At 38.8% G+C, this 144,179-nt stretch overlaps 6 protein-coding genes and 1 non-coding gene across 18 annotated transcripts; 1 reads left to right on the top strand and 6 right to left on the bottom strand.

Moving 5' to 3' along the window:
- Positions 1-212: 212 nt before the first annotated feature.
- LOC104604025 (uncharacterized) lies at positions 213-37,050 on the bottom strand. Of its 3 annotated transcripts, XM_010268240.3 has the most exons (3): positions 36,171-37,049; positions 1,694-1,783; positions 213-776 (listed from the first exon to the last, which is right to left on the bottom strand). In XM_010268240.3, the coding sequence occupies exons 1-3, from the start codon at positions 36,906-36,908 to the stop codon at positions 732-734; spliced, it is 873 nt and encodes a 290-aa protein (XP_010266542.1). In that variant the 5' UTR covers positions 36,909-37,049; the 3' UTR covers positions 213-731. The 3 variants fall into 3 exon arrangements, with proteins under 3 accessions (XP_010266542.1, XP_010266543.1, XP_010266541.1); XM_010268241.3 differs by lacking the exon at positions 1,694-1,783 and having other exon boundaries at positions 36,171-37,050; XM_010268239.3 differs by lacking the exon at positions 213-776 and having other exon boundaries at positions 1,169-1,783; positions 36,171-37,050.
- Positions 37,051-46,946: 9,896 nt separating this feature from the next.
- Positions 46,947-49,316, top strand: EMB1796 (Pentatricopeptide repeat (PPR) superfamily protein). Its single transcript, XM_010268242.3, has one exon. The coding sequence runs from the start codon at positions 46,996-46,998 to the stop codon at positions 48,949-48,951; it is 1,956 nt and encodes a 651-aa protein (XP_010266544.1). The 5' UTR covers positions 46,947-46,995; the 3' UTR covers positions 48,952-49,316.
- Positions 49,317-50,946: 1,630 nt separating this feature from the next.
- On the bottom strand, positions 50,947-60,898 carry LOC104604027 (E3 ubiquitin-protein ligase SINAT5). Its single transcript, XM_010268243.3, has 3 exons — positions 60,314-60,898; positions 51,777-52,163; positions 50,947-51,639 (listed from the first exon to the last, which is right to left on the bottom strand). Exons 1-3 carry the CDS (start codon positions 60,500-60,502, stop codon positions 51,277-51,279), a joined length of 939 nt encoding a protein of 312 aa, XP_010266545.1. The 5' UTR covers positions 60,503-60,898; the 3' UTR covers positions 50,947-51,276.
- A 7,360-nt stretch (positions 60,899-68,258) lies between these two features.
- Positions 68,259-73,522, bottom strand: LOC104604028 (uncharacterized). 4 transcript variants are annotated; one of them, XR_016083776.1, is made up of 8 exons: positions 72,871-73,522; positions 71,036-72,040; positions 70,798-70,915; positions 70,447-70,702; positions 69,081-69,196; positions 68,851-68,957; positions 68,642-68,765; positions 68,259-68,546 (listed from the first exon to the last, which is right to left on the bottom strand). XR_016083776.1 is itself a non-coding variant. In XM_019198853.2 (8 exons), the coding sequence occupies exons 2-5, from the start codon at positions 72,003-72,005 to the stop codon at positions 69,113-69,115; spliced, it is 492 nt and encodes a 163-aa protein (XP_019054398.1). In that variant the 5' UTR covers positions 72,006-72,040; positions 72,871-73,511; the 3' UTR covers positions 68,259-68,546; positions 68,642-68,765; positions 68,851-68,957; positions 69,081-69,112. The 4 variants fall into 4 exon arrangements, 2 of the variants coding, with proteins under 2 accessions (XP_019054398.1, XP_088756294.1); XM_019198853.2 differs by having other exon boundaries at positions 71,972-72,040; positions 72,871-73,511; XM_088900168.1 differs by having other exon boundaries at positions 68,703-68,765; positions 71,972-72,040; positions 72,871-73,511.
- Positions 73,523-82,156: 8,634 nt separating this feature from the next.
- LOC104604029 (CLP protease regulatory subunit CLPX1, mitochondrial-like) lies at positions 82,157-128,184 on the bottom strand. 6 transcript variants are annotated; one of them, XM_088900172.1, is made up of 11 exons: positions 127,863-128,184; positions 127,001-127,083; positions 126,488-126,567; positions 114,338-114,412; positions 113,590-113,667; positions 111,532-111,588; positions 87,822-87,884; positions 87,390-87,512; positions 87,137-87,199; positions 83,172-83,320; positions 82,157-82,498 (listed from the first exon to the last, which is right to left on the bottom strand). In XM_088900172.1, exons 2-10 carry the CDS (start codon positions 127,017-127,019, stop codon positions 83,294-83,296), a joined length of 585 nt encoding a protein of 194 aa, XP_088756298.1. In that variant the 5' UTR covers positions 127,020-127,083; positions 127,863-128,184; the 3' UTR covers positions 82,157-82,498; positions 83,172-83,293. The 6 variants fall into 6 exon arrangements, with proteins under 6 accessions (XP_088756298.1, XP_088756299.1, XP_088756296.1 ...); XM_088900173.1 differs by lacking the exon at positions 127,863-128,184 and adding an exon at positions 127,204-127,259; XM_088900170.1 differs by lacking the exon at positions 127,863-128,184 and having other exon boundaries at positions 82,158-82,498; positions 127,001-127,297.
- LOC148801143 (small nucleolar RNA R71) lies at positions 104,470-104,576 on the bottom strand. Its single transcript, XR_016084899.1, has one exon. It is a non-coding gene; the product is annotated as a small nucleolar RNA R71 (small nucleolar RNA).
- A 7,893-nt stretch (positions 128,185-136,077) lies between the features above and the next one.
- Positions 136,078-143,851, bottom strand: LOC104604030 (UV-stimulated scaffold protein A homolog). 2 transcript variants are annotated; one of them, XM_010268247.2, is made up of 2 exons: positions 143,599-143,851; positions 136,078-138,163 (listed from the first exon to the last, which is right to left on the bottom strand). In XM_010268247.2, the coding sequence occupies exon 2, from the start codon at positions 138,127-138,129 to the stop codon at positions 136,417-136,419; it is 1,713 nt and encodes a 570-aa protein (XP_010266549.1). In that variant the 5' UTR covers positions 138,130-138,163; positions 143,599-143,851; the 3' UTR covers positions 136,078-136,416. The 2 variants fall into 2 exon arrangements, with proteins under 2 accessions (XP_010266549.1, XP_010266548.1); XM_010268246.3 differs by having other exon boundaries at positions 136,078-138,168; positions 143,599-143,849.
- Between the last annotated feature and the right edge of the window lie 328 nt (positions 143,852-144,179).

Genomic DNA, 144,179 nt, shown 5'->3' with positions numbered 1-144,179 from the left:
TATTGAGAGAACATGTCTCCTCTTTATTGCTTAGTTACAATATTAGATCTTAGGATTAGGAAATATGGTTTATATATTTTACTTGAAACATATTGTGAAAATATGAATATTGAAATTAGAAAAAAAAAAAGAAAAAATTAATAATTTATTATTTGAAATGTATAGCTTATATGAATTTAAAGTAACAAGGAATAATAAAAATTCTATAACTTGTACACATGCATCTTCCACTTTTGAACTTGAGTCCAGTAGTGGAAGAGAGACTTTTTTATTTAACAAGGGGCAGAAATCCACTGCCTCGAAAATAAGTTCATTTACAAGCAATTTTTTCTACTTTAGGTAATTCTTCCTTCACCTCGCAAAGAACAAATAATTTTGATATTTTAGCTTGATGGAATAAACATGAAAAAAATTATCCAATTCTCACCGCCATGGCATGTGATATACTACCCTTGGTGATAAGACATTGTATATGGTGGTTCAACCAACTTGTTCCATCATCCATGTCTCTCTCTCTCTCTCTCTCTCTCAAACAAACACAACAACTAATAACTCAAGGGTGTAATTTGATATTAGCCTTTCTTCATTTGCCAATGTGATTTGGCAATTAAAATCTTTATCCTTCAGTCCCTTGTATATTATTGGCTTATTTGCATTTGTACTTTTAATACAGATGTTATTATTAGGGATATGTTTGGGTATTGCCGGTGGAAGAGTCCATTTTGATTATACTAGACGAACTGCTGCATCTTCCAAAACAAAACTTTCGACTTGCACTGCAAGAAAAGAAACAATGTGGAAATATTGTTATCCAAGAAAAAACAAGTCGTTGCTTTGTCAATCCAAATGGTCAAAATATACTATATAATCAAAAGTCTGGATTCCATATTAAGGTTATCTTAGTCATGTGCAATTTGACAGTAGGGGGTAAATGCAAATGTTGAAAATATCGATGATCATAAAAAGTTCAGGCACAAGCATAAAAAAAGGTAGTTTCTTTTTTTACTAAAATGAACTCCACATATGATTACTTTTCTTCTTTAATGCCCTAGGTTGAACTTGTTTGGTATTCTGAAACAAGACACTGCAAGCTCTAACTGGTTTAATGTCCACCCCATCCACCCCCACACTTAATACATTAAAGGAGAATTCATAAAGTAGGATCATGGCAACATAATAAAGAGATTGTATAAAAAAGCTAAAGAAAAGTAAGAATGCAGCACACACCCTACAAAGAAGATCTCAGACACCAGTACAAGCTTTTACATATCAACCAATACGTATTCCAGACAATCCAAACAATCTGATGGACCTGCTGTTTAAGGGAATCAAACTGGTGGGTCATCAGCCAAGAAGATCCTGAAGGAATTACCAAATGGTAATGTATAACCCCAGCAAAGTACCATGTATATGCAGAAAAAAGAACGAATACTAGGACCAACATCAGAGAAAGATCATTTGTTCTGTGCAAAAAGAACTTGAAAGGCACAAACCAAAAGAATTTTGATTCCCAGAATTATAGAGTGAAGAAGCCCATCAGAATTGCCAAATGAGACAGGATGGTTAATTCAAGTGTCATAACAATGACACATAAATCAGTTGCAACTGCCTTCAAAAATACCTAGGTTGCAACAAAACAACTTTGACAACACATGCAGGCAATCAAGATACCAAGGAGAGCTCCAGCAATGACCTGTGATGGGGTGTGACCAAGAAATTCCTTAAGCTTTCTTTGACTGATAGGATGCCCTTGAAACAAGTCCTGAATGATCATATTAAGGACCTGCAAAGATCAGCATTTTTTGAGTAATAGAACAGAAGAGGAATTGTGAATTTTGATTACTAAAATAGTAAGGTCAGGCCAATACCAGTACACCACACAAACATATTTCACCAAACATGGACTTGGGCCATAATCTCCTAAAGCAAAAATGGTCTAATCGCTACTGGGATAACTGTAAGCATAATACTTATCACAACCTTTGGGCATTCAGAAAATTTTCCCAAAATTAAGTTCAATTTAATAAAGGGATGACACAATTTTTTGTCTGGACGTCCTTGGATGAAGCCATCAGATAGCAGCCTTCAACAGGTAAAAGGTACAACCTTGTTATTAGTAGTACCCATCCAGTGGGAATTGTGGATCAACATTGCGCAATGGTGAGCTGTCCAAATAATAGGTTAATGGGGAAATTGTTTGCAAGATATAGGAATTATGGTCATAAAAGGTTAACTGACACAAACACAGTATTTTTTGGGGATGTATTTGAAGGTAGAGTTGCCTTTAACATGCAGATATCTTTTAAGGTGAGTAGGGATATAGAGGGCATTGTTGAGAAATCAAATTGTGTGTTAGAACCCCTTTCATTGCATTTTCTTTTACTATACAGAGTGGCCCTGGAGAGAGGAACATTGGTGACTTCTATTATGTAGGGACAGTAGTGGCTTGTATAGTGCTCTTGCACGAGAAACAACATGCATGTTTGGGATGTGGACCAGATGCTTACTTTCTTTGAAAGGATAAATGAGACATCATCTCCATGTGAGAAAGAAGCTATGCATCTAGAGGAAAAAGGAAGAGGCTGAAAAGGGGCCAAATCTAGCACTTGATATAATTATTTTGAAGATAAATAAAAAGGAAAATTCATTGATGAAAAAAAAAACAAGGTACAAAGTCTTTGGTGACAAGGTGTCACCAACCAACATACAAAACTGGATCCAAAAGAGACAAAAACCACTAATCCAACAGTGATCAAACATTCAAAGTACACCAGAATTCCGAACCAAAGTCTTCTTTTCTGAAGCCTCCAAATTCTGGAAGGATTAAAACCCCAACCAATTATCTTTGAACTGATGATTGCCCCTAACTCTTCATTGCTCTTCATCTTCCCTTAGAATATTCTTTTGTTTTTCTCCTTCCATACCTCTCAACAAACAGCAAATGGAACGCAGCTCCAAAGGATTTTGGCTTTAGTGTTCCCGGGTACTCTTGGCCAGCTTCCATAGATCTCAGCATACCCATTAGGTGGCCATCCAACCATTCTGAATAGCTTGAAGAAGTAGGGCCAAATTCCTCTCACATAAGTCACTGAACCAGCAAATTAAGAATATTGTCTTCCTCAGAAAGACATAACACATCTGTTTGGAAAGTTGAATCCTCTCTTTTTTCAACTTGTCTTGAGTGAGAATGCTGCCCATTGATACCAACCAAGCAAAACTTTCCACTCTTGGAGGAAATGGTTAACCAAAATACAATGATTAAACATTCAAAGTACACCAGAATTCCAAACCAAAGTCTTCTTTTCTAAAGCCTTCAAATTCCAGAAGGATTACAACCCAGCCAATTATCTTTGAACTGACGATCCCCCCTAACCCTAACTCTTCATTGCACTTCATCTTCCCTTCGAATATTCTTTTGTTTCTCACTTCCTCCTTCCAGACCTCTCAACAAACAGCAAATGAAATGCAACTCCAAAGGATTTTGGCTTTAGTGTTCCCATGTACTCTTGGCCAGATTCCAAAGATCTCAACATACCCATTAGGCAACCATCCGACTATTCTGAATAGTTTGAAGTAGGCCCAAATTCCTCTCACATAAGTGCACTGAACCAACAAATTAAGAATATTCTCTTCCACAGAAAGACATAAAAACACATCTGTTTGGAAAGTGGAATCCTCTCTTTTCTCAACTTGTCTTGTGTGAGAATGCTGTCCATTGATACCAACCAAGCAAAACCTTCCATTATTGGAGGAACTGGTTTCCCCCAAACACCTTTGACTGAATCATCTTCCACCTGATTCCTAACCAAAGCATTATACAGATATTTGACTGTGAACCTCCCCCATTCTTGCATTCCTTCCACCACTTTGCATCTGTCAGTGAAAGATCAACCACAGCCTTTTACAGCTTCAAAAGCATCCCCACACATCCCTCCATTTCCCAATCCAATAATGGTCTTCTGAAGGTAGGACACCACACCACTGCACCATTTCTAACCCCATAACATTGAGAAATTGTCACCCCCTTCTTGCTCAAACTATATAGCGTTGGACACAGTTCACAAAGCTTTCAACTTCTAACCATTCGTCTTCCCAAAACCTCACACTAGAACCAGTCCCCACTCTCCAAGACATAATGGCTGAAGAAAAAGAGTTAATCTCATGATCCCCTTCCACACACACCCCATAAGAAGATCGCACCTCCCTCACATCCCACCCAAAATTAACCATCCTATATTTACAAGCCACAACCCTTCTCCAAAGAGCTTCCCTCTTCCTCCCAAATCTCAAAATCCATTTCCCCAACAATGCTTTATTGAAATGCTACCCTCTATCGACATTTTCCATTTTTCTCCAAACCCAAACTCTCTCATGACCCAATCGACCAAGTCATAAGCCTTCTCTAGGTCCAGTTTACATAATAAACTGTCTGCCCCCAATCTCAACATTTTTTTGGACACTCTCATTAGCAAACAAAATTTGACCTAGAATTTGTCTATTCTTGACAAAGGCTGCTTGCTAAGGAGAAACAATGGAATTCAGGACCACTTTTAACCTTCTAGTTAGGCCTTTTGAGATGATCTTATAGAAATTGTCTCTTAGATCATTGGGCTGAAACCTTTAGGATGGGTAGCTTCCATTTTTTTGGGGATTAATGTGGTGAAGGTAGCATTAGCCCCAATATTGATAACACCCTTAAAATGGAACTCATTAAAAGTCACATTTAGATCCTCTTTTAGCATATCTCGACACTCTAAACAAAATCCCAATGTGAATCCATCAGGTCTGAGTCCAAAAATGACCCTTGTCATTTGTTCCTTGAACAGTTTTCTAATTGTGATACCAAATGTTGGGAAGTTCTAGGCCACCTTAACTCTTCAACCTGCAACCTAGATCTGGAGGCAAAATTCCTAAGATGGATTTAAAATTGTTTACCAAGGTCCTTTCAATTTCAAGTAAGGATGTTACCACTATACTATTCACCTCTAATTGGGTTATTTTGTTTTTCCTCTTTTTTTCTTGTTTGCTAATGAGTAAAAGAACTTGGTATTAGCCTTTAATTGGTTTTCCCCCCTTCATTGATCCATCAGCACCTTGACTTTTTCCTCCAATAAATCTCTTCCCTTTCCAAGATCACATTAATTAGCCTTCAATTACCATCTTCTTTCCCTTTCCTCATTAATCAAAGATCTATTCTCTTCACGGTTGTCTTACTGTTGAGACACAAATAAAGGGAATATAAGTGTACAAGAAAAGGCCACATCAACCTTTAAAGAATATAACTAACAGCCAACCACTAGAACAAACTAAATAACAAACTAGACAAGTGGACTGGACAAGTGGAGAGGCTGGTACAACAGAATTAACAGCCAACCACTAGAACAAACTAAATAACAAACTAGACAAGTGGACTGGACAAGTGGAGAGGCTGGTATAACAGAATTGTAACAGCAGTGTTATAACAGAAGGGATTATTGAATTGGGAATACAACCTCTCTTCCTCTCTCTCTCTCTCTCTCTCTCTCTCTCTCTCTCTCATTCTGGAGGTAGGCTCCCTTGAAAGAGTCCCTGAGGGTATCACAGCCAATTCAGAGCCAAGATGCCAAGCACAAGATCATCAGCAATGGAGAACAAAGTCGATTACATGGAAGGAGAAATGCAAAGAATATCAGCCGATGTCAAAGAAATCAAAGAAAGCTTTGCATCCTTGCTGGAAAGACTGGCACAGGCACCACCTGCGCAAATTCAGGAAGAACGCAGTGACACCAATCATCGAAGTGGATCAAGAACTGCAAGAATCGAGTTTCCCATCTTCACAGGAGGAGATCCCACTTCCTGGCTTCTGCTAACAGAAAGATACTTCGATTACCTCGACACACAAGGCCCTGATCGTGTTCCACTAGCCTCTGCACACCTGGAAGGAGAGGCGATCGTCTGGTACCAATGGTACCGGCGACGACACCCAAGGGCCACATGGGCCGACTTCACCGACGCCTTAACCATGCGATTTGGGGTCTCAGCCTTTGAGAATTATGATGAAAGCCTCGCTAAGCTACGACAGACTGGCTCCGTCCAAGATTATCAGATGGCGTTTGAAAGATTGGCAGTGCACGTGCAAGGCTGGCCAGAAAACGCGCTTGTCGGAAGTTTTGTTGGAGGACTTAAGAAGGAATTGCGGCTGGAGGTAAAAGCCATGCAGCCCACCACCGATCTTGAAGCAGCAGCAATAGCCCGATTACATGAAGACAAAATAAACCGGGCAAGAAGGATCAGCCGACCCCTGGGAGCTGCGATCAGACCTGGTGTAACCAACCAAGAACCTGGAATCTTGGGTAAACCAGAGCCCAGATCAGGAGTAGGAATCATAGGCAAGGATGCCAGCTCTGGTTCAGGCCCCGGCTCAGCCAAGAGGTTAACCCGGGCTGAGATGCAAGCCCGACGAGAAAAGGGCCTTTGCTACACATGTGGAGACAAGTTCGGGCCGGGCCATCGCTGTAAGGTCCCGCAAGTTTTCTTCCTGCAACCTGAAACTGAATATGTCAAGCAATCAGCCGACATTGAGGAGCCAAGGGATGACCAAGAATGGGTACCAGGGACAAAGGAATACCCGGAAGTATCCCTGCAAGCCTTGACCGGTCTTGCTTCTTCTCAAAAGATGCGAGTAACCAGACTGATACAGGGGCGCCATGTATCGGTTCTGATAGACAGTGGCAGCACCCTCAATTTCATCACCCAAACCTTGGTCAGGCAACTAGGGGTTCCAGTCCAACCATGTGCAGCCTTTCGGGTGCACGTAGCTAATGGGAGCAACCTGGTATGTGACAGTACGTGCACAGAATTAAAGATAAGGATACAAGGACATGAGTTCGAGGTGGATCTTCACCCCCTGGAAATCAGTGGAGCAGATGTAGTTCTCGGAGTCCAATGGTTAAGGCAACTAGGGCCAGTGATATGTGATTGGACCCGCCTCACCATGGATTTCCAAATGGGCATCTCACAGGTGCATATTCAAGGGCAGCTATCCAGGGGTCCAGGACCTATTAGCCTCGCCTCCCTAAGGAAACAAGCAGCAGACCCAGCCCACATCGTTTTAATGCAGATAGACTCCCACAAGAACGGCCCCATTCTAGCCCAAGAAAGCAGATCCGAAGAGGGCCGCACACAACTACAGCAGCTACTTCAGAAGTTCTCAGGGATCTTCCAAGAACCTAAGGAACAGATTTTAGGTGGATACGCAAAGGGAATCACATCGAACCAGAGGCATCGGTGGTATGGTCAGGTCTCCCAATTGAGGATGCAACTTGGGAACCTTACTTGGATTTACAGAATAGATTTCCACATCTAGACCTTGAGGGCAAGGTCGCTTTCAAGGGAGGAGGGACTGTTGAGACACAAATAAAGGGAATATAAGTGTACAAGAAAAGGCCACATCAGCCTTTAAAGAATATAACTAACAGCCAACCACTAGAATAAACTAAATACCAAACTAGACAAGTGGACTGGACAAGTGGAGAGGCTGGTATAACAGAATTGTAACAGCAGTGTTATAACAGAAGGGATTATTGAATTGGGAATACAACCTCTCTTCCTTTCTCTCTCTCTCTCTCTCTCTCTCTCTCTCTCATTCTGGAGGTAGGCTCCCTCGAAAGAGTCCCTGAGTTAGGCAGTTCCTAACACTTACTCCCTAATTTGTGCCAAGAGTGCTTTTTGTTGGTGGGTATTTCCAAAGACTAACATATTCCAGTACTTGGTAATCTTCCTTTAGGGGTTTTATTCAGACAATGGCTGGAAGAAGGGCTTGTTTGTTTGTGTTGATTACTGGTGCTGGTGTGGATTTAAGTTGCTTTCTTTTTTTTTTTTTTTTTTTGAAAGATAAGATAAATTTTATTAGAAACAACAAGTAAATAGTACAACAGCTCCCTTGCCACACTGAGATTAGGCAGGAAAGCAGATCATATTTCAGACTCCAAAGGGAATGGTATCTTAACAACTCAGGCACATCCAAGTTTTTGAACTCAGAATTTACAGAGACCCAAGATATCAGTTTACTGACAGCAGAATGTATTAGGTCCTCTGAACTCTTCACTTTGTTACATAAGATTCTATTGTTTGTTTCAGTCCAAATGGACCAAAGAACAGCTGCAGGAACAGACTTCCAGACAAGCTTTCCTTTTTTTCTTCAGTTCTTGGACTTTCCAGCAGCACAGTAAGTCTTTGACTGAGCTCGGCATTACCCAACTGATCCCAACAGCATTAAGAAAGTGATCCCACACCTTGGAAGTGACAGAACAGTGTATACTCAGGTGATCTGTAGTTTCAGGCACTAGACCACAGAGGCCACAAGACAAATCCAAGTGTTGCAGGCCCCTTCTCTCCAGAATTGTTCTAGTGAGACATTTATCTAAAGCCATAGCCCAAACCAGAAAATTCACTTTTAAGGGAGGGGTAGGATTCCAAATTTTCAATTTATTTGTGTTTATTTTGTCAATGGCGGGTAGAGACGAAAGATTTTTCTTGGTTGTTTTGCAAGAAGGGTTTGTTTATTTGTGTTGATTACTGGTGTTGGTGTGGATTCTCTTAGTATGTGGACTGGGCTTTAAAGGGTTGGTCTTAGCATCATGAACTGTGTACAATGGTGCTTTTTGTTTGGGGAAATCGTTTTTGAAGAGGGTGTAATTGTTTTAACATTTTGTATATTCGAGCTGTATAGGTCTTTTAGGGGATCATAGGGGTGAGCGTTGTTCAGTTAAAACCGACAAACCGAACCGAAATTTTCAGTTTCGGTTTGTTTGGTTCGGTTAATTCGGTTTTAAAAAATTTCGGTTTCGGTTTTCAGGATTAGAAATTTGATTAACCGAAAAAACCAAATTAACCAAAACTTATTAATATATAATATAATATATTATTAATATGTAAAACATAATATATTAAAATATGTATATAATATATATTATATATAATATACATTAACATATACATATATTATAATATACATAAATATATTAATATATATAATATATAATATGTATTAGTATAATATTAATAAAATTCAGTTTTAACTGGAATAACTGAAAAATTCAGTTTTGGTAGTTGAAAATTACACCTACAGTAGTTCAGATCATGCAAGAAAAGAAGAAAAGATAGAAAGAGAAAGAAGAAAGAAGTTTCAGCAATAGGTTGTGGAAGAAGAAAAGAAGAATTCGAACCTCTCTCTCTAGCCCCCTTTCATCACTTTTATTAATAATTCTAAGTCTGAGTACAATTACTTGGATGCCCTTAATGGGGCGGCCAACACTAAAGATTAAAAGAAGGCACATAACTAAGAAACATAACTTTTAAATACTACTTAAAAGAAATAAAGAATACTAAGGCCCGTTTGGCCCATTCTCACTACACTCCCCCTCAAGCTGAGCATAGATGTCAATCATGCCCAGCTTGCTTACATAATGTTGAAGCTTTGCCTTTGGGACTCCCTTAGTTAGAAAATCTGTTAGTTGCTCTTATGATGCAATGAAAGGTAGGCACACCTCTCCTGAAGCCACTCTCTCCTGTATAAAGTGTTTGTCTATCTCAATGTGCTTAGTTTTATCATGTTGAATTAGGTTGTGAGCAATGTTAATAGCAGCTTGGTTATCACAATACAACATCAATGGCTCGTCACATGAAACACCCATCTCATTAAGGAGAGATCTAAGACATAACAACTCAGAAACACCATGAGCCATAGCTTTATACTCTGCCTCAGTTGAAGATCTAGCAACCACTGATTGCTTTTTGCTTCTCCAGGAAACAATATTTCCAGCTACCATAGTACAATATCCTGATGTGGATCTCCTATCATTCACATTCCCTACCCAATCAGCATTTGTATATGCTTCTACCTTCATGTGTCCATGTTTAGCAAATAATATACCCTTCCCAAGGGTTCCCTTAAGGTAGCATAACACCCTTTCTACAGCAGTCATATGTGTGTCTCTAGGAGCATGCATGAATTGGTTGATGACACTCATAGCATATGAAATGTCTGGACGAGTCATACATAGATAAAAAAGTTTCCCCAGTAATCTCTGAAACACTCCCCTATCAACTAAAAGTTCTCCATCATTAGCTAAGTTTATGATTCACATCAATAGGGGTAGAGGCAGGTTTAGCACCAAGTTTTCCAGTCTCAGTAAGAAGGTCTAGCACATACTTCCGTTGAGAAATAAAGATACCTTCCTTGGACCTAGCAGCCTCAATGCACAGAAAATACCGCAACTCCCCTAAATCTTTAATTTCAAATTCAGGATTGAGAAACTTCTTAAGAGCACTAACTTATTCTGTATCACTACCAGTAACCACAATATCATCTACATAAACTATAAGAAATCTCACTAGAGTGCCTTTTCTCTTAACAAAGAGGGTATGATCTAATTGAGTCTGAGTATAGCCGAACTGAACAAGAGCATCCCTAAACCTATCAAACCAAGCACGAAGAGAATGTTTCAAGCCATAAAGTGATTTATTCAATCTATACACCTTACCCTACATTTCCTTGCCAATATATACTAGGAGGAAGGGACATAGATACCTCTTCAGTGAGATCACCATTCAGGAATGCATTCTTAACATCAAATTGATACAGAGGCCAATCATAGCTCACTGCTAAGGATAAAAGAACTCTCACCGAAGTCATTTTAGCAACTAGAGAAAAGGTCTCAATGTAATCTATCCCATATACCTAGGTATATCCCTTGGCAACAAGCCAAGCCTTATACCTCTCAATTGACCCATTTGCACGATACTTGATAATGAAAACCCACTTGCACCCAATAGGTTCCTTCCCAATTGGAAAGTCAACAATATCCCAGGTATTGTTTTTATGAAGGGCTTCTATTTCAGTACTCATAGCATCCCCCCAATCTGGTGTGGCTAAGGCTTCTAAAACAGACTTTGGGATGGATTGAGAGGAAATGGAGGCTAGAAAGGCATAGTAGGATGGGGACAACAAGTTGTAGGAAAGGTGTTTGGAAATACAATGAGTTGTACATTTCCTCTTACCTTTCTCAAAGCAATGGGTAGGTCAAGGTCTGGAAACGAGGGTGCTGGTGGAGGAGGTGATGGACATGTCCTCTCCTCAGTAATTGGGAGTGCCTGAGACTCAACTAGAGGTGTGGTATCAACCTGTGTTTGCCTTAGCCTTAGCCTTTGCCGCTGGTACCACCTCTAGAGAATAGGATGAGTGGAAACAACTGGAGGACTAGCAAGAGGAGGGGGAGGAGGAGTGGAAGACCTCAAAGGAGAGGATCCCTCCACGGGAATGGGGGTAAATGTGGAGGGCTCGACACAAGACTCAATTGGAGTTGGCAAAGGAAGGGATGAAGAAAACAGCTCAAGAGATCTCTCCCCCTCAGAAGGATGGCTATGAAAAGGAACCGACTCTGCAAAGGTGACATCCATGGAAACAAACCGAGTGCCACTAATGTGATCAAAACAACAGTACCCTTTTTGTGTAGTGGCATAACCAAGGAAGATACACTTCTAAGCCTTGGGGTCAAACTTGTGTCTTTTGGAACTGGGAATGTGGACATAACAAATGCAACCAAAGACCCTTAGAGGAATAGAGAAAATCTCAACATCAAGAAAGAGGACTCCAAAAGGAGATTTTAACCCCAAGACTCGAGAAGCCATGCGGTTAATAAGGTAGGTAGTTGTTAAAACTGCATCACCCCAAAACTTCACAGGAACATGGGTAGCAAAAAGAATGTTCCTTGCAACTTCCACAATGTATTTGTTTTTCCTCTCCACTACTCCATTTTGTTGTGGAGTGCAGGCACAAGAACTCTGATGAATAACCCCAAACTTCTCAAGATAGGAGGTAAGGTCCTCAAAATATTCCTTAGCATTGTCTGACCGGAATATTTTGATGCGGGTATTAAACTGAGTGAGTACGTGTTCATGGAACTGTTGCACAAGTTTAGGCACTTCAGCCCGAGAGCGCATAAGGTAAATCTAAGTATATCGTGAAAAATCATCAATAAACAGGATGAAATATTTATACCCACCCATACATGGTAAATGGTAAGGCGAGGCACACATCAAAGTGAACAATATTAAAATGAATAGTTGATCTTTTATTACTTGAATGATAAATGCTCTTACAATGCTTTGAGAACTCACAAGACTCACAAAGAAGACTCAATAGACTAATTCCTTTAAATAACTCTGGAAACAACTGACTCAATTAAGGAAAGGACAAATGACCCAAACAACTATGACATAACATAATACGACTAGTGGATTCTGAAACAAATGCAACTCTCTTGGGTTGTAATTGGCTCTACTCAGGCATGTCTAACAGATAGATCCCATTTGCCTCATGGCCACTCCCAATCACCGTCTGAGATTCCATGTCTTGAAAAACACAATATGAAAGAAAAAAGGTCACACTACAATTCAAGGATTTAGTCAAATACTAACTGAAAGCAAATTGGTATTAAGCTTAGGTACATGAAGAACAGATGATAAGGTCAGGGCATTAGAGGTCTTAATGTCTCCCTTTCCCATGATAGGGGCTAAGGAGCTATCAGCAAGGGATATCTTGTCCCAACCAAAAAGAAGTTGGTAAGAGGTGAATAATTGTGAAACACTGACCATATGGTCAGAAGCACCAGAATCAATTATCCAAGGGGTTTTATGAGTACATGAGACAAAAGCATGATGTGCAGTGGCATGAATACCTGAGTGAGCATATGCAGAGGAAGGAACAGTCTCTGAAGGAGCTGTAGCAGTGGACTCCAAGTGACTGATGATTCGGCCATACTTCTCATATTCAGCCCTGGCGGCTACAAGTTGTTCTCTCACTGACTTCTCTCCGCCTTGTCCTTGTTCACCTTGTGAAGAGGTGGCTACATTTGCATTTCCACCTTTTCTAGTTTCAACCCTTTTTCCACCATTTTCTTTCTTGAACCTAGTAGGAACAAATTCTGGATGCAGCTTCCAACATATGTCTTTAGTGTGTTTAGGCTTCTTGCAGTATTCACAGATAACATCTTTCTTCCCAGTGCTAACCTTCGGCTTCATCCCAGTGTTAGCATAGTGATCAATCTGTGGCTCAACAAGCTGAACCTGTCTTCTACTCTCCTCATTGCTCACCATAGCATATGCCTGAGACAAAGTTACCTCATCCTTTGCTAAAACATTCTGCCTCGCAATATCATACTCCGAGTTGAGTCTGGTGAGGAACTCAAAGACCTGATTTCTCTCCACCAACCTCCTATATGTTTCTGCATTCTTTGTGCAACCCCAAACAATAGTCTCCATCAAATCAATCTCTTGCCAAAGAGATTTCAACATAGAGAAGTAGACTGCTAAGGGCTACTCCCCCTATCTAAGATTATTCACACCAAGCTTCAATTTTTAGGCTCGAGCAACATTAAGCTTTTGGGAATAGGTCTCTGTGACACTATCCCACACTTCTTTTGCAGTTTTCGTCCATGGGTAATGCTGACTAATGTGTGGTTGCATAGAATTCACTAACCAACCCACTACTGTGTAGTTTTCCTGCATCCACCTTTAATAGGTAAGATCATCCTCCTCTAGTTTCTTCTTTCTCCCGGTAATATAACCCCATTTTCCTCTACTACACACATGTATCTTAATAGATTGAGACCAAGCTAAATAATTAGTCCCATCTAGCTTCACAATAGTCACATTCCCAAAAAGATTCTCTACTGACCCCCCATGTCCAAACCTGGAATCTATAGAATATTTGGTCTCTCCTCTAGTTTGCTCCATTGAGTAAACGGATGCAAACGAAAATCAAATTAGGGCTTTACTAGGCTAGATTTACTGTTCTAAGCAAAGAACAACCTTTCAACCCCCCAAAATTAGGGTTTCACAGGGTCGTACGGGATGGGGAGAAAGAGAGAAACTTCAACCACCCCTTCCAGAATTCAATCCTGTTGGAATGTTAGCTTTATTTATTATGTTTGTATTCTGCTGAGTTAGGGTCTGTTTGGACAAATCAAGGCAGTTTTTCTTTTGTTTTTTATGATGTAACTTAAGTAGGGGCATAAGGGTCATTTCCCTTCTAATTATGGTCGCCCTATATATATTAATATAAGCTGGCACCGCCAACACTGTAGCAGACTCCAAATCTCTCTCTTCTCTTCTCTTCTCTCTTCTCTTCTCTCTACCTCTTCTCTTCTCCTACCTCTCTTCTCCTCTATTCAGCTGTTAATATGGTATTAGAGCGGTTCTGCTAGGCCTGTGAGCAGATTGAACAAGCTTCAACCTGCTGTCTTCTTCAACTGAGATCAAAAAAGTGCAGACCTACGACTAGTACAGATTTTTTTGTGTTTTTTTCCTTTTCCTTGGTCGTGTACCAAGAAGAAACTATATGACTCCAAACTGCTGAATGTCTTTTGAGAAGCTGTGAGGTTCGAACCTCTTTTTTTTATGGATCGTGTGATCTCATGTCTGAGAATTCAGATCTGTAGGTCGTGAATGACCTGATCTTTTAACCCTTGTGTAACCATACTGGTTTATGACCCCTCCTAGCAGTCGATGTGTTTGGGGTGTCTGGAAATTGGTGGAGTGTGACTGATAGGTCATATCAGCTCTGAGATCACCCTAAAATCTTGCCTTTTCTGGACAATCTAGGCTGGTTTGTGGTCAGATTGTGTCCAGATTGCAGTGTGTGCATGTGGGCTTCATCCTTGGTGTTTCTAGGACTGTCTGTTTGGTGATAGGAGGGATCATAAGGTGTGTGTGTAAGGTCTGAAAGGTGTTTGAATCATGTCCTCTGAGAATTCTGCAACTTCGAGAATTTCAAGAAGTCAAAATGGAATGAGTGGGGGGATGGATAAGAGTTTCCCCATGGCTGTAATCCCCTTTGATGGACTGAACTATCTTGAATGAATGGTCTAGGGGAATTAAACTTTATATCACTGCTAGAGGAAAAATTGGGTATATTAATGGTAAAATCAAGGAACCAAAGATTGGTAGTGCTGAACATGACAGATGGGACCAAAAAAATAGCATGGTGATGTCATGGCTCTTGGTTTCCATGCTGCCACAAGTAAGGAAGACCTTTATGTGGGCTGAAACAACTTGTGAAATATGGGAACGAGCAAAATCTACCTATTCAGAACAGAGACTATGCAAAGATATATCAATTACAAGTAGAATCCTCCACTTGCAAGCAAGGAGAGCGGAGTCTCTCGATGTACTATTCAGACTTGACATCAATTTGGAAGGTGTTAGAATACTCGAATCAGGGGTATTTTGGTCATTTTGGTTTATCTGTTTGAGAGTGAAAGGTCTATTTTATTAAGTTTAAGTTATGTGTCCCATCTTTCATGAGGGACAATATGGTCTTTCTTGAAACTCTATTACTTGAAATAAATACAAGTGGGTCGGCTAGGTAGGACTGATTTTTCTTCTTCCTAATCTGGCCGAATCCTTCTTCTCTTCTTCTTCTTCTTCTTCTTCTTCTTCTCTACTTTAACCTAGAATCGAATAGGGTTTTCTTACATGGTATCAGAGCGGTAAAACCTTGTTCTCCTTTCGTTCTTCCTTGCTGCTGTCTTCTTCCTGGGTTCGCCGCCAACCATTTCAGCTTTCCTCAATTTTCTGCTAGCCTGAGTGGAAGCTCGACAAGGGGCCAAAAAGGAGTCGTCGTTTTGTGGTTCTGGAGGTGAGAATGCCTCCAATTACTGTGGTGGTGGTCGTTGAAGTTGTGTACTAGATTTGTGGACAGGTATGAACAGTGCTGTTTTTTGCCCAAATAGTGGATTGTGAATGCTGTGTTTTGGTTCAAATTTTTTTGTTGTGGAGGTTTGGAGTGACTAGTATGCATATCAATCTTGTTCTTCTCTGTTTTACCTCAGATGTGTGCTGAAAGTAGGGTTTTTCGACTGCTGAAGTTCACGACAGCAATGGTGTGGTGGTAGTTGTATTGTGTTGAATGGTGTATTGATGATTCTGAATACTTAAAAGTGAACCCTTGGATCTGGTGTGTGAACAGTTCTGCAGTGTGCAGTACAAGTGTTTGATTTAATGACTGAGTGACTTCAGCCCTTGTATTTTGGTGGGTGAATGGTTCTGCAGTGTGCAGTACAGGTGTTTGATGTAATGACTGAGTGATTTTAGCTTTAGTACTTGATGTGCAATGTGTATTTGAAGAAGTTGGTGGTGTCGTAAGTGAGATAAGTTTTGTAGAAGTGTGTGAGGTTGTGTTGCATATTTGAAGGTGAATTAGTTAAGATGGCATCGATTGGAGATGGGAATGACAATAAAACAGGCGTCATGCTTTCTCCAGACTACCTAAGTGTTCAAATGACATCTATTAAGCTGAATGGTGAGAATTATGTGTCGTGGGCAAAATCTGTGGAAGTGTTCTTAAAGGCCAAGAGAAAGGTAAAACATGTGAGAGAGGAGAAACCTTCCTCTAATTCTCCGAGGTTCAATGACTGGGAATAGGAAGATGCACAAATAATGACATGGCTATGGAACAACATGAAACCAAAAATTAGTGTGAACTTTATATTCCTAGATACAGCTAAAGAAATCTGGGATAATGCTAAGAAGCTATACTCCGGACAAGACAATACAACTAGGGTGTATCAGTTGTACCAAGAGTACTTTAATCTGAAGCAAGGCAGTCAAAGCTTGGAGGAATACTATGCAAGTCTGAGGAATATCCGAAATGAGCTCAATGTGTATCATCCTCTGACATCGGATGTTCAGATTCAACAACAACAGCGTGAACAACTTGATGTGACAAGGTTTCTGGTGGGTTTGAAGGCTGAGTATGAGCCTAATTGAGCACAAATGTTGGGGGGGGGGTGTCTGCTCTTCCCTCACTTGAAGAAGTTTTTGCCCGTCTTAAGAGGACATCTATTGAGTCTGTAGAGCATTCCTCTCTCTCAGACAGATCTGGTTTCGTGGTGACTAAAGGGGGTGGCCGTGGAAATAGAGGTGGTGGTGGTAGTAGTGGACTTCCAGGCAACCGTGGTGGTCCCATGTTTAACTGTGCTGGTGGCCAGAGTGGAGGTCGAGACTCAGGGGGAGGCCGTGGTAAAGGAAGAAGTAATGCCCCTAGGAAGTGTACACACTATGGCTTAGAGGGGCACACAGTTAATTTCTGCTATGATTTACGTGGTCCACCCAACACTTGGGCTAACCATGCTATGACTAAGGATAGTGGTACAATTACTGAAAGCCAGCAAACTGACCCGATTCCCTCCACATCTACTGGTGCTTCTGGGAAGGATATGGTGAGTGTACCCCGTGCAGTATATGAGCAGTTCCTTCAGACATCTCAGCAGAACACCGCTATCCTTGCCCATTCAGGTATGGCTTGCTTTCTTCCAAGCCCTCACACTGGATCATTGACTCCGAAGCCCTGGACCATATGTCTGGGACTCCTAATGTATTTTCTTCCCTTTCTCGGCCCTCCACATCTCAAACAGTTACACTTGCTAATGGTTCTACATCTCCCATTTGTGGTGTTGGTGATGTTGATCTCTCCTCCTTGTCTTTATCATCTGTTTTATATGTTCCCAAGTTCCCCTTTAACCTTATGTCTGTTAGTAGATTAACCAAGTCTCTTAATTGTTCTATAACCTTTTATCCCTCTTCTTATGTGTTTCAGGATCTCAAGACGGGGATGAAGATTGGTGGAGGGCATGAGGCAGGTGGATTGTATTACCTTGATGGTGGTGGCCCTCCAGTAGCTTTTCAGTCGTCTCTTACTCCTCTTCAATGGCACTGCAGACTTGGTCATCCTTCTCTCAAGGCTCTGAAGTTGTTGGTCCCTTGAGTCATCTTTCATCTTTGGATTGTGAGTCATGTCAACTGGGGAAACATCATAGAGTCTCTTTTAGTCCAAGAGTTGATAGTCGTGTCTCGAGTCCTTTTTCTTTAGTTCATTCTGATGTCTGGGGTCCAATCAAAGTGATGTCATACAATGGCTATAAGTATTTTGTAATTTTTGTTGATGACTTTTCAAGGATGACATGGATTTATCTTACGAAAGATCGCAGTGAATTGTTTTCTATTTTTCAAAAATTTTATACTGAAATATGCACCCAATTTGGTGTTCATATTAAAATTCTTCGCTCCGATAATGCCAAGGAGTACAGCTCATCACTATTTCAGTAATACTTAGAGCACCATGGGATAATTCATCAAACTTCTTGTACCTACACCCCACAACAGAACAATGTAGCTGAACAGAAAAATCGACATCTCCTTGAAACTGCTCGGTCCTTGATGCTTAATATGAATGTCCCAAAGCATTTTTGGAGTGATGCCGTCCTCACATCCTGTTTTCTGATCAATCGGATGCCCATGTCCATCCTTGGAAGTCAATCCCCCTTCTCCGTGTTGTTTCCCACCTTGTCTCCATTTCCTCTCACCCCAAGAGTTTTTGGATGTGTTTGTTTTGTTCAACACTTGGGGCCTGGTTTAGACAAGTTAGATGCACGAGCTACTAAGTGTATCTTCCTTGGCTGCTCGAGGACTCAGAAAGGGTATAAGTGCTATAACCCTAAATTCCATAAGTCATTTGTGTGCTCTGATGTCACCTTCTTTGAATCAGTTCCTTTTTTCTCAGATGTTGCGGTTTCTTCTCCTTCCTCCGTAGTTCCTCTTCCCATCCCTATTGTGGATCCCCTTCCGGTGGCTCCCATTCCTGCTGCAGATTCACATCCCACACCAGTTACTACTGAGAGGCCGCCAATCACACAAGTGTATACCCACAGAAGAGCACCGGCCCCTCCTCCAATTCAGCCATCGTCGACAGATCCTGCTATTGCTTCTTCTCCCTCAGATCTTGATCTTCCTATTGCTCTGCGGAAAGGTAAACGTACTTGTACTTCTCATCCTATTTCACACTATGTTTCAGCTGCTCACCTTTCTACTTCTCATCGCAACTTTATATCATTGCTCTCATCTGTTTCCATTCCCAAGACTGTCTAGGAAGCCCTTACCTCCCCAGGGTGGCGGCAAGCCATGGAAGAGGAATTCTCTACTCTACAACACAATCACACGTGAGAACTCACTACTCTTCCTCCTAGTAAGCATGTTGTTGGGTGTAAGTGGGTCTACACAGTGAAGTATCTTCCAGATGGCAGTGTGGAGCGATTGAAGGCCAGGTTAGTGGCCAAGGGCTATTCTCAGTTGTATGGTGTGGACTATATAGAGACATTTTCTCCTGTGGCTAAGATTGGTTCAGTTCGGGTGTTGATTTCTTTAGCTGTTATGTATGATTGGCCTCTTGTACAACTTGACATCAAAAATGCTTTCCTACATGGAATTAACTTATGTCAGAGAAAATATGTTCTTGACCTACTTGAAGAAACAGGGTTATTAGGTGCTAAACCAGCAAAGACTCCTATGGAACTCAATGCCAAGTTGAGTGTTGATGTAAGTGAAGAGTTTGATGATCCTGGAAGATACAGGAGGTTGGTGGGAAAGTTGAACTACCTGACCATTACCCGACCAGATATATCATTTGTTGTGAGTATGGTGAGTCAGTTTATGCAACATCCTCGGATTCCTCATTGGGAAGCAGTTCTAAGGATTGTTAGGTACCTGAAGGGTGCTCCAGGTCGTGGTTTGCTATACCGAAGTGGAGGGACCCTTGAGATAGTAGGGTACACAGATGCTGATTGGGCTGGTTCTATACCAAACAGGAGATCAACTACAGGGTATTGTACATTCCTTGGTGGCAATCTTGTAACTTGGAAGGGCAAGAAACAAACAGTGGTGGCAAGGAGTAGTGCAGAAGTTGAGTACAGGGCTATGGCTCATACCACATGTGAAATAGTATGGTTGAAGAACTTGCTACAAGAGATGGGGTTCTCAGTTGATAAACCCATGAAACTATACTGTGATAACCAAGCTGTTGTTCACATCTCTTCCAACCCAGTCTTCCATGAGAGAACTAAGCATATTGAGGTTGATTGTCACTTCGTAAGAGAGAAAGTGATAAGTGGAGTGATAACCACATCTCATGTGAGCTCAGTAAATCAATGGGCAGATCTCTTTACAAAGGGATTGTCTCGGGGCAGAGTAGATTATATTTGTGACAAGTTGGGACTATATGACATATACTCTCCAGCTTGAGGGGGAGTGTTAGAATACACAAATCAAGGGTATTTTGGTTATTTTGGTTTATCTGTTTGAGAGTGAAAGGTCTATTTTATTTAAGTTTAAGTTATGTGTCCCATCTTTCATGAGGGACAATATGGTCTTTCCTGTAACTCTATTACTTGAAATAAATACAAGTGGGTCGGCTAGGTAGAACTGATTTTTCTTCTTCCTAATCTGGCCGAACCCTTCTTCTCTTCTTCTTCTTCTTCTTTCTTCTCTTCTTCTCTACTTTAACCTAGAATCGAATAGGGTTTTCTTACAGAAGGAACTGGATCATTATCAAAAGGTGAATTGGAAGTGCGATGAGGATGCAAAGGCCTACAAATCACTCGTTTCCCAGCAACGGGTATTTGCCTTTCTTTTGGGGCTGAATCCTACATATGAATCCATGAGGATACAAATCTTAGGAAGTAAGAACCTACCTTCAGTCCAAGAAGTTTATGCCCTAGTTCAGTCTGAAGAGAGCAGAAGAAGTGTGATGAATTGTACAGAAGGGGGACCGATTGCACTAGCTGTCCGAGGGGGTACAAGTTCAAATGTTGGAGGTTCTTTTAAAAAGGGAGATTCACAAAAGAGAGCGGATGACAAAGACCAACTTTGGTGCACTCACTGTCAAAAGTCCAGGCACACTAGAGACACATGTTGGGATCCTCATGGCAAGTCGAAATGGGCTCAGGAATTGTGTAAGAAGTCTGATCTGAGTAAGAAGCCAACCCAGCAGAGTCAGAAGTAATATAACTCAGCAAATGTGGCATCTCAAGAGACTAGTCCCATGGTACCCCAAGAGCGACACTCTAGTTCTGACCCCAAGGAAGAGATCATCAACTCCTTTTGTGACCACTTGGAATTATATGGTAGGACACTTCGCCAGATGGATTCTAGCCCTACTCCTACCTCCTTTGCATCTACATCAGGTAACACTGCCACTGCCTTCCATGTGTCATCTCATACATCTGATTCCCCTTGGATAATTGACTCTGGAACCTCAAACCACATGACTGGTAAGTCAAATTTATTTCAGGCATATAATCTCCTCTCTGGGAGAGATAAGGTGAGACTGGCTGATGGGTCTTATTCCACCATAGCCGGTCAAGGAACCATCTCCCTTCCTCTTGGTCTTACCCTCTCTAATGTGTTGCATGTTCCTAATTTACCTATCAATTTACTTTCCATTAGCAGTATTACTCATTCCTTGAATTGTTCAGTGACCTTCCTTCCTTCTTCGTATGTGTTTCAGGATTTGACTTCGGGGGAGGTAGAGGAAGCATGGTGGATGGCCTCTACATGTTGGAGAATAAAGCTGGTCTTGTGGCTATAGAGTCTTTAAGTTCTTCTAGTGAGAGTCATGCCTACTTGTGGCATAATCATCTTGGTCACCTTTCGTTTAAGTCTTTAAAACTTATGTTTCCTGAGTTGTGTAAGTCTTTGTTAATTAGTAAATTGCAGTGTCATACGTGTCAATTGAGCAAACATTATAGAAATTCCTTTCCTTTAAGAAATAAAATATCTGAATTTCCTTTTCATATTGTCCGTTCTGATGTTTGGGGCCCTATTTCTCTACCTACTGAGACTAGATATAAATATTTCATTACTTTGATCGATGACTACTGTAGATATACTTGGGTGTATCCTATGCGATCGAGAGATGAAGTGCCAAAGATTGTGAAAGACTTTCAACGAATGGTTTTCACTCAATTTCAAACTAAAATTCACATTTTCTAGTCAGACAATGCAAAAGAGTAGTTCCATAGTGATCTCATGGAGTTCTTTGCTTCGTGTGGATCTCTTCATCGAAGCTCTTGTGCCAGGACACCTCAACAAAACGGTGTTGCTGAAAGGAAAAATTGTCATCTACTTGAGGTAGCTCGTGGTTTATTACTTCATATGAATGTTCCGAAATGTTTTTGGATGGATGTTGTTATGTGTGCTGCATATATCGTCAACCGTATGCCATCTCGGTTACTAGAGTATAAGGCCCCACATCAACTCTTGTTTCCTACAGCTCCGTTGTTCCCCATTCCAATGCGTGTCTTTGGGTGTTGTTGCTTTGTTCATGACTTGTCTCCTACTCGCGGTAAACTCGATCCCCATGCCACTCCTTGTGTTTTTCTTGGTTATCTGTTATCTCAAAAGGGTTACTGCTGCTATGATCCTACTTCACGCAAGTACTATGTCTCCATGGATGTATCATTCTTTGAGAGTCAACATTTCTTCTCGATTTCTCCTCAGGAGGAGAGTAGGATTGAGGAGAAACACACTCAAGTTCCACTACCTCCTCTTCTCGACCCTTCTCCATTTCGGGTCTTTCTTCGCCGCCATAAGAGCTAGCAGAGTTCAAGAGCCATGGAACCTGAAACTATGCAACCAATATCATCAGACTCTCCAGAGGTAGGTCCTCCTCACCAGCCAGGTACACTTGTTCCCATTGACATGCCTGAATCTCTTAACATTGATCCTCCTGTTGTTAATGATCTTGATGTTCCTATTGCTAAGAGAAAGGGTGTTAGGTCTTATACTACTAATCATCCTATCTCTCACTTTGTGTCCTATGATCATACTTCACCTTCATACCGTGCATTCCTTTCCTCTATTGGCAGTGTATCTGTTCCTAAGAATGTGGCAGAAGCTTTATCCAAACCTAAATGGACAGATGCAATGAACGAAGAAATTAATGCCTTACACAAAAATGACACCTAGGAGTTAGTAGATCTTCCTGAAGGGAAGGAACCATTGGGTTGCAAGTGGGTATTCACAGTAAAGCATAGAGCTGATGATTCAGTAGAAAGATACAAAGCTAGATTGGTGGCCAAAGGGTTTACACAAGTGTATGGAGTAGACTATGCAGAGACCTTTGCTCTAGTAGCCAAGATGAATTCAATCATGATCCTCCTCTCACTGGCAGCTAACCTTGATTGGGAAGTTCATCAATTGGAAATCAAGAATGCATTCTTAAATGGTGACCTAGAGGAAGAGGCTTACATGACTCAACCTCCAGGTTTTTGTGCCAAAGGTAGTGAGCAGAAGGTGTGCAAAAGTTAAAAAAATCTTTATATAAGTTGAAGCAATCACCTCGGGCCTGGTTTAGTAGGTTTCATTCAGCAGTGCAACAGATGGGATTCAAACAATGTCAGTCAGATCATACTTTATTTGTGAAAAAAGGTGAAGGGAAAATTGTAGTTTTAATTGTCTATGTTGATGACATAGTAATCATAGAAGATTGGAAGACTGAAATACAAAAGCTGAAGAAATTCCTAGCCACTCAATTTGAGGTGAAAAATCTAGGCCCCTTACGTTATTTTCTTGGAATTGAAGTTGCTCGCTCAAAAAGGGGCATCTTTATTTCCCAAAGAAAATATGTACTAGATCTATTAGAGGATACAAGCAAGTTGGGAGTGAAACCAATTGATTCACCCATTGAACCCAACCATCAGCTAGGAGATAGTCAGGGGGAGTGTTTGAAAGATGTAAAGAAGTTCCAGAGACTTGTAGGGAAACTCTTATATTTGTCTATGACCAGACCTGATATTGCCTATGCAATGGGTGTTCCTAGTTAGTCCATGCATAATCCTAAGACAACTCACTTTGAAGCTACAGAAAGAATCCTTAGATACCTCAAAAAGTTCCCAAGAGCTGATTTGCTTTTCCAGAAACATGGGCATTTGAAAGTAGAGGTGTATACAGATGTTGATTGGGCAGGGGCAATCAATGACAGAAAATCTACTAGTGGGTATTGTACCTTTGTGGGAGGAAACCTAATCACCTGGAGAAGTAAGAAGCAAAGTATGGTGGCTATATCCAGTGCTGAGGCAGAATACAGAGCCATGTCTCATGGAGTTGCTGAAATGATGTAGATAAAAAATTTGTTAGGAGAGTTGGGTTTTAAAGTTAACAAACCTATGTCACTCTACCGTGACAACAAGGCTGCTATCAACATTGTTGCTAACCCAATCCTCCATGATAGAACAAAACATATTGAAGTGGACAAGCATTTTATTAGAGAAAAACTTGTGAGCGGAGAAGTGTACACTCCTTATGTTAGTTTAAAGGAACAACTTGCAGACATCTTCACCAAGGGCCTTCAACATGTGCGGCATAATAATCTATGTGACAAGTTGGCCATGATTGACATCCATGTCCCAACTTGAGGGGGAGTGTTGGAATGTTAGCTTTATTTATCATGTTTGTATTCTGCTGAGTTAGGGTCCGTTTGGACAAATTAAGGCAGTTTTTTCTTTGGTTTTTTATGTTGTAACTTAAGTAGGGGCATAAGAGTCCTTTCCCTTCTAATTATGGTTGCCCTATATATATTAATATAAGCTGGCGCCGCCAGTACTGTAGCAGACTCCAAATCTCTCTCTTCTCTTCTCTCCTCTCTTCTCTCCTCTCTTCCTCTTCTCTTCTCCTACCTCTCTTCTCCTCTGTTCAGCTGTTAATAAATCCAACAAAAACCACCCCTAATAGAAATTAAAAGGCTTACCTCTGATCCCCAAGCGTCCGGTTCAAACTGTCTCTACGACCTATAACAAGGTTTCTCCAATTATCTAGGGTTTTCGGGAAAAATCTCCAAGAACCTGCCCTGGGCTTCAACTAAGGATGACAAACCTCCACAAAACTCTCCAAAAACCTTCCTAACTGGGCTGCATAAGTAGCTGATTGATCAACCGATCAGTTCTCCATACACACTATGTATAGGAAAGAAAGGAGAAAAAAGTTGAACGTGAGAACCCGCTCTGATACCAAGTTGAAAATTACACCTACAGTAATTCAGATAATGCAAGAAAAGAAGAGAAGAGAGAAAGAAAGAAGAAGAAAGAAGTTTCAGCAATAGGATGTGGAAGAAGAAAAGAAGGGAAGAGAGAAAAGAAGAATTCAAACCTCTCTCTCTAGCCCCCTTTCATCACTTCTATTAATAATTCTAAGTCTGAGTACAATTACTTGGATGCCCTTAATGGGGCGGCTAGTACTAAAGAAATAATTAAAGAAAATAAAAGAAGGCCCATAACTAAGAAACATAACTTTTAAATACTACTTAAAAGAAATAAAGAACACTAAGGCCCATTCTCGCTACAATTTTTTCAATTTTTTAATAATTTGGTTTCGGTTCGGATTTATATTTTATAAGTTCGGTTTTTAAAAATTCAGTTTATTTGGTTCGGTTTTTAACCGAATAAACCGAATGCTCACCCCTAGGGGATTGGAATTAAGGGTTTTGTTATACTTTTTACTTCTATCCTTTTCTTTTGTTTATCCATTACTTTGATTCAAAAATTCATAACAAGAGATTAAGGAGGACTTTACCTAGAGAATAATAGTGAGATGGGAAAAACGAAGAGATGCATCCAAAAATTTACCTAGAGAATAATGTATCAAAGAATACCACTTAGGCTAGAAGGAAATTTTTATATGACAACTATAAAACCAGCAATATTATATGAAGTAGAGTGTTAAACAGTCAAGGAAATAACTTGTCCAAACAATAATTGTGGTAATGATGCGAATATTGAGATGGATGAGTGAAAAAACTGGAAAATATAGGATTAGAAATGACCATACTACTATGAATCTAGGAATAGCCCCAAAAGGTGACAAAATGAGGAAAAGTAAACCAAGATGGTCTAGTCATTTGCATAGAAGGCCATCTATGGCAGCAGTAAAAGGAAGTAATCTATTATAAGCTTAAGGATCTAGAAGTGGTAAAGGCAAACAAAAAAGGAAATAGATTGAAGTAGTGAACAATCCTAAAACAAAGGAAAAGTAAAAGAGAAGCTGAAGGTAACAATGTAAGAAGAGAGAGAAAGAGAAAAGAGAGGAGAAAGAGAAGAAGAGAATGAATAGAATAAGAGAACTAGGGCTGTGGCTTAGAGAGAAGAGAATCAACCTCTTTAACTGCCACCCCTTATTTTATTAATAAACAAGTGGACAAAATTATTCTTATGCCCCTACTTAAGTTACAACTTACAATACACTTAACCAATAAAAAGAAAGAAAGAAAAGACTCTTATGCCCTTGCCACCTAAACTGTTAACACATAAAATAAGGTCTAGTTTCTAACAGTAGTAGTTAGAAATGACTCGAGGGCCCATAATTTGACATAAGGACTGGCAACAAATAGAGTAAAATATTGGAACAAGATTCACATAATCAGCCACACATAGTTGGGAAAAGGCTTTATTAAGTTGAGTATAAATAGCCAAGTCATTTATTAGAAAAATAAGAGAGACAGAGAGGGAATAGGAGGAGAAAATTGAAAAAGAAAAGGTGTGCTACTTAATCCTGTACAACTCCATTAAAGCCTTCAAAGAATCTTGAACATATCAAGAACTAAATCTTCCAGGCCCAGATAGGGTTGCAGCCAAATTGGACCTCTAACTTATTGCAAGCTTTGTTTATTAGATCATAGCTTAGTCCTTTAGAACATTAGCTTGCTATAGTTGCTTGTGCCATCTTTCCTGGGTATTACTTTGCTTTGATATCAAATGAGTTTGTGTCACTAACAAAGTACTTCTAGGTTCTAAAAAGGCATTATTGGAATAGCCACTGCCTAGCTACTCATTGTTCTTCCAAAACCACGAAATGACGAAATACATGGTAGAGAAACTAAGGCAGATTTTTCAACTTCACAACCTAATTACAACTTGAATTGTGTTCAGGAAGTGTTTAAAAAACACTTTGAATCAATCTTATCTGTGATTATCCTCCTCTTCTTATGCTTCCTTCTTTCATAATTTTTCCACCCACTATTTTCTGACCTTGACTGTCTGAAACAACTGTGGAATTGCAGTTTAAAAATAGTATTATGCAGTATTTTGTGATGGTGCATGTCAGAAAATGCAGCAGAAAACTATTTTAAGACCACAGAGTTTTCACTATATCTTTTGATTCCCTTGAACATGGCTTGCTTTATCATGAAAACAAGTAATATGGTGCTTAACATCTTCTCCCTCTCACAAATCCTTTATCCAAAGTTGTTTATACCATTGCCTTTGCTTTGAGTCATCGAATTGGAACCTATTGTGTCAATGAAATGAAGCAATGACTAGTTGTTTTGACCTTCATAGGCTATGCCATAAAATGCATTTTCTAAATTTAAGTTTTTAATAACTAATAAATTATAAAACTTCTATTAAAATCAATGAAAGGAATAAACAAGAGAGATTACATATATATGCCCCAAGACCATTAAGAATACAAGGAACAAAACAGGTTTTTGCTTGACCCATTAGGACATGTTTTCCCCAACCTACCACTGTAGGGTAGGGCCTGTAGGAAACTGTGGAACCCACATTAGTGTACTCGTGTGACAGCCTGAGTTGTACTTATATTTAATTAAGTCATTGATTAGGATCAGCTTTCCTAGTAGGATTAGTTTTAATCTTATTCTATCTTATCTAGGATTAGTTTGTAATTATCTTATCTTGCCATGTAAGCATTAAGTTCTTTTACAATTAGGAAACTATGTATATAAATTCAAAGGGTGGGGCGGCTGTTTTATCACACCAACCACTCTCTTCTCTCAAAAGTCCTTCCATGAGTTCTCCCTCTCTATCTCTCTTCTCTTCTCCTCTTCTCTTCCTTTCTTTTATTTTCTGTTCAAAATCTAAAGAAAATATGTAGTCTTGTACGACTACTTGGTATCAGAGCCAAGATTAGGGCTTCTCATGCGAGTTTGATCCATCCAACCACATGAGAATTGCCTAGGGCTGGTAGAATAGAGAAAAATCTCTCTTCGGCTGATTCTTGGAGGTTATCTACAGCAGCAGTCAAAAAATTGGATTGAATCTTTGATAACTAGGAAGAGTCAGAGGAAGAGAAAAGGATCAAGATCAGTCCTTGATCAGTACTAGAGGTGGCGATCAGAATTTCAGAGGATTTCTGTTCAAGATCAGTTTTTTCTTTCAAGACTAGAGGATCAAGATCAGTCCTTGATCAAGACAAGAGGCAGCAATCTAAATTTCAGAAGATTTCTGGTTCAAGATCAGTTTTTCTCTTCAAGACTGAAGTTGATTATCAAGATCAGAGTTTCTCAGAATTTTCTGGTAAGTTTTCAAGCTTTTCTTGAAATCGGCAGCAATGATACCTTGATATAAGAGGTATGATTAAGAAAAAATCCCTCATTTTTGTATTCCTTTTAGGGTTTAAGAGAAAACCCTCAAGTTTCAGGGCTGGTATTGCTTCATGGAGGTAATCAGATTTGTCTCCCTCAATTTCTTTGCTCTTTGGAAGATCCAGTAGAGCTAGGACTGTTACAGTTAATTACTGCTATCAGTCTCAATAGGCCAACTAGGGTTTCTGAATCAGAACCCTCCATCTAGACCCACTATTACCTGTTACAGACCCAGTAGGCCGATTGGTACAACAATTAGCTAGTATTCTGATTAATAATGGAGTTTAAAATCCAAGGGGAGGGTGTTTTTGGGGCTGGTTCAGGTAGCATGGCTGAAAACACCTTCCAGATTACAACTGTAAAGTTTGATGGTTCAAACTACTTAGAGTGGGCCCAATCAGCCATGATGACCATTGGGAGAAGAGGAAAGCTGAACTATTTGTTGGGAGATGTGAAGGAACCAACCAAGGAGGATCCCACTTATGCTAAGTGGATTCAAGAAAATTATTTGGTGATGACATGGCTGTGCAACTCTATGCAGCCACACATCAGCCGAAATTATTTATGGACAAAAATAGCTAAAGAAATATGGAAAGTTGTGAAAAAAACCTACTCTCAGCCCCTTAATGTTGTTAGGGATTATGAGCTGAAATGTGAGGTTAAAAATCTCAGACAAGGAGAGAAACAGGTCTCTGTTTATTTTTCAACCCTAAAATCTCTGTGGCATGAGATTGACCACCTTGAGACAATTGAATGGGAGAGTCAGAAAGATGCACAAGCTTACAGAAGGCAAGTTGAAACTAACAGAGTATTTGAGTTCCTGGCTGGTCTAAATTCTAAGTATGATATTGTAAGACAACAGCTATTGACAAGAGAAAGTGTGACTCTGTCTCAAGCATATTCCCTAGTGCATAGTGAAGAGACTAGGAGAAAAGTTATGTTACAGCAGCAGCCTTTCGAATCTGCCCTGGCAGCAATTAAACCCAAGTCTGGTGATAAGGAAAGGGATATGAAGAAAGAGGCTAAAAAGGACCTAGTTTGTGAACATTGCAAGAAATCTAAACACACTAAAGACACTTGTTGGAAGTTGCATCCACATCTAGCTCCAGCAAAACTTAGAAACAAAAAGGGGAATGCCAATATGGCTGTCAACACTGATAGTGCAGCCTCAACAGCCTCAAGAGGCACTCCTCTACACACCCTAGCTGTTGTCCGAGCTGCCATGACATAATTGGAAAGTGAAGTTAGTAACTCAGTCTCAACTCCTCAGTCACCATCAGCTCCTTCAACCTCATCCTTTGCCCAATTAGGTAATCAGGCCCCAGCTTATCATGCTTCAGCTCCAAGTAATACAAAACATTCTTGAATAATAGACTCAAGAGCATCTGACCATATGGTTGGCTTGCCATCACTTTTCTCTACCTATCATTTATCTTCTAGTAAAGACAAAGTGTTCATTGCTGATGGATCCCTTGTTCCTATTTCTGGCAAAGGAGACATCAAGTTGTCTAATGTCATTTCCCTATCCTCCGTCCTGCATGTTCCTAAGCTTAATACTAACTTGCTCTCAATTAGTAGCATTACAAAAAAACAGAATTGTTCAGTAACCTTTTTTCCGATTTCTGGCAAAGGAGACATCAAGTTGTCTGATGCCATTTCCCTATCCTCCGTCCTGCATGTTCCTAACCTTAACACTAACTTGCTCTCAGTTAGTAGCATTACAAAAAAACAGAATTGTTTAGTAACCTTTTTTCCGGATCGATGTGTTTTTTAGGATCTGGAGACAAGGAAGGTGATTGGGACTGGCCATGAGACAAATGGAATCTACCTACTTGGAGGAAGTGCTCATCAAGAAGATAGTGAATCTAAGAAATCCTTTGTTTCTTAGTCTGTTGATCAGGTGATGCTTTGGCATAATAGGATGGGTCATTTATCCTCTCAGGCTTTGAAGAGTTTGTTTCCTAGTTTATTTGAATCTGTTCAGATGTCTAGTTTGAAGTGTAAAAGTTGTGAGCTTGCAAAACATTGCAGGACAACCTATTCATTAAGTAATAACAAAAGCAATATTCCTTTTGAAATTGTACATACTGATGTTTGGGGACCCTATATTTGTTGATGATTATACTCGGTTTTCTTGGGTTTACCTTATGTGCTCTCGAGATGAGGTTCCTGCATTAACCCGGATCTTTCATCAAATGATTTTAACCCAATTTGGGGTTAAAATTAAAATTTTTAGATCCGATAATGCAAAAGAATATTTTGCAAACCCATTAGCCTCCTACATGCTTAATCATGGGATTATCCATCAGATTACCTACCTACATACACCACAACAGAATGGGGTTGTTGAAAGAAAAAATAGACACATATTGGAGGTAGCCAAAGGCATTATGTATACCTCAAATGTGCCTATACGTTTCTGGGGGGATGCTGTTCTTATAGCAATTTATCTCATCAATCGGATTCCCTCACAAATTCTTGACATGAAACCTCCATTTATCCTTTTATACCCTAATAAAGAATTGTTTACCATTCCACTCAAAACCTTTGGGTGCACTTGCTTCGTTCAAATCCTTAGCCCTCATCGTTCCAAAATTGATCCTAAGGCCTCCAAATGTATTTTCCTTGGTTATGCCCAAACTCAAAAGGGATATTGTTGTTATGAACCCACTTCTGGAAAAAGATTTGTCTCAATGGATGTCACCTTCTTTGAGGATAAACCCTATTATCCAAGGGTTTCTCCTTAGGAGGAGAATAGTGAGGCTAGGAGTAGCTCATCAGAAGTTCCTTTACCAATCCAATTAAGTGAAGAAGGGTGTAATGGGGAAGGTTGTCAAAGGTGTAGGGATGTGAGAGTCTATCACAGACAATGGAGACAAGTTGATTTCGGACATCAGTAGTGCAGGCCAGTCCTAGTCCCCTCTACAAATCCAGATCCTGGTACCACAATAGCCCCAGTTCCTTCTGCAGATCCAGATCCAGGTACAACAGATATTACAAATGAGAGACATCCCACCATGGAGCATTCACCTTCATTAGATGATCTTGACCTTCCCATAGCAGTTTGTAAGGGCAAGCGTCATTGCACCACATCCACAACTCACAGCATTTCTTAGTTCTTGTCCTATGATCATTTGTCTCCCTCCTATAAGTCTTTTCTCGCATCCATTACTAATATTCCCATTCCCAGAACAATACAGGAAGCATTGGAAGTACCAGAATGGAAAGATGCAATAAAAGTAGAAATGGATGCCCTCATCAAAAACAATACATGGGAGATAGTTGATCAGCCTAAGAAATCGGTTGGATGTAGATGGGTATTCACTGTGAAACATAATGTTGATGGTTCTGTTGAAAGGTATAAGGCCCGATTAGTTGCAAAAGGATTTACTTAGACATATGCTATTGACTACTTAGAAACTTTTGCACCAGTAGCAAAGATGACCACTATCAGAGTCCTATTATCTCTTGCAGCTAATTACTCTTGGTCGTTGTATCAGATGGATGTTAAAAACGCCTTTCTCAATGTAGACTTGTAGGAAGAAGTTTACATGCAGTTGCCTCCTGGATTTTATGGTACGAAGACAAGAAAAAAGGTTTGCCGGTTGAACAAAGCTTTATATGGACTAAAACAGTCTCCTAGAGCTTGGTTTGACAGATTCAGACGAGCCCTTGATAGGTTCGGATATGTGCAAGCCTAGTAAGACCACACCTTGTTTATTAAGAGAGTGGATTCTTCCATAACTTTGCTTGTTGTGTATGTGGACGATATTGTAGTAACAAGGAGTGATACTAATGAAATTGAGTCTCTTAAGCAACTTCTTCATCAAGAGTTTGAGGTGAAAGATCTGGGGGAACTACAATACTTCTTGGGCATTAAGATAGCTAGATCCAAGCATGGGATTTTTGTCTCTCAACGAAAGTATGTCCTTTATCTGCTAGAAAAAGCAAGAAAATTGGGAGTTAAGCCTGCAGACACACCTATTGAACAGAACCACAGGATTAGTGCAGAGGGTGGAGAGCCTCTTGAAGATAAAGCTATGTTCCAACGGTTAGTTGGAAAACTTCTCTATCTTTGCCTTACACGACCTGACATCAGTTATGTAGTCAGTATATGCACTCTCCTAGAACTACTCACCTCCTTGCGGTTGAGAGGATATTAGCATATTTGAAGAGGTCCCCAGGCAAGGCATTTTGTTCAAGAAAAATGACCACATAAAGATATAAGTTTACACAGATGTTGATTGGGCTGGGTGTGTTGATGATCGAAGATCTACCTCTGGATATTGTGCCTTTGTAGGAGATAATCCGGTCTCCTGGAAGAGTAAGAAACAAAGTGTTGTCTCTCGTTCCAGTGTTGAAGCTGAATATAGGTCCATGGAAAATGGTGTGGCTGAGATTCTATGGTTAAGATCATTACTTGAGGAATTGGGTATTGTTTATGAAAAACCCCTAATGTTGTATTGCGATAATCAGGTTGCCATTAATATAGACCATAATCCAGTACAGCATGACAGAACTAAGCATATTGAAGTGAACCGGCATTTTATTAGAGAAAATGTTACATCTCAAAAAGTATGCCTCCCCTACATCACCTCCGACATGCAGCTTGCAAACCTTCTCACCAAGGCTGTTTCGAGAAAGAAGTTAGAAGAAGACCTATGCAAGTTGGGAATGACAAACATCTACTCCCAACTTGACGGGGAGTGTAGGAAACTGTGAACCCCACATTAGTGTACTCGTGTGACAGCTTGAGTTGTACTTAGATTTAATTAAGTCAATGATTAGGATCAGCTTTCCTAGTAGGATTAGTTTTAATCTTATTCTATCTTATCTAGGATTAGTTTTTAATTATCTTATCTTGCCATGTAAGCATTAATTTCTTTTACAATTAGGAAACTATGTATATAAATTCAAAGGGTGGGGAGCTGTTTTATCACACCAACCACTCTCTTCTCTCAAAAGTCCTTCCACGAGTTCTCCCTCTCTATCTCTCTTCTTCTCTTCTCCTCTTCTCTTCCTTTCTTTTATTTTCTGTTCAAAATCTAAAGAATATACGTAGTCCTGTACGACTACCCAAACAAATCACTTCCAAGTTTCCTCCTAAAGCTACCTCATCTACTAGAAAATTTATGTACGTTCTTTACATTGCAAGCATAAAAGTTATGGCAGGATGTGCTGAGACAGGGAGTAATCTTTGTTTCTCAGAGAAAGAAGTGATACCTTGATTATATGACGACTTTGTTTATGGCAACTCCAGGCCCTCCATGCTAGCATATCACTAATTGGAATAACATCCAAAAGAGCTCCTCTGCCACTATTTCTCTTTTATTTTAGGTTTTATTTCTATTTTATATACCCTCCTCACTAGCCATATTCCATGGTGGATAAAGTAATTAATGTGCAATAACAATATAAAGACACATGCAATACTAACTTTCAGAGTTGGAGATACAAATAAAATACTTATCAAAAAAAGATACAAATAAACAAAATTAAAATCAGGGTCAACTAGGTGGACTAGTTGTTAGTCAACCTGGTTGTTTGAGAGTGGCCACTTTGTAAAAATAAAAATTTAAAAAAAAAACAAAGGTTATCTCCATATCCAGTCCACCCATCCCAAGACCTTTTTTTTTACACCTTTTAGTCAACCTAGTTGATGGTTAGTCATGTCAGCCAACTAGATATGATAGGTATCAATCTACTAGTCAATGATGAAGCTGTTACGGCCTTCAACTCAAATAGTTGTTGACTGCCTGACACTTCAATAGCACTTATTTGACTGAGCTTTCAAACTAGGCTTGGAGAACCAATGTTCTTGTTTTACAATTAATGGGTAATTAGTTGTTGTTCCTACACTTCTACAAAGCTAGCAAAGTTGTGGTACTACAACAAACATGACTTTAACAGAACCTTTAGTCTTGTTGTAAAACCTACAAAGCGATAACTATTTGTCCTTGCTTTACAAACAACTAGTGCAGGTTCCAGCTATCTGAGGTGTTGGAAGGGGGGATTGGATGCAACCTAATATTTGGCAAATTAGCACAAAGTGATAACTCTCAGACTTGAAATTTCATATTCATGATTATCACTATAGAATTTTAGTACTGCACCATTGTAACTGCCCCTCTTGTAGTAAACAACTGAACATATAAAATGCATAAAGAAATCTTCAGGAGGAAATTCATATGTGCTAGCCTCCAAGATTCATCAATCCACTGTGTTCATGTCACACATGTAATCTTCACAATGCTATTATGGGCCTTATGGCCTTAAAGGAACTCCTTGTGTATTTTCATAGTTTTAGCTCCTTTTCACTTGAGCTTTGGTTTATCTACAATCAAACTGATTTTTCAATGATTGTTTTTCATGGAGCTTATGGAATCATGGATTTCAGCTCCTTACCACTTGAGATTTGGTTTATCTACAATCTAGTTGATTCTTAAATAATTGTTTTTCATGCAACCTGTGGGGTCATGTATCTTCTCCTGTAATGCAAAAGCATTACCCTCAATAGAAATATTGTTGACAATATTCAGCAGCTTATTGTCTCATTCCTTGTTTACACTCTGCTTTCATATGAATGACTTCTTCATCAATATGGAGATTTCTGCCTGTTGTAATTCCTTAATTCCTAATGCAAATGAAATATCCTTTGAATCCCCTTAGCAATCTAATATGCTTAATGTCAAGTTCCTCTCAAAATCCTCTGATTGTTGGTTCTAAAAGCTATTTGTGATGGCAAACCACTCTTTGATGTTACCACTTGCCAATAGCATCTTAAAGCTCTTCAATACCTTCAGCCAATATTCCTTGCTTTGTGAATCCAGTCTGCTAGTTTCTTCATGCCACAACATCTGTTTATTTAGCAGCAGTTAGAGGTAACTTAGGATTTGACTTTGTCTTTCATGCATCTTTATTTCTTTAATTATTGGCATGTTACAATGCACAATGAGCTGGGTTTTCAGATTATAGACACTCCACGTCAAATGGTGCCATTAGGGCTCTAACTTAATGTCACAATAGTGTGACAAGAAGGAACCAACAGTCTCATGTCCTAACCTTGAGGCTGAGTATCAATTTCTTGCAGTTATCACTGCTGAATTAGTGTAAGTGCAATATTTAACTTATCATTTATATTTGCTTGTTATTTCACTCTCCAATACTTACCTGTAACAGCATCAATTTTATATACTTGGCACTTTGGCAGTCAATCCTAAAAATATTAATGACTCTATAAATAGGACCACTAGCTATTTGTGTAATCTTAAATCTCTAATAGGCACTTTGGCAGTCAATCCTGAATTAGTGTAAGTGCAATATTTAACTTTTCATTTATATTTACTTGTTATTTCACTCTCCAATACTTATCTGTAACAGCATCAATTTTATATACTTGGCACTTTGGCAGTCAATCCTAAAAATATTAATGACTCTATAAATAGGACCACTAGTTATTTGTGTAATCTTAAATCTCTAAAGGCCTTTAGGTCGTCAATCATCTGTTCTGACCACAAAAGAAAATTTTCACATTCTATTTCCTAGTTCTCAAAGGTACCTGGCAGATGACTGGCACTTGGGCACCTAGGAGGCCCAATTTCAACCAAAGCTTATATGATATGTAATACCTCAGTAAACACTACGAACAACTTCATATAATAAAGAAGTGGCAGCGGACCAATGGTATTGGTAATGGTAGCAGCAATAGTATGATGATAACTGAAGGTTGCAAAGAATAAACCACTAGATAACCTTGCTAACACGACTGACCCAGTAATCAGATCATCTAGTTTAGTCTTGACAGACAAACAGCAGATGCAAAATACATAAATAATGAAACCCAAAACCTCTAACAAATAAATGCAGAACTTAAAAAATAACAAAATTTTGAGCCAAAACAAGCAGAAAAGCCAGCACGCTTTACCTCTGCTTGCATCCCAGCATGGCGCCGAACTCCAATTGCATCATACATGACAATGAGACTAAAACCCAAACACACAGGAAACAGAGAGTCCGCCACTCCATGACACAGTGCCACGGAAGTCGTTAGAGCCGTGCACAGGGCCGAGTGCGACGAGGGCATCCCTCCAGAAGCGAACAGGATCCTGAAGTCCCATTTCCTCTCCATGAAGAAATTCAGGAATATCTTAATCAACTGAGCTATCACCCAAGCTATCAATCCAGACACGAAAGTCGGATTTGCAGCGAGTGTTGCCACCACCGGACTGATTCGAACCTTCGCCGTGGACGTCACGCTCAGAAGAGACACCCCAATTCCTCCACTCAAGTCATCTGATACTCCTTCCCACAGGTCGCATCCTCTCAAAGAAGAAACCCATTTCTCCGCCAAATCTTTCAACAGAACATTACCCGTTCTGATTCCTGAAGCCACGACCACGAAGTCTTTAATGCTCTGTATAAGTGGCATTAGAGCATAAAATAAATCGGTGGGTATACGGTGATTGCATCTGTTCCTCGGGAAGTTCAAGTACGAAGGAGGTCGATATGAAACAGGAATTGCAGCAAAGTTTCTGCGTTTCGTAAAACAGTTAAATTTGAAAAATGAGAAGCAATTGTTCTTGCTGTTAAGAAATCCAAACTCAGGGTTCGGTTTCTTATAAATGGAAGCCCTAAATAAGGGACTTATTGCCATGGAGTCCATTAGAGAATCTTCTCTTCTCTGCTATCAGCATATCAGATTCATAGGGAGACAGTCAGACAGAGCGACGAGAAATAAAGGTAACTTCAACTTGTCCCGTCACGTGGAATAGAGGCAGTTGGACGTTTTTCCATCGGGACATTATTACCTGAAAACCCATGCTATACCCTATAATCAATTGCGTACCTTTAATTTGGCTTTGTGTCATAATGTTGCTTATCAACTTGTTCCGGATATGATTTAAGGCTGTGTTTGTTTTGAAAGAAAAGATATGATGCTTAAAAATACAACGTTTCCCTACCCTTTCTTTCAAACAAAATATAGCCTTAGGTGGCGTTTTATAAATCTGAAATCTGAAAAGTTAAAAAGATATTAAAAATGTTTCAACTTTTTAGAGACTGTGAAGAGAATATTGTTTGTGTTGGATCGAACCTTTAGCATCTGAAATTCCTTAATTTTACTATTTTACCCCTAGAACAAACTATATGGTAATTTTGAATTCAATCTTGTATTATTTCATAAAATATAATTTATTAAATTTAAAATAATATGAATAAATTATTATAAATTATAAACAAATTAAAAAATTAAAATAAGAATAAAATTGAAAATACATATAATTTTATAAATTAAAAATGAATTATTAAAAGTTAAAATAATAATGAAAATAGTAATAAAGTCCATAAAGCAATGAAAAAAAAATATTTAATAATTATCAAATTATTATTAAATTAAAACTATTAAAATATTTAATAATTAATAAAAATACAAATAGTTAATAATTAATAAAAATAAAAATTATAAAATTGAACGCCACTGTTGAGATAGGGCCACCACTAAGAGAGAGAGAGAGAGAGAGAGAAGGGCAGAGGGAGAAGCTTGTGCCATTGGTTCGTTGTCAGTGGAGAAGAAGAAGAAGAAGAAGAGAGAGAGGGGGGGAGAGAGAAGGGCAGAGGGAGAACCTTATGCCATTGGTTTGTTGTTAGTGGAGAAGAAGAAGAAGAAGAAAAAGAAAAAGATGATGATGATGATGATGATGAGGGGCATAACGAGAATGGGCATTTTTGTCTTTTAATACGGTTTAAAAGACGTCTGAGAGCATTAAGTCACTGACCCACCTCTTACAAATTTAGATATGAAAATGCATTTCAAATCCTTTTTTTAGACTCAACCCAAACATAGGTAGTGTCTGAAAAGCAACATTTTCAAACTTTAGAGGTCTGAAAAGTGTTATCAAATGCCACCTTAATCATTCAATGATGAACCTCACCTGTGTATAAGTCAGGATCTTAAGAAACACACTATTAGCTACATTCACCAGCCCCACGTTGGGAATTTTGGTGATATAAACTACAAGAGATGTTCATAATGTGTAGTTGGGCAAATGTGGTCATCAATGTGTTGTGGTCAATAGATCCAAACTCCCAATGTATTTGATACCGTGGTGAGTTGAAGTGTCAATTTATGTCCTTGAAATTGGAAAAGTAGTGTTTTTAAGTGTTGGTGTTTATGTTTGGATTTTTGCATTAGATTTGGATAAGTTAAGATGTTGGCATACTAGTAAGTGTGCATGTGTTTTGCATGTGGCAATTTTTTTATGATGATGATGATAGTAATATATTTTTTAAAGTTTGTTATAATTTTATTGTATTTTTATGTTTATAAAAATTATTCTTATTTGTCATACTTATTTTTGTTTAACATAATGAATATATGATATTAGAGATGTGCCCAATTATTTTCCATATTTTTTGTATGTTTTGTACTTTTGTGTGTTTTTCTTTTTTTAATAATTATTATAATTATTTATTATTATTATTTAATTATGATGTATGGTTGATACATTTGATCTAAATGGTTAAATTGTTTGAGTTGCCACCAAATAGGAAAATAACTCCTTTTTTGGGTTGGTTTTGAAATTGTATTTTATTTCTATTCTATAAAAACATTTATTCGTTGTCACAAATACCATTGACACCAAGGTTGGGGATTTAAGGGGATAGTGGATGAAAAGGAAGAAAACAATCATTCATTGTCTCACTTATTTTTCTTTTATATGGTTGATTAATATAAATTTCAATAAAGATCGGAAGTTAATAATAGGATTCCATGACTATTAACGGGAATTGATACCTTAAGTATAATATTTAACGAGAGGGATTTAATGAGAAGAAAAGTAGTTATTCAATTTATATTTATGTTCTTACAATTAGAGAATGATCAAATTCAAAAAATTGGTACATTTTAATCAAACAAAAGTTCGACATTATACTTACATTTTTAATAATGGTATAAATATAGATAATATCTCTAATTTATCCTATAAGTTATCTTATTAAATACATGTGGACTGTTAGATCTCATTCCAAAGTGAAAATATTCCTCCATTGGGAGAAAAACTTTTTAAAGGTTTTTCCAATACCTCTATGCAATGAATCTGCATCTTACACCTTACCGTACTACCTATGAGTATGACCCATGAATAGGGATGGATTCAAGCCAAGCCGAGCCGAATAATACCAGGCTCGAGCTCGGCTTGAGACTATTCTATAAGGCTCAAGCTCGAGCTCGACTCGAGTCAAGAGTTCATAAGCTCGAGCTTGGTTTGTTTTATATTTTATAAAAATATTTAGAAAAAATATTAAATAAAAATTATATATAATTTTTTTATTTTATATTTAAAAAGTTAAGAATTATAATAATTAATGATTATACTATATATATATATATATATATATATATATTCGAGCTGGCTTGCGAGTCGAGCTCGAGCAACTCGGCTCGTTGCCGCTCCTACCCATGAACATCACAAGGGTCAACAACTTGCTTGTGCAACCAACTTAATTGATTTGCAAAAGACCACTTTTTCTTTGTTTTTCACGTTTTAAATTTCTAAAGGTCGAGAGAAATCACATGGGTTTGATTTCTCCTTTTTTTCTTCTAGTACCCAATCATTCGATATTGATCTTTCAAATGAAGAAGGTAAAAGGCATGGTTTTTGAGTTGCGGTTGACCCAGATTGTTGAACCGTCCAAGCAACTAGTTCCGTTTTAACTCAAACCTGGTGTTTGGCCAAAATTCGTTGAATCAGTCAACAATCTATTGACCCAGGTGATCGAATCATCAACCCATCAACCCATTCAACGATTTTGACCATTTTTATTTTTAATTTTTTTTAATTTTTTTTTGTTAGAGCAAACCATCCGTTCGAACCATACGGTCGAACCATCAACCCGGAAACCAGTGACTAGAACAGTTCAATTTCCGGGTCGTTTTTTAAAACCATGGTAAAAGACACATCTTTAATCGCATTTGGTTTGGGAAGTTGGAAGGAGGATTATATCTTCTCAATGGATGAGTTGGAATTAAATTTGAAAGAAAAGGTAGGGAACGTCTCTACCTTCTTTTTGTGTTTATTCCAAAATTGAATTCCTTAAAACATGGTTTTTAAAACTGAACCGGTCAGGGGTCTGGTTACCGATCAAACGGTCCAACTGTTCGAACCGAACGCTCAGCCCGTTCTGATAGAAAAATAAAAAATTTTCAAAAAAATAAAAAACGATCAAAACTGTTCGAATGGTTAACTGCCCAGTTCAGCGATTTACTGACTAAAATCAACGGTTTTGGGGGAAAATCCGGTTTTTTGGGGAAATAGAACCAATCGGTAACTGGTTCCCGATTTTTCCAGTCCATTCCAATTTTGAAAACCATGCCTTAAAACACTACATGTAGAAACCTTCAAATTCAAAGATTTGGTCTTGGAGGGCTAGAGGAAAAGAAACCATACAATTGGAGGTCCTAAACTCTAAGTTGGAGAAAACAAGAGAAAGAAGATTGGATTGGAGGATGAATTACATAGCTTTAGGGCTGGAGCAGAGCAAAGCAAAAGTGGTGGTTTTTTGTTTGAAAATTTCGTTCTCCCTTTTCTTTTACTTTTTTTAATTAAAATTAAAAAATGAGAAAAAAAGAGGTCTCTTACACATCCATTTTGTTCGCACATGTAACTTGTTGAAAACGTGTAATGCTGGTATGCCATGTTCTGATAGGTAGTAAGATGTGCAAGAGGGCAAAGTGCAATAGTTCCTACCTGAACCCGAAACTCAATAAAGGGGCCCAAACACCCCCTTAATGCATAATTGTATATAATGGATTCAAGAACATTATTGTTATTTTATTTTATTTTTTGATAAGAACATTATTATGTTAGGTGTCACAACATGGTTTTCAAAATCGGACTAGACCGGACGGTCGAACCGAGAACCCCAAAAATCGGATTTCCCCCTAAAACCATTGATTTTGGTTAGCAAACCACTAAATCGGGCGGTTAATTGTTCGAACAATTTTGACCGTTTTTTATTTTTTTTTATTATTTTTATTTTTTTGTCAGAATGGGCCGAGCGTTCAGTTCGAACGGTCGGACCGTTCGACCCGATAATCAGACCCCTGACCGGTTCGGTTTTAAAAACAATGTGTCACAGCACCCAAAACAGATACATTCCAACACCCTACCAAAATCATCTCATACCGCACATTTCATACATGGCAGTCCCACACACTCCCACTTTTATAGTGGGCCTCAATTTCATAGTGAGATATGTGGTAACAGATCAAGTTGGTAAGGTCATGGACATGGTTTTTAAAATCGACTCGGAGACCGAACCAGTTAGGGGTCCGGTTACTGGGTCGAATGGTTCGATTGTTCGAATCAAATGCTTGGACCGTTCTGACAAAAAAAAAATAAAAACTGGTCAAAACCATTCAAACAGTTAACCACCCGGTTTAGCAGTTCACTGACCAAAATCAATAGTTTTGAGGGAAAATCCGATTTTTGGGGAAAACGGAACCATGACCAATTCCCGATTTTTCCGGTTCGGCCGTCTGGTTCGATCCAATTTTGAAAACCATGGTCTTAGAACTTGTGTTGTTGGTAGGAGACCCCAATTCCCTAAAACAGCTCAACAACTCTATGCACATAACCCAATATAGACGAACAACTACTGCTTTAGCTAATCTAATCCTATCTCATCGAACATACCCTGCATAGGCTTGCAACCACCCGACAAAAAGTTGACCCAACCCGAAAAAACAGGGTTAGGGTCTCATACTTAGCTACCTGAATTTGAGAATGGCCCAACCCAACTTGGAAAAAATTGGGTTGGGTCATGGGTCAATCCATTAACCCGATTGGTAGGTCTAATTGGGATTATTTTTGTATTGTTACAAGTTTCCACTCTTTTAATCTTTAGTATTTAGTCTTTCCTCTTTATCGTTCACTCTTTGAATTGTTTAATATTTAACTTTTTTATTTTACTTTTGGAATTTTAATATTAATTCCTTTAATTTTGGCATTTTTCATGTATTTTTCTTTATTTTTTAAAATTCTAGTTATTTTTAGGGATGACCCAAATTGGCACATGGGTCAACCCTAACTTGGACATTTAGGGTTAGGGTATAGCATTTGCCGACCCAACCTGAAATCCAACTCAACCCAAAATCACCCAAAAAGTGTCTTGACTCAACCCTAATTGCCATGTCTTACTAGCTAGTTTTCATTTCCAACACTATCCCAACAGGAAATTACAACACAAAGTACATAGATGTTTCTGATGTGTGGTTGAGATGTGTTATGAGGAGAGCTCTGTGAGGAGTTAGATCCAGACTCCTCCCCATACAAGGGAGAAATGTGCGGTTGTAGTGGCCTATTGGGACTTGGGAGTGATGTATTGGTAACATAAAGGCCCCGTTCGCTTTTCAGTAAGTTACTTATCCAGGTAAATGCAATTACTTGGGTAAGTGTTTCTTGGGTAAGTTTTTCCTGAGAAACACTTACCCAAGTAGTGCATTTACCCATGACCAATTTAGCCATAGAAATTCATTATTAAAAGGGGCATTTTTGTCCCATTCAAGTGTTGGCAACTTTCCACCTATGTGGGAAAGTTGTTTACCCACCTAGGATATGGGTATCACTTTCATGGGTAGGTGATACCCTTGAAAATAAACTTTCCCTAGTCTCCACATAAATCTGAAAAAAGAGCATGGGATTCTTGGTTCCCCCCTCCCCAAATCCAAAAAAAGAACAACCCCAAAGTGGTTTACCAAATGATCTTTACATAGTTACATATTAGGGGGCGTTCGTTTTTCGGATTTTGAGAGGGGGGGAGGGGGGAAGTTGGTCAATGGGATTTTGGTTCCCATTGACCAAGAATCCCATGTTCTTTTTTTCAGATTTATGTGGGGACTAGGGAAAGTTTATTTTCTTGGGTATACCCATCTCCTAGGTGGGTAATACCCACCTAAGGGGAAAGTTGTTAACACTCGAATGGGACAATAATGCCCTTTTTAATAATGGATTTTATGGATAAAATGGTCATTGCCTTATTTACATGAGAAATAAAAGAACATGGATAAATACACTTACCCGGATAAGTGTTTCCTAGGAAAAACTTACTTAAATAACTACATTTACCCAAGTAAATAACTTACCGAAAAGTAAATGGGGCCTTAATATATTATTTACTGTAATACCACATTTGGATTTGGAGCAGCAAATGGAACCTCATGTTCATCATACAATCAAAGCACTCCAATGTTCTACTAGTTATGGCTTACAGCCTCGTTCGTGTCTAGTAAATGATTTATTTGGATAAATACACTTATTTGGGAAAGTTTAATACATACCCAAATAAAAGCATTTACTAATGTTCTTTTAGTCCCTAAGTATAGATACAATGACCGATATATAAAAAAAATGACATTAACTCAAATCTTAAGAGAGAAACTTCCCCATATAAATGAGTAGCATGAGAATCATTTTTTTTCCTTAAGATCCAGTAATATTGAACGAACATGGAAGCTACCAAATTACCCGCCCCTTCTTCAATGATAAGCTGGCCCTAGATCTGTATAAAATCTCGTAACATTTTATCACCGTAAATAATAAATCATGGTTGATAAATATGCAATCCAATAAAATTAGGATATTATATTCATGCTATTATATCATTATTAATATATCGCCATCCTCCTCTCCTCTAATAATTGTCCCAATGCAAATTTTGTATGTAAAAATTAATACAAAATTTGCACCATTTAGGGGTATTTTGTAGTGTGGATGAGAAATTCGTGGGTGTGTACTGGTCCATACTACACCCCGTGGCAGGGATCAATCCACACCACACAACAGTCCATAATTGTTATGAACTATGGACAAACTATGTGGATTGGACCAGTCCACACCCACAGTGTCCACACCACACTTTTTGATTTCGTATATCTCATATACATTTATGAATGATCTACACCAACGTTTAAAAAATGACCCAGAAACAGAACCGTTTTGGCCATTGGTTTTTGGGTCGATGGTTCGATCGTTCAGTTTCGAACGAACGACTTGTTATGACAAACAAATTAAAAAAATAATTAAAAATAAAAAAGGTAAAAAACTGTTGAATGGGTCGACGGTTCGACTACCCAGGTCAACGGGTTGTTGACTTTTTCAATGGTTTTTGGCCAAAAATCGGGTTTGGGGTAAAACGGAACCGCTTGCCTGGATGGTTCCTTGGTCGAACGGTCCGACCGTCCGGATCAATGGCGGTTCGAAAACCTTGATCTACATAGTTAATCATAAATATCTAATTTTTGCATTTTATATGATAAATATATTGAAAAATGCATCGATGAATTAATATTAACCAATAAATATTAATTTTTTATAAAAACAATAGTAAGATAATTAAAATAAAAAAATATATTTTAAATATTTGAAAATATTATTTTATTGATAAAAACATTAAAAAATTAAAAATTCAATAAAATAATTAATATTTTTTTGACAAAAATATTAAAATGTGAAATAGATAATAGGGTTTTAGCCTTTCGGGGAGAGTGTGAAGCAGAGGATAAAAAATAGTGTGGATGGGCCCTAACCACGAGTTGTTACCATGAATGAGAAATTGAGGTGTGGACTAAATTGGTCCACGATATAGCATAGACCGATCCTGTCCACAACAAATCGAACGGGTGTTTATCCCGTGAACATGACTGTCCACGAGATGAACACGATGCCGAACACGTCCTTAATTTTCTCTTGTATAAAATGGGATCACATCAATTTGATTTCTACCTTATTTCCCAAATAAGTAACATTACTTCCGGCAAGGTTAAAAGTTCCAATACATCTTTTTCTAGTTTTTTTTTTTTTCAAATTTGAATTATATATTATATATATTATTCATATTAAAAAGGATTAAAAATCGTAAGGATACTTTTGAACATTAACTTCCGCTTCATTTATCTTTTATATATATATAGATGGAGGCCACGTCATTTTACTTTTTATATAAACAAAATAAAGGGTAAATAACAAAGACCCCCATACTATAGGGTTGTGACAAAGACCCCCTGTATTTTGTTTTGCGATAAAGACCTCCTTTTTACTATGACCGTGAGACAAAAACCCTTTCTGTTAATTTTTCGTTAAAATTTGCGATTTTAATTCCCATACTACTATTATAATAAATATTCAAACAATTGGAAGAAAAACAATGTTCATCTTCCCCTACCTCACTATACAAACAGCGACAAAAAAGGGGCATTGTCGGTTTTGGTGGTTATGGTGAATTTGATCTTGCTGAATGGTGGTTGACTCTTGCAACGTCAGCCGGCTGTTAGTCGTTAAAAGCAGCTGAAAACAGATCCTAAGAAGCAGAAAAAGGCGGCTTCTGCTAACGGCCACAGATCAAGCAGGGTAAGCTCTTTAAGCTCAGGTGAACACCAGCTAGAGAAGCTCTTTCCTTTTGAAGAGAAGATCACTATCCGTAACTTTTGGTTGCTCTGAATTCCTAGAGTTACATAGGAATTGGGAAATCAAGATGGATTTTCCGAAGATTGATTTGATTAAACCAACCTGACATCCGATTGGAGCAAGGCGGACTCACCACTTAACCCAATCCACTGCATCCCTACTTGGATCAAATTTCAGAATCGAGAAGCATCCACCATCCAGTGGATTTGGGTCTGAAGACGTTGCTTGATCTCCAGGAGCTACTTTCGTGCTTCCATGGTGGAGAGAACACGGGTAGCTTTTCCATGGTCTCCTTCCCCTACTAGTACTACTCGTTGGAATTATGATGTCTTCTTGACTCTTGAGTTTCAGAGGCGAAGACACTCGTAAAAACTTCACTGATCATCTCTACAGCGCTTTGGTTCAAAGAGGGATTAATACCCTTAAAAATGACGATGAACTCAGGAGAGGAGAAAGCATCGCCTCAGAACTGTTTAAGTCAATCGAAGGCCGTAAATTTTACCGTTTTCACTCACTACTCGTAACTGTTGTTTATTGAAACTTAGAAATTGCTTGTCAACTGAGCATCTGGACAATGAGTTGAGGCGGCTGTGACTAAGAGGAACAAAAAACAGAGGAAAGCGGAGAAAAGAAAGGGGAAGGGAAAGAAGAGAGATAAATATGAAGGAATTTGAGATAAAAGAGATCACCGCTAGTGCTGTTCGTGTATGGTGGAGTTGGAGAAGATGAACAGTGCTTTTCTTCCAATTGTTTAAATATTATGGGAATTAAAATGATGAATTTTAACAGAAAATTAACAAAAAGAGTCTGTCTCACGGTCATAATAAGGAGGGACTTTATCGCAAAACAAAATACAGAGGGGTCTTTATAAACATTTAAAGGAATCGATACCTACATTCACCCACGCCAGCCTATAAATTACATCAATTCCGAACCAACACCTACCCCGACCGTACATTAAACCTACTAATTCTTACACTACGGGTATCGATCATTCTCCCAAAAATAAATCAGGATCACCACTCAATCAATTCGATTTATATTTACACGAGTAGAAATGAAATTAGAAGTGCAACTACCAAATCGAGCCTTGGCCTCACGTCAAGACTTCCATCCCTAAATTTTATTAGTCATTTACCCTCTCTCTCTCTCCTTGCACGTGCCTGTGTACAGAAAAATAATACTCCTCGAACGACAAACCTAAAACCAAAACCCTATAAAAACCCCTTTATTAAATCTTAAATCGAGCTCTGTTCATCTTTGGCTTACCACATCTCTCCCGAACCCATGGCTCTCTCGAAACCCGTTTTCTTCCCCCACCTCAAAACCCTGAGCAAACCTCACCACCATCCCTCACCACTCTACCTGTCTCTCCGTCTCCTTTCCTTCGCTACCCCTGAAGAGGCCGCTGCCGAGAGGCGTCGCCGCAAGCGTCGTCTCCGCATCGAACCCCCTCTCAACTCCCTCCGCCACACCCAGCCCCAACAACGCCCCATAAACCCCACCCCCAACCCTAACGCCCCCAAACTCCCCGAACACGTCTCCGTCCTCACCGGTAACCGCCTGAACCTCCACAATCGAATCCTCAAGCTAATCCGCGAAAATGACCTCGATGAAGCAGCTCTTCTCACTCGCCATTCCATCTACTCCAACTGCAGACCCACCGTCTTCACCTGTAACTCTGTCATGGCCGCCCTCCTTCGCCAATCCCGATACGCCGATCTTCTCTCGCTCCACCGTTTCATCACTCAGGCTGGCGTTGTCCCCAACGTCGTCACTCACAACCTCCTCATCAACGCCTACTGCGATTGCAGGAAAACCGATACTGCGCTTGAACATTACAAGCAGCTTATTAATGATGCCCCTTTCAATCCTTCCCCGACTACTTACCGGATTCTCGTAAAGGGCCTTGTGGATAACAACAAAATCGATCGAGCGTTACAACTCAAGGACGAGATGCTCACGAAGGGTTTTGCTCCAGACCCAATTGTTTATAATTATCTCATGTTGGGTCTTGTGAAGAAGCCGGACGCTGATGGAGTTCTTGCACTGTATGATGAATTGAAGGAGAAGCTAGGACCTGTTTCGGATGGGGTTGTGTATGGAAGCTTGATGAAGGGGTACTTCTTGAAAGGAATGGAGAAAGAGGCCATGGAATGCTATGCTGAGGCCGTTAGAGAGGATTCTAGGGTTAGAATGTCGGCAGTTGCATATAATTCGGTTTTGGACGCTCTGAGCAAGAATGGGAAGTTCGACGAGGCAATGCGGCTGTTTGATCAAATGATGGAAGAGCACAGTCCGCCGAGGCGGCTCACCGTGAATCTTGGTAGTTTTAATGTTATGGCAGACGGATTTTGTGCACAAGGGAGGTTTAAGGATGCGATTGAGGTTTTCAGGAAGATGGGTGAGAAGAGATGCAGTCCAGACACTTTATCTTTCAATAATTTGATCCAACAGTTATGTAGCAATGGGATGGTGGCAGAGGCGGAGGATCTTTACAGGGAAATGAGCGAGAAGGGGGTTAACCCGGATGAGTTTACATACGTTTTGATGATGGATGCTTGCTTTGCGGACAACCGGGCTGACGAAGCTGCTGGGTACTTTGGGAAGATGGTGGAATCAGGACTCAGACCGAATGCCGTTGCATATAATAAGGTGATTGATGGTTTGGTTAAAGTTGGGAAGATTGATCAGGCAATAGTTTTCTTCGACCAGATGGTGGAGAAGTTAAAGGTAGAGGTCACAAGCTATGAGGAGATGTTGAAGGTGTTGTCTGAAGCAGGTAAGTTGGATGAGGTGCTTAAGTTGGTTGCAGACATGTTGAAAGATGATAGTCTGAGTTTGAGTTCAGAAATGCAGGAGTTTGTGACTGCTGCATTGAAGAAAGAGGGAAGAGAGGAGGAATTGGTTAAGTTGTTGGAGGAGAAGGAAAGAGAGAAGGCTGAAGCTCTTTTTAAGGAAGCAGAAGCAGCAAATGCCAGTGAAACGTCTGCTGCGCTGACTGCCGGATCTTCTGCAATCCTAAGTAACGAAGCCAAGGTGGAGACGACTAATTTCGGTGAAGCTACTATCAACCCCGCACTTGTGAATGCAGCGGATTTGACTGTTGGCGACCAACAGAATAACCAAGAAGCTACTGCTGTTGAGAGTGATTCTGCAGAAGCTGGTGTTGTACAAGTGAGTACAACTGAAGATTTGAAGATTAAAAACGATGATGTTTCAGCAGAACAGGTAACAGTTTAACAAAACTGTTAATGGTGCATTTGATGATTCTTTGGAGATAGATACTTTTCTTTCCCATGAATGTAGCTAGGAGTTCTTTAAAGATCAATTATGCTATTTTAAGGGTTATTGGGTATATGACAGACTTGTTAAACTAGGCGACTACCTCGTGCTCTACCCATTTGTAGTTGAGTATGTATTGAACTCCAAAGTCCAACAATGTTAGAAAGCACTGAAGGGTGTTTATACTTATATCTGTTTTGATGACTGAATTCCACCATTTTTGTTACTGTTTTGCCTGTTTTACTTCCCTCAATATGAGAGATTTAGCATTGTATTATTAGAATATTGAACCCTCTTAATTCTATTAGTAAATCAGTTTGCCATATGTTCTTTTCATCTCTGGTTAAAATTCAATCTTGGAATTGACACAAGTATGCTGGTTAAACCAGTAATTGATGATCCAATCAAGGTTTTGTTCCCTGCTGATATTAAAAAACCCTGCTTAAGCTTAAAAAGATGAAAAGCCGTTTGTATGCCCTTAAAACAGTGGTATGTGGCATTTGGCAAAAAGTATCAGGACCTTGCTTGTTTTTGCCGGCCTAAAAGATCCAATACCATTTTGTCAAAGGCTGAAAGCAGATCTAAACTTCCCTTTTGTCAGATATTCATGTGAAATATAAATTTTGATCTTTTAGGCTCAGTTTGGGAAGAGTGTAAATGCAAATATGTACAGTGCAAAGCCTTATACACGGTATTTCTAAATCTTGCATTTGCACTGCACATTTGTATTTGCACTCTTCCAAAACTGAGCCAGGCTCCATTTTATGTACAGTGCAAAGCCTTATACACGGTATCTCTAGATCTTGCATTTGCACTGCACATTTGTATTTGCACTCTTCCCAAACTGAGCCAGGCTCCATTTTATTTAGATCTAAAAGGGACGAAGAAACAAGAAAGTTTTCACAATGGAACATTTCAGCTGTTATGTATGCTCCTTTTGTGGCAAAGCTTTGTTTCCCAAGCAATTTATAGCAAAACAAATTAAAATGGGGGCAAACAAAGTTTTTGCGGCAGAAGGGACTGAAATAATAGCTGAAATAGTTCTGTCTGAAAAACTTGAAGGGCAGTAACTGAATCGGCAGAAAGATATTGATGGCCCAATATTGAACTTGAAGCATATACAATCCGCAGGATATAAGATTTGCCTGCCCCATGTAAGTTAATTGTTTGTTAGAAAATGAAGCAGAAAAAGGTGAATTGAAAACAAGAAAAAAGCAATTCTACTCTGAAGATATGGATACAAAGATATTCATATTTGAAGACCCAAACCCGGCTAGATTTGTAAAGATTGCCAAAAGAAAATTAACGGAAGTTCAGGAGGTAAACATCTAAAAAAATAAGAACCATCATAAAATGAATGCCATGCATGAATCCCCACATCTTGAAATGATCAGAGTAAAATTTGATGCTTCAATTAAAAACAATGGAGCAGCAATTTGGTTGCACCCATGGTTCATAGTATGAAACGCCCGTGTATTAAAAGAAGTGTATGGGTACTTAAAAGTTAAAAACCATCCATTTTTATATTTTTTTTAGTTTTTTTTTTTCAAAAATTAGTTTTTGGGTATATATATTATTAAAAAAAGGAGGGGTCCCATGTCCCAATTTGGGTACGGGGTGTGTCAGATTGAAATTTTGATCCTTGGTTGCACCACAATATATGGATCTATCAAAACAAAAAGGTTAATAATTGGATGAAAATGGTAGGCTAGCCTCCTAGGAGAGTCTAAGCATATTCATCGATTTTTTTGGCAAACCTCGGCGAGACCCGTTCCAATCATTGAACGTCTTTTTCATGGGTTTGAATTTTGAACATGGGTCTCCCGTCTGCAGTGAGGGAGAGGTTCCTCGTATACATCTCAATTCTTGAGCAATGGAGGCACCTCGGCTCTGCAATTATTATTCTTCTTTCATAATTAATCAGAAAACACCACCAGAGAGAGAGAATTCTTCTTTTTCTGTTGACCTCCGAGCCCTTAAATAATAATAATACAAAGTTCCACATAAACAAAGTCCCACAACATATCTCATTACCGTCTACAGTAAGAAAAAAAAAATGGTTGCTTATTAGCAGTGTGCAGAAGATCAATCTTCCAGCGTGTCCATACATCTTTCAGACTCTCCAACATCTTCATTTGTAGCAATTTTACCACAAGACAAGTTGGCAGTTGGCACACGTACGGTACGTACAATACACACAGAGACAAGAAGAGTGATTCGTCAAACACGGACAACCAAGTTGCGTGTATGACGGACGGACGGACCCATACAATGCATCTCTTCTCAGCTGCATAGATTGGGTATGCACACCCCAGCATCCGGATTCTGTTGCTCCTTCCATATCCGCCCTGTAACTCGCAGTTTCAATTCCTTCCTATCCCCACCAGAGAAGAAAAGTGCCATGTTACGCTGTATGATTAGTCCATCATGGCTATCCCTGACTTTTCGGTGGCTGTCACGGATACTCCGTGGGGTGCCCTCCCATATGAGTTTACGCCCATTTGCCCCAACCTCTAGGCTGTAGCTGTAGTTGCGAGCCTCGGTCTCATCACCCATGAAGCGGAGGAATGCCATGTAAACAGGAGCCATGCCAAGCTGGAAGGCTTCAAAATGCAGACAGAAGTACTGACCAAAACAATTGAAGACCTGCCAGAAAAAAAAAAAAGAAAAAATCAACATGGCCACAAAAATTCAGCTTTCAGCAATGTCTGAGGTAAACTCTCTCATTATGAGTAATTAACAAAACTTTCACGATACATGAAAACATATTAAACTTGACATACTGTAAGCATCCAAGTGGCATTTTCAACTTCACGGGGATTAGACTTGACATAACGATGGTTGAATGTGCATCCTGTGTGCATGTCCACTTTGTGATCATCCCTCAGATGGGCCACCAGAAAAGGAATATCTCCAACAACTGAGCATTCTGATCCAGCATATGGGCAGTTGTATGGTCGGAAGTTACATTGTGCCTCGTGTTTGAGCTTGCTATAATAGGGGAAGATCTCTGGGCAGCCCAATGAGCAGTACTTGCAGGGCAGTTCAAGTGACTCGGCCACTTTCTCCAAGGCTAGACACCTGATATCTCCTAGCTCCTGTCTACAAGTAGGGCATCGATTGTGCACCCTTGTTTTACAGGTAGAACATAGCGTGTGCCCATTATGGCACTGCAAGAATGCTTGTTTGTTAGAATTAGCAATTGTTTTAGTTCTCCTTTACAACTAGTAACTGAAAAATAAATTTTTGAAAACAAACAATTGCCATGCCCCAAGGACAAGACCTCAAAAGAGGCCAACAAGCAAAAGCACAATCAGCTGTAAATTTTGACCTTTCTTATAAGAATAACAATGTCAGGAATTTAGCAATCAAAAACAATGCTCCACAACTGCTGAAATTACTTGGAAGATAAAACAAGGGATTCACAGAAGAAACCCCACCAACAAAAAATGATCAAGTTTAAAAATTTTATGCACCAACTTACCCCTGCAATAAAAAAGAACCACCCTTCATTTTCCTCACTCTCTTTCTCTTCCTACTCTCTTTCTTCATTCATCCTCCAATTTCCTCTGGTTTCATTTGCATTTAAGAGCTGCTCTAGGGATTAAAGCAAGGAAGAAAGTATCAGGAAAAATCAGAGGAATGGAGCCCTTCTAGGGATCAAAGCAAGAGGGGAGGGAGTTGGAACTTAGGAAGAAGCAGAACAGGGGAGAACATGTATGGAGCTCTTGTATCAGTCCCATCCCACTTATTTGTTTTTCTCGAAACCAAAGAAGCAGAATGGGGAGAGCAGGTACAGTTGATCAATGGAGCTCTTCCATCAGTCACACCTATTTGTTTTTCTTTTTCTTGAAACTAGAGAAGCAGAATGGGGGACAGCCAGTACAGTAAATCAGTGGAGCTCTTCCATCAGTCCGACTTATTTGTTTTCCTTCAAAACAAACGTCTTTAAAAGTCAGAAGAATCGTTGTTTACTCCTTTAGGGGTTATGTGTTTGAGGATCAACTCCGAGTGGCTCAAGATTGTGTGTGGAAGCCATTTTAGCAGTGAAACCCAATAAAATGATCTAGAGACAACGGCAACCAACCCAGTGCCAATTTCCTGACAATAATCCTCTGAATCACATCCTCCTTAACTTCAACTTTGCTTTTTGGAAGCTAGATCCAGTGATCCACCTTGATCACATGCACCTGAGTTTTCTCCGACCTATTTGATCTGATCTGTTCTGGTGGTTTACCAAGCACAAAGATGGAGCGAGCAAGGGGAGGGGATTGATCAAAAGAAAAATAGAGGAAAAATCTCCCATGCATCAACTTGTTTTTTGGCAAAGAGAACCACCTGTATACCTAACCTACTCCCTTTTCTTTGGGCCTAGATGTATCAACAATAAATTTTCACGAAAGCCATACAATTTTAAAACATTTCTAGCCAGAAAATTACTTCAATCACCTCCAAAGGCTAAGGAGGAAAACCAAAGAGAACATTCTATGTGGTACTAAATCAAGAAATCAGAAGAGCTCTTAGAGGAACTAAAAGGCCAAAAGGAAAACTTCCACTCAACAATAAGGAGCCTTGCTTACAATGTTCTAACTTCTAATAACATCTCAATTCAATTCAAGTAATCCTTGTCCTTATTATATGGGGTTGGTTACAAGAATCTTGTTCCACCATTCAACTATCTCAAGTGCCATATCTATTGTTGAATTATGTTGCATCGAATTATTTCTTACTACTTCAATCCATATCTCTTCTAGATCCTTCCAACTTGCAAAAGACCACTTCTCAGTTCTCACCAGTGTTGTAGACTATGATCCCCAGACACAGATGCAAACACAGATTCACATGTGGGAAACAGGGATATGACTCTCCATTTCCTAAAATCCCAGACATGGATACAGGTATGGATATCCCATATAATATGCTTATATCATGCTTCTATATCTAATTTTTTAATCTAAGTGTCATTCCTCAATACTTATGTCCTGCCAAATTTAATTAGATTTCTAACATGTATAGATATTTTTATAAAATAATTTGTTAAAAGTATACCATCTTACATATTTTGCAAGTGTTAACGCTACAGAGTATATAGAAGAGTCCATGCATTATCTGGTATCATATCCGGTAAGTATCAAGTCCAATATAAAGTATTGGATGGCCCCTTGGAAGTGCAATGTCATACCTTGACATACCTCTAGGGCTGAACCGTTGAAGTACAATGCCATGTCAATCTAGGATCCAGTGATAGAACAGGTTGAAAAAGGATGGCCCCTTGAAAGGCAAACTATCTCTCAAAGGAAGGTAAACTGACTCTCACCAAGCATGCATCGGAAAACCTCCTCTCTTATTAGATGTCTCTCTTCCCCATCCCAGCTAAGGTGGTATTGGTAAAGAGAGTTGAGAAATTACAACAGGACTTCTTCTGGAAAGGATGGAAGGAAAAGGATAAAATTCATCTTGTAGATTGGGATGCTGTTTGGAAGCCAAAATCAAAGTGTACTGGGAATTAGGACGCTCAGGGTGAAGAACAAAGCTCTGTTATGCAAAAGGCACTAGAGATTTCATACCTAAGCTGATAAGTTGGTGGAGATCTCTGATTGTAAACAAATATGGCTTGAGAAACGGGGGATGAGACCCTGGTTTAGCCTTTTCTCCTTATGGATGCTCCATATGACAAGACATAGAAGGCTGTTCTGAGGTGTATGCTGCTGGTAATCCTTACAAGGTGGGAAATGGTACCAGATTTTTTTATTTTTTATTTTTGATGAATGAATGGTACCAGAATTATCTTCTGCCTTGATCTGTCGTGTGACAGCGAAGCCTCTAAAAAATATCTTTCCAGTGGTGGACTCTAAGGAGGTAAGTGTGAATCCAATTCAAAAAAAATAAAAAAAAAGTGTGAAGGATTGTAATGAAACCACCAACAATAAATTATCAAAAAAAATTGAAATCACCAACAATCATATGGTCTGGATGCCAAATTGGCCAAGGGGGTTGCTTCACTGCTACTGAAACTTTACCAAAAGGCAACCAGAGGGGTCTCACCCCACACCCCTTTGTCAGCCTCAATCAGTACAAGGCAATTGTTGCTGAAGTAGAGATAATTCTTTTCCTTCAAGTTTGGTGTGGAGCCCAGTGATTTGCTCAAGGGTGGCTTTCATGGATTGGACAACTGCACTCAATAAATATCTCATGAATGAGAGTTCAACTCAAAACCCAAAGAGGTGTGTCTATTCCCTCCATTGAGTGTGTTCATTGTAATCACCCCCTTGATTTGGCTGGCCATCTATTGATTCTATTCATACATTGTCCTCTCACTCAGGAAACTTGTCTGTTCTACTTATAGCACTGAAGGTTTGCTGGGTGTTCCCTCAGAATGTTCAAGAGGTTTTTGAAAGCGGGTAGTTAGGGCTTAGGGGGTTTGTCTAGGAAAGGGAGGAGAATTTGGAGAACCATACCTGAAATGATCATCTGGACTGTGTGGAAGGAAAGAAATCTTAAAACATTTGAAAGCAAAGAAAGATGAAGTAATTAAAAATGTCATTGTCACTGCTTACAAATGGCTAGCTGTAGCTGGATATTTCCATAATATCCCCCTTCAGGGGTGTATTTCTTTGGATGTCTTACTGGGCTTATGGTTGGACTCATTATGGTTTTTTTGGGACAAATCCTTTTCTGGATTGTATAGCTTACAGTTGTGTAGGGTTGTAAGTTTATTCTCTGTAAATTCACCATGTTTTTTGCATGGTCATACAATACTTCTAGCACTGAATGTATAGTGTCCTACAAATCAGTTTTGTCAGAGTCAGAGAGGACCAGAAAATTGGACCATCAATTGGCAGACAAAATGGATTTTGGGCTGCTTGGTTCTTAGAAATGTTGGCTTGGTCAAGCCTACTGCAAATACATATGTTAATACCTATTATAACCTATAATATTTTTTTGTTTTAAGCTTATTTTAAGTTTTTAACATTAAATAGTTTTCAATGATAATCTGGACTTATTTTCTATTTTTTTTATTTTCCTTTGTTGCATTTTAATTTGAGTAAGTCAAACAGTTAAGTGGTTAACTAAACAGCTGGACTGCTAGACCTGTGACTCATAGAGAGATTATAAAGAGAAAGATGATTATAAAGAAGGTGCTTTGGACTCATAGAGAGATTATAAAGAAGATTAAGAGGTTAATGAGGGAAATGGTGACAAGTACACATTGGGTACCAAAGGTTGCAAATGGCTGGGCTGATTCTCTAGCTAAGCAAGGGGTAAATAGAGACCAGTTATATTGGGCTCAATTATAATCATTTGTACTGAATTGTAATGGGGTGAGGGAGGAAGATCTACCTCTCCTTGGGACGCTGAACTTGTACATAATTTCTGTTTACATTAATGAAATTTTGTTTGTGTTGGCATCTTGGAAAGCCTTTCTTCCTCCTAGAACTTTTTAAAAAGGAATCATAAGAAAATAGAAACCTTAAGACACAATGACGTAAGATCCAATACAGCCTTGTACACCCTACTTAACAATTAATAGCACTTTCTAAAAGGCTATAACTTCTAGATACCCCAAGACAACATTCTAAAGTCTAAAGAGATAAGCACCTAGAAAAAAAAATAAAAACTAAAGATTAACTTAGAAATCAATTCAAAATCCAGGTCAATATTCTGAAGTTGTAATTATAACTTAAACCATATAAAAGGTTAAACCAAATCAGATCGTGTATCATGTTTAAAACATAACACTACTATTGTTTTCTAGAAACTTGTCAAAAATTCCTTGTAAGAATTTAAGAATGTGTAGTAAGTAAGACTTTAAATAAATAGATTATAGAAAAATGATTTTACCCGATTTTAAATCCACATCCACCAAATCAATAGTTCCCAAGTTTATTATCCATGTTCATAGTCCATGCCTCACAACTGATTAGGGCATAGTAATTTTTCAAGAGTCCAATACAACAAGGACTAGAAAGTGTTATTGGCAACAATTGAGTAAAGAAAAAAGGGGGAAAATCTTCATAGAATGTTGGAAAATATACTATGATTGCAGTCAGAACTTCAATCATAGGAATTCTTTTGTACTTTAGGTATGTTGGAATTTTTTAAAGCAAGCCAAATAATTAAATACTCATCTTAAGCATGTCAACACTTTCAATAAAATTCCTATATGAAAGAAACTATCCCAAACTATGTATAAGAAATCTAGTGAATAAAATGTTTTCAAATGTCATAAGCTAAACTTGAAGCCTTCTTCTGGTAAGGTAAAATCTCTTAAAAAAAAGCATCTTTATTAAATAGGGTAAATTACAGAATGCCACCCTCTACTAATGGTATGGGGTCATGACTCTTAGCTGCCCAAACTTTGTTTTGCAACAAAGACTCCTCTATACTAAATAGGTATGTTTAAACATTTCTAAAACCCCAAACTATGCTTGTGTTATTTTGTGAGAAGAAACTTGTGTTGGAATCTAGAAGAAACTTGGTCTCTCCTCTTGTGTTGTTTCTTTTAGATTTTCTATCGTTTTCCTTACATTACGAAAGATGAATAGCAAGGTTAGAAAAAAAATCAAACTACAACCAAATAATAAATGGGAACCCAAGGATAGCCCTAATAGGTAGAAAAATGATGGTAATCCAACTGACATGATCCGATCATGTGCACCAAATACCAATTGGCTGCACTAGTGAAAAGGGGCAATCTAGAGCAAAATGAAGTGATGTGGATCAAAGAAATGAAAAACATTAGATGGGGGTATAACAAAGGATCTAGCCATATACATGATGGAATGGAGTAGAATCTGACCCTACATAATTAAAAAGATTAAAAGGCAATACTTAACTGAGAGTGAATTGGACAAAAACTACAAAGAGTAAGGGGTCATTTGATAACAGCTGAAGTGGCTAAACTGAATGACTTATTACTTTGTCTTTTAGTGAGTAAAATAATTAAACAGTCAAAATTCAAGAGTATAGTAATCAACCAAACCTCAACTTTAGACATTAAGGAGCTCACAACCTCCTTAATAACTTATTCATTAAAAAACAATGCAATAAGTCATTCGGTTCAGTCATTTCTGCTGTTATTGAACAGCCACTAAGTCATATACAAATATAAAAGATAAAAGATATTTATCAAAAAAAAATGCAAAGATAAAAGAATAAGAGTTGAGTCCACGTAAATCCATATCACCACGACAATGTAGAGTACCATTTAAAGAACAAATATATGTAAAGGAAACAGGAGCACTAATTTTGCAATACAAAAATAAAATAAAATAATATCATAAATACAATGATCATAAAAAATTCAGGTTGAAATAAAAGTGAAGACCCAACAAAGGCCACATGTTTAACTGTTGAAGTAATTTAGTCCTGTTATCTAGGGGTGAGCATGGGTCGGGTTTGGTTTGGTTCCAAGGCAAAAGCTGGAACCTACCCTGTAGGGGTCAGTTCTGGCCTTGACGATTCCAGGATCGGTTCCAAGGTCTACTCCTAGAACCTGTTCTTTCTTTACCCCTCCCCCCCAAAAAAAGGAACCTGTTCTTTAAAACTTGATTTTCGATAATAATAACAATAATATATACTTAGAAACTTATATTGCCTTTATTGATTAAATTGGATAATTTAATTTGTGGATCATCATAATATATTAATATATAGTACATAACTTATATTATAATTTAAATTTGTAAATATCGCCTTTGACATTACTTATTATAGACATTCAGATTTCAGATATTAAACTTAAGAAAAGTAATCAAATCACTTAAGTGACTCAATGGTCAAATAAGACCATGGTCTTTGAAACCACGAGTTTTTGAGTTCAAATCTTCACATCCTCGAAGATTTTTTTTTTTTTTTTTTTTAATTTCAAGGCAAGTTTGGTTCTAAGGTCAGTTCCCCCAAGGTCAACAAAGGCTAGTTCCACCAAGGCCAACCAAAACCAGTTCTCCTGGTTGGTTCCAAATTCCCATAATATGAAATCAGACCCAACCTAGTAACAGATTGGATAGGGTTAGTTCAAGGCTGGTTTGAGGTCAGTTCCCTTCGGTTCCAGGTAGAACTTATCCATTAGCTCACTCCTAAGTGTTATATTTGCAATGATAGGTAAACAGTTCCAAATTCCAAAAACTTTAAAAGACCATTATTCTATTGTTAATAGGTGTAACTTTACTGGTAATTTTAGAACACCATAATCAAAAGTTCGATAAGAACACTGTACACTAAATAAGAAAAAAGAATCTCAAATGGCATTCATGTTATTAAAACATAAAGTTCCAAAAGAATCTATTTCCCATTAGAAAATGATTGTCATCTGCACATACAAGATAGAAAACTAAAGAAGAGAAATACAAAGGAAATTCCTCAAAGGAGTATTCTAACATGGATGTTGGATGATCCAGAAGGTCATAAGATTGGAAACAATGCAGAAAAACTAAAGATTTATATTTAGACCGGATAGGTTTCCATATTCATATTCACAATAATGAATGTGCCAGTAAATTTTTCGACCCAATTTTCCTAAAGCTGTTAAAAAAAATCCCTATAGCCCATTTCAGCAATCCTTGTCATCAGAGTGATCTTCATTTTCACCTTATCTGGCCCTTTCTTTTTCTTTATGAATAACTCCAGGAACAATTTGCTACAACCAACGATGCCCCAATAGAAAATACATCACTGAAACCCTTCCATTAAAACCAAAAGAAAAAGTCATACCCTACCAAAAAAACAAAACAGATAGGAAGCCAATACGAAAATCCTGGAACCGGAAGATCCAATCCCAGAATGGTTATATTTTTCCGACACCAACACTCAATTCTCCTTCAATCCCCAATCCCATATGAAAGTCGATAATATGATGTCAGAAAATTCAAAAGTCACCAAGAACATAATTCGGGATTCCTTTTAAGATGCCAATACCCCTCCATTCCTTCTCGAATGCGTCCAGCTTTGGCAACTAAACCCCCTAATAATCAAAGCCCAGAGAACCAACCAAAAGTTCCAAGACCCAAATAAGACAGGATCAGTGTTAGAGTCCCTTCGAAATCCATGTCGTATTTCCCCTTGATTCGACCCCAAGTCATCAAATCCAACAACCCAGACACGACATCCAAATTCGAACCAAACCAGGCAAAAGTACATATTCTTGGGACCAAAATCAAGCAAGAAAGACCATGGATCAAGAAATCGTTTGAAATCCACATTCCCAAAAGAGCCTTCAGGAACATCAAACCCAGCACCGAACCCCACAAGTTCTCCAAATTAACAGAGAGAGAGAAAGAGAGAGATAGAGAGAGAGAAAGAGAGAGTAAAGAACACAGGCCTGGTGGATAGGTGGGTACATTGAATTGGTGCAGACGGGACATTCGAGCAGCTCATGGACGCTGGTGGCCGGAGAAATCGCGGACGGAACGACGTTGTTGTGGGGCTTGGAGGAGAACTGATGGTGATGGATCTCTTCCTCATCGATCCCGTCCGAGGATGAGACGCATTCAATGCTATCCAATTCCATTATTCATATACAACAACAAGAATACCCGGAAATGAAGTGGGTAAAAGCTATTATTGCTCTTGTTTTGGGTTTTCTTCTTTTCTTTCGATCCTTCCCCCTCTATCTCACGTCGTCTTCGATCATTGAAGACGAACAAAGAAAAGAAAAAAAGGAAGAACAAAAGAATAGAAAGAAAACCAGACAGCAAGAGGGAGAAAAAAGAAACTAAAACAAAAAAGAGGAGAGGGCTCGATCGGAACGGAATCACCAATTGCCTCTCGAAGGAGGTGCTTTTGCCGGGTTGTGAGACAGAAGATGAGAGATGAAAGGTTTACCGTCGAAAATGCAGCATTGATCCAAATCAAACGGATTTCAGTATTTCCAGGTGTGTGCGAGAGAGAGAGAAGAGAAAAGAGAGAGAGAGACTTCAAAAAAGTATAAAGTAAAGATACAATTGATGTATCGTATGTAGAGAGAGCGTGCGTACAAATCCTACGTGTGGAGCCTAGATGATTCAAGTATTTCAACTCGGAAATTATGAAGATAAAATATTTCCTCGCGAGTCCCGAGTTCTGACAAACAAATAGACGAATAGTATCAGACATCATCATCACTCATCAGTAGAATTAAACGGAGAGGATATGCAAAAGGAGCGCGTACGCGTAGCAAATAGATGTATACAACCCCAACTCCTTATCTGACAGGTGTCCATTTATGTCGCAGCATAGAACCTTCTACTGGCATGTTTCAATCCAATCATCCAATTGGGATTTGCTTCTCACACCGACATCACAGCCACTTCCCACCCTGTAGTGGTAACATCTCTCATCAATAATAAATAGAAGTATAAGAGATTGTTCCTGATGTGCGGTCAGGGTATGTAAAATTGGTGTGAGGGGCACTCTGTGGAGAGCAGATCTGGACTCCAATCATCGAGCCCATATAGGATTTGGAGCCTAAGCCTAGGATGTGACTGTAAGATCGATGTTAGGCGCCATGTGTGGTATCTGGTCTCAGCCTTGGACACTGGTCACTTGGATCAGGGTGGGGCCACAGGCCACATCATCCTGCTCTGCTGCACCTGCACGGCTAGAAATGAAAAGGAGGAGGAGCCTTTATTCCGGGAGCATGGAGTGTCTCTTGAGCAACGAACATGGGGCTGGGAGTGGGAGCCTGGGATTGTTAAAGTAGAAGATACTTCTGTTATCCATGTTGTGGGAAGGGTAGGTCCCCCTCCTTCTGCACCGTTTGATTGATTTGCCTTTTTGGGAATAAATTATTCGACACCCTGAACAGATTTATCCATCATGGTCATGATTATGTGTACCTTTGATTAAAAAAAGACCGCAGATGTGCAGAGGCGCTGCGTGGCTCCGATCAGGTTAACTTTTGATAGGTTATGGTGTGGGTTGGGTAGGGTGAAACGGTAAACCCGCATTAACCATGCCCTATTGCGTTAGGTAGGGTCAGGTCACCCTCATCAGGCTTTGGGTCGGACTTACGTTTAGGGTTGATTAATCCAAAACAATTTGAATTTATAATTAATACATTTTCTAATTAAACTTATAAATTTTTGTATTAATCACCTAAAAAATATCAAACAACTGGCATTCTCAACAACTTCAAATTTTAGAAACCGAATCAGCCCTCACAACGTCGCACATCCCCGCCGTGTATTAGGAACATTTCCCGATGATGACATCTTTATTTCAGATATTATTATTTAAAGATGTTTCTAATGCAAGGCGGGGATATGCTGTGGGCCGTTGTGGACGGCGAGGATGTGATGTAGGCCATTGTGGGGGGCTGATTTGACTTTATTAGGTTGTGGTTGTGGTGGTGACATCATACTTGGGGAGGGGGAGGGGTGACCACTGCAAATTTATTCATTATGCATGGAGGGGGGATGTGTACTTGAAACAACCAAGACCAAAGCTTCCACGAAGTTGTACAATCGCCGTTAAGAATATCAATCAAGATTTTGGAGTTCGACTCCACCATAATCTTATTTAAATCTAATGCAATAGCAAGGTTTAAACCATCCATCAATGCCATAGCCTCTGCAACTAAATTAGTTTCAGTGCCACAAGTGTTAGAGAAAACACAAACAAAATTGTTCATTCCATCTCTAATAATACCCCCTCCACCATAGGGGCCCGGGTTTCCTTTGGAAGCACCATCAACATTCAGTTTTAGATAACCATTTGGGATCGTCATCAAATGCACCACATTGATGTTCTTTCCTTTGATCGGTTGGATCCGCAGCCCCAAACCCTATAAGGATAGCTACTGATTGTAGTTCACCTTGTGAGTTAGAGTTAAAGAGGAAGAAACCTCATGAAGCCACTGCACTACCACCCAAATCACCAGCTTGGAGAATCTGAATTTATTTTCCATTCTGTGCCTATTCCTCTCTTTCTAAATCTCCCAAACCGCAAAGCAACCAATCAGCCCTACCACAACTGCCCATTGATTCCTAGCCGATGCTGCTAAAAACCAACTATACAGAAGCTTCTTAATACTCCCATTCCCCTTGAAAGGCAACCCTAGAATTTTGCTAAAGAAGAACCACACTTTTTGAGTTAAACAACCATGCACCAACAAATGATTGATGTCTTCTTCTGAAGGGTCACAACATACACATCTGGAAACCAAAGGAACTCCCAAATCCTTAATATCAACATCCGCTCCAACCTTCCCGACCATAAGTTTCTAGACAAAGAAACTTATCTTGGTTGGCACAAGAGCATTCCAAATTACCTTGGACCAGTTCACAAGAGGATGAGCAATCCTATAAAAAGACCAAGCTGATTTTATAGAAAATTTCCCCTTCGCCTCAACTAGCCAAACTATTTTGTCGTGGCAGTTAGAGAGCCTCATACTAGAACCCTAAATGCTATTTAGGACTTCCTCCTCTAGAAAACCACGGACCTGATCTAGGCACCAAACCCGTTCTTCATTAAGGACATCACAAACCCTCAACTGTAAATTTAGCCCTTCGTGCTGAAAGACTTTATCAACCAAGGGGCCATCCATAGTCCACTTATTACACCAAAAGTTGATTTCTCCCCTCCTCACCATCCACCTCGAAAGATGAACTAAATCACCTCTTAATTCCATGTTAACCTTCCAAGTACGAGAAGTGTAGCAAGGAGGGAGGGTTGTATAAAAGTGACCATGTTTCAATACCTTAGCTCTAAAGAAATCATCCCATAAAGAATTGTGAAAGAGTACTCGCCATAGAGCTTTCATCCTAAGAGCTTTATGCACATCATATAAACTCTTAATTTGGAGGCCTCCTTCAGAGAGAGGTCTCACGATTTTTTTTTCAAGCAACCCAATGGTTGTGATTGGCGGAGTTAGAAGTAGTCCATAAGAAGCCTTTCATCAACTGTTCCAGACGCCTAGTAACACTTTTTGGTGTTGCCACTGCCGACATCAAATATATAGGGATACTGTTCAGGACATGTCTGATTAAAACAACCTTACCTCCTGCTGAAATCAATTTTCCTTTCCAACCTGAGATTTTGGCCACCACTTTCTACACTACACCATCAAAGGTTTCCGCTTCCACTCGACCATTACCAATTAGAATACCAAGATAAATAAAAGGAAGTTTTTTATGCAGATAACCTGTAGCTGAGGTGATAATCAGGATTCTGCTGTGAGATGCTTTTGTTGAAGTGAAGAAACAACTCTTTGTCTTATTCACTAATTGACCCGAACACTTCTCATATCTCTGAATGACTTCCATGACTTTCTCTAACACTTGCTTGGATCCCCTAATGAAGATAATGGTGTCATCAACATAAAGACTATGAGTGATATCTGGACAACCCCCGTGAGTAACATAAACACTTGCAGGATGCTCTCACCCAACTTGGATAAATTTCTGCTTAGGACTTCCTCTGCAATGATAAACAGGTAAGGCGACAGAGGGTCTCCTTGACACAACCCTCTTGTGGACTGAAAGTATCCTGCCGCTCCTCCATTCCACAGAACTGAAAACCAACAGTTATCAACCATTTTTCTAACCAACTCAATCCAAGCCTCACTAAAACCAAACATTTTCAAAACATCAAAGAGAAATGCCCAATTTAGCCGATCATAGGCTTTGGCCATATCCAGTTTTAGCACAACATTCCCCCCCACCGCCTTTCTTTCAATATCATTAACCATTTCTTGCACCATAGACACATTATCCATGATATTTCGTCCCTGTATGAAAGCACCCTGTTCTTGTGAAATCAGTTTAGGTAAAATGTTTGCTAGCCTCTTAGTAACAACCTTTGTAATAATTTTGTAGCAAAAATTACCTAGGCTTATGAGATGAAAATCTGTAAAACTTTCAGGAACTTTACATTTATGAATGAGAATAATAAAAGAGGAAGTGCAACTCACTGGGAATGGCCACTGTTAAAAAAGTATTGGACAACCCCTACCACATCCGCCCCAATAATATCCCAACATGAGACAAAGAAATGTCCCATAAAGAAATCCGGACCTGGAGCACTATCTCTATCCATGGTGTGGACCACCTCATGGATTTTTGTCTCTGAAGGAGTGGCCAATAATATATCATTATCTTCTTGATTTACCACACACGGAATAACCTCCAACAAATCATCATCGCAATCTGCCCTTTCCTCTGACAGAATACTGCAAAAGTATTTCACTGCACTCTATTTCATTTCCTCTGGGTCTATAATCCAGTCTCCTGTCGAATCTTTGATTTTGCAAATTCTATTTCTCATTCTATTCAGTTTTACAGAGAGATGGAAAATTTTGGAATTTCTATCACCCTATTTCAGTCACTTGATTCTAGATTTTTGTCACTAGAAATTTCCTCCAATCTGTGAATCTCATTAAGCTTCTTCCGCTCCTCCCTAAGTTTAGTGAGACTGGCAGCTGAGTTCACCTGTAAATGGTTCATTTTTGCACCTTGAACTCTGTCTTCTACCTCTTTTACTGCCTGATGAGTATTCCCAAAAACCACCCAGTTTCATTGTTTGAGTTTACTCCTTAATTTATGTAATTTGAGAAATAAATTTATCAATGGAGTAGCATGCACATCTTCATTCTAGCAATCCCTAACTGCAGTGTGAAAAGTATGGTGAGAAAGCCATATCTGCTGAAATTTGAATGGCTTGGGACCCGTCTGCCTTTCCTCCTCAACGGAGAAAACCAAGGGACAATGATCTGAACAAGTACGATTGAGATGACTTACCGGTTTCAAGGGAAACGATTGAGCCTAGCTAGAGTTTACTAGAACCCGATCAAGTCGAGCCCAAACACAGTCCAAACCTTCCCTATTATTGCACCAGGTGAATCTGCTTCCAGAGAAACCCAAATCCACCAAACCTGTTGCATTAATCATATCAACAAAATCCTCCATTGTAGAGACATCAGGACTTCTCCTTCCAACCTTTTCCTTTCTAAACGAAACCACATTAAAATCACTAGCTATCAACCAAGGTTCTGAGATCCCAGAAGCTAAATTTTGTATTATGTACCGGAGAAATGTTCTTTCTAACTGGTCACATTTGGAATAAACCACAAAAAGAATAAAGCCTCATCGACAGAAGTAATAATTCTCATAGTTAAATTCTGATCGTAGTCCTCTATCAACTGTACAGACAAAAAACTATTCCAAAACAAAACAATTTTGCTACTAATATTAACAAGGAAACCAGTCATGTTAAGTCTCATAGTAATCAAAGAGAGTCTATCATCCCAAATCATGGGTTCAACCACAACCACCATACCTAATTTATGTAACTTGCAGAGTTTTTTTAAACAAGTAATAGAGGGATCATTCACAATCCCTTGGATATTTTAGAAAATACCATTCATTGAGAACAACTAGAAGTAGGCTTACCTTGGCATGTCTGCGATCTAATTACTGGCATGTTCTCACTCTGCACATATTTCTTTCTAGGCCTTTTCTTGCGAACCACCTATGTCCAGTTCGCCTTCACATCTAAACCAGCTCTGTTCTCAGAAAGAGCACAAGGACCTTCCATTCTTTCAGTAATTTTTTCAAGCAACTCAACATCAGATTTGTTGGCATTGTTGTATCCCCACCGATTAAACCTTTCATCCAATTCCAATTTGGAATTTCTCAAATCCTCCAAATTCTAGAGCCTATTTGGCTTCCTAGAAGAGAGTGGACTAGCCGTCTCCAGCAGGTATGGCCGAACAGGCTTCACACCAATATCATCTTTGGAGGCAAAGGATTTTTGTACCCCCTCAGTAGGGATCTCCATCGTCTCAGTAACTGCAAGTCATGGAACCTGCTCACTTCTTGATAAATTTGCTTTACAATCTATTTCCTTTTGGGAGTTGGTGCTTGTTCTACTGGCTTTGAAGATGAAGTAGCATTGGTCTTGGCGACTTCTCTCTCTGCTTTTGATGATCTTTTAATTTTCAGTTTGCAATCCCCTTCGCCATGGCCATGTTTAAAGCAAAAAGTGCAATACTTGGGAATGTTCCCATAATTTATTCTCTGCTAGAAACCCTCTTTGTCGAGCCCAACCCAAACATGACTAGGGTTTTCCTTCAATAGATCCACCTCTACGCAAACCCTAGCCACTGTAATTCTAGTCAAATGAGCAATTGTCGGATCCACCTTCAGAACTCATCCTGCTACCTGCATAATCGAGAGCATGTTGCCTATCATTGTATAGATTGATCAACAGCTTTGGCAAAGATATCCAAAGTGGCACAACCGAAGATTCCCACCCTAACTCCAAACTTGGTGTCCATTTCAAGAATCTGAGCAGGTAGTCCTTGACAAAAACCACCTCTCACAACCAAACCATAAGGTATTCCTCTTCACTTTCAAATATTAGAAGCACGTGTCTAGGATCTAGGGCAGTGACGACAAGAGCTCCTTGAAGCCTAAACCTACCTACCAAAAATTCCCTGATTTCTGCCAGAGAAGGACAACCATAAAAACATTTTCCAACCAATGCGAATTGAAGAGGGGAGAGAGATTTCTCGATGTCTTCATCGGAGAACAGAACAATAGGTTCTCCCCATTTGATTGAAGGAACCTTCAATAGAATATCCACTGCCAGTGGATCAAGAACAATAGGAAAAGGATTCGCAGATGAAGCACCCACCGAAGCAAATGAATGAGCACCTCAAGAATCCCCATGCGGCTCCCCCATTTCAATAAAAATAACTAGCAAATTAAGAAGAAACAATCAAAGATATATGAAATATAATAGTGCTAGTTACACTTTGATTTCCCTCTTATAGTGGCCATATATGCTTTAACTGCTACCACTACAAGAAAAACGATCAAAGCTGGCGGACCAGAGCCGTCTACCATCTAAGTGGGTGCCGCCTTAGGTCAGGACCACCGGCTTAGATAAGAAAGACCGCCACCTTTGGTGGCCGGTCCGAAAACGGTTTGAGTATATCTAAAGCAGCGGTTTATCAAGACCGCCGACTTAGATATGTTAAAAGCGGCGGTCTGGACCACCGCCTTAGACTTCGCCACTCAAGCCCATGCCCCTCTTAGACAGCGTTCAGAATCACCGCCTTAGATTTTTATGACCGCCGCCTTTGAGTCCGTCGAACATTCTTCCCACATTTTAGGCGACTGTCAAAACCGCCACCTTAGATCTTTATGACCGCCGGCTTAGATCCTATTTTTCTTTTTTTATATACCTTTTGTACGTGCAATTTTATTGATTTATTACTTTAATACTTGCTTAATGCAAATTCCATAACAATTATACATAAAACTTAAACATGTAGAAAAATGCAATTTAAAACAAAATTTATTAATTTCACAATTGATTATTATAATATCCAAAATAAATTGTTCAAATATAACGCCCAATTGTTCAAATAGAAAAGATTAAAAATAAAATAAAATTCTCAACAATATAATGCCCATTTTCCATGTAATCATCGAAGAGGAGGTTTCCATGTAGGAAGTGATTATACGGCTTGCAAGCTCAAACTCTCTTAAGTTGTGTTGATATTGAGTGTTAAGGCGCTTAATGGGTGTGAATAGCCATGTCCATGTGCAGTAAGACAAGTGTTGGAGGACCTGAAATGAAAGGGAACAAAATCAAATAAGCATTTGAAGGGGGGGGGGGTGTTAAAACTAAGAAGAACACAAGTGTTGATATCTTTGAAGTAGACCTGAATGCAGAATGCTAATCCCAATATATTGTTGGCTAGCCAATGCTTCTCTTTAGCTTACCGCTTGAAGAATCTCAACAACACGTGGCTCCTTCAGTCTCCAAGGAAGATCTTTTGCAAGGGCCTGCATACAGACAGGCAACGTTATGACAAACAAAAGGAGCTGAATTCCTGCTAATCAGGTTTCTAGAATGCGAAAGAAAACATGCCTGTCTCATTTCTTCAAGATAATAGAACCATTCTTGTCCACATCAATAGCATCGAATTGATCTTTAAGATCAGTAAGCTCCTCTTCATCAAGTGTGCTAGCCAAGGCCTGCAAGATGAAATAAATGCAGACATAAGAATAATTGAGCTCTTTAAATGCAAGTCATGGTGAAGATATTTGGTCCTTGAGACAACGGGCTCCAAGTTTCCAACCAAGAAAATCACTTCTTACCCTTAGTGCAAACTGCTTCAACCGACTGTACTTCACAAATTGCCGCATATTAGATAGCACTGATATATCCACAGGGATCTCTGAGGCATCTCCCCCTTCTCTGACCCAGGGGTGTGCTGGAAAAAATGGCAACGTCAGGAAGAAGATTACATATAACCCAAGCAAAAAGATGTGAATCATGTGATATATGCAAAGAATGAGTCTCACCATCTGGATACATTTCCTACTTGCTACAAATTACTGAATGCCATAAATTTTAAAGGTTTCTTAAGTCATTTCTATGGGAAATTTATTTTCTCTTTTTTCTTTACTGTTTCTGTGGAGGGGGCAATATCATATATTTCTTTGACACACGACTAGTGATTCATGACTACTATGCATTGCCCTACTGCTCTTAATTCAGAAAATAGTTGCTGAAATCTAATTAGAAAAGGTATCCAAGCCAAACTACAAAACAAATACAAAATTTGAACAATCTAATTAGTCAGTTGCATTCAATGGGGCTACACAAAAGGGAGGATATCCCATCCCCCAAACCTCATAAGCCCCCGACCACGGTGAAGGTGGCAAGATTCTAAGTCTCTGCTACAACCAACCAGGGACCTTATAAACTGAGTCAGTTGGAACCCCACCCTCCACGCATGTGGGTACAAACCATAGCCCATATGATTTATTTTCTTCTTTCAAATTGTTTGAGTTCACATTTTAAACCCAACATTTTCCTTTCACATATTTATCCTTCAAACTTCACTTACTTAAAGGTTATCTCATAGTCATCAAAGTCTGTGATGCCTGGATATGTTTGGACACAAGTGGACAAGATATCAGGCTTGAAAATTGGACTAAGATTGAAGTTCTTGTCATGGCATGACAATCATGTATAGGTCTTTGAATAACTATGATTGTGTTTGGATTGAGGTGTAGAAGTCAAATAGTGGAATGGATTCCATGGTTCTACGAATAATGTACAGACATCTACCTCCAATTCATTCTATTATATAAAGAACTGACAAAAAATGCAGCACAACATCCACTACTTCACACATTCTGCTTCCCCTTTTCAGATCTGAACAGCAGAACATGAAAGGTATTGGATTCAAGAATCCTTTTCTGTCCTCAATTTCCATTTCCATTATAATTTAAAGACAGACTTGGTGGAAAAAATTCATATTTCACTTTTTATTAACAACGGTAATCAATTAGCCCACCACAGAAATAAATGCAATGGAAATATGTGTACTTGGTAAAGTCTAACAAAGAATGCCATAGAACTGTTTTAAATCTTCAGTACTGTAGGATAATAAATTAATTATACAATATGTCCATCAGCATGTGCAATAAACATGCATGAAATCCTCATAATTACCTGGTAAAAGAAAGGGCTCTGCCTTTTAACAGCTGAAATCAAATCATATTTTGTGCATCTAAGAGCCTCTAAAAACTTTTCATCAATATTTTTTGATAAAGAGATGCCCAAGTCAAGCTTGTATGGCTCTTCAGGATACAGTCTGTTCCAATTTTCTTCAATTCTTTTTTGTGGAAGCACCTTGAATGGTTGATACAACATTACGATTGTCAAGGATCCTCCCATAAAATTCCTTACAATCTGCTTTGTACTGGACCTGAGTAACAAAACCAATGAAGCCAGATTTGAAAATTTTATTATACACAAATTTTAAAAGGAAAAAAAAGGAAAAATTATCTTGCAAAGATATACCGGGTTGAGCCTATGACAGTGCCAGATCCATTCACAATCAAGAGGCACAACCAAAGGGCCTTCTGAAATCCAAGACTCATATTGTTTTGCAAGCAAGGGAAGCCAGCAAGCCTTGTACCTGAAATTTTACATATCAGAATTCAGTCATAGGGGTCAAACATGCAATTGCAGTATTCACATAATCTATCTTCCTAGAATGAAGTCAAAATAGTAATCAACAGTGGAGATTGAGAATAACCAATATTTATATTGAAGGTTCAACAGTTGAGGTCTGCATCTATTGAAGAACTTTCTTCCTTTTCTTTCACATTTGTAGGCAGGGTGCAATTACAGGGTTTCATGAATGGTACTGCCCAAGTCCAACTATGTAACAGGGATAAAACCTTATCTGCTTCTCTAATCAACAAATAGCTGGTAATTACTGTCATCATCATCATTATAAATTGCTTAAGACACATTTTAAGGCCCAATTGATATTCCTTATAACATGATTGCATCATCTTCCCATAGTAGATCTTATAAACCAACATTTAACTTATATAGTTTTCTTTAAGCAGGGATCATTGCTTAATGTGAGGGTAAAATCTCAGGCTAACAACCCTGAAAACAGAGCTCCAATCTATGACCAGCCATGTACTAGCTAAAAATGCTGGAAGTTAGGTCTGTACCCAAGCCTTTCCTCTGAAGTCCTTAAATATAGCTGGGACCAGCATTGGGCAATGGCCTTTTCCACTTGTCCCTAACACTTTAAAATAGGACACATACAAACTGCGTATCTCCAAAGGTCAAAGGTGGTTGTCACCAACTAGGAATGGCAACAGGACGGGAACCATACTCCATGTCCCCCGACCCCAATCCCTGTTGGGGATAAAAATGACCCTCCATCCCCAATCCCCTTGGGGTGGGGCAGTGAATTCACTCCTCATACCCAGTCGGGTATCACTATCAATCCCCGTCCCCGCCAAGGCAATCTCCATATCTGATCCCATTGAGTTGGGAAGCCGGGTATCCAACGGGGACAGGAAAATTCCCATCCCTATTACCAACACCTAACAATTTGAAAACATCACAAAGAAAAGAAAAAGGAAATTAAGTCCATGATGTACCAAGATACATGCCAAATGAAAACCATGAATCAAAAAGTATTGATGAAACAACTTGTTAATCTACATACCTGTAAATAGCATAGTACATAACAGGACCATCATGGAGACATCGATGACAGATACAGAATATCACTTTCCTGGGATATGAATTCAGATAAGTGGAAATTGTTTTCTACGATCCAGTAAGATTTAAAAAAAAAAGGAAAAGAAATGAAATGAAAACATCAATCGACATTTGCAATATGCTAACCATGGATTCTTTTGATCTTTCTTAATAATTATGTACCTCAAAACAAGGATAGTTTATTCTATGATCACACAAATATCAATACCATTTATTATCATCATTTCCTTCCGACCGATCTGATTAAGATGGGAATATGGGATAACAATAGCAAAAGAAAAAAGAAGTTATTCTAATTCAATAAGAATTAGATCTTGCTCACAATCTACAAATTGCAAAGATGGCATTAGATATTATTATTCAAAATTCGGATGGAATAACAGTGACATAAGAGAAAATCAAGTCAATCAACAATGCAACATCCAACTAACACCAAGGATTTACATAATTAAACCGGGAACAAAACATCGATAATAGGTAAACAGAACCTCAAAAAAAATACTGGCATAGTTATTTGGACATAATTGAACAAAGAATGGGAGTATGAACCAAACTACGTAGACCATTTAAACAAGCAGATGAGTAGATGCAAGGGGTTAAAATCTGAGGAACTGGAAACACCAAAGTCAACGAGAAGCTACAGTTGGTGCTTTAACGTTCAATTTCTATGAATTATTTACAATAACACTTTGGGGAAAATAACAGGAGAAAACGGTTATTTGATTCAAATTGAAGAGCCGACGATGTAATAGGATTATCAAGAAATAATCAAACGCCTATATAAGAATTTCATTGAAAAAGAGGAGATATCAAAGAATTCTACGGAAAGAGCCAAAGACTCACTGTGAATGCTTTGCCGTCGGCCAAGGCTAGGAACTCCTGTCTATGATCAGTTCATAGCTTCGGCCACTCTATTTATTTGCCTCTCGCTAGTGGCTTCTTCTGGTGGGACTTGGGAGTTGGGAATGGACTGTACTGCATCTGCATTCGGCATGGAGCATGCTGGTAGCCTAGTACTACTAATAATAATACAGTACTGTTTCTCCTCAACCACTGATGTTCTCCCCAACCATTGATGTTCCCCTCAAACTCTGAATTTGAATCCAAACCCTTCTTCACAAACGTGCAGATGTTCTCCTCAACATCCTGAGCGGAGATTTTGAAACGAGCAGAAACCCTTGGCTCTTTCACTCAACCGTGCGGCTCCCTCTTAGCTCCTTCACTCTCTTTTGAAACGAGTAGAAACCCTTGGCTTGGAGAAGATGTGAAGAGTCAATCGCTTGATCGTAAACCTTTCTGCAATTTATTTTGCTCGTGAACCTTTCTCTCTTCTTCAAAATTCCTCTTCCTCTGCAAGATTCTCTGCTGGAAAGACTTCTGCCTTGTCAATAGGAGCCTTCGCGCGGGAGAAAGAAATTTTTGCCTCCCCGCATTTGGTTTATGGAACCGGAATTTAGACCGGTTTAATTATAAAATCCACCAAAGCCAAAGGTATTTATATAGACCGCTGCATCAGCCTTTAAAACCAATGTAGGCGGCGGTCTTTAAGAGTCGACCACCTCAAACATCTCTATAGCGGCGGTCACAAGGACCACCGGGTTAGGTCATTTTTCTTGTAATGTACTTTATAAAGATTTACCAAGAGGGGTTCGAGATATTAGCTAAGTTTATTGGAGAGGACATATAAACCACAATTAGATCATTTATTTCATATACAAATTAACTCATAAAAAATTATAATAGTATTGATTATTTTGTACTTACCCTCTTCTAAATGGCAATTTTCCAACAAAGGGCCCTATTTGCCAACTTGGTATTACTCTACCTAGTTTGGATTAAAAGGCTAATTTGAAATGACTTATGCCCCTAAACTATAAATTTCTATAAATCATGAATAATATATCTTTCATTCATTACCAAACAATATTAAACTTTTGTTATACCTACTGTATGCCCCCAAGTTCCAAATTAGTTCTCTTATCCTATTTTAGTAAATGTTTATGGTTAATACTTCTTTATATTTTATATTTCTGAATGGCCATTATGTAGAGCATGATGACATAATAATAAACCCTTTTGATTGATTTTTCATAAGATTAATTGGTGATGAATCATCCTATTCAAATGATGTCTGCCATGTCCTCCCCAATAAAATTAACTAACACCTTTGGTCCATCTTGATAACATTTTACTAGGTTTACAATTAGGGCATGCAATGCCCTTATGGGATGATAGCTAAAAAAATAGCTAATACTCCTATGCCTAATATACATTTCATTCATTATCGAACAATATTACACATTTATGATGGATGTACTTGATTTTAAAATTAACATCATAACCTCATCTTGGTAAATTCTTACTAAGTTGGATAATATGACTCTGTTTTGTCAAATGACTATTAAAGAGAATAAATGATAGTATTATGTCACTATCTTTAAATTAATTGACATGCTATCCATATGAATATAGCCATATCCTCCCCATTGAACTTCACCCACACCTTAGACCTATCTTGGTATAATTTTATCAATTTGGTAAAACATTATTAGGTTGGGATTTAGGGACTTATTTGAAGTGCAAGGGCACATGGTAACCATTACAAGTGTTTAATTTTTTAAATAATGAATTAAAGATATATTAAATATAATACGACTAGTTGCACTTTGATTTTCTTCCCATAATGGCCATATATGCCTGAATTGCTATCTTTGTAAAGATTTACCAAATTGGATTTGAGGTGCTGATTAAGTTTATTGGGAAGGACATACCATCCACAATTAGATCATCTATTTCATATATGAATTAACCCATAAACAATGATATAATAGTGTCGATTATTCTATACTTACCCTCTCCTAAATGGCCATTTGCCAACAAAAGGCCTTATTTTCCAACTTGGTAAAACTTTACCTAGCTAGAATTAAAGGGGCTTATTTGGAGTGGAATGACACATGAAAACTACTATAAATATTTATTTATTTTTAATAATGAATCAAAGATATATGCCTTATTTGGAGTACAAGGACACTTTAACATCCCTCTCATAATGATCATATATGCCTTAATTACTATCTTTATAAACATTTACGAAGATGGGTTTGAGCTTTGAGGTGTTGGGTAAGCTTATTGCAAAGGACATATCATTGACAATTGAATCATCTATTTTATATTCAATTTAACCCATAAAAATGACATAATAGTGTCAATTGAATCATCTATTTTATATTCTAAATGGTCATTTGCCTACAAAGGGCCCTAATTTTCAACTTGGTAAAACTTTACTTAGTTGGGAATAAAGGGCTAATATATCCTAATGAAGGCATTGAGAGATTGTTATTACATCGTTTTGAGTAATTTTTTACTTGATTATCTCTACAAATCATGTATAGTATATCTTTTATTCATTACCAAACAATATTTTATGATAGCTATCATTTTATCAGCCATCAAGTTTCAAATTAGTTCCCTTATCCTATCTTGGTAAATGTTTATCACATTGGTTAATACCATTTTATATTACTAAATAACCATTATAGAAAGCATGATGACATAATAATAGACTCTTGTAATTAAGTTTTCATAAGATTAATTGGCAACGAATCATGTTATTAGTTATCTAAATGACATTTGTCATGTCGTTCCTAATGAAATTAACCAACACCTCATATTCAATGGATTTAGGCAACACCCCAAACCCATCTTGATAATATTTTACCAAACTAGCATTTAGGGCATTTAATGCCACTACAGGAGGATAACTAAAATATAACATCGTACCTAGAATATCTTTCTTTCATTAACAAAATATTACATATTTGTAATTGTTTTCGTGTATCTTCAAATTTAAAGTTAACCTATTAATTCCATCTTAGTAAATTTTCACTAAGTTGATTGATATGCCTTGTGCTGACAAATGGCCATTAAGGAGAGATGAACACATAATAATCAGCACTGTTATATAACTATCTTTAAGTTAGTTGCTATAAAACACCACCATACCTAGTATATCTTTCTTTCAATAAAAAATAATATTACATTTTTATGATGGTTTTTCTTGTATTTTAAAATTTAAAATTGACTTATTAATTCTATCTTGGGAAAGTTTTATCCAATTGATTGATATGACCCCATATTACAAAATGACCATTAAGGAGAGGTGAGAAAACAATAATCAACACTTTTATATCATTGCCCTTGAGTTAATTTTCATGAAACATACTATCCAAGTGATGGTGGTCATGTCATCCCCAATGAATTTAACCAACATATCTCAAACCCATCTTAATAAATTTTTATTAGGATGACACTTAGTTATATCTTATACCCATCTTAATAAATTTTTATCAAGATGACATTTAGTTATATATGGTCATTATGAGAGTGCAATCAAAGTGTAAGTAACACATTATTAAACAAAATAAAATTTTTGTTATGACTGTCACATGTCATTGCACTTCTAATTAACCTCTTAATTCCAATGTAGTAAAGTTTTATCAAGTTGGAAAATATAACCCCTTATTGCCTAATGGAAAATAAGAAGGTGAACACAAAATAACTAGCATTATTTTAACATTGTTGATGAGAACAATTTTATGCTATATGATATCTAAATGAGAACACCATGTCCTCAATCTTTAAATGGAAATGATATATTTTTGTAAGTGAACTTAGCTATAGATTCATTTGTGTAAATTATTACCAAGTTAAAAGTTAGTCATCAAAGACCAGTATGGAAAAGTAATGATATAATTTTCATTACCATTATGTTATATACATCAAATTTGAATTTTTCAATAAGGAAACCAAAATGAGGGTACCCTTATCCTCCTATAGTGGCAATGCATTCCCTAACTGCTAATTTGATAAGATTTTACCAAACTGGGTTTGGGGTGTTGGCTAAATTTATTTGAGTGAATATGACCATCTTCATTTTAATAGTATATTTCACGTAATTAACTAAAGGATAATGGCATAATAATGTTGATTATTGTGTATATACCATTTCCTTGAAGGACCATATGTGCCAACTTTATAAATATTTATCAGGATGGGATTAATGAGTTACTTTCAAATTTAAGATCATGAAAAAACCATCACAAACGTGTAATATTGTTTGGTAATAAATGAAACAACAATTAATATATGAAAACTATCATTCAAAACCATGGTTACATTTTTTTGTTACCTCCTATAATGGCATTCTTGCCTCGAACAAGGTAGAATATCTCAAAATTAGAGCAATTAAGTCCAATTTTATTTTTTATTTTTGTGAAAAATCATAGTGAAAAGTATGAAGAAAAAATATATTGAAAGAAATGTGTCTAAGTTTCATAAGAAAACTATAAAGTTCCAAATGATGAAATCTTAGTGTACAACACAAATATAATAACATTAAAGACAAACTATAAAGTTTTAGATTAATAAATTTAAATATAATTAGGATTATTACAAAAAGGGATATAGTATTGTGATAAACTGTTTGAATCTATCTATGTTAACCATTACCAAGTTGAGATGTTTACATTAAACATCAATTCTTTAATCCCCTCATAAATAAGTACATACATGTCAAAAAATAACCCACATTTAAAAACAATTGGTGCAGATTTTGTCCAAAGTATTTGAGTCTTTTTTTTTAATACAACTTGCAAAATATTACACCCCTGCATAACAGAAAATACATTTATTATTTAAAGAATTCATAAGTGTAAGACATTGAAACTATAAAAAATACAAGACAATTAATTGTACTTGTGTTTATCATATTTGTGAATGCATCCAACTAATCAATTAAAGCTTGATAGAAGTCTTGTTCAATGCATTGAAGAAAACTTCCATAGCTGATAAAAAATGTACGGTTATAGTCCCTGTGAATGAGCACAATTTTATGAAGAAAAAATTCCCTAAACCAACAGTCACACTGTATCATTGGTTCAATTACAAACTATACCAAGTCTATCCCTCTTCAGACCCCTAGATAATTGGGACTAAGATTATGTAATGGTCTTTTTGATGTCCAAGTGGTTGTCATGGGACAATTTAACCAATTAATTATCGAAAATATCTTACATTGTTTTTCAATGCATGCATATGCACCAGAAATAAAATCTCAAGTTTGCCAAATATCAAATTGAATTAGCTTTCTACTACAGGACAAAGGTAGAATTAAAGCACAAGAGGTATATTCTAAGCAAGTCAGGGGCAATTGCATCTAAACTAAACCAAAGTATAATGTTGATCCTCTACAGGCTGAAGAAGCACAAAGTTAAAAAGCATTTTTGGGTTTTTAAAATTTCTTTAGAATTTTGGATCACCTAAATAGTATTTTCTTAAGGAAATCTTTTCCCATTTAGCTTAGAAACTTTATTAGATCAAAACTAGTTTTGATGCTTCAAGGTCTGAAGTTGGCTCACTTTGTGTGTTATCTTACCCATATTTAGCTAGAGGAATGACTGAGAGAGAACTTTGTTTCGGAGGTGGGAGGCCTGGTGCCCAACATTGGCTAAGAGAGAATTTTCTCTCTTCCTATCATTGGATGATTTGGCCCAAATCATACAATCTGGTGTATCTATTCTAGTTTATCTCTATCACATGTTTTGTGGTGGTAGGAAAATTGTTTGCTGAAAATAAATGAATTAGCAGCCATTATTATGCTAGAATCTTTAAATTGCCTTGCTTGTGAGCTCTGGAAGATCAATTAGGTGTCTTAATGCAATGTTGTAGTATTTCTTTCAAAGTGATAACTTGAAGGAGAATGTTGGAGTATTCAAACTATAATTCCTATGAATTGTTAGTTATTTTAAAATGAGAACGAGAATAAGAAAGAAGAGAAGGTTTCTTGTATGGAAGTGAGGAAAAGGGGAGCTGGGCCATTTGATTCCCTAATTCCATCACGTGATAGAAAGTTGTATCCATAATTATGTGCTTCTGTCCTACAAGCCCAACATTATAATTTTGGTTAGTAAAACAAGGGAAATTTTGAAGTGATTGAATAACATGAGATTTGTTATTTTGATTACTTAAATCCAAGATAAATTGCTAATTTAGCTGATTCATATAGAGATGTGTCAGACAAAAAATTTGCCAAATCCACATTGAACCGACTTGGGGACACTCCACATCTCATGAGTTGTGACTTGAACCTTGAAGAGGGGTTAACAATGTTTTAATCTCCTTCAACCTTAACCAATAAATTATACTTTTTAAATTTGTCTTTACCACTCAAAAAAGATCTTGGTATTGTAAAAAGTCTACATTTGATGGGGGGAAATAAATGATCATGCATATATGCAGCACAATTAAGTTTTGATTCTTTCCATAAACCTCCCTGATGAAAAATAATCATGCATATATGCAGCACAACTAATTTACATCCTTCAATACTCAATTCTTCTCCAAAACTTAATTCATAAACTTGTGTGGGTACACCACATTCCTATCCAAAAACTACAAAGTCTCTTCCCCTCATTGCCCTATCCCCAGTATGTAAAAACCCTTGTGTAAATTAATTGAAATTGTGTTTAGATAACCAACTACAAAACAATGACAACTATGATATTAGATAATCAATATGTAAAAACCCTTGTTCTTGTTGCCATCACCATTGCTGCCCAGATAATGAAGATATTTCAAAATACTATAGGTTGGAAGTCTATTTATTACTAACATTTTAAATGCATTTACTTCTTTAACTTAATAGGATTCATTTAGTCGCAATAAATTGTTATGCAAACAACAAACTGCCTTTTAGATGGCATTATTAGTTTTAAGTTTGAGAAGAAAAACACAAAACCTGGAAAGAAGATTGATGAGGGGTGATTTGGTCCGACCTAATACATGTGGACATGACTTGCCAAATAGACTGCGACTCAACACTCACAGCCATCTCAGCACCACATACCACCTCGGTAGGCCAAGCCACCTCGGGTGTATCGGATACCTCGGCAATGACTGAGGCCCGGGTAGCTTGGGATTGCCTAACTTACCGAGGTGACGCGTTAGGCTTTTAGAAGCATGCCAGCTGTCTCCGAGCTCTTCAGGATCATGGCACATGACTGGGGGATTTATCCTTATCCCGCCCGGATCGGACGGATACAATAGGCCTTATTGGCTAGTACATTATCCACCTCCTAGGGCGGAACAGACTCCTAACGACGCGGGGTGAGGATCTCGGAAGTGTTTCGTGAGATCCACGACAACCCAACTATATAAGGGCATCGGCCCATAAGACCCAAGTACGCACGATTACTAGTTTATTAGCTCTCATATTCACAAGCTTTCAGCTCACAACATACTAACTTAAGCATCGAAGTGACCACGCCGGGTTAGCCACTCCGGGTTCTCTGAGCTTTCCTCTTCTTACAGTTTGACTCGCCAACTAAGCAACTAATGTCCGAATTGCCATCCAGTTAGAAACCATCCAAAATAAACCTAAAACCTATACGGGCTACAAGTCTACAAGCTGTTAACATCTAGTATAATTTTCATTCAAAATAAAGGAACAAAATGAAAAAACAACAAAGGAATGCGAAGGAGAAAGCAAGAGAACGCATGTTTGTAACCTCCTTGGAAAACTAAAGTTGACTTTCAGTGTTCCCTCAGTGTTTAGACTAACAGAGGAGCATTCACCGAAAAAGATAGCGCATAAGTGGTGGTAGAGAATCAATGACAAAGAGAAGAGAGAAGACTCTACCTGATATTCGTAGGCAGCATAAATGTCTTTGAAGATGATAGTTATTATGCAGTAAAAAATGGTTTTGGACCATTTATCCTCAACGTACAGGAACGTAGGAGAGAGAAGGAAAGAAGAGAGGAAGAGAAGGAGAAAGGGCAGGAAAGATCAATGGACCCTTTTTTTTTCTTTAAGTAAGGTCATTTTGGTCTTTACATGTTTAAGGGTAAGTCTAGGATAAAAAAATTATATAAAAAGTTGACATGGACTCATCATGAGAGGAATCTGTCCCAACTTTTAAAAAATTGTGTTTATACGTATTTTTCGATTCTGCAATGGCTGGGCTGGAATTCAGAAATCTGAATTAGACCTAGTCATAGTTTTCCCTATCTACTTTATGTATTAGATGTTAAATTTAATAATATTTTAAATCTTATGTAAAATGATAATTGATAGGTTATGTTTTTTACCTATCTTAATTAAATTATTAAAAATTTTGTTATTTATTTATATTATTTTACTTATTTATTGTTTATATATAACAAAAAATAATAGGAAATTAGATTGAACTCAACCCGCCCTTACCCTTGAATGTCGAGAAAGTAGGATTGGTGAGGGTTTGACATTTTCATGTGCAAGAAGGGTTTAGATTCTCAAAATCCAACCCACTACGGGTTTTAGGGCGAATACGAGTTGGGAGGAAGGTAGGGTCTAGAATTTACAAAAGCCTCCTCAAGCCCACCCCATTTCCATCCCTATACACAATGTTTTCAAAACCAGACCAGATCGGAAAAACCAAGAACCGGTCTCCATTTTACCCAAAACCATTGATTTGGTCAGCGAACTGCTGACCTAGGCGGTCAAACTGTCAAACCGTTCGACCTGGGAACAATTTTTGGCCATTTTTCTGGGTTTTAAAATTTTTTGTCAGTGGAATGTTCGTTCGGACCAGACAATTGTTCAACCTGGAAACCGGACCCCAAAATGGTTCCCTATCCAGACTGATTTTAAAAACCTTGCCTATACATATCTAATATATGTATTAATTTTTATTTATAAAAAAATTAAAAATTGGGATTTGAAATAAAAAAGGTTTTTCTAAATAAAAAGTGGGACAAAACACCTAAATCTCAAAAAAGTTACCCAAAATCAACATTAAGATTACCCCAATTGAACAAACGAGCACAAAGTTACGAATTCTGATATATAGGTAATGTGTAACCCGACTCAGTGGTTGGGTTGAAAGGAGCACTGGTTTAACCACCTTGGTCGGATGATTTTTGACTAAATCAACAGTTTATAAAAAAAAAAATGAATTTTAAAAGAACCAGACCCAAAATTATAACAGTTTGACTCTCGAGGTCAATGGCAGGTTGAAAACACCAGTCGAATCAACTACTACAAATGCTTCTGTAGTCTGTACAAACTCTAACACTCATTCGCAGTTGCAGGGGATGTCTGCATTCTGCCCCTAACGCCCTAAGGCTCAGTTTGGAAGGAGTACAAATACAAATATGTAGAGTGTATTTGTATTTGTACTCTTTCCAAACTAGCCTTAGAAAACTTTGTTAATAAGCTTGTAATTTCGTTACGCAAAGTCGCAAATGCGGTACAAGACTTGATATACAACCAGCCAATAAGAAGTACAAGTTTTTGACTAAATATACGCTAATCAATTTACAGGGTTAAAATTACAAATGGACTCACATGGCTACAAAGCTACATGTTGGCAACAATAGAAGAAAGGTCTCCCTCTGGTTCCACATCCACCTCCCTATCAGACCCTTCCAAGTTTGTCTGAAACACAAAAAACCATCGTTATAGTCACAATAATTTCCACGTATAACAATGAGATTAAACAAGCAAATTACTTCTTGAAGCAGTTTAATAGAATCTCTGTCCGGTGATCTCAAATGCTTCTATATCTATTAATGTCGAGGAAAACTTAAACCTGGCTGAATCACCTTCTCTCTTATGCTTTTCAGTCACCAAGGTTTTTAGTGGCCAAGTACAGTAAAGGGTAAAAAAATGAGAATGGGGACCATTATTTTAGCTGGTCTCTAGCTTCCGATCCATCAAATGTGCATTGGGATCTGTTTTTATTGGCATGGGTTTAGATGCTAGGGACTGGCCAAAAACAATGGCCCAGCATCAATCAGTATATAATGCATGGGAAATCCCAAGTGCTCCACCAAAATGTTACTAGATTTAGAAGAATGAGATCTAACTAGTCTATTTTACTCACACAAGGAAAGAATGCAACTTTTGTTCAGCGATTTCCGTTTTAAATTATGAGGTACGGGTACCAGAAATTCCTATGCATATAACCATCATGATATTTCTCAGATTGACATCACTGGTCAATTCAGTCTCTTCACAGTCCGAGAAGATCGGCTGGCCTCTCTTTTGCTGGTTAAAGTTCAAAGTTTGTAGAATGTAAATAGAAAAACAACCAACAATTAACATATACCTGTCGATCACTTGATTTATGCTGTGAAAGGTAATGATCCAATGCACCATCACCATAAAGAATTTTAGCACTGCAATGATGTCCTGCAGCTACAATGACTTCCTCATCGACCACAACAGCATCTATTTTATCATTTCCTGTTCTTGTGTCTGGAATATATAAATAACCCAACAAGTAAATTTAATTACCTTCTTATTAAATTATTGAATGAGACCTTAAACTGAAATATAGACAGATGCAGGCAGAAGGGAAATCATCAAAAAACAAAAACCTGCAGTTCAACCAAAGGGGGGAAATGTACTTCACACAGATAGATTCTCTCTCCCCCAAAATGGAAGGCCAGCTCATTCAAAATCGACCATTTGACTCTCTTCAAGTTCTTCGATAATGGATATCCAATTCATTAGAAAGAAACCTGTATCTACCCAAATCCTCACAAATCCTGCTTCACCGGCATTCTTCACAAATGCCCAACAGATGGTGGTATTAATACTATAATAAAAAAATACTATTAAGGGGCAAACTGGAGCACAAGAGCTCCTTGCCATTGTGAAAAATCCCCGGGAAAAAGAACATAAAGGGGTAATAAACCCAAGAATAATGCAGTCCTACACAGGAAGATTGATGGAAACAGAAGAAACTTGATAATTTGCATGATGTAGTTGGAAAATCTAAGTTCATTCCGGATGGATTTAACTTGGACAGATGTAAACACTACAGGCACAATGATGCAGCTTAACAAAATAAAGGTTAGGAATCCATCAGAAAATGAGTGTAGCAGAAATGAGAATGCCAAGATGGATGAGTGGAAAAACTAGAAAGGATAGGGTATATGTTTGGTTCCATGACAGTTTCTTGAGGGGGCGTTTATCTGATAAATGCTGCTTTAAACGTTTTTCGCTTTTATTGTTTGGTTGGACATTTTATGGGCGTTTCAAGAAACACACCATAAAGTTACTTTCCACATCAGCATTAATAAACGTTTCTTGAGCTTTGGCTGTTTGGTGGGGCATTTCAAGAAATGACCACATGAATGATTCAGTGTGGCATATTTTCTTGATACTTGAGTGCCATTGAATCAATCTAATGGTCCAAATTACTCATGCTTGCCTATAATAACTGAATTTGAGAATGGAGAGTCAATTGGCAAGCTGAACACCTGTGACATCCTACAGAAGAAATCCTTGGGAAAAAGATATATTTGCCCCCATGCTTGTTTCATGTGCTTTGAGAATGGAGAGTTGATTGGCCACTAATTAATCAACTGCATCTTTGCCAGAACTCTCTGGTAATTCTTTCTGGATGCAATTCTAGGTGGAAGCTACAGCTGGACTCCTCCAAACTCAGTCACTGATTTTGTTACCCAGTGGACCAATCCAAAGATGGGGAAAAGAGGAAAACTCTTTTGAAAAGCAATAATTCATGCGGTCATGTGGAGGATCTGGGAAGAAAGGAATAGAAGAATCTTTGGAGACAGTTTCTCCTCCTTGGATAGTGTTTGTGAGAAGATCTTATCAAAATTTTTTTCTTGGATGCTGGTCCACCAGCTCTTCCAAGGGGTGAACAGAGAGGAGCTACAAAGAAACTGGCTGCAAATCCTGTTTTCTTCCCTTTCCTCAAGAAGAGACTGTGATTACTTGCTGCAATTTGATGGCACATTTAGAAGGTCGCTGCAGCCTCCATCAGCTGCTGGAATAGGAGGTACTGTGAGAAACACTACAGGAGATATATTGTGGGCCTTTAGTGGCCCAATCCAAGCTGAAATCCGATCTCTTCTAGAAGGTTTAAGGATTGCTAAGAACAATCATTTCAGTCCTTTAGCAGTAGAAGGAGACTCGAGAGTGACTATCAAGTGGGCAAAAGATTCAGATGGGATCCTTGGAAGCTAGCTCACCTCCTTGCAGAAATTCACGAGCTGTCTTCTTTGCTGAACTGCTCCTTTAGATGGATTCCCCGGGAGATCAATAGAACTGCAGATGCCTAAGCAAAGCAAGGGTTGGGAAGGGATTTTTTGTATAGTGCTAACTGCGAACTCTTTACCATCTTTAGTTTGATACAGGTTTTTCTTTTTGTGCTTTTTGGCCTGTTTGTACATCTCTTATGTACATCCCTTCCCCCATTTTTTGAATATAAGTTTTCTTTTTGAAAAAAAAAATCTGAATTTGAGATCCAACGGCAGATCTTCTATGAAAATCAAATCTAACGGTCAGAATCACTCGTATAGGTTCTGAAAGTGTAAAATTGATATCCAACACTATGCAAATTACTTACAACTGAACATTGATCTTGGGTGGGAGCAAATTTTTTTATGATATCTTTGAATTTACAATAAAGTTAAAATTGAATCAGAAATTTTGGATGATGCTTTAGCTAAGGCGGTGGTGGCGGCGACAACATCAATGTCGATAGCGGTGGTGGTGGTAGAGGAGGATTCCTCGTCTCTAAAGTTTGTTTGGGTGTGATAGAAGCAAGACCGAACGTTTTGTTGGCGTTGGGGAAAAGAGCCACAAATGGGGTTTGAGCAAAACAGGGTTTTGCTTGATGGAGCTAAAGAAGATGAGCTATTGGTGCCCATCAGAGTAGTGCCTTCCGAGGTAAAACGGAGCAAAGGAAATGAGAGCAAAAGCTGAGAGCTTTGTTAAAAAAGGAATTTCTCAGGAATTCCGGGATGTTAAAGCCTTTCATGGATTCATGAACCATTCTTCCAAAGAAGAAGAAGAATTAGAGAGTGCTTGTTCAGAAGAAAGTTCTGAATATTTTTCTGATCTCATTATTTGTTCCAGAGACCATAGGGTACTTTTTGCAAAATTGTGCATGCTCTGTGCGGTGGACTGTGGATGAAACGGGAAATTCCAGTAGTGACAACGATAAAGGGGATCTTAAAAGACTTTACGGTCGATGGCGGTCTTACCGGCATCAACAACTACAAGAATAGGAGACGACAGCGGCACAAGTCTTCCTCATACGACAATGGCGCAAGTCTTCCTCATACGAGAGGTTAGGGTTTCTGGGCTAGACATAGGTTTTTTTTCCTGAGTTTTCATGGTCTTTGATGCATCAGGCCACCACATCAGTGTCCATGTTGATGCCACATCAGATCCATGTTTCGGGAAACACCAGGCCATTGGGAGAAAAGAGAATTTGTCACTTCCCCCAACGGCTCCTGTCACAAAAATCAAAGCATTTCCGTTTTTCAGCATTTTTTCAATAAACTGTTGAACCAAACAGTGGTTCAAGCCTCAATAAATGCCCATGCCTAGCTGGCGCAGACGTGCCAGCGCTTTTCCAAGAAGCACCCACGGAACCAAACATGCTCAGGATCAGCAGGAATGAAGCCATCCGTTAAAACCTAGGAGTAGCTCCAATAGTGATAAAATGAGAGAGTAACCAAAGATGGTTTGGTCACATGCATAGAAGACCAACAGCTCCAGTTAGAAGTGATTTGTTACAAGTGGAAGGGGCTAGAAGAGATAGGAGTAGACCAAAAAGGACATGTCTAGAAGTAGTACGAAATGATTTAAACACTGATAATTTAATAGTGGATATGGTTTTAAATAGAACGGATTGGCGAAACAGGATTCATGTACCCGACTCCATATAGTTGGGATAAGGCTTGGATGATGATGATGATGAATACACAATTAAATGCATCTTATTCGTGACCAAGGTGTTTATCAATTGATAATCATACCCCTTCAATGATTGGGAGAAAGAATAGTAAATAGCAAGCAGGAAGTTTATACCAGATAGGTCTACTTTGCCCTAGAAATCTACCACTAAATGCATATTACACCATTTAGACAATAAGAGGTCAAGAATCCACACTCAAGGGATCCCATTTATGGGCAAAAGCTTGATTCGAGTGGTGATCCTAACCCTTTAGACAATGCAAAAATGCATGAAGTGCATTCTCACACAAACTCTGCCATTTGTTTACTGCTGTGCATTTAATGGACCATCCTTACTGTGTAGCAAGGAAAGGATCTCATATTTTCCATCTTGTTTTGATTGACTACATAAAACTGTACCTGCAGGAGTTATCACCTATTGTTAGTATTTAGGAATATATTGTCAATTACTAAGTTGCTATTAAACCCAAGCTTGAAGGATGGTATGCATGTACCAATAACATTCCAAGTAGATGTTGGGAAATCAGATATGACTTGTCATTGTATTTCACACCAACTTTTTAGATCAAGCAGAGAAGGGATGTTATACCTCATACATTGCATCCATCAAAATGTTCTCCAATATGGATCGTAGGCCTCGAGCCCCAGTGTCTTTAAGCATTGCTTTTCTAGCTATTAGTCTCAAAGCCTTTTCTGTGAAATGAAGCTTGACCTGAGTTAAAAAAAATGTTAAATTAATATGGCTGGGGTATTTGTAGAGTTCAGATGGGCTCCCCACAGAACATGCCCCACATTTACATCCCTCCGTGCATTGGGAACATCTCCCATAATTGTCATGGGGACATGTTCCCAATGCACAGAGAGGATGTGCTGTGGGCACACTGCACTCTGTGGGGAGCCCATCCAATCTCATATTTGTAGATCCAGCAAAGTTGCGACTTGTACATCCAAATAAATATCTGATGCAGACCCTTGGTCATAGTCAAAGAAGAAGGAAAGTGTTGTGAAAAGGAAAACTTACACCGTTCATTTGAAACAACTTTCTGTATTGCTTTGCCAGGGCATTCTTTGGCTCTGCGAGGACCTAAATAACAAAATACCCATATATTGTCAGATAGAAGCTGACAGAGAGAATATATGAAATAGACATTGACTCAGGAACCAAAGAGTCAAAAATGGAATTTTTTTGGACTTTATGTCAACTCAACTCAAGTATTGTCCCAACTATATGGGCTTGGTTTTCTGGATTTTATGCATTTCTGTATTTTTAGGCAGTAAGGTTCTTTTGGTCATTTATTTTCCTCAATATGAAATTATAAAGGTCAGAAAACCTATAAATACTGGACAAGTATGCCAGGGACACAAACAAATGGATGCATATGTATACAAAATGATTGTTGCTTTGGCAATTGCAGTTCACCACTTAGCTATTCTTATTATTTCCTTTCTTTTGTCTAAAGTATTTTGAATGAAAGTCACTGCTCCTGTTCCTAAACCAACACATCCCTCCCCCCCCCAAAAGAAAAAACAAAAAAAAAGGAAGAAAACAACAAGCCGACTGTATAAATGATTTGGACCCAGATACATAGATGAGCTTAAAAATTACCTCAATAAGTTGATCTTCAGTTAGAGCTGATAGACTAACAAGGATTTGGAACCTCCCAATAAATTCTGGTATCAAACCATATGCAATAAGATCACCACCCTCTGCCTGCACTGCATAGACATAGAAGATAGAAGTTCATTTTAGAAGCATATCTATTTCAAGTGTTAGGCTACACTTTTAGAAAAGCTAGGAGGCTGCAAGATGGTCTTTCTATTTGAGGTTAACTAACAGTTTCCAACAAGGAGGAGGTCACGAAAGCATTTGTAAGACCACCAGTCTTCATTAGAGGTGGATTCGAGCCGAGCCGAGCCGAATAGTACCAAGCTCGAGCTCGGCTCGACACTGTTCTACAATGCTCGAGCTCGAGCTCGGTTCAAGCCAGAACCTTGAGCTCGAGCTTGACTCGAGCCAAAAATTCATAAGCTTGAGCTCAGCTCGGCTTGAGCTCGATTTTGAGAAAAAATATTTTATAAAAATAAAAAATTATATATAAAAATATTTTTTATTTGATATTTAAAAAATTAAGAATTATAATATTTTTATTATATATTGTTTTCTATAATTTTATTATTTATATATATATATATATATATTCAAGCCGGCTCGCGAGCCTCACGAGCCGAGCTCTAGTATGCTCGAGCTCGGCTCGTCTAATAATCGAGCCAATGAATTGGGCTCCAGCTCAGCTCGTTGCCACCCCTAGTCTTCATGTTTGCATGTACTGGTGCTCCAAACCCAATAGAAGAATCTTGGCGTCTGCAAAAAATAGCAAAACATAATATTGATCAAAAAGGAAAAAGAGTTATTACTTCCATTTAATTGCCTAACCTTTCTAAGGTCGTTTTCTCCAAATCAATAAAAGCCCCTCCACATATGAAGAGGATATCTTTTGTGTCAATCTGCAAAATGCACGAATACCATACATGTTAAAAAAAATAAAGAATATTTTTCTCTTACAAGAAAAGAGGAAGAGAGGAGAAGAGTAGAGGAAGAAAAATTATGTGAGAGTCAAAAGAAAGTGTTGGCGGCGCCCAACTTCTATTTTATCTTAATGTGATATAACAAATAAAATATAAAGAAATTACAAGTAGGTCCCTGGTGGCACACCCTAAAAATAAAGAAAAGAATATGCTGACAGCAGCCTAGGCTAATAGCATTCTAACAGTAGAGTAAAAACTTAAACCTAACAACACTCCCCCTCAAGTTGGGTTGAATATATCTATCATGCCCAACTTGTCACACAACTCATTGTGCCACAGGTGTGGAAGTCCTTTTGTGAGAATATCAACAAGTTGCTCCTTGGATTTGACATAAGGAGTACAAATTTCTCCCTTTTCCAATTTTTCTCTTACGAAGTGCTTGTCCACCTCAATGTGCTTGGTCCTATCATGTAGGACTGGATTATTAGCAATGTTAATGGCTGCCTTATTGTCACAGTAGAGGGACATAAGATTGTGGACAGTAACCCCAAGTTCCCCTAAAAGGTTCTTCATCCACCCCATGTGCCATAGCTCTATACTCCACTTTAGCACTTGACCTTGCCACTACACTTTGTTTCTTACTTCTCCATGTCACTAGATTTCCTCCTACAAAAGTACAGTACCCACTTGTGGACTTTTTATCATCCACAACACCTGCCCAGTCAGCATCGGTGTAGACTTCCACTTTTAGATGATTACGTTTGCTGAATAGCAACCCTGTGTTCCTGGATACTTCTTCAAATACCTAAGAATCCTCTCTACTACCTCCATGTGTGGTCTCTTAGGGGAATGCATGAATTGGTTTAGGACCCCAACTGAGTAAGCAATGTCAGGGCGTGTCATGGACTAATAAAGCAACCTTCTCACTAATCTTTGAAATTGTTTCACATCTTTTAGTTGTTTACCATCACAATTTCCCAATTTATGGTCAACATCCATAGGGGTATTTGTTGGTTTTGCACCTAACTTGCCTGTATCCTATAACAAATCTAGGATATACTTCCTTTGAGAGATGAAGATGCCCCTTTTTGAGTAGGCAACCTCAATTCCAAGAAAGTACTTTAGGGGACCCAGATCTTTCACTTCAAATTGAGAGGCTAGGAATTCCTTCAATTTTTGTATTTTTGTGCTCCAATTTCTTGTAAGGATGATATCACCTACGTACACTATCAACACAACACTTGTTCTTGACATCTCTTCACAAAGAGTGTGTGATCAGACTGACATTGCTTAAACCCTACTTGTTGAACCGCCATCCGAAATCTACTAAACCATGCTCTAGGAGATTGTTTTAGACCATAGAGGGACTTTCTTAATTTGCACACCTTACTTTCACTTCCTTTGGCATAAAACCTGGGGGTTGAACCATGTACACCTCCTCCTCCATATCGCCATTTAAAAAGGCATTCTTTATATCCAGTTGATGCAATTTCCAGTCAAAGTTTACAACCAATGATAGAAGAACCCGTATTGAATTCATCTTAGCTACTAGAGCAAATATCTCATCATAGTCAACACCATAAACTTGGGTGTACCCTTTAGCTACCAGCCTTGCTTTGTACCTTTCAACTGTCCCGTCTACCTTGTGTTTCACTGTAAACACCCACTTACACCCCATTGGGTCTTTCCCTCATCCACCAACTCCCATTTTTTATTCTTATGGAGGGCATTGATCTCCTCCTTCATAGCATTTGTCCATTCAAGATATTTTAAAGCCTCTACCACGTTTCTAGGTATGAGAATACTATCAACTACAGATAAGAAGGCACAGTGAAAGGGGGAAATGTGGTCATAGGAAACACACTAGTCAATGGGGTGTTTGGTAGTGCATGACTTGACCCCCTTTCTATGAGCAATAGGAATGTCAAGGTCATCCACAACCGAAACGGGGGCTAGGGGATCAATAGGTGTTGGACTTACCTCCTGGGAATCAGACAGTGTTGGTTGTTCACTATTTGGTGGCTCCACATCTTTGTCACATTGCTGATTTCTACGGCGTTGACATTGGAAGACACGAAAAGGAGTGAGATCCGGAATAGAAGGAAGGGAGACTTGACGAACCTGGACTTGCTTCTCCTCTTCCACATTACTCTCCCCCTGAGAAGTAGGGAAGAACGGTTCATATTTAAAAAAAGAGACATCCATGGAGAAAAAGAACTTATGACCAACGGAATCAAAGCATCGATAACCCTTTTGCAAGGAGGGATACCCCAGAAAGACACATGGAATAGACCAAGGATCCAACTTTCCACAAGACGAGGATAAGTCATGGACAAAAGCACAACAACCAAACACCCTCATGGGAATGGAAAATAAAGGAGACTAAGGGAACAATAACTAATGAGGGGCCTTGTAGTTTAACACTCTAGAGGGCATGTAGTTTATGACATAAGCAACAACAAGTACATCATCAATCCAAAATCATTTGAGAACATTCATATGTAACATCATCCCTCGAGCTACCTTAAGGAGGTGTCTATTCTTTCTTTCTGCAACACCGTTTTGTTGTGGTGTTGCACATGAACTCCTATGAATGGATCCATGGGAAGCAAAATTTAGCTCACCATAAAAATATTCCTTCGCATTATCGAATTGAAAAATCTGAATTTCAACTTGCAACTATGCAAACACCATCCTTTGGAAATATCTTATGATCTTTGGGATTTCGTCTCTACTACGCATGGAAAATACCCATGTATAGCGGGAGAAATCATCAATCAATGTGATAAAGTACTTATACCCGCCCTCTAAAGTTATGGTAGTAGGCCTCTACACACCAAAATACACAATATGGAAAGGGAAACTTGATCTTTTATTACTTGAAGGAAATAACGTTCTACATTGCTTGCTCAACTAACACATTTGACAATAGAAATCTGACACTGAACAAGACTTAATAAAAAAAGGAAACAAAGACTTTATTATTTCAAAAGACACATGACCTAACCAATTATGCCACAAAAAAATTTGACCAACTATGCGACTCTGAGGATGACACTGAGAAACCAGCCTTGTTGTCAAGAGTGTAGAGACCATCCACTAAGCTTCCTCTACCAATTGTCCTCCCAGAAGTTAGATCCTAAAAAATACATGAATAAGGAAAAAAGATTACACTATAGTTTAATGAATTTGTGGTACTACTAATAGAAAGAAGGTTGATGGGAAGCTGAGGGACATGCAAAACATTATTCAAGTTAAGTCCTTGAGGAAGGGATATTGATCCTTGGCCTGCAATGGAGGAAAATGATTCATCTGCAAGTCTCACCTTATCCCTTCCTGACAAAAAGCTATAAGACTTGAATAGGTCTGGCAGGTCATGTGATTGGAAGCCCCTGAGTCAATGGTCCAGGGGGAATCAGTGGCAATGGAGAGACATGGAAGGCAGAAGTTGCATTACCTGATGTAGACACAAATGAAGTAGAAGGGTTCCAGTAGTTGATCTGTCCATCTGGCGCAAGGCCCTACCATATGATTCCAAGTGACTACGGAAGGAGTTCATAATATCTTCCTTGGGGTCAGAACCAATGAAGTGCTCTCGAGTAGTATCGGTTGGCACCCCAGCAGACTGAGTTTCTTGGGTTACCACATTTGCTGCATTGTGTGCTGTATTAGGCTTCTTCTGACCCTGTACCTTACCCCGTTCTTGGTTCTTTACAACTCACTTTGGTCTCCCATGGAGCTCCCAACATGTGTCATGTGTATGTCTTGAACGATGGCAGTGGGTGCAGTCTTGCAGAACAACTTATCCTTATCATTCGCTTTCCTGGAGTCATTTTTTTTCCCATATTATTTCCACCCATATTGCAGCTAATGCTACCTGTTGCTCCCCTTAGTTGTAACCATTACACTCCACCTACTTTCCTCAAACTAAACAAGGGCATACACCTCTTGAACTGAAGGCAATTCTTTACTTCCTAAAATCTGAACTCTAATGGGTTCATATATGGGGTTTAGTCCCAACAAGAAGGCGAAAACCCACTATTGAGAAACCAGCTTCTTATAGGCTCTAGCATCATCATCATGTTTCCATTCCTTCCATACTGAGGTAAGGGCTGAATAATAGGTTGATAAGCTACGGTTTCCCTGTTTACAAGTTGAGGATTCAGCTTGTAACTGGTAGATCTTAGCATAGTGCCTTTGCTCAGAATAGGTGGTTTTGGCCTGTTCCCATATCTCATTTGCAGTGTCTACCCACATAAAGTTCTTTTTCTCATCAGATTCCATGGCTGCAAGAATCCAAGACATCACCATGCTGTTTTCTTGGTCCCACCGATCATGTTCAGCAGTCCCACTCTTGGGTTCTTTCACCCTTCCATTTATGTAACCAGCTTTTCCCCTTGCTGTTATATAAAGTTTTACGCCTTTGGCCCACTCCAGGTAGTTCAGACCATTTAAAGGAGTAATCGACATATGGGCTGATGTAACCCCAGTTGAGGCGGAATCATCATTCACCATTTTCGAAGGCAGGTCTACAAGTCAAAACCAAAACTGCAGGTGCACAAGGCCAGTCCTCACACCAGTACTACTTCTAACAGTCACAATTAGGGCACAAAACTCCACACACTGCTTCTGAAAACATGTACATAATACTGAAGGGCTACTAGCAGTAACTAAACAGTCCAGAAATAAGGAGTATACTGCTGTAATCTCCACACTTCACACACCAATTTAAACACAGTACATACCTGTGACAAAGGGGATCACACACCCCTGTACAGCACCTGTACGAAGGTGCAAAAACATGACTAAGCTTTCACAGCATTAGCCAAAGAAAAAAAAGGAAGCTTCACAGCATTGGCCTCCACCAACTAGGGTTACCTTGGTGCTACAACCAAGGAAGAACCCAGAAGAAGCGTAAAAAAATATTTCTGATCAGTTCGATTAGGTTTTTTGTCTTCACAGTCCAAGAAATCTGACACCTAGGTTGAATGGAAACTATTCAGTGGAAAAAAAACTCCTATTGCCCAGAGTTGTGCTCTGATACCATGTTCTCTTACAAGAAAAGAGGAAGAAGAGAGAAGAGAAGAGGAAGAAAAATTATGTGAGAGTCAAAAGAAAATAGTGCTGGCGGCGCCCAACTTATATTTTATCTTAATGTGATATAACAAATAGACCTGGCAATCGGGTTGGGTCAAGGTATTTCAGGTTGATTTCGGGTCAGGTTGAATTTTGGGTTGGGTTGTCAAATGCTAACCCTAACCCTAAATGTTCGGGTTAGGGTTCACCCATGGGTCAATTCGGGTCATCCCAAAAAATAATTGAAATTTTAAAAAATAAAGAAAAATTACATGAAAAATGCCAAAATTAAAAGAATTAACCTTAAAATTCCAAATATAAAATAAAAACTTGAACATTTAACAATTTAAAGAGTAAACAATAAAAAGTAAAGACTAAATAATAAAAATTAAAGAGTGGAAACTTCTAACAATACATAAATAATCCCAATTAGACTTGACAATCAGGTCAGCAGGTTGACCCATAACCCAACCCAACCTAGTTTTATTCGGGTCGGGTCATTTTCACATTCGGGTTGCTAAATATGAGGCCCTAACCATATTTTTTCGGGTTGGGTTGGGTTGGGTCGGGTTCGCGGGTTGGGTCAACTTTTAGCTAGGTCTAATAACAAATAAAATATAAAGAAATTACAAGTAGGTCCCTGGTGGCACACCCTAAAAAAAAAGAAAAGAACATGTTGACAGAAGCCTAGGCTAACAACATTCTAACAGCAGAAGTAAAATCTTAAATCTAACAACAAATATTATATTGCAAGCGACAGGTGCATGATTTTGAGTATGTTGAAGCATTAAAACCCAAAATTGACTGATGGGGAAATCCATTGATTCGATGTGACTTGAACACTTGATTTATAACATTGAGACTAACAAAATTAATAACGAGATAAATTTGTAATAGCTTTGTAGTTTGATGCCATAAGGGCATCATTTCAGGGGTATTTTCGGCCTTAAAATAGTCAAAGTATGCTCTTTTCCCAATTAAATTCAATGTTGTGACCTCTGAGGGTCTCTGTGCAACTTCTGTGAAAAACTGTGGAAGTTACATGGCTGAAATGCAGTTTTTGGGAAGCTGGTGTGAAGTCCAGCTAAGAGAAGGGGTGTTTTTGTGAAAAACTGAGAACAGGAGGGCACCTCCTATCTGCTAAACCCAGAATGACACCCCTCCTATTGTATTAGCATCCTCCCCTCTCATTAGCAAACCCTAGGGCGCCTTCTAGCTCATTCTTTTCATCCTTAGAAAACCCTAGCCGCCCCTAGCTGCTCAATCTCCACCTTCCGTCCCTTCTAATCTCCACCATTCATTTTAGGGCACTCTTCTTTTTAGCTTTTTAACGCTAAGGCGCCACCTAACTTCTAATCCTCACCATTCAGCCCCTAGTCATTAGATCTCAGCCCTCCATTCCATTTTCTATCTCAGCCATCCACTCTAGGGCACCACCCACTCCTTTTAATCTTCACCTTTCAACCCTAGGCGCCTTAATCTCCACCCTCCATTTCTAGGCACTCTCTCCTTCTCTTCTCAGCCTTAGGATCAACCCAAAACCATCCTAACCCTTCATTAGAAACCCTAAGTTGCCCATATCTTTGCTAAAACCCAATTGCCGCCCCCCTCTTTCTCTCTAATCCCAGTTGTGTCCATCATTCTCTATAAAAAAGACTCAAGGGCTTCTAAGAAGGGGTTAGATTCTGCCCCTAGGTAAGACGGAAGGCTGATCTTGAGATGTTCAAGGGTAGAGGAAGAGGAGGACGCCTAGGTAAGAGGAGGGGTTCCTGCTTGCATTTCGCCTAAGCCACTACTGCCACCTCTGGATTCGGATACCAACCAATAGTCTTAGATTTAATTTCTGTTCTTTCATTTCCAATTCCGTTTTTTCCTTTCTGCAACTTGCTTTCATTCAGTTTGATTTTTGTTTTCTTTTCTGTAGATTTGGAATTCGGCCAGGTAAGACGGAAGGCCTAGCTCAAGAAGTTCAAGGGTCAAAGGAGAAATCTGGAGACTACTACCTCTGATCGGATTACAAACTTTTTATTTTGTTATTTTATTTATTTATTTATGTTATTTATTTATTTTTCTGCACTTTTCACTTCCAGCATTGTTCGAATTTTATTTTGATGAATTTCAGTTTAATTAATTAAATTCTGTGTTGTGTTCTCTTTCCCGGATTTAAGTAAATAACGATTTTTCCCTCGCTTCCCAGTGGATACGACCCATTCTCACCATTTACTGCATTTGTAATTGTTTAACGACATGCTTTCAGGCACACCAAGTTTTTGGCGCCGTTGCCAGGGAAGCAACGGAGAAAATTTGTTATTTGCTTTATCCGGATCTGTTTCATTATTTTTTTTTTCGTTTTATTACTTGATCCGTTATCTCATTTTAATTCTTACTTGTCTGTGATTTTGCCAGGACGAAATAGCGAAAGGTGGGGTATTAGAGCAATGCGGGACTGCGGGAAGAAGAGAAGAGAAGATTAATTTGATTGCGTTTCAGGTGTAGTCATCCCATTTTATTTTTGATTTTTTTATTTATATTTTTGAACTCTTTTTTTTGTAGAATAGTGATTTTCGAATTTTTAATTAATTTTTTTTCTAGATCCGATTTATTTTTTTAGTATTATTTTTCTTTCGTTTTGTTTCTAGATCTATTTTCTTCTTTATTTTAATTTCTTGTTCGAATTTCTGTTTTAGTAGGTTTTTTTTTTAATTTTCAAAAAAATTTCGTTTATTTTATTTTATTTTATTTTTTTATTGCTGCATAATCATTTTTTTATTTTATTTTCGGTTTCACCTTTTGACTAGTTATTTTTTTCTCTCTTGTTAGAATTTATTTTTGGTAGTTGTTCATTTTTTTAGCAGAATTAATTTTTTATTTTCTGTTTGCAATAATTATTTGTTGCTTTATTTAGTTGTCCTTTAATTAGTTATTTAATTGAATAATTAATTGTTAAATAGGAAATTGTTCAAATTTTCGAATTTGAGTTTAAATTTCAAATCTGAATTTAAATTTAAATTTTAACTCGAATCTGAATTTAAATTTGAATTTCAATTTCAATTTCAATTTCAAATTTCAAAATTTAAATTTCAAATTTTGAATTTCAAAAAACTAGAAAAATATATAAAGAATAAAAAGAAAAAAAAATAATTAATATTTTAAAATTTTTACATTTGCATTCCATCATTTAGGGTTTGATATGCTAGAGCATGCATCATATAGGTTTATTTAATTGCTGAAATTATCATTGTTAGTTGTGAATGTGTTACGTTTTCTTTTTATTATTTTAATTGTTCCTTTTGCTTAATTAGTTTGCTTTATTATTTTATGTTTAATTGCTGAATTGCATATTAGAAATAATTGTTCATGCATTGTAATTAGTTGCATTTGCTTTGTTTATTTTGTTTCTTTCCGTTAATCCATTTAAGGGCAATCCAACTTAAATAAGATAAGGTGGGGATTTCATCACCCTTCCTTGGCCCAAAAGTCACCACCCTTCACGTGCGGTTCACCCTAAACCCTAATTTAAAATTTGGATAGCAAGACCCTTTAGGGAGCCTCACATTTGGTTCAAAGGTGTGCTGAATTTTAGGGAAGCTTGTAATTACTTTCCATAACCGACGGTTGGTGCCTAAGGAAAGAGGTTAAACGGCTACGCCTAAGCGGGTTTTGTGATTACTTAATTAGGCCCTTGCGAGAGCAAGGAGAGCCTCCCACATCCCCACCTCATACCTGGCTAACCAAAGGAAGTGGTGTAATTCCAAGTGAACCTAAGAGGATTCACATTGGTTGAACCACTAGTTTAGAAAACCCTAAGTCAGCCCATAGGTCATGTGTGTGAATTGCTTGCATTTTTTTAAATATAAAAATTCAAATTTGAATTTAAATTTCAAAATCTGAATTTGAATTTAAATTTAAAAAAAAAGAGAAAATAAAAAATATATATAATTTTTTTTTTCAAATTTGAGTTTAAATTACAAAATCCAAATTTCAAATTAAAATTCAAAAATTTCAAATTAAAATTTCAACAAGAAGAAAAAGGGTCTTCTGAGTTGTATGTTGGGAAAGAGATCTCTAAGGAGAGAAACTGTAGAACCCATACCCGAAATAGAGAGATACCTCCATCACCAACATCGCAACCAAATGGCCGGAATCAATGATGCCCAACCCAAAAAGTTGAAGGAATACTTCACTCCAACCCAATATAACCCTTCATCCTACATACAGTTGCCAGATACTCAAGCCTTACAGTATGAGATTAAGTCAAGCACAATCTAGATGCTCCCCTCTTTCTATGGGAACCCGAGTAAGGACCCATTCAAACACATAGATGAATTTCTGGAAATCTGTTCCACTATAAGGATCCAAAACTTCAATGATGATGCCCTTAGATTGACTCTTTTCCCCTTCCCCTTGAAAGATAAGGCCGAACACTGATTGGGAACTATAGGGAGACCTATTAGAACTTGGGCAGAAATGCAACAAGAATTCTTTAGTGTAGAGAACACTGATGTGGGCCCCATTGCAGTGGTCCTCACTGTGTTCGTAGGACAGCAATGTAGTTATTTGTTTCAGTTATAGTAGTGTCAGTTTGAGTCAGTTTGTTAATTCAGTTGTTATTTATTTCAGCTTTTATTTACTTTATTTATTATGTAAGTACTAAGGGTAGATGTGTCCTTTCCATTATGTATTAAACATAACCTATAAATATTAAGAGAGTGGCGGCGGCAGATCAGTTTAGAATCTGTCCCTCCTTTCAACAACTTGTGTTCTCTTGTTTCTCTTCTATTCTCTCTCCTTTTTCTCACTTCTCTTCTGTTTCGCAAACCTAAAACCTATTAGGATTCAAGACTGATTACAGTCTTGATCTTCTACTTGGTATCAGAGCCTATCTAGGGCTTCTCATGTGTGTCTAGTCCAGCCGACCACATGAGGACTAGCTAGGGCTAGAAGCTTTGAAGAAGTTTTCGGTGGTTGAATCTTGGAGATTACCAGAAAAGGTTCGCAACAGTTGAAGACTTGCCGTGGCTTGTAGAGAGTTGGTAATCAGGAAGAGGCAGCGAAGGTTAGGGTTCAGGTAACCCTAGAAGACAGTAAACCGAAGTACATAAGTTTTTTTTTTTACTGAGTTTCAAAGACTGCAATCAGTCGTGATAGGTTGGACCTATCTAGAAAGAGGGGCCGAACTGTGTTCAAGTTTGTTTCTAGGGTTTGGCTTGCCGAACTGTGTTTAAGTTTGTTTCTAGGGTTTGACTGTTGGGCCGAACCCCCCTCTTTAAAGGTGATTAGTTTTTAGGGTTTCATATTGCCCTACGACAAGTCCCATTTGTGCGGACTGCTTGGAGAGTGCAGCTGAGCACTTACTTCAGACCTACAGTTGAAACCCTAATTTTGCTCTCGCAGCAGTGGGCCCCACAGTAGTGATTTCAGAAAATAGCATCTCAGATTGATAGGCTGCCTGGTACTATGCATGCCGATTGATTTCAGATCAGATTTGAGTTGATTTCTTGCATATACTGTGATAGGCGATTGATTTCAAATCAAATTTGGGTTGGTTTCAAATCGGATCAGATCAGATTTGTGTTGGTTTCGGATCAGATTCCAGACTTGCTTGTTTGACTCTGTTTTCTGGTATAGTGGCTCTAACAGTTTGTAGCCACTGAATCTTGATCAAAGATGGAGTTTAAGGGTCAGGGAGAAAGTAGTTTTGGAAACCACAGTTATGGTAGTGTATCTGAAACCGGGTTTCAGATTACAACTATGAGATTTGATGGGTCAAATTATTTGGAGTGGGCTCAATCAGCCATGATGGCTATTGGAGGAAGGGAAAAACTGGGTTACCTCTTGGGAGATGTGAAAGAACCTTCCAAGGAGGACCCAACATACACCAAGTGGGTTCAAGAGAACTATTTGGTTATGGCATGGCTATGTAATTCTATGCAGCCACATATCAGCCGAAATTACTTGTGGGCAAAGACAGCCAAAGAGATATGGGATGTTGTGAAAGAAACCTATTCCCAACCCCTTAATGTTGCCAGAGCCTATGAACTGAAGTGTGAGGTGAACAACCTTAAACAAGGAGAGAAGCCAGTTTCTGTCTACTTCTCTACCTTGAAATCCTTGTGGCATGAGATTGACCATCTAGAGACCCTTGAGTGGGAAAGTCTCAAAGATGCACAGACTCACAGAAAGCAAGTCGAGACGAATAGGGTATTTGAGTTTCTGGCTGGTTTGAATTCAGAATATGACATTGTGCGACAACAGATATTGACAAGAGATAGTGTGGCCCTTTCTCAAGCATACTCCCTGGTGCATAGTGAAGAGACCAGGAGGAAAGTCATGATGCAGCCTCAGCCCTCTTTCCCAGCCTTGATAGCTATTAAACCTAGGCCAGGGGGTGACTCAGAAAGGGACCGGAAGAAGGAAGATAAACGGGATCTGGTATGTGAACATTGCAAGAAACCCAAGCACACAAAAGATACTTGTTGGAAGCTACATCCTCACTTGGTCCCAACAAAACTAAGAAATAAGAAGGGTAATGCTCATATGGCAGTGAACACTGATTCAACATCCTCATCAGGCGCATCCCTAGAGACTTTAGCTGCTGTTCGGGCTGCCCTCATACAGTTGGAAAAGGAAGTTGGGAGTTCAGCTCAGCCATCTCAGTCACCATCAACTCCTACCACATCTGCATTTGCACATTCAGGTACTCGAGCCTCAGCTTACCATGCTTCAGCTCCAGGTAATACTGATCACTGCTGGGTAATAGATTCAGGTGCATCTGACCATATGACTAGCTTGCCATCTTTGTTCACTTCTTATCACTTGTCCTCTGGCCGAGATAGAGTATCCATTGCTGATGGCTCTCTTGTTCCCATTTCGGGCAAGGGGGACATCAAGCTATCGGATACTATCTCTTTATCTTCTGTCTTGCATGTTCCTAAGCTTGATACTAATCTGCTTTCAGTTAGTAGTATTACCAAACACATGAACTGTTCAGTAACCTTTTTCCCTGACCGATGTGTTTTTCAGGATTTGGAGACGAGGAAGGTGATTGGGACTGGCCGTGAGACGAACGGGATCTATCTGCTTGGAGAGAGTTCTCGTCAGGAGGAATCAGTGGATAAGAAGTCTTTTGTTTCTGAGTCTGTTGAGTTATCAAAGTTGAGGTGTGAGAGTTGTGAGTTTGCCAAACATTGTAGAACCTCTTATTCTTTAAGTAATAAAAGGAGTAATTCCTCCTTTGATATTGTGCATACTGATGTTTGGGGGCCATATCATATCTCTTCTATGGGTGGGTACAGATATTTTCTACTGTTTGTTGATGACCATACTCGTTTTTCTTGGGTCTATCTTATGCGTTCTCGGGATGAGGTTCCTGCTCTGACCCAAAACTTCCATCAGATGGTTCTCACTCAGTTTGGGACCAAAATCAAAGTCCTTAGATCTGATAATGCAAAGGAATACTTTGCTCAGCCATTGACCTCCTACCTTCTTAGCCATGGAGTTATTCACCAGAGCACTTGCCCTTATACACCACAGCAGAACGGCGTTGCCGGAAGGAAGAATAGGCATATCTTGGAGGTGGCTAGAAGCATTATGTTTACCTCCAATGTACCTATTCGCTTCTGGGGTGATGCTATCCTCACGACAGTTTATCTCATTAATCGAGTTCCTTCCCGGGTCCTTGATATGAGAACCCCCTTTTCCCTTCTATACCCAGACGAGGAGTTGTTCATTGTTCCCCTTAAAACCTTTGGTTGTACCTGTTTCATTCAGCTTCTCGGGCCTCATCATTCCAAGTTTGAACCTAAGGCCTCCAAATGCATTTTCCTTGGTTATGCACAAACTCAAAAGGGTTATTGCTGCTATGATCCGGTTTCAGGGAAACGTTTTGTCTCCATGGATGTCACCTTCTTTGAGGAGACACCCTATTATCCTAGGGTTTCTCCTCAGGGGGAGAGCAGTGAGAGTGGGGCTGTTTTGAGATTCTTTCCTCAGGGAGAGAGTAGTGAGGGTGGAAGTGAGGCTGGTAGAAGTGGGGTTGTTCCTTTACCTATTCCACTGGGTAATGAAGGTTGTAGTGGTGAGGGTGGTCAGAGGGAGCCGGAGTTGAGAGTCTATCACAGGCGATGCAGGCAGGTTGATCCTAGTCTTCGACAGTCCCGGCCAGCTCCAGTTCCTTCTGCGGTTCCAGATCCAGAGCCTACTGAGATACCTCTCACTGTTGCCACTTCCCCTCCTGTGGATGACCTTGATCTCCCTATTGCCATTCGCAAAGGGAAACGACATTGCACCACTTCTACAGCTCACAGCATCTCACAGTTCTTATCCTATGATCGTCTGTCACCATCTTACCGGTCCTATCTCACCTCCATTGCCGATGTCCCTATTCCAAGAACAGTGCAAGAAGCCTTATCAGTTCCAAAATGGAAAGATGCAATGCAAGTCGAAATGGATGCCCTGTTGAAGAATAATACTTGGGCACTGGTTGACCCACCAAAAGGAAAGAAACCGGTGGGATGCAGATGGGTGTTCACTGTGAAGCATAATGCTGATGGCTCTATTGAAAGGTACAAAGCCCGGCTGGTTGCAAAGGGGTTCACTCAGACTTATGGTATAGACTACTTGGAGACCTTTGCCCCAATAGCCAAGATGACCACCATCCGAGTTCTGTTATCCCTTGTAGCAAATCATTCTTGGCCCCTGTTTCAGATGGATGTTAAAAATGCCTTTCTGAATGGAGACTTACAAGAAGAGGTTTACATGCAGTTGCCTCCTGGATTCTACGATACTGAGACAGGTAAGAAGGTTTGCCGACTGAACAAGGCATTGTATGGTTTGAAGCAGTCACCTAGAGCCTGGTTTGATAGGTTCAGATTAGCCCTTGGAAAGTTTGGTTATGTACAGGCCCAGTCAGATCATACACTATTCATCAAGAGGGTGGAGTCCTCTCTGACACTACTAGCAGTATATGTTGATGATATTGTGGTGACAAGAAATGACAGTCATGAGATTGAGTCCCTCAAACAGCTCCTTCATCAAGAGTTTAAGGTGAAAGATCTTGGTGCACTACGGTACTTTTTGGGTATTAAGGTTGCTAGATCCAAGCAGGGGATTTTTATCTTTCAGAGAAAATATGTTCTAGATCTGTTGGCGAAAACTGGAAAGTTGGGTGTTAAGCCAGTTGATACACCCATCGAACAAAATCACAAGATTAGTGCAGAGGGTGGGGAGCCTCTTGAAGACAAAGTTATGTTCCAATGGTTGGTTGGAAAGCTTCTATATCTCTGCCTCACTCGACCGGATATCAGCTATGCAGTTAGTGTTGTTAGCCAGTACATGCACTCCCCTAGAACTTCTCATCTTCTTGCGGTAGAGAGAATATTAGCATACTTGAAGAGATGCCCGGGTAGAGGTATATTGCTCAAGAACAATAATCACATGAGGGTGGAAGTCTATACAGATGCCGATTGGGCTGAAAGTGTTGATGACAGAAGGTCTACCTCTGGATATTGTGCCCTGGTGGGAGGTAACCTTGTCTCTTGGAGGAGTAAGAAGCAGAGTGTTGTTTCCCGCTCCAGTGCTGAAGCGGAATACAGGTCAATGGCTAATGGAGTGGCTGAAATCTTATGGCTGAGGTCACTACTTGAAGAGTTGGGTATTGACTATGAAAAGCCCTTAATGCTGTATTGTGATAATCAGGCAGCTATTAATATAGCCCACAACCCAGTGCAGCATGACAAAACTAAACATATCGAAGTTGATCGACATTTTGTGCGAGAAAGGGTCACATCACAAGAAGTGTGTCTTCCGTACATCACATCTAATATGCAGCTCGCGGATATCCTCACCAAGGCTGTACCAAGGAAGAAGTTAGAGACAAACCTATCCAAGTTGGGAATGATAGATATCTACTCCCAACTTGAGGGAGAGTGTAGAGAACACTGATGTGGGCCCCACTGTAGTGGTCTCCACTGTGTTCGTAGGACAACAGTGTAGTTATTTGTTTCAGTTATAGTAGTGTCAGTTTGAGTCAGTTTGTTAGAAAGTTCTACCCTATAGGATGAACCAATACCATGAGAAGAACCATCACTGGATTCACCCAAACACTGGGTGAACAAATTCATGAGGCTTGGGAGAGAATGAAAGAGCTAATGAGAAAATGCCTACACCATGGCCTGTCCCAGTGGCAAATTGTCCAAGCCTTCTATGAAGGTTTGACGGATCAATACAAGCAAATGGTAGATGCATCCTGTGGGGGGGGGCATTTATGAGCAAAAGTGAGGATGAAGCGTATGCGCTTTTCAAGACCTTGAGTGAAAACTCCATCAATAATGCATCCTTGTATTCCTATGAAAGGTCGGTGGGACCCATAAAGAGGGTAGGGCTCTATGAAGTCAGGAATAATACAAAGCCCAAGGCAAGAATGGACTTGAATGCCATCTCGAGAAAATTGGACAGGGTAGATCTTCTAGCCCAGAAGCTTGATCAGTTTTTCACCTTTAACCAGCAATCGGGCCCATCTACACCCTATCCTGAAGTTTGCTCCATTTGTGTCAGCCCGGCCCATCAGGTTGATGATTGTCCCACGGCGGCCCAATTTATGCCATTTATTCAAGAACAGGTTCAGGCAACCCAAAGTTTCTCAAGGACCAACAATGATCCATTATCAAATACTTACAACCCTGGGTGGGAAATCGCCCTAACTTTTCTTGGAGGACACATCAACCTAATTCACAGTCCCAACAGTATAATCATCCATCTAACTCCATGGCCCAACAATTTCAGAGGCCACAAGTACAGAACCAATTCTAGCAGATGTACCCTAGGAACCAACTGGCCCAACTGTATCAGGCTTACCCTCAACCTCCTCAGACTCGTACAGTAGATGACCAATTCATGCAGCTTCAGTAGCTAATCCTAAATCAGCAGCAGTCCATTGCCAGATTAGAAAGCCAAATAGGACAGTTAGCCGAAGCTAATGCGAGGAGAGAAGTAGGGCAATTACCGAGTCAACCGGTTGCAAACCCTAGGAATCAGCTATCGGGTCTTCCTCCACAACAAATTCAACCACCTCCTAAGAACCCTCAGTTTGAAAATGCCAAAGTTGTTACAACCTTAAGGAGTGGGAGAATTTTAGAAGACCCGTATGAGGAAAAGAAAATTGAAGAAGAAAAGGAGCAGGAAGACCCTAAGTTAGGGGGAGAAGAAGGAAAGGAAACTTTAGAAGAAAAACCTTTAGTGAACCAACTTGTAGTCCCCTTTCCAGCCGCACTCACAGCCAGGCCGTTGCGAAAGAAGAAAGAGATTCGTAATGAGGAGATCAGGGAGTTCTTCAAACAAGTCCATATTAACATCCCTCTTCTCGATGCGATTCAACATGTTTCAGCCTATGCCAAGTTCCTGAAAGAATTGTGCACTCAAAAGAGGGAGCCACGAGCGGCCCCACAAAAAGTGATGCTCTCGGTAGACGTTAGTGCGGTCCTCCTAAACCAACTACCCTGAAAGATGAAAGACCCGGGTGCTCCTCTCATAAGCTGTGTCATCTATGGAATCACCTTTGATCGGGTCCTATTAGATCTTGAGGCCAATGTAAATCTGCTTCCGTTCATTATCTATGAAAGGTTCAGGATCAGCGAGTTAAAACCTACCCCGGTAATTCTGCAACTCACTGATCGGTCTGTCAAGACTCCTCGAGGTGTTATCGAGGACGTCATTGTCAAGATAGAGAATTGTTATTTCCCTGTAGACTTTGTTGTCCTAGACATGACCCCAACCGAGGAACTGAACCATAACCCGATAATCCTAGGACGGTCGTTTCTAGCAACGACCAATGCAAACATTAACTGTAAATCGGGAGAAATGGGCATTTCATTTGGGGAGCAAAAGGTCCAGTTAAATGTTTTTAGTGCCTCTAAGTATCCAAACCTAGGGGAAGATGAGTGTAATGTGGATATAGTGGACGATCTTTTGGATAACTTGTCTACCCCTTGGTTAGCCCAGTCTGAGCCTTGTTTGTATGAAGAAGAAAGTGAGTATGACAGTCTGGATGGAAGAAGTTAATGAATGTGTCTGGCTGAAGACGTTAAACTTAGTGTTGGTTGGGAGGCAACCCAACGTAGTTTTTAGTGTTTTTGCTGGTAGGATTTGAGTTTTTTTTTCTCTTTTTTTTTATTCAAGACTAGGTGGCAGACCTTGAACCCCTCAGGAAAACCCTATTGATTGTTTCCTTTGGCCCAAGTCCTTTTTGCATCAGCCTAGTCATGCCACTGGGGACAATGGCACTTAAGTTAGGGGGTGAGGAAAGAGAGAGAAAAAAAATGAAATTTTGAAAAAGAAAAAATTGAGAAGCTTTAATATGTAGAATTAAAATTTCACTGGAAAATTTAAAATCTTTCCATTAAAAGAGATTCCCAAACAAAAAAAGTTGAGGAAACTGATAGAAGAATATTGAATTTTGTAGAAATTGGTAGCAAGTGATAGGAGTCAAAATTGGTCTTATTTGAATTAGGTTGGGTCGGTTTACTGAGGTTTTTCCAACCGACCCGACCTGGTCGGGTTACCTGAGATGGAAACCGAAACCGACCCAGTGTTAAGCAAAACCGACCTGGTCGGTTTGAGTCGGTTTGGGTCGGTTTCGACTCTAAGTTCATCCATGTCCCCCATGGCCCATGTGCCTGTGTGGTGCAAGTTTGGGTTGTCAGATATTTCAGTTTTTATGTAAAACTGAAATATCTTTATTTAACAGTTTTAAATATAAAATATATTTAAATTAAAACCGAAATATATATTTAAATAGATTAGGTTTTTCATACAAAACTGAAGTTTTTTGTGCAAATATATCATCATTAACCGGATTTTTTTCAAAGCTTAAACTTAAACAAAACACAAATAAAATATATCAACTTGTAACATGCATTAAATTAAAAAAATTAAATAAAAAAATACTAACCTTTGAATGACTGAAGTTGGGACTTTGAGAATGAGACTTGAACTTGAGTTGAGAGAATGAGAACTTTGAGAAGATGGGAGTTGGGAGAGCCAAGTTCAAATGATGTCTTGAAGTTGAGACTTGAGAACTTTAAATTTTAAATTTTTGATTCTTGAGTTGAGAGTCAAATTGTATTAGAGAATAGAGATTGTGCTTGAGTTGAGGGGCTAAGGGGGGCGGACCAAGTTAGAATTAGAATAGAAGACAGAAGTTATCAAGAAAATAGAAAGTCAAACTGTATTAGAAAAAGAAGACTGAAATTTGTATATTTCAAGAAACTTTCTAAGTTCTAATCTAAGTAAAAAAGGACACCTAATTCTAATTGCAATTGCCTAATTGGTTACCTATTTGGTGTAAAAGACTATAGAATCCTAACTAGAAGACTAGGTTAGGTTGTAATTAGGAATTAGGATAGAGACAACTTAGTTAAGTAGGAACTAGGTCGGGTCGGGTCGGGTCGGTTTCGGCTTCGGCTTCGGTTTTCACACAAGAGAACCGAAACCGACCCGAACCATCGGTTTATGAATTTGTACAACCCGAAACCGACCGGTGCTGATGAAAACCCGACCAACTCGAGTTGGGTCGGTTCGGGTTGGTCGGTTTGGTCGGGTTGGGCCTTCTTATGAACAGCCCTAATTTGAATATTGTCAAAACCGTTTAGAAATTGGAAAATACTCCCCAATTTGCCCCTGTAAAGATAAGAAGATAAAGATTGAGAAATTAGACAAAAAAATTCTTCAAATTGTTAGAGATGGTGGACTACCCTAAACAGTATTTCTGCAAAAAATAAAAATAAAGTCAATGGACACCCTAGACTTAGTAACCGGGTCTCTTCACCTAAGTTAAGTGTTGAGATTTGCATCAAATGGGAAAGGGAATGCCAAAGACAATCACCTAATACTTAGTAACCAGGTCTCTTCACCTAAGGCAAGTGTCGAGATTCACGTCAAACGGTGGAAGGTAGCAATAAAAATAAGTGTGCATATCAAGTTCAGGGGTAGAAATCCACTGTCAGAAATGATAAGAAGAATACCCGTTTGATTTTAAAAATTAATCTCAGCTTATCGAGACAGTCTGCAAATGGAAGGGTATATAAGATTTTTAAGCCAAGTTTCTGTAATATTCAAAGCAAGACAGTTTTACGCCTTAAACCCAATATCGATTTATACAAAGTTTGAGAATTCTGGAATCAGGATAGCTAGCTAATTTTGTCAGGGATGATCTTGCAATGGGAATAATCTCTATACTTGGTGTAATTTTAAGGCTACATCGCTAAGGGACTTGCAATGGTTAAGTTCGGGGGTGTGATAACTTTGTAGTTTGATGCCTTAAGGGCATCATTTCAGGGGTATTTTCGGCCTTAGAATAGTCAAAGTGTGCCCTTTTCCCAGTTAAATTCAATGTTGTGACCTCTGAGGGTTTTTGTGCAACTTCTATGGAAAACTGTGGAAGTTACATGGCGGAAATGCAGTTTTTGGGAAGCTGGTGTGAAGTCCAACTGAGAGAGGGGGTGTTTTTGTGAAAAACTAAGAACAGGAGGGTGCCTCCTATCTGCTAAACCCATAATGGCGCCCCTCCTACTGTATTAGCATGCTCCCCTCTCATTAGCAAACCCTAAGGCGCTTTCTAGCTCATTCTTTTCATCCTTAGCAAACCCTAACCGCCCCTAGCTGCTCAATCTCCTCCTTCCATCCCTTCTAATCTCCACCATTCATTTTAGGGCACTCTCTTTTTAGCTTTTTAACCCTAGGGCGCCACCTAACTTCTAATCCTCACCATCCAGTCCCTAGTCATTAGATCTCAGCCCTCCATTCCATTTTCTATCTCAGCCATCCACTCTAAGGCGCCACCCACTCCTTTTAATCTCCACCTTTCAACCCTAGGCACCTTAATCTCCACCCTCCATTTTTGGGCTCCCAAATCTCAGCCCTACATAATATTGGGTGCCCTCTCCTTCTCTTCTCAGCCTTAGGATCAACCCAGAACCATCCTAACCCTTCATTAGAAACCCTAAGGCGCCCATATCTTTGCTAAAACCCAGCTGCCGCCCCCCTCTTTCTCTCTAATCCCATTTGTGTCCATCATTCTCTATAAAAAGGACCCAAGGGCTCCTGAGAAGGGGTTGGACTCTGCCCCCAGGTAAGACGAAAGGCTGATCTTGAGAAGTTCAAGGGTTTAGGAAGAGGAGGACGCCCAAGCAAGAGGAAGGGTTCCTACTTGCAATTCGCCTAAGCCATTACTGCCACCTCTGGATTCGGATCTTAGATTTAATTTCTGTTCTTTCATTTCCAGTTCCGTTTTTTCCTTTTTTCTGCAGATCTGGAATTCGGCCAGGTAAGACAGAAGGGTTAGCTCGAGAAGTTCGAGGGTCAAAGGAGAGTTCCGGAGACTGCTACCTCTGATCGGATTACAAACTTTTTATTTCGTTCATTTTATTTATTTATTTTTCTGCACTTTTCACTTCCAGCACTGTTCGAATTTTAGTTTAATGAATTTCAGTTTAATTAATTAAATTCTATGTTGTTGCAACTCTCAATTGTGTTCTCTTTCCCGGATTTAAGTAAATAACGATTTTTCCCTTGCTTCCCTATGGATATGACCCGTTCTCACCATTTACTGCATTTGTAATTGTTTGAGAATCAGAAAAAAAATTATAAATATTAAAACTGGTGTTCCAAAGTGGTTAACGACACGCTTCTGGACACCAATTTGCTTAATGGAAAATCCAGAGATTTAAAATCTTCTTTATCAATAAGAAGACTAAAAATACTTTTCTAATAAATAGTAACTATACTAGTTGTATGTGTGTGTGAGTGAGTGAGAGAGAGAGGTTACCTCATAAGCAAAAATGATTAAAACAACCTGCTACCAGGCCACACCATGACAAAACCCTACATTTATTCACTGAAAGAGGAGTAAAAAATAATCCCATTCCACTCCTCTCTAAGGTGTCACATCCTCATACCCCCATGATCCTTGAAAATAGAAACCCAAAGACAATATAAACCAACCCCTTCTACATGGGAGAACAATAAAATAAAAAGTAACTCCTAGACATACATTCCCTAACACAGCTCCCCTCTCTGCTCTAAATAAGCTAGGATGTTGGGTAACCCTAGAATCCATCTGAATGAGCTGCTTATCCCGGATGCTAGTGTATATGGTGTATTGGAGCCTATGGACTATGCAGTATCTTAGAGTCTATGGTCCACAAGAATATGAGCCCCCTTATACAGAAAAAGAAGCCCAATTCGTGAGTCCAAAGGTTGTTCCTATGCTATGGCTGAAAAATGGTTTTAGAAAATGTGGGAAGGATCTTTTTGAATCTGTTACTATTTACTTTTTTCTGGATAATATGGAAATAAAGGAATTACAGGATTGTTGAGAGGAAGACCATTAGAGGGAGGGTGGTCTTGGAAAATTAGAACATGCCCTTGTACTGTACTCTTTTATTCTCAAAGAGTTTGATGGCCTTAAGCAAGATTATTTTTTGACCAATTTTTGGCATTTTTCATACAAAAATGAGATCTTTATGGTCATTCTTTGCTGGGAATGAGAACAAAAACTATTTTGAAGTGCCATTCCATTTACTGTTTGTTAGACATTCAGAAAGGAATAAGAATCTTCGAAGCCAAGTAGAAAGTCAATAGAAGGGGTTGTTTTGATATCAGCTCCCTCATTCTTGACCGGATGCTGACTCAACTAGAATCTAAAGATGCTGGAAGAGATGCTTCTTGGTCGGGTTTCTAGGATTCTCATGATATTGTATTTGGATAGATGAAATTGGTTGGTTTTTGCTTGTTTTGGTTGTAGGTGTTAAGGTGTTAGACAGATGGTCCTTTCTTGTACTTGCTAAAAGGACAGCCCAGTGCACAAGGCTCCCACCAATGCAGGGTCTGGGGAGGGACAGATGTACGCAACCTTATGTTACAAAGAGGCTGTTTCCAAGATTTGAACCCTGGTCAATCAGGTCGCAATGGAGCAACCCAACCATTGCGCCAAGGCCCACCTTCAAAGAAAATTTTATTTTTGTTTAGCATAAAAACACCTAAGAATGTTTTGACGACAGATCCTACATTCATACTAATAACATATTTTATTGATCATGCCATTGTTAAAACCACAATAACTAATGCATAAGTACCTGAATATTGTCACCTCGGGGATGCTTTCGAGCTCCCTTCTCTGGAACATTCACAACCTGTGGAGAATGGAATTAAATTTGAGAAGCAAAAGAGACTTCTATACCTTTTCGCTAACATTTCAATCAATCCTGACACTTCATCTGATGGTTGGGGAAAATATGATTGATTATCCAGATAGAAATATGTAATAAGACAGTAATCCAGTTCCCAGCATATAGCTAGGAAAATCAAATGGAGAGGGGGGGAAGGGGGAGGTGATAGGATGTACCAAACCAAGGCTCTACCAAACAAAGCTCTAAATCTTGTGTAGAAACTCTAAATCATCTAGGCAACAGTGGAGTGCCTAGACACCTGGAGATAAAATTTTGCAGAGAAAAAGCTAAATCGTAGCTTTGTTCTCTAATTTTACAATCCAACCAACATGCATGTACACTGAAAGGGTAGGAATTCTCTTTACTAATAACATTAATTTTCCTTCCAAAACATAGCAAATCATTGTATATAAAAGACAATGGTATTTTAAATCAGTTAGGTTTGACATTTCAAACACAACACTACAACATAATAAGTATTTAGTAGAGCAATTACATATCAGAAAATTATTAGCAACTAAATAAGGAAATAATTTTATAGAAATAAAAAACTTAATTATATATATAAGAGAGAGAGAGAGAGATGGGGCAGAGTTCATTTTCTACTTTAATGCGTGTGAGTGAGTGATAGAGAGGAAAACTGTAGAAAAAAGAGGAAACTTTTTACTCTTCCTTTCGTTCTTTATTTTTCCATTCTTAAAATCTTTGTATGTTTTATATTCTACCAATCCTAAGGCCCCAGATATCTGGGACCAACATTGGGTAATGGCCATATATAAATAATATATATAATATATGATAGGATGCATTAGTTGTTGCCAAGAGAAGAAAGGGAAAGTGCATACCTTCTCTCTACAGTCATTAGGGCTTTAGAGCTTCAGTTCAAATCACCATAAGTTAAAGCTTGACCTGAATTTTTTTTAATTTGTGATGAACTGAGTTGATTACCAATTCATGATTAAACCAAGTGGATTCAGCAATCTACTTACCAGTGTAATGATCCATTGACCTGTTCAGGGCCTTTCCAACAACTTATCCCACCAGGTAACTGTGCAACACAATCCAAATCATGCTATCCATGATGGACTGACAATTTTTTAGACAGTGCTCTCAGGATTCACCAAATGTTCAATCCCAATGCCCCTCCATACCCCACTTTACATTGGCAATTTCCCCAAGTGATTTTAACCATTCAAAGCTTTAATTTTATAATTTAAAATTTCAAAATTAAAGGGCTTATTGTGGAAATGTTACAAGGTTCTTTTTCTGCTAAAATTTGCCCCAAGAATAGGACTTATTGTGGAGATGTTAAAATTTCAAAACTAAAGGGCTTATTGTGGAGATGTTACAGGGGTTTTTTCTGCTAAAATTTTCCCCATGAATAGGGTACAAGTGAAACATTATAGTTCCTTTTTAGCCCCTGATCATCATACTTGGCATATTCGAGAATTAGTTGTTACAGATCATTCATGGAGTAAAGAACTGTTTTGGTAAATATGATATTATAACTAGACTAAATAATTGTAGAAACTGGGATAACATTTCTGAGAATTTTTAGCATCTCAATAATTTACTAAAGATCAAATTTTTAATGTTCCTAGAACTTAAATCTACTTATTTACGTGATTTTTATTGGATTTTTATCTGAAATATAGTATGAAATTTTAGGCTAGTTAGTGTAAATAGAGTGAGACACCTGACAACCAATATTTTTATCCATTCACTTGAGTTTTGTTAATTTGATACTTTCATCATGGAGTGCATACTTACGTTCCTTTCATTATCTTTTAAGATGACAAGAAGTAGCTCCAAGACTTTGCAATGCTTCCATTGCCCACTTAAACTATGCAATATCATAAAACAAAAATCTCAGCATGTTCTCTATTTTTGACTCCAACATTTCCACTAACATTGACTGTTTGAACCTTGCCATTCAAAAGAACTAAAATGGTGAATAAAACTTACCGTTTCTTCCAACATTTTCAGTAATGCCTGCTGGACGCCCTCTCCTGATACGTCTCTACTAAGATTGAGACTTTCAGTCTGCATATACATACAAAAACTACACTTAAGACTGAAATAAAGAAATTACCTACAATAGCACCATAGTTTCCAATCATCCAAAGGTTTACGAAGATCTGTTGAGACTTGGTCTCCCCCAATAACTGGCTGGAAGAAACTGAACTTTGATGAGAGTTGTTTGGGTAATCCGGGGCCATTAAGGATGAAGAAGGGAATATAGTTGTTTTGTACTCCGGCCCTATGGAGCAAGGTGATGTGGGAAGATCAGAGTTTTTGGCTTTATGGGGTTGAGAAGGCAAAAGAGCTGGGTGTTAGTAGGCTGATTATTGAGGGAGATTCGAAAACTGTGGTTAAGTGGCTGGTTAAGGGGGAGGGGGTGGCTTGGCATTTGAGGAATGACTTCAGGAAATTCAAATGGCTGTCACAGGACATGTCAATCTGAATGAGATGGGTGAGGAGAACTGCCAACAGCTTGGTAGATAGCCTTGCCAAGCAAGGCGTACATAGAACATATATGTTTTGGGCTCAAATGTAAGTTGTTTGGGACAGCTTCTAAAGCTGGTTTTCTTTCACAACTTCTTGTTGTAATCCTCTTTTCTTCTAATTAATGAAATCTTTTTTCTGTATTGCTGATAAAAAAAATATTATTTTATTTTATTTTACAGAAATAGAATATTAATTAAAAATAAACCTTTTTGGTAATTTTATCGACTTCATCTATGTAGACAATCCCCTGCTGGGCAGCTGCCACATTAAAGTCTGCAACCTGAGATACAAAAGGAAAAGAATCACTAAACTACTGAATATATAAAAATCCAATACATGGAACCAGAAATTTGGTTGTAATACGTACTGGTCCAGAAAAAAAAAAACATGAACAAAGTTGGTTGAGGTAATGTTCAAGTTTTCTGTTCATAAACCCTACAGTAAAAGATGTGCATGACATGCATGCACATGTTTGTGAGAGAGAGAGTGGTTGTCTAGTATAGAACAAGGAATGGCATGAATAAGATAAAGGATTAGGCCATAGATTTGACCAAAAAAAAAAGTAAATAAATGCCGATTCGTGTAGTAAACATATGTAAGCTCTCTCATTTCACAATTTATTCTTGGATCTATACCACATAATTCCCTCTTATATTTTTTAACTGTTTTGGAGCAGCTACAGTAATCCGAACCAGTGAAGAAGGAAGAAGAAGATGAGGAAGAAGACAAGAGAAAGAGAGAACAGGAGGGTTTAGTCGAAACTGATTAGTCACCCATTCAGTCGACCCCCTTATGTTTATTAGGTTCTAATTACACTTACAAAGACTAAACTGCCCACACTTAAGTGTGGAGCAGAGTGCTCTAATAAAACAGCCACATAAGCAAAGTACTTAACTGACATGAGATTACTAAACTACCCCTATTCGGCTCACTCGAACATTAACCAATGACATAGTTAAAAGTTACATCTGAGATCAAAGTGAGAAAAAATTGAGCTGGATGTTCTTTCTGCTTTATTTATTCTGGCATTAATCCAGCCTCTACTTTTAATTTGACAAACAAGGTGAAGGGCCTTTGCAGTTTATGAAGGTTCTGTTTTCAATCATTTCTGTTATCTAGGTGGTACAACAGCCTGGTCACATACAAAATCACCTGGCAATAATGCTAATAAATTACATTAGATATTGTAATATATTACATTGGTAAACTAAAATAACATTGTATGTAAATCAAAACGTTAAAAAACAGTATGAGTTATTATTTATGCTTTTACCCTTGGGATGTTCCGCGGCATCCTGGCCATTGACTTATTCGGGTTTACCTTTGGGTGGGAATCCTAAGGAAAGTAGCTTCTGAAATCCAGTTGTGGAGAGATTTGAAAGAAGATTAGCAACTTAAAAAAAGAACTACATTTCCTTGGGGGGAAGGGTAACTTTGATCAGGGCCACGCTTACCAATCTCCCGCTGTACTTCCTCTCCGTTTTTAGGATACCCTCTACGGAGGCTAGAAAATTAGAAAAGTTGATGAGGGATTTGTTGTGGGAACCAAGGGTTGAAAGAAAGGATCATCTAATTAGTTGGGAGATAGTGAGTCGGAGTAAAGAGAGAGGGGGCTAGGTTTAGGGAATTTGATTCTTAAAAATGAAGCCTTGTTGGGAAAGTGGTTGTGGAGATGGCTGATGGAGAGAGAAAGCTTGTGGCATAGGGTGGTGGGTAGCATTCATGGCTGTTCTGATTCAGGTTCGGATGCCAGACTATCTCGTCGGGCTACTCTATCAACTCCTTGGAAAGCAATACATGACATTCTTCTCAAATTTCTTCAATGTGTACGGTATGATGCTTGTGTGGGCAATCTAGTTCTGTTTTGGGAAGATACTTGAGTGGGTAACTTGTCTTTCAAAGACCGTTTCCCCTCTCTTTACTCTCTAAAAAAGAGCCTATTTCCTCTTTCCTCTCCCCTCCAATCCTCCCTATTTCTTTGAATTGGGATTTTGGTTTTCGTAGAGGTTTACGGGAGGCTGAACTTCATTGTGTCACTGAGTTGCTCCTCAAGGATCTTTTTCATGTACTTCTTTCTTCAAATCCCTTTGTTCTAGTGATGTGCTTGGGTCTTTCCCTGTACGAGAAGTTTGGACCAAACCTATTCCCCCTAAGATAGTTGTCTTTTGTTGGGAGGTGTACCATGGTAAGATTAATACCTTGGAAAACTTGCAAAAGAAGGCCTTTTTTGTGTCTTTCCCCAAACTGGTGTATTTTGTGCAAAGCCCATAGTGAGGATTGCTACCACTTACTAATCTCTTGTCACTTTGCTGCAGCTCTGTGGGATTGGATTTCTGATTTGATTGGTTGCAAGTGGATTCTACCATCAGAAGTCAATTTGTTGTTTAGCTCGTCTACCTTCGTTTGGCCAACAAAAAACGGGAAATGCATGTGGAGATGCATTAGAGCAGCCACACTGTGGACTATTTGGGAAGAAAGGAATTCTATAATCTTTATTGACAAGGAGAGAACCCTTCCAGTAGTAAAGGAGTGTATCTTCACTAGAGCTATACACTGGCTGAGAACCTTAGAATCCTTTCCTTTGCGGATTTTTGGAGAAGCTGGGCTGCAATGGCTAATTTGTTCTCTCAGAAAAATAAAACTGCAACAGTTTGGATACCTCCCTCAGAAGGTTTTATCAAATTTATTTCGACTGCTGCTACAGTAGTCCGAACAGGAAGAGGAGAAGAAGAAGAAGAAGAAGAAGAAGAAGAAGAAGAAGAAGAAGAGGAAGAGAAGAAGAGGGGTCAGTCGAAAATCTGATGGTTAACCCATTCAGTTGACCCCCTTAATCTATATTAGCTTCTAATCATGTTTACAAAGACAGAAATGCCCTTACTTAAGTGTGGGGCAGAGTAACTCTAATAACACAGCCACATAAGCAAGTTACTTAATAAACAGAAGAAGACTAAACTACCCCTATTCGACACATCTTAACACTCCCCCTCAAGCTGAAGAATTTATGTCATATAATCCCAGCTTGTTACATAGATAGTTCACTTTCCCTGAGCTTAGAGCTTTTGTAAACAAGTCTGCCCACTGGTCATTGGAGCTCACATGTTCTGTATTTATCTCTCCGGCAAGAACCTTCTCTCTCACAAAGTGGCAATCAACCTCTATGTGCTTTGTTCTCTCATGAAAGACAGGATTGGAAGAGATATGGAGTGCAGCTTGGTTGTCACAGTACAATTTCATAGGTTTATCCATGTGAAACCCAATTTCTTGTAGAAGATTCCTCAGCCACACTAATTCACAGGTAGTGTGAGCCATGGCCCTATATTCGGCTTCAGCACTGCTTCTGGCTACAACCGTCTGCTTTTTACTCTTCCATGTCACAAGGTTTCCTCCCAGAAATGTGCAATAGCCTGTAGTAGATCTTCTGTCACTCACTGAGCCTGCCCAATCTGCATCTGTATACCCAACTACTTCAAGTTTTCCTCCTGGTTTATACAATAGCCCACGGCCTGGAGCTCCTTTCAGATACCTCACAATTCTAAGGACTGCATCCCAGTGAGGTATACGAGGGTTCTGCATGAATTGGCTCACCACACTGACTGCAAAGGAGATGTCGGGTCTCGTGATAGTCAGATAGTTCAGCTTTCCCACTAGTCGTCTATACCTTCCAGGATCTTCAAATACTTCTCCTGTATCACTGCTCAACTTAACATTTGGTTCCATAGGGGTCTCAGCCGGTTTTGCACCTAACAGTCCTGTTTCTTCCAATAGATCAAGGACATATTTCCTTTGACACAGATTCACACCTTGTTTTGACCTGGCAACCTCAATTCCCAAGAAATACTTTAATGTTCCAAGGTCCTTTGTTTGAAAATGATTTTGCAGAAATGCCTTTAGTTTGCCAATCCCCAATTTATCACTACCAGTGATGACAATATCATCCACATAGACCACTAATAAAATCTTCCCAGCTTCTGAGTCATAGCTGAACACGGAGTGATCAACCTGGCATTGCTTCATTCCAAAACTCTTCACCACTTCACTGAACTTCCCAAACCAAGCACGTGGAGATTGCTTCAACCCATAAATTGCTTTCTTCAGCTTGCACACCTTACCACCCTCCCCCTGAGCAACAAACCCAGGTGGTTGCTCCATATATACCTCCCCCTCTAGATCACCATGAAGGCATTCTTTATGTCAAGTTGAAGGAGAGGCCAATCATACATAACTGCCAAAGAAATTAGAACACGAACGGAACCAATTTTAGCCACCGGAGAGAATGTCTCCATATAGTCCACACCATACGACTGTGAGTAACCTTTAGCAACAAGTCTGGCCTTCAGACACTCCACACTACCATCTGGCAAGTATTTCACAGTATACACCCATTTACAGCCCACAGCATGCTTCCCAAGTGGGAGAGTAGTGAGTTCCCACGTTTGAGTATGTTGAAGAGCAGAAAGTTCCTCCTCCATTGCCCGCCGCCATCCAGGTGAACTAAGAGCTTCTTGAACATTGTTAGGTATGGAAATAGAAGACAAAAGTGAAACAAACTGGCGATGTGAGGTAGAAAGACGAGATAATGAAATAAAATTGGAAATGGGATGGAGTGTAGAACTACGTTTACCTTTCCGTAAGGCAATGGGTAGGTCAAGATCTGAAGGTTCAGCAATAGGAGCCATGAGAGGATCCGCAGACGAGGTAGAAGTAGGAGGAGGGGCCGGTGTCGTTCGACGTGTATACACTTGTCGGATCGGTGGTCGTTCAGTGGTGACCTGCACTGGATGAGGAGATGAGTCTACTCCAACAACAGCCTCTGGAACTGAATCACTGACAGGAAGAGGAAGAGGAGGTAAGGGTGCTTCAGGACGGGAGAAGAAGGGAACAGACTCAAAAAAGGTGACATCAGGGCAGACATAGCACTTTCGGGCAATGGGATTATAACACTTGTACCCTTTTTGAGTCCGAGAGTAGCCAAGGAAGACACATTTAATTGAGCGTGCATCTAGCTTGTCTATTCCAGGACTCAGATTATGAACAAAGCACACACAACCAAAGACACGAGGAGTTAATGGAAACGGAGATAAAGTGGGAAACAAGATGGAGAAGGGTGACCGACCATGAAGAATAAAAGAGGGTATCCGATTAATGAGAAAACATGCAGTGAGTACAGCATCACTCCAAAACCGTTTAGGAACATTCATGTGGTGAAGCATAGACCGAGCAATTTCAAGAAGATGACGATTCTTCCGTTCAGCCACCCCATTTTGTTGAGGGGTGAAAACACATGATGTCTGATGAATAATGCCATGCTGTTCTAAATACTGTTGAAATGCAGTAAGAAAATATTCACGACCATTATCTGAACGGAGAACTTTGATTGGAACACCAAATTGTGTACGTATTTCAGCATGAAATTTTTGAAAAATGGAAAATAATTCACTTCTTTCTTTCATTAAGTAAATCCATGTCATTCTTGAACAATCATCAATAAAGGAGACAAAATACTTGTACCCATTGTAAGACTCAATTTTGATTGGACCCCAAACATCTGAATGAACCAAAGAAAAAGGACTCAACATGCGATTCTCAACTCTCAGACTAAAGGACACACGACGGTGTTTACCAAACTGACATGACTCACATTGTAAAACTGACAACTGACTCAATGATGGAACCAACATCTTGAGAACCTTGAGAGATGGATGTCCCAGTCGACAATGCCATTGTAGAGGAGTAAGGGAGGTCTGAAGTGCAATTGAAGATCCACCGCCGTCAAGGTAATACAATCCACCAGCTTCATGCCCCCCACCAATCTTCTTCCCCGTCTTGAGATCCTAAAAAACACAAGTGGAAGGAAAAAAGGTAACAGAACAGTTAAGAGCTTTGGTTATTTTACTAACAGACATAAGATTGAATGGAAACTTAGGTACATATAAAACAGATGATAAGGGGACAGAAACCAAGTCAACATTACCAACACCACAAATGGGAGATGAGGACCCATTGGCAAGTGTAACAGTTTGTGATGTGGAGGTTTCAGAAAGAGAAGAGAACACACCTGGAGTCCCGGTCATATGATCTGAGGCTCCAGAGTCAATAATCCAGGAAGGAGTTTTAGATGACATGCAAGCAATACCTGATTGGGCATATGTGGCAGTGGTATGCTATGAAGTAGTTTGAAGGAACCGTTCATACTCATCACGCGGAACACTCACCATCTCCCTCCCAGAAGTAGATGTAGATGTGGGAGGTGTTCGGTCTGCCAGTTTACTGTCACTAATAGCAACCTCGCCTGCTACAGCATGATTAGCCCATTTAGAGGGAGGGCCATGTAGGTCATAACAGAAATTCACTGTGTGTCCATCCCTACCACAATGAGTACATTTCCTTGTAGAGTTATTTTTTTCTCTACCATGGCCTCCCCCTGAATCACAGCCACCCCGACCAATCATGGAATTGCCACGGCCCCCTCTGGAATGACCTCCCCCTCTTGTACTATGTCCACCACCTCTAGCTGTCACAAGTGCTGATCTATCATACTGTGTGGGGTTCTCTGTCTGGCCCAAAGAAATTCTACGAAGTCTTGAGAATACTTCCTCAAGTGATGGAAGAGTAGAGCCCCCCAATATTTGAGCTCTAATTGGTTCATATTCTGACTTCAGCCCCACTAAAAATCTTGTAACATCAAGTTGCTCCTTTTGCTGTTGCTGAACTTGAATATCTGAAGTAAGGGGATGATAGACATTGAGTTCATTCCTTATATTCTTCATGCAGGCATAGTACTCTTCTAGTGTCTTGGTTCCTTGTTGTAGATCAAAGTACTCCTGATACAGCTGATATACTCTTGTTGTGTTGTCTTGTCCAGAATATAGCTTCTTAGCATGCTCCCATATATCCTTAGCCGTATCAAGGAACATGAAGTTGGCACTGATTTTGGGTTCCATACTATTCCACAGCCAAGTCATGATTTGAGCATCTTCTTGTTCCCAATCATCAAACCCTGGAGAGTCAACCGGTGGCTTCTCATCTCTTACATGTTTTACTTTCTTCTTTGCCTTGAGAAAAACTTCCACTGATTTAGCCCATGGAACATAGTTCTCTCCATTTAGCTTAATTGAGGTCATTTGTACCCCTAGGTAGTCGGAGGAAATTACTACACTAGGTTTCTGATCATTGTAGCCATCTCCTATTGCTGCCATTGTGCTCTTTCACAGTTGTCTCTAACTTTACTTCTCAGCTACAAGCTGATTGATGTTGTTCACAGTTTGATATTTCAGCACCTATTGCAGTCTCTAAACACCACAGTGGAAGCACACACTTGTTTCTTATTCACACTACTGCTGACTTCACACACTTACGTCCCACATAAGAATCAGTTTACCATTCATTAATCACAAGTAGAGGCCCTCTTACAACCACTCAAGCACCACAACACAGCCAAATCTGCTGCACCCAGTTCAGACTTGTTTAACACACTTAAGAGGGCATTACACAACCACAAGGAGTTCGGCAAGTTCACTGCATTCTACCTTACACCACTCAGCCACTTACAGCAGCCCTAACACCATTCGGCTACTGCACACACAGCTATTCAACAACTTACAGCAGCCCTACACCATTCGGCTACTGCACACACAGCCCTACCTAGGGCAACAATAACCTAGTTCTCTAGGTTCTACTCAATACTAACAGCTTCTTGTAGGGTTTCTACCCAGAAATATAAGTAACACTAGAAGAAGAGAGAACCGACCTTCCTTTGAGAATATCAATCAACCATTCACTGCTGAAGTTACTTTCCTTGTTGAAGAGAGTTATGCGCAGCAGAGAGACAAGCTGTAATGTTTCTGACCTAGGGCGAACCAGTCCTCTCCATCGACTGACCAGAAACGAAAGTGAAGAGTCACGAACAACACTGAGGTGCTTTACCAACTGACTTAGATCAGGAACCTTGCTCTGATACCATATTTCGACTGCTGCTACAGTAGTCCGAACAGGAAGAGGAGAAGAAGAAGAAGAAGAAGAAGAAGAAGAAGAAGAAGAAGAGGAAGAGAAGAAGAGGGGTCAGTCGAAAATCTGATGGTTAACCCATTCAGTTGACCCCCTTAATCTATATTAGCTTCTAATCATATTTACAAAGACAGAAATGCCCTTACTTAAGTGTGGGGCAGAGTAACTCTAATAACACAGCCACATAAGCAAGTTACTTAATAAACAGAAGAAGACTAAACTACCCCTATTCGACACATCTTAACAAAATTGAACTTTGATGGGAGCAGTCGAGGCAATCCGGGATTGTCAAGGATTGGAGGAGTCTTGAGAACTGAGGATAGCAAGATCTTATCACTGTTTTCAGGCCCGACGGGAGTAGGTGATTCTACAAGGGCTGAGCTGCTGGCTGCTGTACAAGGAATTCAGATCGCCGACCAACTTGGGATAGAGAAGTTACTGATTGATGGGGACTCTAAGGTGATTGTGGGCTGGTTGCAGAACCCCAATTCAGCTACTCGGAGCTATAGGGATCTTATGAAAAAATTTAAATGGTTAACAAGACACATGATCATTAGAGTCAAATGGGTGGATAGGTTGGCAAATGCTTTTGCTAACTGTCTTGCCAAACAAGGGGTTTCTAGGGAAGAGCTTTTTTTGGGCAAGTCTGTAATTTATTATTGTTTTTTTTTCTTGTTTCACTGTAATATCTAGAAGAGGCTGCATCTCGTGCTATGTAAGTTAATTCACATTTTAATTATCAAAAAAAAATTATTTAAGCTTTTACATAATAAACTATTTCTGTGATATGTAAGTTAATACTATATGTTAGGATGTGCACACAGCATATCATAGCCCTGAGTGATTAGGCTACCATACTCGATGTTGATGCATCCAGTATTGGACTTTATCCCTTCATGTGTGCATCTTTTGCCATAGGGATGGTGAGAATGCAAATCATTTGTTTCCTTCTTGTCCTTTTAGGCCAAGGTATGGAACCTTTTTTTCTCTCTTTGATTATGTTTGGGTATTACTGAAATTACTATTGGAATGCACTAGAGCAGCAATTCTATGGAGTAATTGGAACAAATGATTGGATATGCACATAGGGAATTGACAAGGGAAAAATTCAAGGGAGTCACATGGACTCCTTGATTAGAGGATGGATGGGTCACAAAGACTGGATATGCATAAAGAAGACAACAAATGAATGCCACATGAGCAAGGCATGGCTGGGAAGATCAAAGTTTAACTTCAAAAGTTGCAGCCTTAGCAACCCAGAACCGTCAGGTATTGCAAGTGTAGTCAGAAACATCCTACTCATTTACAGAAATCTGGTGTTGGTAGGAAGCTCATAAATAGCTTAAATGGTGGCTCTTTTGCAAGGACTAAAACTTGGACTCACATCACATTGAACAGAACTGATTTTAGAAGGTGATCGTAGAGTGGCAATTGGGTAGACATCCTCAATGAATGAGGGATCGTGGCTCCTACAACAATTGATAAGAAAACAATGATCCTGACAACCCATATGAACCGATTGTTAAATTTCATTTCCCAGATTGATGGATAGTTTAGTGGATGCACTAGCAAAGGGCAGGAATCAGCGTAATGACTTGCGTTGGGGATCAGCAGGTCCAGGGGTGGATAGATTAATTGTTTAATAAAGTGGTACTGTTATAAGATGCATATACAATTTTCTGTTATCTACAAAAGTACACTTATCTGAATTTGACTTTCCAACTATCTTATTGAGAATCCCTTCTTTTGAAGATTTCACTGCATCAACTCTCCTAGTTCCCTCTTGTTTTGTTATTGCTTCATTTCAGAGCTAAGTTTATACATCAAACTGGGACCCAAACCCAAGAGCACTCAAAAGAAGAGCAACCCAGGGCCCCTGGTGACTCTAGCTCGTGTCAAACTGGTATTGGAGCCAGTTATGGGGAGGAGGCACGTTTGAGCAACTTGAAGCTGTTGTTAGAATGATTTGTTAGTTATTTCTGCTGTTATAGTTTTTTATGCTGTTAGTCTTAGGGTCCTGCCAGCTTGTTTATTGCCTTTTATTATTGTTTTTTTATTAGGGTGTGCCGCCAGGGGCAAACATGTAATTTTCCTCTTTTATTTTTATCTCATTAATATAAATAGAAAGCTGGGTGCTGCCGGCTAGAAGTTTTGGCTCCCAAACAGCCATTCTCTCTTCTCCTTCTCTTATCTTCCTCTTCTCTTCTCTCTTATTCTCTCTTCTTCCTTTCTTCTCTTCTTCCTAGAAGAAAACAGAAGCCAATCTCCTAGAAGAACACAGAAGGTTCCACTGGCATCTTACCACTTGCAAAGGGATGCTAGCTAATGGTATCAACTTTTGAAGGAGGATGTGGGCTCAGTTGGTTGGGAGACTCTAAAGGAAGGGTTGCTTGAAAGATTTGGGCCTACTCACTACAAGGATTTCTTCAGAGACTTGACAACATTAAGGCAAACCAACAATGTGAAACACTATCACCACTAAAGCTCCTAAAAAAATGTAGTAAGCTGTCAACAGATCATAAGGTCGGCTGGTTCATTAATGGACATACAAGATGGGTGCCCATCCACCCTCACTGCAGCAATTGGGCTGGCCCAGTTGTATGAGACATGCCACCAACTTCCTAAAAGTCCCACTATCCTTGAACAAAGGTGTGTTACACCTCCAAGCCCAAGCCCGACATCCAAGTCCATTGGACCTATCATCAAGAAGATGACCCCTGATGAGTTGTTTGGCCAAAGAGAGAAGGGGTTGTGTTTTAATTGTGATGAGAAGCTCACACTCGGTCATCACTGAAAGCAGTTATTCTTGATTGAGGCATGGTGGCTAGAGTAAGGAGAAGAAGATATAGATGTCATCGGGGCCATTTGGCAAGCCTTTTTTGAAATATCTTCTGGAAGCTCTGACAGTCAAAAGACGTAATGACCTTTTGCATCAAGATCTTGACAGCCTAAAGACCGTTTGGTTTAAGGTGTCTTTCCGCGCGAAGACGAGTTGAAAAAAATCCGAAAAACTCCATTTGGATCTTCTCAAAAATAGCCCAAAACGGACTTCATGTGTCTTTTTGGCGCAATGTCTTTTGGCGGCTAGATCTCCTGTGAACCAAATGGAAAAAGACCACAACGCGGTCTTCTAGTCCTCTAAATAGCCGGCAGACCGCGCAAAAAGACGCGCCAAACAAGGCCGTCATCAATAAGGAAGAAACTTTGGCAATCTCTTTGCACACTATAGTTGGGTCTCTTACACTCCAAACCATGAGAATCCAAGGTTGCAATGGGAGAGTTGAGGTGTTCGTGGCCTTGGCTTGCTAGCACCTGATCAGGTTTGGCACTCAAAGATGCAAAAATTGACTCCATTCTTTTTGCATCTGCTCCTGTCCAGATGCCAATCCCAGGGGATTGGCTTGAAGTTCCTCCAAACGTGCCTCCTCCCCCACAACTGGCTTTAATACTGGTTTGAGGTGTCATCGGGGACCCTGAATGGCTCTTCTTTTGAGTGCTCTTGGGTTTGAGACCCATTTTGACAAATGAATTTAGCTCTGAAATGAAGCAAATAACAAAACAAGAGGGAAACTAAGAGAGTTGGTGCAGAGAAATCTTCAAAAGAAGGGATTCTCAATAAGATAATTTAAAAGTCAAAATCAAATAACATTCGTACAAGACCCAACTTCTTAATATAGCTATGTGAGAGAGAAATGTTCGCTGATGGGCCGTTTGAGAGCCCAAAAAACTCATTCTCCTTATTCTTCTACTACCTAACCGGAAAAGTACATAATACTTAACTAATTGACTCAACTAACACCAACTTTATTGAGATAATGGAGATGACATGGTGCTTGACCATCCCTCCACTATCCATGCACGTAAAATCTACACAGCATATTTTACTTTTTAGATTTCTAAATTAATCATGATAGAACAGGAAATAAAAAATATAAATATTCTAGTAATGATTGTCACCTTGGTATGTGGCCAGGGTGCCAAATACTAAGGTGCCCAAAGGTGTCTAACATGTCAACCTTAGAAACCATCAATTGTGGCATGGTCATAACTCGTAAACAAATATGAAATCAATGAAAACTAAGAGAAACTTGGAAAATGAAAGTCTTGGCACCTTAACCTAACTTGATTTTCTTTTTCATGAGTGTTGTATGCTAAAATTCTTTGATCAGTTTAGCTTGAATTATTAACAAGTTACAAGATTTACCACAACAAATGTTAGGTATTGGCATAATATCATAGATTTATAATTAGGGCACAGTTTGACTAATTATTTTCAAAGGTATCACTGTAACAGTATCAAGTAATATAAAACACCAATAATAGTAGAAAATAGAAATAATGCTCAACTTGCCTGAGTCAGTGTTGTTGCATCAACAATAATGAAAGGAACATTTACAAGCTGTGTCAGGGTTTTTGCAAGTAAAGTCTTCCCTGTCCTTGAAACAATATTGTAAAGTCACAATCAAACCAGTAACCAGATAAAAAAAGAGCACAAATATTGCAAAATAGTTCCACTAAAATTGTTCAGTTTCAGTTTTATTTTTACCCCCCCCCCCCATTGTAAACTATCAAAAATCAATTAGAAAGAATTAAATATAGTAGAAAAAGAAAGACAATGAGAAAAAAGAAAAAGAGTTAGAGAAAGGCAATAATTTTTAGAGAAACATCCAATCTTTCTTCATTTCCAAAAATATAAAGCATCTTTACAATGATTTGACAATTGTTTATTATCTATTTTAAAACATCTTGAGTTCTGCCACAAATATGAACAATTTCTAAAAATTTTCTATTTTACTAACATTTCCACCACAACAAATGTCTATACCTTGTCTAGCATCCCATTAAAAAAAACAATGGTATATACCTGAGCCAGTTGGACCCATTAGAAGAATGTTACTTTTCTCAAGCTCCACTGAATCATTATCTATCTCATCTCCTTCACCACCACTTGAATCATTCAACATTGAAATAATAAAGGTTAGAAGCAAAAATGATCAATGAATAATATCAATACCCGGTCTCAACTATCAAAAGAAAACTAGATAATGCATATGATAAGCAATATACCTGAACAATTAAATTTACTAGTATCTACTGTGCGTTGTAAGGACAGGCTTCCAATGTCATAGACCAAAGGTGGGAACCCCCCTCCCCCCCCCCCCCCCCCCCCCCAATACTTCCCACCTAGATGATCTTAGACCAAAACAGATGATGCTTACTGTTCAAATTTATTGCACTTAATTGAAAGAAAGAAAATTAAAAAGTTGAAAGGGGATTGATAGATACTAGTTATAATCACCAAAAAGGTTAATTTTCTGAACATAGTAGAACTGAACCCATCCAGTAGAAGGTCCACCCCATTGCATTGATTTGCTATATAAACTATGGCATTGATAGTCAATTCACAGAAAACCGAGGTTTCCTCATTGGAAATATATATCGCAGAGTTTAAATCACAAAACAACCAAAAAGGCTGAAGAACTATGTGCTCAGCTAACGATTTTTGTATAGACTCATGATATATCCGTTTGTAATGGTTGTAGACTGCCACAGAAAGCACCTGAGTTAAGAACATAGAATTAGGGACCAGACGTAAAATGAAAACAATGAACAAAATAAGGATTGCATTTTGAGATATAAAAAACTTACATGAAAAAAGTATATATCAGGTATAATTTCAATCAAGAAGCATAAATGATGAATCAAACCAAAAAGCCTAAGATTACCTTCTTAGCGTGTTCTTGGCCAATTACAAACTTGTCAAGCCTTCTACTGATTTCCTTCGGGGTCGGGAAGTTGGCGCCTCCCCAGCAGCCATCCTTTGAACTCGAGCCAGAGGCGCCTCCGGAATCGGGAGCCACTCCGCCGCCACCGCGAACCAAACTCATGTTCTGGTCAACCCGTAAGTGCGTCTCCATGGAATTGCAAGTACTCAGGGGGTTCCCCATAAGACCTCAAACTATTCGAGGGACTAGGACTACCGGATTCCCTGCACCTATCCCTACTGTGATCCAAGACAGTTTTTTGATCATCCAAATACCCAGTTCCTTTATCGACGAAATCCCCTTGGAAATAAACCAATCTAAACAAACTAAAGTAGTAGGGTGTCTTGGTGGGAAAATCGTCGCATTTTCTTCGGAATTTGCAGTGAGTATTGAAGATTCGACCAACGTGCATGTGGTTCAAAACGAAGTACCTAGACTGGGAAATAGTTTTAGAGGCAAAGCTAGCAAAACAGAGCTTTGTAAATTCGCCCGCGAGTTAAAACGTAAAGGGCTTGCAGATTGAAAAACTAAGTTTAATTGCAAATAGCAGGTCCAGCTCAAGAGGACTTGTGCGTCGAGGAAGAAGAACTTAACCGAAACACCACAAATATTACACAACTGTACAGAGTTCAGAGGAGTTACAATTTTCGAGTATCTTGGGATACTGGGATGGGAACTGCAGTTCCGCTCTAAAAAACAAGGAGGAAATTTTCCTTCCAGGTGAATGAAACAAGCACGTATGTATATTTGAAAAAATCTTTAGAGTTGGCGTGAGACAAATATCCCCAAACCCCTGTTTGAAAATTTTGAAAATTCGTTGGTAATGATAAAAAAATAATCGTATGTCTTTGTGATGGTGACTCAGTTGGTAGTCTCTGATTCGTCCGAGTAGAGACCTGGGATTAAATCTCGCTGCCACCAGGGGTTTGGGGGTTAAGGGAAAGGGGATGGGCTACCCCTGTTGTGTACCATGATGCAAAAAAAAAAAAAGAATATGACTTTATTCTCTAACATTTGTAACTTTTTACTAGACTAGATGAGCATTTGATTGTAATTAATTGTTTTATGGATGATAGATCATCACATTTAGTTGATGAAAGAGTTTTGATGAGGGCAGATTTGGCCCTCCAGTGAAATTGCAACACGTGGCACCTCGTGACAACTAGGCAAATACCTAGGCAACAATTTACCAAGTTGGTATCCCACCCGGGCACCGGTCTGGCCGGCTTGGCGCGACCTACATGCGGGCTACGGGCGGCCTGCGCGCGAACTGGCGCGGCCTGCGCGCGACCTGACGCGACCTGGTGCGGCCTGCGCGCGACCTGGCGTGGCCTGCCCACGGCCTGCGCGTGACCTGGCGCGGCCTGCGCGACCTGGCCGACCTGGATCGGCCTGGCACATGATCTGACCTAACCGACCTAGCTGCCCATAAGACGCCCACCGATGAACCATAGCGGCGTACCCCGCAAGCTCGGTAGCTCACCAAGGAGCTCGCCAAGGAGCTCGGTAGCTCACCAAAGAGCTCGCCAAGGAGCTAGGCTGCTCTCCAAGGAGCTCGCCACCAAGGAGCCAGGCAGCTCGGCAGAGCTCGCCACAAGCAGCTCGGCATAGCTCCCCCGAGCAGCTCGGTACAGGAGTAGTTTGGCGTATCGCAGGAAGATCTCCTACTTGACAACCTGGCCTAGACACCAACCCGTTGACTGACACAGGCGCCGACCTGACAAACTGGCCGAGACACCGACCCGCCGACTGACACAGGCGCCGACCTGACAACCTGGCCCAAACACCGACCCGCCGACTGACACAGGCGCCGACCTGACAACCTGGCCCGGACACCGACCCGCCGACTGACGCAGGCGCCGCCCTGACAACCTGGCTCAGGCACCGACCTGGCCGCCTGACACAAGCGCCAGCCTGACGACCTCGAGGAGTTCACCACCGTACCCCGGTTCTGACGGGATGTGACGAGTCTTACCGTTTGGAGGCTTTTCACCCACCTAACCCGCGAGGACTCCAGTATATAAAGACCTCACCCCCCAAAGGGGGAGAGGAGGGGAAAAGGGATGGTAACCCCTACCCTCTAGCTCTCTCATTTCACTCCAAGCTCTCTGTAATCAGAATGCTAACTTAGGCATCGGAGAGTTTCCGCCGGGAAAATACCCCCGGGTCCTCTGATTCAGTTCTCGCAGGTCCCTCAGCTCCCGCCGCCTACAAAGGAGAGGAAATCACCTCATGCAGAGGGTAGTCGGGTTGCGCTGAACCAGGGAGCTCCACCATCCTCTGAGTTGCAGACCACCTAGGAGCAGGTCAAATGATGAGTCCACCAGGGAGCTCGCCACCAGGCAGTTCTCCACCAAGGAGTTCGCCACCAGGGAACTCGCCACCAGGCAGTTCGCCACCAGGGAGCTCGCCACCAGGGAGCTCGCCACCAGGCAATTCGCCACCAGAGAGCTCACCACCAAGCAGTTCGCCACCAGGGAGTTCGTCACCAAGTAGCTCATCACCAAGGCACGTCACCACCGGATCAAATAACGAGATACTTAACCAAAAAAAATTATACATCACAAAAAATGGTACATGACGAGAAACGGTTACATCAAGTTTTAATGTACATGAGGGTTAGGGGTGGGGGCTAAGCAAATAACAATAAGTATCGAGTTCAAGTTGAAGCTTGTTTTGAGTAATAAATATTGATTTAAATTGGGCTCGACTCAAAAGTTTATATTTTTGAGCTTGGCTCATAGCGAGCTATTTGAGTTCAGTTGATTACTATATATTGAACTTGAATTCAGCTAAAAGTTCGGTTTCGACTAAACCAAATTGAGCTTTTTGTAAGTGGATCTCACAATGTTTTGCCAATAACTGACTTTGGGTTTAGTCCTAATCAAAACCCATCCAGCAAAGTCACAAATCCACCCCCAGTCTTGGTGGAGGTGGGATTCATCTAATCTCCACTGCAAAGCAAGAAAGACCAACAGAACTGGTTAATACACTTATCAACTATTAAGTGTAAACTTGTGTTGGTTTTGGTATACGTCATAAAAATTAAATTTAATTATATAAAATGATTTTATATCTTTGTTCTTTATTTGTATATATAATACATGCCGTTAAACTATTAATATATAATGATTAGTTGGTATCCCTCAAAAGATAGGAGATGCAGGATCAAACATGTAGAAATGCTGGCTCTTCGTGGTAGTTAATGGGCTTCATGTACATATCTATATATACTAAAGTAGAAGGTGCCAAGCTTTCTAGTTATCTTAATGGAGAATTCTCAGCCCCTCTCATTTTTATCTTCCTTCTCTTTCATGAAGCCACCTCATCACTCCCTTCTCCCTCTCTCATATCAACATCTCAGCATGCCCAGCCCAATCTCTCTCTCTCTCTCATTCCATGAGACGTGGTACCTACTTTCAAGTTTCCGGTTTCCAAGCTACCATCAACTTAGCTTTCCTGAAATCTTAATTAGGCCTATTAATATTTTCTCAAAACGGCAGCTTTGGAGAAATAGAGGTAAGTAGTTGTTTTTGAAAACTAACTGAACTAAAGTTTCAATAATCCTAAAGCTTTGCAAGAGATGTTTTCATTCCATAAAACATGATCTGACTATACTCAAAAATATTGTGATAGAGAAGTGACCGAAGCATGGGTTCGACTGATCATTTCTTGCATTTTACTCACAGACTCTCTCTCATTATGAAATTTTATGTTTCAGATGCTGCACATCAAATTTTGGTGTCTTAAATTCGGTTTTCGTTCGATTTGGTTATTAATCTTCCAAACCGGTACGTAGCTGAGTCTCTGGTAACTATTAAAAGTAAGTAAATCTTGCAGGTACTTTTGCTTCCTTCTCTCTCCGTTTGGGACAAAGAAATAGGAGTGGAATAGGGGCACCATGTTGCTGCGATGGAACATGTGATGTTTCTTCGTTTACTTCTCAGTTTTCTCTCATTTTTTCACTATGCATCTCTCACTATATATGTCATCTCTTCGCATTTTGGTGCTTTTGGTTCTTCAAATTAATCTCAACTCACTCATGTTGCAAATCAATCCTCTCCTCCAATGTCAATAAAAAAACCGTCCCAGGTATGTGTTCCTAGCTTATTTGAGTCAGTTTTTATACAAAGAATGTCCAACAACTATTCATTTGAGTTGATTTGGTAGCAAAATTATAGTGAAAGGGAACCGTCCTTCGCTGCCGTGGCCGCTTTGTCGAGCGGCCACTATAGCGAAAAACGGGTGAAGAAGGTATATTACCAGTTTCTAGGTTCATCGCTCCATTAGGGCTATACATGGGTCGGTTTGGTTTCATTTCACTTACTTTTTTGAACCAAACTGATATTGTCGGGTTGATTATTTAGTCAACCAAAACCGACCCATAAACATGTTAAACCGATTTTGAATTTTTTTCGATTGGTTTAATCGATTTACCGAAGAAAAGTGTATTATGTATTTTACTATCAAATATCAAATCTTCAATTTATTACATGGGTTCCACTAGAGGTAAGTAAAACTTTTCACTTTAGTACGAAAACTGTCTTATTAGAATTTTATTTGAGTTCATATCTCCGCCCCACAATGCATCATTGTCGTGTATTGAGAACATCTCCTGATGATATACTAGAATTGATGATGTCATCATAGAGAGATGTTTCCAATACACGGCAGGGATGCGTTGTGGGGTGGAGATGTGATCTCACTTTATTTGATTAAACTGACATCTATAAATCTAAGATGTCAAACCCTAGGTAGTAGGACATAGAGTTTTGAGTTTTATCTTTTTCATTTTTTTGAAATCGGAAATTGAGAAATCGAAAGCGGGAGAAATGAATGAAAAAAGAGAATGTTAGGCGGCTGACAATTTTTAAATATAAAACAAGTCAAATCATAAAAAAGAGTCTAAATTAAAAAGTAATGCCAAAGCTACATTTTCCTATGTCCCACTAATACAACAGATAGATGTAAAAAGTAGTTGGTCGGATCGGTTTTTGTTCAGTTTATAACACAATAATCCATAACTGAACCAAATTGCTGGGTTCTACTATTTTTCAAATTAAAAATGACTGAATTATTTTGAGAACCGATCAAATCAAGTCGAGTCAGGCCGGTTTGATCAATTTCTACTATTTTGTGAACAGCCCTACGCTCCATACCTGAAACTCGATCCAAGTAGAATTATTATGATCTGGGTCTACCTAGCGTTCTGGATTGTTTTTGACCTAGACCCAACCCAAATGGTTTATTCAACCATTCATTAGTTAATTAATGTTAAATAAATGTAATTAGTGAACATTTTGAATAATTTTTAATATTATTAACTTACCACAAATTAGTAAAAGTCATAAATAATCATCATTACTTACAATAAATTAGCAAATTATTATTAATAATTAGTTGTAGTTAGTGAAAATCATTAATAATTTTCAATTTTTTTTAATGAAATAAAAAGTACTTAGTGGAATATTTATTACTACTTACTATAAACCTAGTTCAGTTGAATCCCAACATACATCTACCAACCATTATTCTCAAATAAGGGGTGTTCTGTAGTGTGGATGAGAAATTGGTGGGTGTGGACTGGTCCACACCACACCCTGTGGCAGGGACTGATTCACACCACACCACAATCCACAATTATTCTGAACTATGGACAAATTGTGTGGATTGGACCAATCCACACGTACAGTGGCGTTCTGTAGTGTGGTATGGACCAGTCCACACTACATTTTTTTTTGATTTCATGTTTCTTATATACATTTTATGAATGATATATACAACTAATCATAAATATCTAATTTTTGCATTTTACATGATAAATATTTAAAAAAATGCATCAATGAATTAACATTAACCAATAAATCATGGTTTTCAAAACCGGATTGGACCGGATGGTCGGACCAGAAAAATCGGGACCGGTTCCATTTTTCTCCAAAACGGGAAATTTGTAAAAAAAAAATGTTGATTTGTTCAGCAAACCGCTGACCCAGGCGGTTGAACCATTTGAACCGTTCAACGGTTTTGACCGTTTTTTATTTTTTATTTTTTTGTTAGAATGGGCCAACCGTTCGACCCGGGAACCAGACCCCTAACCGGTTCATTCTCCAGGTCGGTTTTAAAAACCTTGCAATAAATATTAATTTTTTTATAAAACAATAATAAAATAATTAAAAATATATTTTGAATTTTAAAAATATTATTTTATTAATAAAAACATTAAAAATGTATAAAAATTAAAAAATTAAGTAAAATAATTAATACCTTAGATCATATAGCTAAAATGCAATTGTAGGAAGAATTTCAGAGATAAAAGTGAAGCTGTATCTCTATGTATCTGTAGTATGTCTTAGATCACATAGCCTTTGACCCATTCTCCTTGAAACATGGGATAAAAAATATACCGTAAACAGAACGTATCTACAAGTTTTTCTCATTGACGATATATTAGAGTGTGAACGAGACCTGTCCACGCTGTATTGGGGTGTGAACGGGAGCAAAAACAGTCCCATCTACAAGATGAACGCAATGCCAAACACCGCCTAAGTCAATCTCATATCCAATGGTTTCTTAGGCTGTTTTTTTGGTTTCTCACATTCATTTACTTGATCTGAAGGTACTAGGCCCTTGAAACACTCATTTCATCTCCACTACACAATTCGCATATGTTGTGTTCGCTCTTTCGAGTGAACTATATATGCAGGATTGGGTGAAGAAGGTAGGTCATTTAAGTTAAATGGATCGGACCCAACTTGGATAGTAAAGGAATTGACCCATGCCCAAGAAAAACAACCTAAGAACAATTCACATTGCAAAATACCCCCTAATTTATTAGTGAGGTGTATTGCACTCTACTTATTCCAATTTATTATTATCTCCACATCTTTTCTTTTTTCATTTATTATATTTAAGGTTTAAAATTTCAATACAATACGCCTGATACGGGGCATATCATATTGTATCTTTTAAAAACAGATATGGGATATGCATGGAAATCGTGTGTATCGTCTTTTTTCATGAGTATTGGGGCATATCGGGGGTGTATCGGTAGCGTATCAACGAAAAAGATACAACAAAAAACCGAAAAAAAATAAAGGGGAAAATAAGATTCTTTCACCCCCCCAAATGACTCTAAAACTCCAAACCTCATTCCTACAGTGCTAGATTTGCAAAATTTTGCAAAAAACAAGTGTGAATCGTTATTTTTTTTAAGATTTTTCAAATTTTGAAAAAAAATGGTAAAAAATAGGTAATTTTTTTTCAAATTTTTATAATATCTTATATTTTTTTCTTAAATGTATAAATTTATATTAATCTACCTTTCTTATATCCAAAATCTCATTTTTTTTTGTGTTATGTATAGATTTATGGAAATTTCATGAGATATTTGGGGAAAATATAAATTAACAACAAATTTGAAAATATAATTTTTTCTCTGCGTATAAAGACTAAATATATTTTAGATCTATAGATTTATTTATCATATCCATAGAGCAATTGAAATTTCTTCTTTAATATTTTTTTGATTTTTTATATTTTTAGAATAAAAATAAATAATAATTAATTATATTTTATTGTTTGACCACACCAATTGAAATTTCTTCTTTAATATATTTTATTTTTATATTTATAGAATTAAAAAATAAATAATTAATTAATTATATTTTATCATTTGATCACAATGATTGAATATATTATAATTTTATGGATGATCTATCATATATATTCCACAAGGCAATTGAAATTTCTTCTTTAATAACTATTTTTTGAATATATTATATAATGTTTATTTATTTTTTATATTTTTTGAAAATAAATAATAAATAAATATTAAGTATATTTTCACTTAGAAATTGTATTAATGAATATTTTATAATTAGATAAGAGAGTTGGTTTTTTCCATCCCATTAAACATTAAAACATAAGAATTATAATTAAGTATAAAATTTTTAATGAAATTATAATTAACTACAATATATTTCTTCATAAAACCATTAAAATATATTAATTTAATATATATATATACACACCTCATTTAGGTCTTATATTTAGTGTTGTTATGTATTTTTATGATTTATTAAAATATTTATAATGTTTCAAAACGTATTTTTCTCCAATACACATGCTTATCTATAGAGATACGTCTCTTAAAATTGTTTTTCCCATTCACTTGAAGTTTCCCATACTTCAAACCTTGATTATACTCAAATAAATGATTGTGTGTTACATATATGAATATGATAGATACATCACAACGTCCATCGTAAGGGCATGCTTTCTCAATATGCTACAAAAGTGGACACTGCTGAGTAAGTTCCTTAAAGACTGTATCCATGGTTTTTTCTTTTCTTTTTTTCTCTCTTTCGTTTCGCTACATCAAACACCTCAATGACTGCAACTAGGTCCGTCTGCACTGGCGAAATCTCAATTAACAGAGACCCATAAATAAATCTTCACTGCATCACATAAAGCATTTTCAGCTACTCATCTTACTAACCATTTTTAACAGAATTATCTACCATTGGTTTGGATAAGCTTCTCTGTATTTTTCATCCTCCCCCAGCGTAAGCTGTCTTGTCGTTGCATCTCTTACACGGGTGTTCAAGAGCTTCTGTGCCAATCTATCCTTTGGAGTTATTTTCTTACGCAGCATCGATGCCAGTGTTTTCTTCTCCTCTCTGACCCCACGCCTGTTCCTGTCAACTGCTTCCACATCTCCAACAATTTCAGAATGTGAGGTCGATGCAATTGCAGCTTTGCGTAGGACCGCTTCATTGTGTTCACGAACTTTTGCTAGCTTTGCACGCTTCAATGACTGTCTATCGTCTTTATTATTTGCTTCTTCTCTATCTCTATCACGTACATTTTTCACTGCCTGTTTTGCTAATGATTCAACTACCTTATTCCTCAAATCAAGTTTTGCTTCATCTACTGATGGGTTTTGATTGATTGGATTCCCTTCAGCATCTCGGGGTATGATAAGCCCATGAAATGGGCAAACTCTCAAGTCCCTTCTCTGACAAAGTCCGCCTCTGTTCAAAGGAGCACGGCAAGGTTGGATTTCAACAGGCTCTTCTTTGTACAGAGTTTTATGGACATTCAACTCAGCAATGTTTTCTGCTGGAATAACTGCATCATAGTCAACCCTACCCCAATGACCCTCAAGTTCCATCCCCCTCTGGTTGGCCAAAACAACTCGATTTGAACCCCATATGTCCAGGAAAGAGTCCCAAGTCACAACCGGAGCTTCAGCCAAAAGCTTCCTCCTAAGAGACGTTGAACCAGATATGCTTCCTCCATGATCCAAGGACTCCTCTACATTTATGGTCTTACTGCAGCCAGGATCTTTATCCTTTTCTTCATTGATAGTTGAAATACTGGGAAGATCTTCACTACGGTTGCTCATTAAACTAGAATTTCCACAATCATGCACTTCTACCTTACCAACCTCCCAAAGATCTTCTTCCTCATGATTTGCAATGTTCTGCAGGGCAACACCTGATTGCTCACATCTATTCTTCACTGATTGAAGACAATTGCGAATATCAATGAACTCTTTCAGTGTGGAATCTCTGATTCTTTTGTCATCTGGTTCAACCCTCACAAGAACGGAGATCCATTCTTGCACACACGCCAAATGCTTTGTCACTAGTAGCTTGTATAGTTCCCTCAATACATCAAAGACCACCTTATTGTCATTGTTTTCATGAACTTTTTCCCCTTCTTTCAGTGATTCAAGACGGATCTGCCACAAGGCAGAACTACGATACTCTTCAACATCATCATCCACTGTAGCACATGTTGCAGACCCATCTTCTTTAATACCAACAATATCTAAACATTCTCCTATCTGATCAATAGTGGATTGTATTTCACTTTTTATGATGGAAAGATTTTCCTGAAGAGTTTCAAACTTTTTCAGTAATATTTCCCTTGACCTAGTTTCCCTTTCTTGTCTCTGTTGCTGTAACCGAGCTGCATTTTGCTGAAGATTAGGGAATTGAAACCGAAGGGTGTTTTTCAAGTAGTCAAACCCTAATCTGAGCTGTCTGTAATGAATCCCAAATGCTGCATTCCACTTTTCCAAAAATTCTATGGCTTTTGATCGTAGAATTGATGCAACAGAAGGAGGGGCAGGAAGTGGCAGATTCCTTCTGAATCCTACACTCAAACTCAGAAACTGATCAAAGTTCACAACAAGGAGGGATCTAAACAGCTTCGACCTCATGAACAGTTCATCAACTATAAGAAGCGCAAGGTACCTAACCTGCCAAAGTAAAGTCAGCTTAGATTTTCCTTCCACAATAATTGTTTGAAATTATAAGCAATAAAAGAATGGAATACCATAAAAAAGATGATGGACGAGTACTTTAACTCTTCTGATGAGTAATAAATCCACTGACTAAATAGTTAGTATGCTTGTCTTAATATGGACTCGATTATTCATTTGACCAAAATGCCTAGTTCTCGGATACTCAAATATGAAGTTCTCACTAACATAACAATTCAAAGATTAGTGTTGATCAGTATTCTAGAATTCTTGCGAAGCTTTAGCCTTAAATCCATTCTCAAGGTAAAGGCCCAACAAAACATCTGCAAAATCAACCTTCAAGGTTCTAGAGGCATAAACACATGCCCTACATTTTGAGGTGTCCTTTGTAAAAACATTTGCCAAAATAGGGTTCTTGTGGCAGAGTTGAGATTTACAAGAAGATTTATTTTATCAATAATAACAGAACTCACTCTGCTAAGTGGGAAAAAGAAGTGAGACCCTGCTGCCAGAGAAGCTAACAACATAGGCACAATGCATCTTAAATCACAAGACAGCTAAAAGCCAAACTGAAACTATGACCCAAAAATACATTATAAAGAATGCTCAGCCCCAAGACCCGCAGGTACCCCATACAAGAGTGGGTCTCCCAAGTCCCAATTCACTTCTGACCAAGAGGTCAACCACCTCATTTGCAGATCTAATTGAACACAAAGTTCAACCACCTCTGTAGGCTCAGTTTGGAAGGAGTACAAATGCAAATATGTAGAGTGCAAAACCTTATATTTTGTATTGTTTTGTATGTATTTGCACTGTACATATTTGCATTTGTACTCTTTCCAAACTGAGCCTTAGTTACAGTCATCCACTCAATTACTACTTTGCAGTCTTCAATCAATAAACTACAAGTCTGAGAAGTGTGCAAGTTTTAAGCCTTGTGAAAGGGCCAACAGCTCTGATTGAAGAGAGTTTCCTTACCCACTGTGTCCTGAATAGATCAAAGTATTGATCCAACCACCTCTTTAGTTACAGTTATCCACTCAATTATTACTTTGCAGTCAGTGTGCAAGTTTTAAGCCTTGTGAAAGGGCCAAAAACTTTGCCTGAAGCTTACCCACTGTGTCCTGACTAGATCAAAGTATTGAGCCAACATGATCTCTCAATAAACCCCTATACCCAAGGGGCCCAAGTCATCTACTGTACGCCGTCAACTTATCTTGATAATATCAATTTCTAGGGCCATCCATCATTGGGAAACAGGTCTTTACTGAGTAACACTTGTCACTACTTTCCAGCCTCATAGAATTGAGTTTATGGATATAACCATAAATACGTCTGTTGTAGAGATCCTATAGACAACCATGGCAGGCTGACAGCAATGGAATCAATGATAGTGATAAATTATTACCTCTTGTTGATAAAATTTCTATTATTTCTTTTTTTTTTTCCTTTTCCAATTGCTAAATTAAAATTCTATCATTACATCTCCACACGATTTTACCTCTTTTTGTTTTTAGGGCCAAGATATTTTCTTTCAAGAGATCTATGGTATCAGAAAGAAGCAATGGTTAAAAAAAGGTAGTCAGCAAAGGCACCCAAGAAGCTCCAAAAAGAGGGGGAAATGGTTTCACATGCTACTATACTCATAATGCAAGAAAAAAGATAAGAAAAATTGTAACAATTGAATAAAAGAGGAAGATAATATAGTGATTGATATTCTTACCACAACTGAAATAAAGGATGTATACATGAAGACAGAGGTGTCCAGTTCTCTGTCTATATTTAAGTATCTCACCTCAGCACCTCTATATTTAATGTCATATTTAAGGATATGGCATTAAATAGAACAGACTGGAGAAACAGGATTCACGTAGTCGACCCCACCCCATAGGTTGGGATAAGGCTTGGATGATGATGACCTCAGCACCTCTATTGATGATTTTCAAAATAGCTTCCCAACCAAAAAAAATGTTATTTTAGAGGGGGTGAACCACCTCAGAGAGCCTTAATAGATGAGGAAGTGAAGAAGGGGAGGAGGGGAGGGGAGGTATGAAAAAGGCCATTACCCAGTGCTGGTCCCAGCTATCTTAGGAAGGGTGGACTGGATACAAACCAACCTTTAGCATTGTTTTGGCACAAAGTGACCATTAGACCTGTTCACTGGCCAGGCTGGGGCTTTGCCTCTATATCAACAGAACACATTCAGGCCTGAGCCTGGCCCTCATGTAAAGCCCAAAGTCTGGTCAAGAAATTGAGAAAAAAATATTTTATTTTCTTTACTCAACAATAAAACTGATTTTATGTTAAATGACCTCAAAACCCAAAGATGGTGAAAGATCTCACTATGGCTTGAGAAGAGAGAAGAGGGACTCAGGCTCAGGCCTGGTGTTTTGGGCCTGAGCCCATAGGCCTAAATTCATGTCCAAGCCCGACTAAGAACAATGCAAGTCGAGCTGGCCCGTTGGGCTACCCGGTCCATGAACAAGTCTAGTGGCACTCTCAAACTCAAACTTGCCACACTTGTCAGCTTAAGATTTTACCAAGGGGAAGCATTATGGTGGTGTTCAGAACTATGGTCATCTCGTCGATGGCCCATTTCGGTCCACGCCACGGGATGGCCACAACATTCTGTATGTTGTGGACAGGACTGGTCCACAACATATCGTCGAACTAGCCCCGTCCACAGCTCAATATCTCTTCCACACGTATTTCTCATGGTTGAGTTCGGTCCCCAGTGTTGTAAGAATATAATATTGATAAGATACATCGCTCTTTACCCTACAATGCTAGTCAGGGCCCTACAATATTACCGTACGGGATCCAATGGACCAATATTTTGATCCTATCTTTGTCCTACAATGGTGTCTATGTTATTTTTTATTAGTTTGCATGCATAATTTGATGCTATGCTTGTCTTGCAATAATTTGTTATTTTGTTTTTTAAATATTAATTTTAATATTTTAATTAATAAAATAATAATTTTTATTTTTAAAATTTATTTTCTTACCATTTTTTGTTAAAATTAATATTTATTGGTTAATATTCAATTGTTGATGCCTTTTTTCCAATTTATTTATCATATAAATTGTAAAATTAGACATATATGATAGATTGTGTAGATTATTTCATAAACTGTATATGAGATACATGGAATCAAAAAGTGTGGTGTTGACCAATCCACACCACATCTACAAAACGCCATTGTGGATGTGGACTGGACCAATCCACACAATCTATCCACAATTCAGAACAACTGTGGACTGTTGTGTGGTGCGCATTGGTCCCTGCCACAGTGGTGTGGTGTGGACCACCAATTTCTCATACACAATACAGAACACCCCCTAAAACTTTTATGAGATGAGGATCAAGAGAAAGAAAAAAGAAAATAAAAAACACCAAAGAGTCTAAGGTTAAAATCCTAGAATCAACTCCCTTTAAAAGAAGCACCATCAAGATCATTCAGAAGGTTTTTTGATTGGTAAAAAAAAGTTTAAAAGGCACAACACTTCACTCTCAAAGTCTCTTAGACCCCTTCACGGGCCACTATCCAAGCAATATCAAAAGGAAGAACTGTGGCTAAGTAAATAATTGTCTTGCATTTACAATAAATGGAATAAAGGCTAGGAAATAAAATACACAATGGTCTATCTCCCCACAACCAGTCCTCCCAAAATTTTACCTTTTTGTCCTGAAATGGGTTCATACTTTATATGCCCGAGGATGAAGGAAAGGTACAACCTACACCCTTAAAAGGCCAGCGCAATGTTACCATTGCCACTGGGTTCATTTTCCAACCATTGGTATAGTCCATATTTGCTGTTGCTTATGGAATGCCAAAGAGATTTTGACTCCAAAGGGAATTTCCACGGCCATTTGCAAGCAGAGCAAGATTCTTATCCTTTACCCTTCCTAATTGCAAGCCTTCATCAGTTTTACCTTTGCAAATATTTTTCAAATTAATCCAATTATTTTCTTTAACAATGGATATGGAATTAAAGACTAAACAGATCAGAATGGTGAAACAGGATTCATGCAGCCAATCCTATACAGTTGGGACAAGGCCTACATGGTGATGATGATTCAATTGTCTTCTTCTTCTTCTGTGTGTGGATGTGTTGGCGTCATCTGGCTATTTTTTTTAACTTTTCTATCTCCCTTTACATATTTGGAGATGATATTTAAATATCAAGGGCTTTAAAATTCTTTGATATTTATTTCTAAATGATAGTTGAGTTATTGTTATACCTCTCCATATGATATATAGTTTGGTGCTACTCTCAATTTAGTTCATTGGAATTTTGGAAAATAAATACTCATGAAGTTCAAGTTTCATGTGTCAATGCCTGAACTTCATGAGCCTAAGAATCTTGCTGTCACTTCATACCTTCACCTTTTAAACAACATACTGAACCTTGAAAATTTACAGGCTATTATCACTGAATAAAAAAAGTTTCTGAAAAGAACATGGATACGCCTGATAACTTGAGACATTCCAACAGAATTTAATGTTTAAAATTTAAATGGATCCTTTGAGCCAGTACTCAACAAGCATCCTCATCTCAATTACGAAGGTTAACACTTGGATTATGTTTTTGTTTTATTTTTTTCCCCTCTATGGGTCTCAGTCATCCGCAGCAAGGTGTAGATGCAAATGGATGGGGATAATAATCACTTGAACCTTGCCTCAACCAACCTAGCAGGCAGCCATTGGAAAGGTATTCTCACTGTCTACTCATATTTTGTTCCATAGAGTTTTTTCTAAATATTCTCATAAGTTGGATCCAGTTCTACTTTACCCAGAAATCAAGAAGAAAAAACTATAATTAAAATTGTCGAAGACAAAAATTGGAGCCATAAAGATGGGTATGATGAACTTGAGAAAGACTTGATTGTTGGCCACTCAAAAGGTACCTTAGAGTCACGGTGAATAGACGAAAATATTACCTTTCGAGTGTTTCTCCGTAAAATGGACGATAATTTTTTAAGGCTGAAATATTTCAGCTACCATTTTCATCCCTTTTACAGGGGAAACTATGTTTTCTGTCCCTTCTAATTTTTTTAGGGTAAATGGCAAGGAAAACGAAGTTCTCATTGTAAAAGGGGCGAAGATATAGCTCAAATGTTAGAGCTTGAAAAAACGTTCCGTCAATTTTACTTGAAACAAAAGCAGCCTTAGTAGTAATTAGGAAAAATGCATAAAAAACGAAAATAACATAATGAAAGCATGAATAAAGAAATTTGAGAAAAATGGAAAAGAACTGCCCGAAAATCCTAGGAGTTCATTGAAGTTCATGATATCAACATGAAAGTATATGCAAACCTAACGACTAACCAGGAATCTACGGAAAATCAAAACCTGTACGATACTGGAAATTCACAAGGTCCATAAAAACAATCTGAAAAGGACAAAAGGGAAAAAGAAGCACCTGCGAGTGGTCTTTCTTCATCTTCTCCATTAGGGTTTCGACAGCAAGACGAACCTCGGAGTCAGAAGAACGAACAACCGATTTGATGGCTTTGAGAAGGCGAGGGTCCACCTCTGAAGCTGTTGAGGTCGTTGCCTTCTCGATTAGCGCATGCACCTTCCCTCCATCTCTCTGCTCCTCCATCGGTTTTTCACTTCTTGATTGTCTACTAACATCAAGTCACGATTCACAAATACAGATGCTCTGGCTGTCTGGCATTAATGTCGCCCTTCGGCTGTCTAAATTTGATAGGCTGAACTGTCAACAGGGCTCTCCGTATGACACGTCAGTTCACACTGATTCCTAACGACAGAATCCGTGCTAAATGCTCTGTTCGATGAACTAACGTGTCGCGCAGAGAGAGTCGTTTTGGTTTAACAGCCCGACTGTAGACAGCCAAAGTTTCTTATGCTGCGTTTGGTTGGCATGCAAACGCAAATATGTAATTTGCATAAATACTCTCTTTTCGTATTTATGAATGCATAGTTTAATCCGTTTTTTGTAACGAATACCCCCTGTATTATGGGGTCTGTCACAAAGAG

The sequence above is a fragment of the Nelumbo nucifera genome, chromosome 3 (assembly GCF_055504915.1).
Source record: "Nelumbo nucifera cultivar China Antique chromosome 3, China Antique-T2T, whole genome shotgun sequence".
In the NCBI taxonomy this organism is placed as follows: Eukaryota; Viridiplantae; Streptophyta; class Magnoliopsida; order Proteales; family Nelumbonaceae; genus Nelumbo; species Nelumbo nucifera.
This window is presented reverse-complemented; position numbering and strand designations above follow the sequence as displayed.

Coding starts and splice junctions, on each gene's coding strand:
- EMB1796 (XM_010268242.3), top strand. CDS start 46,996: ATGGCTCTCTCGAAACCCGTTTTCTTCCCCCACCTCAAAACCCTGAGC.
- LOC104604030 (XM_010268246.3), bottom strand. CDS start 143,781: ATGGAGGAGCAGAGAGATGGAGGGAAGGTGCATGCGCTAATCGAGAAG. Junction 138,169..143,598: donor TGAAGAAAGACCACTCGCAG/GTGCTTCTTTTT, acceptor TTACTTTGGCAG/GTTAGGTACCTTGCGCTTCT.
- LOC104604029 (XM_088900170.1), bottom strand. CDS start 127,100: ATGTTGAATGATTCAAGTGGTGGTGAAGGAGATGAGATAGATAATGAT. Junction 114,413..126,487: donor ATGCAACAACACTGACTCAG/GCAAGTTGAGCA, acceptor TTTGTATCTCAG/GTTGCAGACTTTAATGTGGC. Junction 83,321..87,136: donor GATCCTTTCCTTGCTACACA/GTAAGGATGGTC, acceptor TATATATTCCAG/ACACAAGAACAGGAAATGAT.
- LOC104604028 (XM_019198853.2), bottom strand. CDS start 72,005: ATGATGGTCCTGTTATGTACTATGCTATTTACAG. Junction 70,916..71,971: donor ATGTACTATGCTATTTACAG/GTATGTAGATTA, acceptor GTAAAATTTCAG/GTACAAGGCTTGCTGGCTTC. Junction 70,703..70,797: donor ACTGTCATAGGCTCAACCCG/GTATATCTTTGC, acceptor TTTGTTACTCAG/GTCCAGTACAAAGCAGATTG.
- LOC104604025 (XM_010268239.3), bottom strand. CDS start 36,908: ATGGACTCCATGGCAATAAGTCCCTTATTTAGGGCTTCCATTTATAAG. Junction 1,784..36,170: donor ATGCTGGGATGCAAGCAGAG/GTAAAGCGTGCT, acceptor TGATCTTTGCAG/GTCCTTAATATGATCATTCA.
- LOC104604027 (XM_010268243.3), bottom strand. CDS start 60,502: ATGGAATTGGATAGCATTGAATGCGTCTCATCCTCGGACGGGATCGAT. Junction 52,164..60,313: donor TGTACCCACCTATCCACCAG/GCCTGTGTTCTT, acceptor GCATTCTTGCAG/TGCCATAATGGGCACACGCT. Junction 51,640..51,776: donor ATGCCACTTGGATGCTTACA/GTATGTCAAGTT, acceptor TTTTTCTGGCAG/GTCTTCAATTGTTTTGGTCA.